Raw genomic sequence first — 116,289 nt, forward strand, 5'->3', positions numbered from 1 at the left:
GCCGGGCAATGTATTTTACATGCATTTTTTTATTTGATAGTTTAAAGTAATTGATGTTGTCAGTCAGCTCTGTTGATTTATCATTTGATAGGTTAGAAACTTGGTTTCCAAACATTTTTTGACCACAACATACAATACGATAGACATTTTATATGACAGTCCAGTGTACATGCACACACACACACACACACACACACACACACACACAAATATATTCTTACATGTGTCTGAAACCAAAATTTCAAGAAAATTGGACACTCTGCTCTGGGATGTTTTCTATACAATCCATAAAAATATTGAGTCACTATGCCATACACCTGAAACTAATATAATATTGTAAGTCAACTATATTTCAATTTAAAATTAATAAATATAAATATCATCGAAATGATTTCACAGTCTACTAAACAGTCATAACCTGTATTTGAAAATATATTTAATTTTTAGAGCAACTTTAAATGATATATTCCAAGTAAAGTATAAATTTCCCTGAAATTTTTTTTAAGGAATGCCATTCTTTTAATTTATATTTTGGAATAGTTTTTTTTTTCATATTATACTTGTCACCCAGGAACAATGAAATCACAAACTTTAGGGTATCTTTTTTCAAAGAATATTTCCCTTATCACTAACTCAGATTTTACCCAGTTTTAATTATCTACATTCTCTGATACATCTTCATTTTGCCAAATCCCTGACCCTATTTCCAGGGATTGTTGTTGGCTTCTTTTTTCCTGGATAAAATGAAAACACATAAGGGTTTCCATATTCATTTGACAAAGCAATTGAAGACTCTATTCCACTGCCATGATCAAACCTATATTTACTCTACAAAGGATAATTCCTGTATTAAGAAATTCCTTTCCTAAATATTTCCCATGACTTCCTCGAATTCTTTATGTCTTTGTCTGATTGTCACTGATTGTCCACCTTGGTGCACAACACAGGGAGTATTTTGACTCATACCAAATTCGCCAAATTAAAAGATGTTCAATGCGAAGCTCAAGGATACTATTCTTAATGTTTTTAACTCAATCTGATATTTGCCTGAAACACTCAAGACCCCTTGTTATCAAGTCTCTGATGTTATAATCAGCTCTACAAGTATTAACGATATTATTCAATCTCACTTCTATCCTTAAGTTTTAATAATTGTCTTTAATTCCAGACTTCCAACCTATTCCTCAACTGCTTATGGTATGTTTTCTGAACTCACCACTCCACTGAAACCACACTTGGCAAGTTTAACTGTTTAACTGTTCTTTCTTTAGGTTTCAAGGAAGTAGAGTCATTTTGTTTACACCTGTTGTTGCATTTGGTGCTATCAATCACTCCTCCTACTTATATTGTTCCAGATACTTTGTTTGCACCGTATCCACACTCCTGGTTGTTGTTTTGCCCATCTGGTTTCCCATGGAAAATTATCTCTTCCCCTGTTCAGCTTTATCTATATGTTTTCCCTGGAAATTAATTAAATCCCATGACTTCCATTTATCATTTAAAATTTGATAATTTTTAAACATCAAATCTTTTTTTTTTTTTATGGCCACACTCGCAGCATATGGAAGATCCTGGGGGAGGGATTAAACCTGTGCCTCCACAGCAACCTGAACCTCTGCATTCAGGTTCTTAACCCACTGCACCACAGTGAAAACTCCTAACCATTGCATCTTTGATGTGATCTCTTTATTTATTTATTTATTTTGTCTTTTCAGGGCTGCACCCGCAGCATATGGAGGTTCTCAGGCCAGGAGTTGAATCAGAGCTGCAGCTGCCAGCCTATGCCACAGCCACAGCTACAGCAACGTGGCATCTGAACCATGTCTGTGACCTACACCACAGCTCATGGCAATGACGGATCCTTAACACACTGAGTGAGGCCAGGGACCAAACCCGCAACCTCATGATTCCTAGTCGGATTTGTTTCCCCTGTGCCATGATGGGAACTCCCTGATGTGATCTCTTTAAATGTTAAACATCTTCACCTGCTAATTTCACCCTCTCTCTAAGTGAACATGTTCACAATGGAATGCCTCATCAACTGCTCCTCTTGCCATAACTCCTGCCATACTCCTTGTTGATTATACTAAAACCAAAGTCAACACTGATTGCCCTACATTAACAACTGAGAACAAGCTATCATTGTCTTAATGTAACTGTATCTTGAAACTTGGTTGACAGGTACTTTTACTTAATTTTGTTGTTTCCCTGATTCAAACATGGTCAGTTGGTTGGCTGGTTGGTCGGTTGGTCTTGAAGTTATGGAGAGTAGGTCTAAAAGCACACCATGGGGAAAGTCAGGTATTGTAGACATCTTACATGGACTACCTGTCTGGAAAGTATTGTCATCTAAACATTTGTATCTCACTCCCCCTGCTCATTCTGACTCATACCCAGCATTCAGTGACTTGTTTCTCTGTTTTCTGTTGGGACTCTTCAGAGGAGTCTCTAAATCTCCCAAACCACATTAAGACCTTTCTGTGTGTTTTGTCACACCCTATGCTCAAGAGAGGATGCAAAAAAATTAGTGGAAATAGGATATTAATCTCATTTAATACAATAACCATGAACTGAAGAAGTCTGAGATATAGAATTAATTCTGTATTTCACTTTACCCTCAGATCTAATCAGTGGTTAAACAATTTATATTGTTTAATACACAGACTCAATTTTAAAACTCTGACACCTCTTACCTTTGCCATATCCCTGCCTATAATTCCAGGGATTCTTGTTGGCTTTTATATTCGGTGGAGGAAATGTTCTAAGAGGCCCTTAAATCACAATACGACCTAGCTACTCAGCTCATATATACGTCTGCATTGAGGTCAAAAAGTGTTAACTGACTTATCACGGTGTTTCTCAGAGAAATAACTTTCCTTTTATGGCTTCTATTCATGTTCCCTCAATATGCCTGTCAGAAACATATTAACACCAGAAAATGAGGACTCTTGAATTCTAGATTTGAACCAACAACTGCTCTGTGGTGGGTGTTCAGCCAGCACCAACTCAATACACTAACAACTGCTCAAATGTCTTCACTTTCCAATTTTTGTTCAAGGCTATCAATAAAGTTTTTAAAAAATTGACAGATACATGTATACATTCTTTTTTCTCACATTATCCTGCTCCATCATAAGTGAACCACATTCCACGTAAAAATAAAAAAAAAAAATATTGAGTGAATACTGTAAAGTATCTATAATGGAAAAAATAAAAAACATTAAAATAATTTTAAAAAAACCCCACAATTTCTTTAGAAATTCCAAATAACTGACTGTGTGAGGGTGTTAGTTGATTGCTATAAAAATATTCCTTTCCTGCAGAAGTAGGGGATACTCATATGCCCATTTCCCATAATGAATCTCCCAGAGTGGACAGGCTCCATTAAAGAGACGGTGGATGGACTTTGTTTTAAAATGTGATTTAGGATGAGCTCCAGCTCTCCCAAGTATGTGCACATCATGCATATAACAATAAACTGAACAAATATTAACAATAGATTAAATAATGACAGTAATAAAACAGAATAATGGACTCAAATATAGAAGAAGATTGCATATACAGCCCACCTACTTCTCTTTGCTTCAGGCTTGAGACTTCCAAACATATGCAACTCTGGAAACTTCAGGCCCTGTCCCTGCTGTTAAATATCTTGAAAATTAAGTTGACACAATTATTTGACTGCTGTATCTTACTCCTCTTGCCTTTTAGAGTACTGAACATTTTAAAAAGGCAGGGATATTAATCATAACAGCAGATAATTTCCAATTCAAGGCTGCTTCTAGAAGTCCTTCACTGCACCTGTTTTTAGGTTGCCTGCTATTTATTAATGCATAAACCCAGCCTTATCAGTCTCCACAATCAATTCAATATTATGAATTGTTTTTTCTTATAATCAAAATTCAATTAACTATTCACATCACTAATTTTGGTAATAAATACAAAACTGTTTTTAAGAAATAATAATTTTCAGAGTTCCTGTGGAGGCACAATGGTTTGAGGATCTGACTGCAGCAACTAGAGTTGCTACAAAGGTGTGGGTTCCATCCCTGGCCCAGCACAGTGGGTTAAAGCATCTGACACTGCCACAGCTATAGCAGAGGTTGCAGCTGTGGCTTGGATTTATTCCCTGGACTGGAAACTTCCATATGCCACAGGAGCAGCCATACAAAAAATAAGAAAAGAAAAGAAATATAATTTTCTAAGTCTCTCAAAGACCACAGACATAATGGTTTCAATTGGTTATTTATTTCTGAGAGTTAGAAGGATGAGGAATATGTTTTCACAGGCTTGGACATGGACTTCTAGGGGGTCACTCTTACTCATTGACCCATCCTCACCTCACAGGCAGCTCGGGGATGCCAATGATATATCAGATCCTTTTGGTTCTACCTTTTGGCCAAACGTTTCCTACCAAGGTATTTGTAATTGCTGCTCCAAGGTCTGAAGGAATATCGAGAACTTGTTTCTGTTTGGAGAGACATCATAACTGAACCTTCCTAAACAAAAATGAGAATTTCTGACGGTAAGAAGACTGATGTTTGTTTTATGTGCCAAACATGAATCCAAGTGATAAACATGAATCCTAGGTGAATTAGGTTTTAAAGTCATTTATGAATCTTTTGAGCAATCATTTGGCAAAGATTGTGAAACACGTAGCCATGGGGACAGTGTCCTCAGAGAGCTGAAGATTCCACAATGACATTCAACACAGGACATTCACACAAAATGAAAATAAGATGACAAAGAATAAGTCTACATTCCCTTCCTCTTGTTTAAAAACATCTACAGTTACTAATAGCTGCTAAAAGAATAATGTCCCCTTTCTCCATTTTTACCTTAAGTAATTGCTAGTTATTATAAACTAGACACAAAATTTTATTTGTGGTTACCCATAATGTATAATTTTTGGGTTGTTTATACTTTCTCCTTTTGTTTTTTATAATTTTGGTAATTTACATATAACATAAAATTTACCATCTCTATCAATTTAAAGGTACAGTTCAGTAGTACTAAGTACATTCCTATTGTTGTGTATTACCCTTCATCTTTAACACACTTATTTTTTCTTGCAATATCTAGTAATTGCTGTTTATTATAAAGAGTAAAGTAATTTCTTTTTATTGTTTAAAATTGTTATTTATGGAGTTCCCACTGTGGCATGGTGGGTTAAGGATCCAGCATTGCTACAGATGTGGCACAGGTCACCACTCTGGTTTGGATTGGATCCCTGGCCTGGGAGCTTCCATAGGACCCGATGTGACCAAAAAAGTAATAATAAATTAATTAATTTAATTGCATTGCTATTTATTACAATATTAAACTAAAAATATATAAAATTTGAACTTAATATAATACCCACCCATAATATCTCAGGTTATACCTTTCCAGAAATCTCCTATGTAAAAATATTCATATTAATTGGTAGATTCACAAATGTGAAACTTTCTATACCAGTTGTTTCTCAAGCTAATTTATAAATAAAATTTTCAATAAACTTTTTTAATCTCAATAATTATAAATTTGTGTCATCATTTGGGGAACTATGTCATATTCCTTCTTGGAGCATTCCATCATAATTTGAAATCAATTCTAACCAGTGAAACTTTGTGATGTCTAAAAACATGTTTCACTATCATAAAAAAATGACTTCCTCAAAACGATTATATGATTCTACAATTTTTATTATAAATCTTTGCAGTTTCTTTTTAAAATCAATGATCAGTTGTGACACACAATGCATTTTTATCAAATATCTTTGTCTACAACATTCTTGGCAGGGAAGACAGAAAAATATCAGAAGGAATTAAAATAAAAATATACGAAAACTGGAGTTCTCGTTGCGGCTCCATGTGTCAAGAATGAGACTGGTATCCATGAGGATGTGGGTTCAATCCCTGGCCTTGTTCATTGGGTTAAGGATCTGGTGTTGATGCAAGCTGTGATGTAGGCTCCAGACATGGCTCAGATCTGGCATTGCTGTGGTGTTGGCTGGAAGCCATAGCTCTGATTCAAACCTCTAGCCTGAGAACTTCTGTATGCCATATCTGCTGCCCTAAAATAAACAAATAAACAAATAAAATTTCAAGTTACTTTTCAGAAATAAATTCATATTTTCTCATTGAGTCACATATATTCATATCTATCCTTCATAACTTTCTTTCATATCAATTCTTCATTTTTAAAATGAGCTACGCTTTTCTATTTTTAAATTATGTTTGTTGAATACTAAAGTGAAATATTTCAAGATTGACTTTGATAGTTGTCTTCCTATATTTCTCATTATATTTGACATCTTCTGAAGAGGATTTACCTGTGTTTTTGTATTATGTGTGGTTACTCTCAAGATATATTTGAGGGTATTTCAAAGTTTATACTTTCTCATTTTATTTTTTTATAATTTTGGTAAATTACACATAATGTAAAATTGACCATCTCAACTACTTTCAAGAGTACAGTTCATAAGTATTAAGCACATTCTTTTGGTCATGGATTTCCCTTAATACTTTAATACACATATTTAATTTTGATTTTTCTTGCAATATCTAGGAAGAGCTGCTATCTAGATCCTCATTCCTAATAAGGAAAATCTTTTAGACTGCTTTTTTTTCCTTTTTCCACTTCTTCTGAACTATTTAATAGGAGACTGTTGACTCATGTTCTATGTTGCGATGGTAAGGTTTTCTTTCTTTCTTTTTTTTTTGTCTTTTTGCCTTTTCTTGAGCCACTCCCATGGCATATGGAGGTTCCTAGGCTAGGGGTCCAATCAGAGCTGTAGCCACCAGCCTACGCCACAACAACGTGGATCCGAGCCGCGTCTGCGACCCACACCACAGCTCAGGGCAATGCCGGATCCTTAACCCACTGAGCAAGGCCAGGGATCAAACCGGCAACCTCATGGTTCCTAATCGGATTTGTTAACCACTGTGCCACGATGGGAACTCCAAGGTTTTCTTTTTATTATAAATGTTATTTTAGTTTTAAGAATAAATGTTATTCATATCTGTAACTACCCTACTCCTGTTACCCTAAAGATATTTTCATCTCTTGGATGAAAGCATTTTTTTCTTTCTTGGTGGAGTATACCATTACATAATTCTATTGGTTTTAATAAAATAAAACATTTTGATAGTTTTAATTTCTTAAATTGCATTAATTTGGTCTCAAACATGAATGGTTCCTTTCCCACGTGTATAATTTTCTATTAGAAATCATTTTCCTGGAGCAATTTCATTTTCTTTTACTAGGACTTCCAATGATGAAACTATTTCATATATTGATCCTTTAATACAATGCAATACAGTACACTGACAGATAATTATTCTTCAGAAGTGTTTAGGATTGTTTAAATTATTTTTCAAAGTATTATTGAGGTATAGTTGTTTTTCAAGGTTGAGATAATTTCTGCTGTACAACAAAGTGATTCAGTTATACATGTACACACATCCATTCTCTTTCAGATTTTTTTTTTCCCACATAAATTATCACAGAATATTGGGGAGAGTACTCTGTGAAGTGTTTAGTTTTTTCTCTTTTCTTCTATTTATATATATTCTTAATTTACCATTAGGTAATCATTTCCTTTTTATTTGATTCTCACTTGGTGATTAAAATGTTATTGACCAACGAGGAATTTTTTTTCTCTATAATTGCATCTAATTTTCCTTTCCAGTTATTCTGTCTCTGGAGAGCACATTGCATGGTTATTAGGATCTATGGATTCATCTTCAAAGGCTCCACTTTTATCATTTGCTAAGTATATTTACTCCTTCCTTGTATTCAGAAGTTACTTGCTACAGGGAATTGGATCACGAGGTGGAGCAGGAGGACACAGAATTCATCTCCCCCATGAATATGCCAGAGATACATTTACATGTGGAACAAGTCTCCCTGAAAACTAACTGGACACTGGCAGAAAGACTCCTGTACAAACAACTCTATAAGAAAGAACCACCCAGAATCGAGGAGGAAGGAAAGAAAAGCGATCATCAGGTTGGGACCTGTGCCCCTGGGAGGGATCAGAGGAGAGGGCAGATTACGTAGGCATAGATCCTCCCTGGGAGTGGGCAGTGTGAGCCACATATTGCCCCAGCCCCAAGGTCTGACAATGCCGACAAACCCTTGGCATATAGGAGGGCCCATGGGACTAACAGGAGGCTTTGGGAAGCTTAGACTCTGATTGTGAGGAATGCACAATGCTTGGATGCTCCCAAGACAGGGCAGGGAGGGTGGATTGAGAACACATTGAGGATGACAGGTGCCTAGGCCTGAGCCCAGCAAGCACACAAGCAAGAACTCTTGCTTCACAATGCAGCAACATGGTGGAGCAAGGGCAGCCACGACCAAGCAGAGAACTCAGCCAGGAGACACAGAGGAGGCCCAGACCCAAAGCAGCATCTGAGCAGGGAAGGGGCAGTTATCTCTGATGGTGGCCAGACCACCACAGCCCACAGCCGGACATGGACCCATATGCACTTCAAAGAAAATCCTACAAAATATTAAAAGAAATTAAATGAATGGGAATGCCACGTTAATGGATTGGAAGACTCCATACTCTAAAATGTAAATTGTTTTCAAATCAATCCTTTGATGTAAAACAAACTCCATCAAAATCCTAGCAAATTATTTTTGTGTCAATTAACAATGCGATTCTAAAATTTATATGGACAGCAGAGGCCCAAGTATAATGATAATAATAATAATAAAACCACTCCTCTGAAAAAGAAGAAAACTATACTGACAATAATATAAAAAAACAGATGGAGAGGCCAGGACAGGAAGTGCAGAAAGACACCCCTGCGAATGTGCCCCTGCCTCCGTTTCTCCAAGCTGTTCTTCTCTGAATCCCTGATGCCCTTGGCCTCTCCATTCCTACTTCAGTCTGAATTTCCCTCTGCCCAGGAAAAGCTCCAGTATCGCTGCTTTGGAGGGCGTGATGCTATCAGGACCTATGGAATTTTCACGGTTTACCATGGATGGGGAGGAGGCTCCAGGGCAGCACAGGAAATTACACGCACATGTGGATTCTATGATTCCAGCTCAGTTATCTGAATTCCCAGCTGGGCTACCTAGCTTCATAAAAAGCTGGCTCTGTTAGCAGTGTCCAAACGTGGGAGCAAGCTCTGGATTCATAACCAAACAGTGTATATTGAACATAAGACACTCAGACCCTGCGTTCTTGACAAGCAGAATGACATGTGTGTGTGTAACACAGTCCCAGCATGTTTTGAATATGAAATTACAGTGATTAATATGACAATACTGATTAGTTCTACCTTGAAATAAGAGCAATGGATGAACTGGATTACATGATGAACAGAATGATATCATTAAATATTAACTCTCCAAAACATTGAAATAAGATGGCTTATAAACTAATGAGGAGTTCTCACTGTGGCTCAGCAGAAACAAACCTGACTAGCATCCATGAGGATTTGGATTCCATCCCTGGCCCCGCTCAGTGGGTTGGGGATCCAGCATTGTGAGAGATGTGGTGTAGGTCACAGACAGCTCTGATCTGGCATTGCTGTGGCAATGGTGTGGGCCTGCAGCTGTAGTTCCCATTCAACACCTAACCTGGAAACTTCCATGTGCTGCACATCCAGCCTTTAAAAAGGGAAAACAAAAAAAACAACAACAAAAAAAACCCAACAACTACTGAGCAGAAGGAGTTCCTGTTGTGGCTCAATGGGTTAAGAACCTGACTAGCATCCATGAGGATGCAGGTTCAATCCCCAGCCTTGCACAGTGGGTTAAGGATCTGGTTTTGCTGTGGCTGTGGCATAGGCCTGCAGCTGCAAGCTACAACTCCAATTCAACTCCAAGCCTGGGAGACGCCACAGGACATAGAGACAGCCCTAAAAAAACAAAACAAACAAACAAACAAAAACCTAAGAAGTAGATATTTGGAGGACTGACTTGAGTAGATCACATGAGGGTGTATTGTAACAAAATTCATCAGCTGACCCCCAGTGTTTAGACCATGTAAAAAGGATGAGAATCTGATTGTCATTTTATCATCTGACATTTTTTTCCCCTGCAACTGATGCTATTATGCTTTCATTTCTCATCTCTGTGGACCCTGCCATATGAGAGGTGATTAATTTCTTTCTTCTTTTTCCGCCAAAGATAATTTTACCACATATTCATCAGTGGTTTGAATAGGGTCACTAAGGGCATTTTTGTTTGTTCCCTTAATTATTCCCTATGCACTCAAGCATATAAAACCAACACATGCCATTTCTATCAAGGAAAATGTATTCAAAAACTCAGCCCATTTCACTTCACAGCCAGGGAGAGTTTCCAGTATTTATTTACCATTGTTTCCATTCTTTCAGTCACAGCATTAAGGGAAGTATTTATAACAGTCACATGAGAGATAGGCACTCTCATCAGATTCCATTTGCGACGTGGTGATGTTTGGTAGCTCAGTGCACATTACCTTGCATTTGCAGACACTCTTATCTGGAAGAGTATGCAGGGCTTAAAAGTAGGGCAAAGTCAACTCAAAATTATACTTACTAGCACCTACTGTTTCTCAGACTCACAAAGGAACTTTGAGTTAAATTTCCTGAAAAGTCATGGGGAACCACCAGAAAGTAAGTATGAAACGTTTGTCATTTATGTACCTGAATGCTTGAGAACTAGAACCATGGAAGGTGTGCAAAAGCAGCCCTTGGGGAAAGGCAGTGAGTTTAAAACTTTCTGCTGGAATCTGAGTCCAAGAAGTACCTTCATATTCAGAGAGAGTTTGAAAAGTAATCTTTGAGCTGCCACTTTGTTCTATGTAACATGGTAATCAATCTGAACATGACTCTTGGGTTGTGATCTTGGAAGAGATTAGACTTAAGGGTAAGACCAGTTATGTACACAGAAGTGTTGGCACTGCCATGGCATAATGAGAGGGGCCAAAAATGAATCTCAAAAAGGTATTCCTCATGTTTTCATGGTCTCTTAGAACATGAGGGTTATAAACAGCTTCAAAGGGGCAACCACCCCTTTTCATCACTCTGCTAAATGATTATTTAACTTATCCTTAAACATTTCCAGTGCATCCCTTGGGCTGCCTCAGTCCTGTCCAAATCCATAATAATTAAAGTTACATTAATTAGGTCAGACTACATTCTAGGATTTTAGAGCCTCTGAAGTTAATTGTTCTTTTACTAGTGCACTCAAATAACTCACATATGTAAAATGTAAAAACAGCAAAAAAAGTAAAAGGAGTTCTCTGGTGGCTCAGTGGGTTAAGGATCCAGCATTGTCATTGCTATGGCTCTGGTTACTGGTGTGTCAAAGGTTCAGTACCTGGCCTGGGAACTTCCACATGCACCAGAAGCCACCCCACAACTGCACAAAAAAAGATTTAAAATAGGTTCGTTTGTTATTAATTGAAAACATCATAAGATCAGATAAACATAATGATGATTATTTTGGAATGAAATGACTATAATTAAAATAAAGTGGTAAACCTCACTTACAAGAAATATACCAATAAAATCCAAATATCAGGATATCTTTTTAGTAAAATACGTTAAAAACAATCTCCAAAGCAATAATTCTCAAATTCCTAAGGCTTCGGGAAATCAAGATTCTCACTTACAAAGAGTGAAACTACACATGGGCACATATTTCTTAAAGGACTAGTTTAGCACTAAATGTGGGAAGCCCTTTAATCAATATTTCTTTTTTGACCAGTTCTTAAAAGTGAACTCTGATGTGTTTTAAAAGAAAAGAGTTATATATAAGAATGTCGACTAAAAGATTATTTTAGAAAAAATGGAAAAAATTTTGATGCTCAATATTAAAAATACTATCATTTTCTTCTTTACATATTGGAATATAATATGAAAAGCTGTTTGTTTTTTTGTCTTTTCTAGGGCCGAGCCCACAGCATATGGAGGTTCCCAGGCTAGGGATATAATCAGATCTGTAGCCGCCAGCCTTACACCACAGCCACAGCAACGCCAGATCCAAGCTGCATATGCAAACTATACCACAGCTCATGGCAATGCCGGATCCTTGACCCACTGAGCAAGGCCAGGGATTGAACCCGCAACCTCATGGTTCCTAGTCGGGTTCAATAACACCCCACCGAGCCACGACGGGAACTCTGAAAGCTGTGTTTTTAAAGAATATTTAATGACATGAGGCAAAGACATGGTAAGTACTCTAAAACCAACTGCATGAATAAAGTGAGGTTAAGTGAGGAAAATATCAAATATTATTTACATATAAAATTAATTTCACAAAGTATAAATAACTGCCTTATATAACTATATATGTAGAAACAGATTGTAAATAAATTCAACAAGATATGAGTAATGAGGAACTCTGCGTGATGTGATTCTAGAAAGCCTTGCTTGCTTTCTTATAGTTGTCTTTTGTTTCTAGATGAATGTAGAGAATAAATATGTGTTTTTATTTTATTGGCATTAATGTAATGCTATTATCTTTAAAGACAAAAATAATAAATAACAATTCTCCATATTTCAAAATGATTCCTTGATAGCAAGAAATGAAACAGTCATAGCCTAAAACAACAGTATTAAATATAATGTCTTTGTGTTATGATTTTCTTCTTAAAGTAAGCATTCAAACAGTGGTGTGAAGTTATTTGCAAATCTCATTCCACCATGTCCTCTGAACTGAGGCACAAGGTTATATATTTTTATGGTATGCAGCGGTGTACCACCCCGCAATGTTAAGTGGGAGTCAGTGTATTGGGCAGCATGAGCATTGGGGTCCACGGGTAGAAAGAAGGAGCTGAGGACAACTTTGGAGGCACTAAGTGGGAAGATGTGTGGCTCTCAGGAAACCACCACATCAGCCTCAGAGAGCAATCCCTGCACAGGCACACCTTATGTAAAAGTGGCCGACACTCAGGCGAACCCTTTATGCTACAAGAGAAGGTCAGCAGGATTTTTCTAGGAAGGTGTTGCTAAATCCTATCACATCCTGGCAATCCTCCTAATAGAAAAGACAGGTTGCCTTCCCTAGGCCAAGAGGGAAAGAGCACTTAAGGTATTTCCTAGGGAATATCTTAAACATCGCATAAAAAAAAATCACATTACAAAAGAATTGATATCTCCTAAGAAGATACCATCTAGCCATTTTACTGAAGTAACCCAGATACCCTGGAGATATCATTTGCAGTTAGGAATCATTTGAAAAGCTAACATTTTGTGACTATTAGAACTGACTAAGGATGAGCAATTGCCCCAACTTCTGAAATGACAATGTTTCTGGAAACATGGAATCTTTGGATCCAATTTGAACTGGCTTAAATTCCAGCGCTGATATTTCTTAGAAGTTCAATATACCCTCATCCCTGAGAGAGTGAGTGAATAGATGAGGAATGTGAGAAATGAAAAACTGCTCAAGGGCTTCCTGGAAGGTGATGAAATGATGGCTGTTTGCCGTGATCCTCAAAGGAAGCAACACAGGGAGGCAACCTTGTAGGGAAGCGCCTAAGGATGGATTGTGGGTTTTCAGCTTTTAAGAATATTCACACTTAATAGCAAGTTTTATTTATTCTCTGTGTCATATTTAGTCTTTGTTAATGTTAATGCCTGACAACACCCGTTCTTTGGGGGAATAAGCACAGAATGTGAGTCTCTTCTTGGGCCAGGCTGCTGAGAACAAAGAGAGATGTCCTGTAGCACTGATAGGGTAGCTGTGATTAACGACATTCCCAATGGTAAGGTGTGTCTTCGGAGAAAGAAATCATGGCAAAGAAGGCAGTGCTTCCCCAAGAAATATTCTCCCTCATCTGCATCTTGGAGGATATAGATTTTATGTTATTAAGGGAGTTGGAAAGCAGCCTCAGAAGGCATTTGGGAGCTAAAATGTCTATGCATAAACTACAGAACCCCAGTGAGATTCTGTAAGGATCTTAGTGCAAAGCCTAAGGACAGGATTCTGTTCCCTGGGGGAAACCATCAAACATCCCCCTTTCTAGGGTTTGGGAAGGCTTAGGAAGGGGGAGACATTAGACAATGGACAGATTTTGAAACAGGAATTCAAGGAAGGAAACAAAACAGAGGCTGGTCAAACTGATTCACAAGAGAGACACAAACTCTAACATTTTACCATATTATCTATTGTGAAAGGAGTGCAAAGAAGAAAGCTGGAAGAGGATGGGACTCAGGAAATTTCCAGATAACTCTCTGATACTGCTCCCAGGTCATCCAAACAGTAAAATCTTATCTAGGATGCTGGGGGATGAAGAAATTATTTGAAGGGGACAAATGCTGCAAAGCACAGAAAATAGTATGACTAAGCCACTGATGGTAATTGCTCTAAGGTATGAGAATGATATGTTGATGTGCTGTAATGACAAGTGGGAAAATACATTTTTATCCATTTTTTATATTAACGGTCATTTGTGGATCTCCTGCTCTACACTGAGGACGGGAGGACCAAGATGGCTGCCAAATCTCTGGGGACTGGGAGGTCTACTTTTTAATTGTCCTGGGCTGCAGTGGACACTTCCATAAACCAAATTCCGAAGATGAATATTTTTCATAAACTACAGTCTGAAGAGCAAGGGAAAACAGAGTCCAAGGAAATGAAGCATGATGCACTCACTAACATCGTGATTATTGATTACCAAGGGAAAATTCTAAAATGTGTTTCCACTGGCTTGTTTCACTACTTTTCAATACATAGCTTATTGAAATATTATTTTTACATTTTATTCCTCAGATTCAAAATTTATGATTTATTAATACAGACTTATGTATCTGACAAATGTGATGAAAAATCATTCTGCTATCACTTCCTTCATCCTACTAGGATTAACAGATGACCCACGACTCCAGGTGTTTCTTTCGGTATTCCTGTTTCTGACCTACATTTTCACTGTTGTTGGAAATCTGGTCATCATCCTCCTCACTCTGGTGGACTCTCACCTTAAAACACCCATGTACTTTTTCCTTCGGAATTTCTCCATCCTAGAGATAATACTTACAACTGTCTGTGTTCCTCGATTCCTGTACAGCATGACAACTGGGGACAAAAGCGTGACCTATAATGCCTGTGTCATTCAGTTATTTTTCGTCATCCTCATCGGGGCAACAGAATTTTTTCTCCTAACCGCCATGTCCTATGACCGCTACGTGGCCATCTGCAAGCCCCTGCACTACACCGCCATCATGAATGGAAGGATATGCACCGTTCTTGTCCTTGGCTGTTGGCTGATTGGGTTAATTGTTATACTCCCACCTCTCAGCCTTGGAGTTCAGCTAGATTTCTGTGACTCCAATCTCCTTGACCATTTTGGCTGTGATGCATCTCCTCTTCTAAAGATTGTATGCTCAGACACTCAATATGTAGAACAACTTGTTTTAATCATGGCTGTGCTGACCCTCATGGTCACACTCGTCTGTGTGATTGTGTCCTACACCTACATCATCAAGTCCATTTTAAGGCTCCCTTCAGCCCAGCAGAGAAAAAAGGCTTTCTCCACCTGTTCTTCCCACATCATTGTGGTCTCCATAACCTATGGAAGTTGCATCTTTATCTATATTAAACCGGCAAAGGAAGGAGTGGCCATTAATAAGGCGGTGTCCCTGCTCAACACTTCGGTTATTCCTCTGATGAACCCTTTCATTTATACGCTACGGAATAAGCAAGTCAAACAAGCCTTCAGGGACTTAATAAAAAAGATGGCTTTTCTTTCAAAGAATTAGGAAATGAAAAAGATTGTATAAATTTAAAATTTACACATATAAATATTTCATCTTTTACTGTGTTCTAATTCAAATCAACCGTACAGTCCTGAACTTACAGTCTAACTTACCACCAAAGCTTCTTTTCTATTACTCTGAGAACCATGGACTGAAGAAAGCACTGTAGCCTTAATTCAAATACACCTTTCTGAAAAACAATGGCTGTGGGTACATGCATAACTGAGTCACTTGTTATACAGAAGAAATTATCACAACATTTTAAATCAACTATACTTCAATAAAGCTCAAAAAAATAGACCTTTCATTGTTGTTCACTCTTCTAAGTGAGCATGAAAATAAATTTCCAGATGGTCTCAATAATACCTCATCATGCTTATGTCTGAATCACAAAAATGCAGTAACCAAAATAAGAGTGGTCTTTTTCCAATTGTTTCTTTAAATGTATAGCTTTTCCAGGTCAAATATTATTTATCTCATGATTCCTTCCTATTCTACCATCCACTGTTTCTAAAACAGGATAATGGGTAGAGATAATTTGTTTCTCTTTTCTATTGATTGATTGATTGATTGATTTTTGTCTTTTGGCTTTTTAGGGCTGCCCCTATGGCATATGGAGGTTGCCAGGCTAGGGGTCAATTCGGAGCTGTAGCCACTGGCCTACACAACAGCCATAGTAACGCGGGATCTGAGCCATGTCTGTGATCTACACCACAGCTCACAGCAATGCCTGATCCTTAACCTACTGAGCAAGCCCAGGGATCAAACTCTAGTCCTCATGGATACTAGTTGGGCTTGTTAACTACTGAGCCATGACAGGAACTCTCTCTCATTTTTTAATGGAACCTCATTACTACAGACTGAGATGAAACTAATTTATCATTAAACTGATATATTTTTTGGTTTTTTAACGCTTTTATTTTGGGCATTAGAGCCCTTTTTTTCTAATTTTATTAGATATAATCGACAAATAATGTCATATAAGTTGAAGCTGTATACCATGAAGATTTTACATATGTATATATTGCAAAGAGATTATCATAATGTTTAGTTAACACCAATTACCTCTGCTTTGTATAATGGCTCTACAATTTTCTTTTCTGCATGAGAATTTTTTAATATCTACTCTCTTGTCAAGTTTCATTAAATACAATATAGTATCATTAATCAAAGTCAACATGCTGTACATTTGAAACTCAGGGCTTATTTATCTTAGAACTGGAAATCTGTATCTTTGACCACCTTCACCCATTTCCCCCGGCCTCTGGCAACTACCTATCTGGTCTCTGTTCCTATGCACTTTTTTAGATTCTACGTGTAAGTGATATCACACAGTATTTGTCTTTCTCTGTCTGACTTACTTTACTTAGCATAATGTCCTCAAACTCTAGTCATGTTGTTGAAACTGGTAGAAAGGTCTTACTTTTTTGTCTGAATGATATTCCTTTGTATATACCTCCTCTTCTTTACCCATTTATCCATCCATGACTCAAGTGGTCTCCATATCTTGGCTGTTTACTCATGCTTGGTTTATTTACTAAGGCTGCAATAAATGTGGGAATGCAGCTATCTCTTTGAAATCATGATTTTTGTTGCCTTAGAATATATACCCAAGAAGAAATACTGCTGTGTCATATGAGAGTATTATTTTTAGTTTTTAGAAAAAAAAATCCATATTGTTTTCTATAATGGCTATACCAATTTACCTATTCCTACCAAGAGAATCCCAGGGTTCCTTTTTCTCCACATACTCATGAACACTTGTTATTAACATTTGTAATATTTTTTACTGCAGCCATTCTAACAGGTTTGAGACAGTATCTTGTTGAATTTTCAATTTGCATTTCCCTGAAGATTAGTGATACTGAACATCTTTTTATGTACCTGATGGCCATTTATGTGTCTTTGGGAAAATGTCTTCAGATCCTTTGTTGAGATTAGGTTGTTGAGGGTTTTGTTATTGAATTTTAGGAGATCTTTATATATTTTGGATATCCAATATATGGTTTGCAAATATTTGCTCTGTTTCTCCCATTCCATAGACTCGTGTCTTGTCATTTTGCTGATTGTTTCCTTTGCTGTGCAGAATCTTTTTAGTTTGATTTGTCTCACTTGTTTAATTTTGCTTTTGTTGTTTGAGCTTTGGGTGTCATATCCAAAAATAATTATTGCTAAGGACAATGTCAAGGAGTTTTTCCCTACATTTTATTCTAGGAGTTTTACATGTTCAGATATTAACATTTTAAGTCTTAAATTAATTTTGAGTTGATGTTTGTGTATGGTGTAAATATGGGTCCAGTTTCACTCTTTTGCATGTATATATCCAGTTTATCCCAGCATTTATGGAAGAGAACATTCTTTCCCCATTGTGACTGCCCATGTATTTTAGTCTTAGAGGCAGTATAATCATTTAGTCAACACCAGATATCACTATAGATCAAATCTTTAAGCCCTATTGGCCACTATGGTAACCATGCTTATTTTATCTCTTGAGTTGAAGCGCTGCACCTGGCCCCGAATCTCCAGAGTCCCCTCATTCCATTGAATTTAAAGAGCGCTTTTCAAAACCGCTATTCCCCATTGTCATCCCTGGACTTTAAGAGCAGTCACCATAGAGCAGTTTAGGAAGCCAAGTCTCCTGGTCAACAATGTATTTCTCAAAGGTTGTTGAATGGACTATCCCTTGAAATTTTCTAGGCTTCTGTTAGGGAGTAGACAAGCACGTCTTACATAATAAATCTTCTCCAGTAGAGTCTTTGGATGCTTTCCTCAACAGCATAGGGAGAAAGTTCTGGAATTTTTACGTCATTCATTGTAGGGCACATGTGGGCCAAGTGGAGCCATGTCCAACCATTTGAGAGACTAGCATTCACATCAGTAAATTCAACTCTGTCCAATGTTACTCTCACCTTACCCTGATCCCAAACCCTTATTTTATACTCCCATAGATATTCCTCAGGTTTATGTTGATATATACTAGCAGTCTTGAAATTCCTCTGATGTTTATGGTAACTTCTTCCAGGCCATACTGTGTACCCACTGCCCTGGAGGCTTTTTGACCTTGACACTGTGTTTTGGGCTCAAAGCAAAGACATAAGGTGAGGATGGGTCTTGATATGCTTTTTATATACACAGCTTTTTTTTATATATATATATGCTTTTTAGGTACACAGCTGAGGCATAAGGAGGTTCCCAGGCTAGGGGTTGAATCAGAGCTGCAGCTGCCAGTCTACACCACAGTCACAACAATGCAGGATCCAGGCTGCATCTGCAATCTACACCAGAGCTCACAGCAATGACAGATCCTTAGCCCATTGAGGGAGGCCAGGGATTGAACCCCCATCCTCATGGATATAGTCAGGCTCGTTACCACTGAGGCATGATGGGAACTCCACAATTTTAATTTTTTAAATTTAATTTTTACAGCTGTATCTGGGACATAAGGAAGTTCCCAGGCTAGGGGTCAAATCAGAGAGCAGCTGCCAGCCTATACCACAGCCACAGCCAACAGCAAGTTCAGATCTGAGCCACATCTGTGACCTTTGCCACAGCTTGCAGCAATGCTGGATCCTTAACCCATTGAGTGAGGCCAGGGATCAAACCTGTATCCTCACGAACACCATGTCTGGTTCTTCACCTGCTGAGCCACAACAGTAACTACTGATTCACAGTTTTAAAGGTTATACTCCTTACAGTTATACGAAATGTTGACTACGTTCCCTGTGTTATAGGACATATTCTTACAGCTGATTTCATACATAATTGTTTGTACCTCTCAACCCCTACCCCTGTCATGCTCCTCCCCTCTTCCCTCTCCACACTGGTAACCATTAGTTTGTTCTCCACATCTGTGAATCTAAGATAAAACATATTGATCATTATCAAAGAAAGGAAATGTTTATAGAATACTTTGAAGCAAATCAGCAAATTATGATTATTAGTCATGCTAGATTTTCAAAAATCTAGAACTTCAGAAAATATTTTAATATGTGGAAGAAAGCATGAAAAGATAATGAGCTCAAGCTGAAATAATTAACAGGGAACACATATGTCCTCTCTATTTAAACCAGTAAACAACCAGCAAAATATATGAAACCACAATTTTCCATATAATTTACATAGGCAATTGAGGACAGTGATATCTGAGAGATGGTTACTTCAGCTTACTTCCTGGAGACAGTGCATTGGGGGAGGAGCCCATCAGGCCCAAAGTCGAGAATATGCAGGTGGTGGTCCAGGGAGGCTAAAGTTCACATGAAAGAGGCATGCAGAGAGATAACTGGTGATCTATTTGGCCCTTAAGAGCATTCAACTGAGTACTGATCAGCACATAGACATAAGGACCTTACCTAAGACAAGAATCACCAAAGAATTGTAAAGAACAATATTCTGAGCTCACATAAGAATGGAAATGGATCCTATTCACACCAAACAGAATTAAAAATCCCATAATTTACTGGGTATTATTCAGAAGGATTTGCCTCAGTATTGAGGAAAGAAATCCCTAGGCTAAACACGTCTCTGTCCAGATTAACACATATTAACATAGAAGTTAAGATGCATGATGCCTAACATAATCAAATTTCACCAGACATGCAAAGAAACAGGAAAATACAATCTATAATGAGGAGAACGATGAATAAAAATAGACCCAAAAATGCCAGAGATGATATAGTTAAAATAGAATACAGTTAAAACCCATATGTTGAAGAATATAAAAGAATATTTACGCAAAATATTAAAATTGTTTAAAAATAGCCAAATCAAATTTATAAAGATGAAAACTACACAATCTGAGGACACTATATGTATCAAATGATTTTAATATCAGTTAGATATTACAGAGGAAAATTTTGGATAAATGGAAGAAACAGCAGTAACAATTATCTGTATAAAACATACAAAGAAGTAGAAAGCTAAAAAATATTTAACGCATCAGAGAACTGTGAGACAACAGATCTGATATATTGTGTAATTAGAGTCTCTTTTTAAAAAGAAGACAGAAATGCTTATGCATCGTATGTGTGTGTGTGTTCGCACAGGCTTGTATGGAGGGTGAGACTGGGAGCTGGGGCAGGTGGACTGTGAAAGTGGAAGCAGAAGTGGACACGAACCTCCTCTCCAACACAGTGCTCCTCAGACTGTGGTTCCCTCAAAAGCCTCTGATAGAAAACTATCAGAAAAGTAAGTGTGTAATTTGTCATGACAGCTTTTTCCATATTCTCCAACTACAGGCAGAGAGTGAGTTCAGTCAGTTTTAAAATGTGAATTTCCGTTTATTATAATTATGCAGAAAGGTAATCAATGCTCATTTCCGATATGTTGTTATTCTGAAGGGACATGAAATTAGAATTTTCCTGCCATGGTCACTTTAGCTTTTGGAAAGGACAGACATAACCATCAGTTAGGGAGCTGTTACTGCTAAAGAGACGGAAGAAAAAGAGGTGACGGAAAAGACACCATGACCCAATAATACACTCTAGCATCATAGAAATCAAATAATATCAGTGTTAAGTTACTTCATCTTATTACCTGTTATTTAAGTCTTTTTTGCCACTTTTTGGTGGAGAGTTTGGGGGATGAGGGGACACAGATTCACGTCTTGAATCTCTGTCCTGAATTAAGACTGAATGAGCTTTGTTCCAAATGTAAGTTCAAAGTGTCTCAAATATATTTTTAAATTTACTAAATAGGGAGTTGATGAAGGAAAAACCCAAATCTCAATCACTCTTCTAGGTCCCATAGTGACAGTGAGTGTAGGTAGTTTTGCACAGGTTGTCTTCAAACTCTTCATGTTAACGTTAATTGAAAACACTAATTATGGGAAGAAAGTGGGAAACTTTATCATGTATTCAATGAAATTGTTACCAAAGCGAATCGATCCAAATTAAAAATAAATAATTTTCAGTGTTCCAGGGAACTTTTCCCAATGCAATGTAGGATTTTGGTAAGACTGGGGGTAAACATCACAATGAAGCAGTCTTATATTCAAAGGATCTGTTACCACAGGCTTGACTGCAATGCGAGAAGCACTGTTTAATTTAACAAGCTTGGGAGTTTCCGCTATGGTGCAGCGGAAACATATCCCACAAGTATCCACGAAGATGATCCCTGGCCTCGCTCAGCGGGTCAGAGATCTGGTGTTGCCATGAGCTGTGGTGTAGGTCATAGACATGGCTCAGATCCTGCATTGCTGTGGCTGTGGTGTGGCCAGCAGCAGTAGCTCCAATTCGACGCCTAACCTAGCCTGGGAACTTCCATATGCTGCGGGTGCCGGCCCAAAAAGAAAAGAAAAGAAAATCTAACAAGCTTCATAATTATTTGAACAAATAAATGTAGAGTATTTAATTGGGCAATAGGAAAGAAGAGGAACCTAGTGTAATTTTTATTAGAGAATAACATTCTATTCAGAAGACACATAAAATCTATTTGCCATTGGCTAAGGAACAGTCTCCCAGGGAACCAATCCTCCTCCACTATAAGGGCCGTGGTACATCTTCCCACATAAGGTGCATAGGTTAGGCACTACATTATCGATGGCACAGGAGAGGGAACATCCCCTTCATTCTTCTCAGGCCTTCAGGGCAGAAGCCACACTATGGCCTGGTATTTCCTGTGTCCACAGACTACCCAGGGCAAAGTTAGTGACATTAGATCTGAGGTTGTAACCGTATGCGTCTCAGAAATCCAAGCCAATTTACCAACTGTGCATTGTAATGAGTCTCTGAAAATTGAATTTTAGGATGTGGAGAACACATGTGGACTTAACTTGTATTTGGGGTATCCATGAGACAAGAAATTCCTGGAGTTCTTTTCCCCAACAGAGAAGGGCAATCAGCTTGGAATTGTGGTTGCCACCATTGGCCAGACCAGACCGTTACTGCTGGCAATGGCCCAAGAGCCTATAGGCATGGGACAGGGGCCAACTGTTGGCCAGAACATCCTCTAGTATTAAGATGACTGTGCTGACCCCTGGCTTCCATCTTTGGTTAGGGAATAGAATGTAGCAGCTTCTCCGGGGGCTCTACTGTTTGTGATGGTGGTGCTGAAGCTATAAAGTATACAAAATCCATTTCCTGATCACTCAGTTGATCCCAACGGCTCCTCAGGGGGTCAGTGGATATGAGAGAGGGTGGCCTCTTCAGGTACCATTGCATCTAGCAAAGGACCGAGGACATGGAAACCATTTCCTCCTGTAGGGAGGATGTGCTAGAGGGCCCAGGTTTGGCTCTATATGTGGCATTTTCATTTTAATCATGAGACCTCTGTGGCCATGCCAAGTTTGTGGGGTGCTGCCTCAAGGACCCAAGGCACAGTGGCCAGCTGACTACAAAGAGTCACAGGCTGAGGATTTGTGAAAGCATTTCTTCCCAGAAGGGCTCACTATACAGCCAGCAGACGCCATCCTAATAGTGTGTAAGGTGCAGCCAAGGAAGATAGTTTTTTGCACCTCAAGTCCATAAACCACGGCTGATCCACAGACTGGAAGGACTGAGAGAAGGCTGTTGAAGCCCCTGTAATGAAAGGGTCTCTGTTGAGGAGCAGAAGAGGGGAGAGCTCTAAAAAAGTACCTGTTGTTATTGCAATTTGGAGCCTCTATTGTTGGGTGGCCCAGAGTGAGCCAATGAAAAACAGCAGAGAATTTCCTCAAAAAATTAAAAAATAAAGCTATCATATGATCCAGCAATTCCACTTCTGGATATTTATCTGAAGAAAATGAAGACATTAACTCAAAAAGATGTGTGTCTCCAGATTCATTGCAGCCCTATTTACAATAGCTAAAATATAGAATCAACCTAAATGTCCATCGACAGATGAATGGATAAGGAAAATATGACATATAAAAATATTCAGCCATAAAAAATAGGGAAACCTTGTTATTTGCAAAAACATGAATGGACTTTAAATGTTAACTGAAATAAATGAGACAGAGAAAGACAAATATTGTTTGACTTTACTTATATGAAGAATCTAAAAAAGAAAAAGCCCAATTCAAAGAGAAGACAACAGACCAATGGTTGCCAAAGGTGGGGGCTGGGGTGGGAAAAAAATGGGTGAAATGATTCAAAATGTTCAAACTTCCAATTGTAAAATAAATAAGTCATGAGGATGTCATGGATAGTATGGGAACTATAGTTAATAATATGGTATTGCATATTTGAAAGCTGCTAAAAAAGAGTAGATCTTAAAAATTCTTATCACAAGGGGAAAATTCTGTAACTATGTCATCATGACAGATGTCAATGAGACATTGTCTTGTGGTCATTTTGTCATATATATATATACATACATAAAACTCATTACGCTGAATTAATGTAATGTAGTCAATTGACTAATTATATTTTTAAAAGGAAAAATAAAACAAAATGAGTCAGTTTGTGAGCAAGGGCATAACGGGCTTCAATAAAATTTGTAAATGAGGAATATGCTGCCTCTTAAACCCAATTAAACATGTAAATGCTGAGACTCCTTTAAAGTAGTAAGTGCTGATGAACCTAAGAATTAGTTCCTTAGTGCATCAAGTATGACTTATCCCCATGCTGATAAGTAAAGTTTAGAAATTTTAGGGAAATAGCAAGGCCTGAATTTTACAGAATGCAGTGTGGCTCAACCTTGATCAGAAAGTTCTGTGACAAGTGTTTGTTTATACATGTGAGCATATTACTTGAATTTCTTTGCAGATAATGTTATCAATATAATGTCTGTTCCGGGAATAAGCTGAATGTGGTTAAATTTTTGCCTACAAAGTTAAGTGCACTGGCAGGGCTTTTGAAATATCTCATAGTGAGGAAAGTAAAAATGTGTTGTGTCTTCAAAGGTGAAGGCAAATTCTACTGAGAGGCTGTAGACCTATACATAGAACAGAACATATTAGCCAAATCTCAATCCGCAAAATAGTTTCCAGTTGCTGATCAGAGGGAGTCCCAGCAATATGTTTAATACCAGCAATACTAGGTATGCAGATCTTAATGGAGGATACCATGGCATTAAGGTCGTGGCCATTCACTGTGAAGAAACACTCATTTATATCAGATATAAGCAATGGCCCAAATGAGTTATTAAAGGGGAAATAATAAGAACAATGGCTAGGGCAGGCAAGCCAATCCCCATGGCTCTCACTCCATTGCCCTCAACTTCACAAACCTCAGGGCGGTAGCGGATTCTCTCCTGGAACCCTTATCATGGTCTCTCAGGAACCTCTCTCTGCAGCCACATGTTAACAACTTGTTCTCAAAGTTGTAACAATTGAGGTTTATTTGCACCTTCTGAACTTGGGTCCACAGGGCATCTTTAGCTTCTTTAGGAAATTGATTCCCAAGTGTCTGCTCTAAAAAGAGCAAATAAAACCTGTGTCATTCTGGCTAACATAGAAAATGCGAAGAAGCCCATGTCTTGCCTTGTAAGGATTTCACAATAACCTCTCTTAGAACACAATTAAGTAATTTTCCACCTATTAAAGTTTCCTCTTCTAACTCTACCATTGCCAGGACAGAGGGATTATTTGCTTTTTTCTTTTTTATTACACAAGTGCAGGACTCTGACTCCAAGGAATTATGTTTTGATTCTGGTTTAGATTCATAGAATGGAAGGTCAGACCCTTCCTTCCTAGTTAAGCTGCACAAACTTGGGTACTTCCATTAAGAGAAGCATCAAAAGTACATGGGAAGCTGATAAAAAGAAAAACACGTTCAGTTTTATGCTACTTGGAGACTCTCATGGCACATCTCATCTCTGACATCCCTCTTAGGAACAACAAGGTAAACAGCCTACTGCAGTCATTCAGAGGTTTAAGCTGTAAGCATTGCCTGTTTTTAAAGTCAGTGGTGCTATTATTCTAAAAACATGGATCATGAAATCAATCAACTGTGAAAATACAGATGAAAATGCAGGACTTGCCAAAGACCACAGGTCAGTACAAAAAAGCAAGGCACGGCTGTAGGGGGTACAGGTCAATGCAATGCCTCCAAAAGCTGTACAGAACAATGGGGAAATTGCAAAGAATGATTTTCAAGATATGATTTTTCTCAGCCATATGCATGTGAATTAGAGGGGCCTTTTACATTGTCTTTGCTTCTTAATCAGAAAAATCTAAAGATGCGTACAGTTTCCTACTTTGAGGATTATCAATTTATCTACAAAGGACTCTTACTGTCAGAAACATCAACATCCCTCTTCTTGGTTTCTATATGCCAAGAAAATTTGAGGCATGATAAATTATCACCCTTAGTTTGTCACTGAGGATTCCTCAAGATTTTGTGCAAAACCTACTCTGAGAGGCATTCCTGTGGTGGCTCAGAGGTAATAAACACAACTAGTGTCCATGGGATGCGGGTTTGATCCCTGGCCTCACTCAGTGGGCTAAGGATCCAGCGTTGCTGTGAGCTATGGTGTAGGTCACAGACATGGCACGAATGCTGCATGTTTGTGCCTGTGGTGTAGGCCAGCAGCTGCAGCTCCAGTTCGACCACTAGCCTGGGAACTTCCATATGCCGTTTGTGCGGCCCCAAAAGAACAACAACAAAAATATATACTCTGAGATACTATCTGTGGATCTCTCCAGATCTCTATTCTCAGAGACATACCCCCAATTAGTGTGTAGGAGACTTTGAAAATGGCAAAGAAATAAATAAATGCTGATTAATATGATTTAATGCTGAGACTTGTCCATGTAGTCAAAATAAAATGAGAGAATACTGAACTAAAAAGATTTAAGAGTCCTAAAGCCCTATTACAAAGTCATCCTACCAAAGAAGTGAGGCTATCGAAAAAGTCAATTATGCATCAAGATCTTCAGCATTATCTGCTTGGGGAAATTTCTGTTGCTTGCTGAAACAAGGGAGTCAGAGATTTGTATAGTAATGGAGATGAGGATTATGGCAAGTATCCACTAAAACATCAAATTGTACAGGGAGAGGAGGCAAGATACAGAAAGGGGAAAAAAGCATGAGGAGGGGAAAGGGAAGGAACAGAATCAGATGGATATGTATCTACCAAGTGCACAGAAGTATAAGAGATTTATAAATTCAGATAAAAGTGACTTAAATGCAGAGATATCATAAACATTTGGGGAGAGAAAGATAGGTTCAAAAATTATTCTTCTGAAGCAAAATTGAGTAATTATTCTGCAACAAATTCTGTGATATGTCCAGGAATAGATCAACTTGAAGAATTACAAAGACCGGCAATAGGAGTTCCCACTGTGGTGCAGCGGAAACGAATCTAACTAGTATCCATGAGGATGTGGGTTCAAGCCCTGGTCTCGCTCAGTGGGTAGAGGATCCAGCATTGCTGTGATCCATACGTAGTTTAGGTCTCAGATGTGCTTCAGATCCCATGTGTCTGTGGCTGTGGGGGAGGCTGGCAGCTGGAGCTCCAATTCGACCCCTGGCCTGGGAACTTCCATATGCCATGGGTGTGGCTCCCAAAAGAAAAAAGAAAAAGAAAACCAGAAAGACTGGGAATGAAGGTCACTTACACAAGATATGGGACATCCCTGGAGTCCAGTCCAGTCCAGCAGGACACAGGTTTGGGCCAATTGAATGGAAAGTTATATTTGACCTGATTTGGTCAATTACAATCAGCTTTACCTCTCCTACCTCAAGAAACATTGGTTTTCATCATTCTCACCTTTTCCCTTTAGAGCCCCTAAAGGTCAACAATGAAAAACCGAACCACATTTACTGAGTTTATTCTCTTGGGGCTCACAAATCAACCTGAGGTCCAGGTGGTGGTATTCATCTTTCTGTTCCTCACCTACCTGCTAAGTGTCCTAGGAAATCTGACGATCATCATTCTCACTCTGGTAGACCCCCACCTCCAGACCCCCATGTACTTCTTCCTCCGGAATTTCTCCTTCTTAGAAGTTTGCTTCACATCCATTTTTATTCCCAGATTTCTGACCAGCTTGACAACAGGAAATAAAGTCATCAGCTTTGCTGGCTGCTTGATGCAGTATTTTTTTTGCTATATTTCTTGGGGCAACGGAGTTTTACCTCCTGGCTTCTATGTCCTATGACCGCTATGTGGCCATCTGCAAACTCCAGCACTACCTGACCATCATGAACAGCAGAGTCTGCATCCAGCTTGTGTTCTGCTCCTGGCTTGGGGGATTCCTAGCTATCTTTCCCCCAATCTTCCTGATGAGCCAGGTGGATTTCTGTGCCTCCAATGTTCTGAATCACTATTACTGCGACTATGGTCCCCTCCTGGAGCTTGCCTGCTCAGACACAAGCCTCTTAGAACTGACGGTCATCTTCTTGGCAGTTGTGACTCTGGTGGTTACTCTGGTTCTGGTGACTCTCTCTTACACATTTATTATCAGGACCATTCTGAGGATCCCTTCTGCCCAGCAAAGGACAAAGGCTTTTTCCACTTGCTCCTCCCACATGATTGTCATCTCTCTCTCTTATGGCAGCTGCATGTTTATGTACATTAATCCTTCTGCAAAAGAAGAAGGTTCTTTCAACAAAGCAATAGCTGTCCTCATTACTTCAATTACTCCGTTGCTGAATCCCTTCATTTACACGCTAAGAAATCAGCAAGTGAAGCAAGCATTCAAAGACACCATCAAAAAGATTGTGAAGCTTTAAAAAAGAAGATATATTTCCAGGAAAATATGTTTCATTTAATAAATATGTATTCAGTGTCTACTCTATTTCAAGTGCTGCATTGGCACTTGAGGATAAAAATATGAAAGACCTAAAGTCCTAATTTCAAGGAATCAATGGTATACTGTGATAGGAATGTGTAGAAACTGTAAATTGATGTCATAAGTTTACAGAAAATAAAATAATATGGTGTTATTAGAGAAGGATGAATGAGACTCCCAAAATAGAGTAATTGGGAAGCATTAACTGTTTTCTGGAAATTACTTGAAATTTAAGAGGCAAAACAGATTGCTCATTTAGAAGAATGGGAATATAAAAAATTACAGTGAGAGAGGCCAGCTCATAAAGGTATTTATTATAAAGTGTGGAGTTAGTTGGACATTGACGAGTCCCCAGTAGTTTTAAGAAAGGCAGGTATATTATTAGCATTGTTTTAAAGGAAATCTAGCTGGGGCATTAGTCTTGATTAGGGAGTTCTGATGCTTCTTTCAAAGTGTCGATATTTTTTATTCTCCTTACCTTTTTCTTTATCTTTCAGTTGAAGCCATTGCAACTTCATTCTTCCATAAAACACAAAAAGGCATTTGGTCCACTTTTCCTCAAGTGAGGTAAAAATGCTCAAGATTTTGTCAATTTACACCTCCATTATCTAGAAGTTTTTGGTTAGAAGAAATTTCTAGAGGCAAAGTCAGACTCCTCTCACTCCTCCTAAACAAATGTCAGTTTTCATAGCTGACATGTTTTTATGTTAATGGCTGAGATTGCCACACTCTCTCTTTGAGAGTCTCCAGTAATTTCTTTCTATTTTGACTTCATTTTCATCTTTTTGTCTCCTTTGTTAGGTATTATAAAGGATAAATTCTGTGATATGACTTCATTTGTTTAACTTTTCCCCAAATTTTTGCATTTTTTCCCACATAAGCCATGGATGCCTCATTCATAAAGTGAAAAGGAATATAAAGTAGCAATACAGTTTTATACCCAGAAGGTTCCAGATTATGAGTTTTTGCAACTAACTAGGAATAAACGACCCTATCAAAAATCTACACATGGATTCAAGGTAACAACAAACTGAATTTGAATACAGCCTCAACTTCAATGGAACCTAGGACATTTTGGAAATCTGAATACTTGTACATAGTTCCGTAATAACCTTAATTCATTGCAGAATACCAATTACTATTTAGGGTACAAACATGATGTGATGTATTCACATGTTTTATGTGCAGTAATAATTCTGAACAGAAGGAGGACTTAATGAACAAACTGTATGGGACTGATTGTGAGAGAAAATTTCCAGAACCACAGAAAATCTTGAAGAATATATAATATTTTTAATAAACAGCCTTTTATATAAAGCCATTGGTATTTTGAATTAGCTGGGTTTCCTTGGTGGCTAAGCCAGGTGTTGGTGATAACTTTCAATTCATTCCAAATCCCCTGAGCTATTAATTAGAGAAATGTTCTTAAACAGCAACCCCTGAGTCACCAAGTTCTCCCAAATCCACATTTCTACCAAAATCTATGGTGAAGTGAAACAAAATGCTATATAGTGGTTGAAAATACAGGCTTCAGTTCAAATCTCAGATGCCCAACCTTCTACCTGAGTCTCCTTACAACAATTTTTTACCTCCCTAGGGCTTACTTTTCTCAATTTTAAAATGTGGATAATAATAGTGACTATCTTACATGACAGTTTTGAGCATTAAATAAGTATAAAAAAATTTACGCCATTATTTATTGTGTTTTAAAAATGATATCCATTATAACACAATGATAATGGTAACCAATATCCTTGTCCAGAAACTCAGGCTTGGAATTCCCTGGTGGCACAGTGGGTTAAGGATCCAGTGTTCCTGTGGCTCAGGTCACTGTTGTGGCACAGGTTTCATCCCTAGCCCAGGGTAGTTCCACATGCTGTGGCCATGGTCAAAAAAAAAGTGAAGGAAGGAAGGAAGAGAAGAAAGGAGAAAGAAAGCCAGTTGAGTTGCTAGGCTAAACTGGTAAAAATAGGTTTTTCATTGATTGGTTTAACATAACTGGGACTAAAACATTGTTAGCCATTCTACTTGAAATCCCTTTGCAGCAAGGCTAGCTTATTTCCACTCCTCTTATGTCCAGTTGCATCCTTTGATAGCCGGGTCAGTGAAGGTCTCAATACACTTCAAATAAAGCCAAGAGAACAACCGGCAGCAGCTTGTTAGGGCTGGACAATCATCCACTCCATGTGCCTTGGATGAAGCTGAGATAAAGAGGAGTATTCGGTGTAAGTCAAAGTTTAAGAACACTAGCCAGGGCTTCACCCAGCCTTCACAACATAAGCACCTAGAAATAAATTTGGGAAGGACTCTGTCACCTCCTAAACGTGCTTGTCCAAAAAAAGAAAAAGGAAAAAAAAAAAAAAAAGATAAGTCACGATTTTCTAAAACTGTTCACCTAGGTAGCTTTATGCTAATACTTACTTGGAATGTAGCCCAAGTCATAGAAAACCAAAGAAATGAATTTACTGATTCTGCAGCTGAACTTTTGGAATGTTACTGTCTAAATGTGTAAGTTGGTGGATTATCCTTCCTATCACCACTGTAGACAAGAATCAAAAGAAACAGCTTTACCTACCTAGTATTCTCAGGACAATCTCAGAGCAGTGCTAGGGTGAGGAGATGATAAAAATGAGTGAGGCCTAATGTACCACGCCAGGCATTCATTCTTCTATCCTCTCTCCCTAAGCCTCCACAGCTTGTGACTTCAGGAATTACAAGTCTAAACAGGTTGTCTTCTGCCAATGCTGCTTCTCGTAAAGAGTTTAAAATAATATACAAAAGGGAAAAAAGAGATTTTTTTTTGAGAAGCCATATAAAGTAAGAACAGTTCTGTAATGACTTGGGCCTTCTAGCTTGAGGATCATCCTTTTATTCCTTTATATTCATCCATAAGTTCATGAAATTTGGCACATAAACATCACTAGACTGTATAGAGGAAGCTATGGAGAGTCATAAGTTCACAAGCCAAAACTACCAACAATCAGAGGACTATATCCACTGTGGGCTGGAGGTAGGAGTCAGGGGCAAGAATATACATAAGATATAATATGACACAAAGAATTATTAGAACAGAAACATCAAGAATTTAAAATAAGTATAATTTTCTCAAAAAGATAAGAATGATACTGGTAAAATGAAGGATAAAACATTATAAAAATATATAGGTTAAAAATACTGCTGAAAAACATAAAAGAAATAAAGAATAAAACAGATGAGGCTAATACCAGGAGACATAGAACTAAAACAAAAATAGTGAACTAGAATATCAGCTCTGATAAATTCTTTCATAAAACAACAGGAAACAAGAGATTAGATAGATAACAGAAAATATAAAGATACCAGATTCAATAGAAATGTAGGTGGGTAGATAGACAGGCACCAAAAGACAAGAATATATACCAAAACCTAGATAATAGGTGTAACAGGTGAAGAGAAGATTAACAAAAAGAAATAATAATAGAGGTCCTATACTAGGCAAAGATGGATATCTCTGTGTATGCTGTGACAAGATAGATAAGGAACATTTATGCCTTAAGAAATCAGACATTTACTTTCTCTAACACCACACCTGAAAATAAACTCAAAATGGATTATGCCCTATAAATCTGGATACTATAAAACTAGAGAAGAACATAAACAGAAAACTCTTGGACATAAATTGCATCGGTATCTTTTTGAATCCACCTCCTAGAGTAATAAAAATAAAAACAAACAAATGGGACCTAATTAAACTTAAAAACTTCTGCACAGCAAAGAAAACCACACATACACACACAAAAAAAGGTGACCCAGAGAATGGGAGAAAATCTTTGCAAATGAAGCAACTGAAGATTAGTTTCCAAAATGCACAAATATCTCATGCAGCTTTATATCAAACAAACAAAAATCAAAAAATGGTCTGAAGATCTAAAGAGACATTTCTCCAAAGAATACAGACAGATTGCCAAAAAGCACATGAAAAGATGTTCACCATCACTAAATATTAGAGAAATTCAAATCAAGACTACAGTGAGGTATCTCCCCACACCAGTCAGAATAGCCATCATCAAAATTCTACAAATAATAAATTCTGGAGAAGGTGTGGAGAAAAGGGAACCCTCATACATTCTTGGTGGGAATGTAAATTTGTACAACCACTATGGAGAACAGTATGGAGATTCCTTAAAAACTAATTATAGAACTACTATATGATCCAGCAAGTCCACTCTCAGGCTTATACCCTGAGAAAACCATAATTCAAAAAGGTACACGCACCCCAACGTTCACTGCATCAGTATTTGCAACAGCCAAGACATGGAAGCAACCTAAATTTCCATCAATAGAGGAATGGATAAAGAAGATATGGTACATGTAAACAATGGAATATTACTCAGCCATAAAAAAGAATGAAATAATGTCCACATGGATGGACCCAAGAGATTATCATACTAAGTGAAGTAAGTCATACAGGAAAGACAAATATATGATATCTTATATGTAGAATCTAATAAAAATGATACAAAAGAATTTTTTTATAAAACAGAAACAACACAGATTTCAAAATCAAACTTATGTTTACCAAGGGGAAATGATGGGGGGAGGAATAAATTAGGAGGATGGGATTAACATATACACTGTACTATAAATAAAACAATAACTAACAAGGATCTATTGTACATCTCAAGGAAATCTACTCATATTCTGTAATAACCTATATAGTAAACAAGAAAGGATATACATATATGTATAACTGATTCACTTTTTTTCAGTTAACTAATACAACATTGTAAGTCAACCATAATAAAATTTTTAACTTAGAAAAGAGAAATCAGACATTTAAATTTGACAGGAAATTTTACATTTAAATTTGACCTCAGAAGGCTTGCCACACAAAGGACATTTTCTTCCATAAAGAATTTTTATTTTTAAATATACAAAAAAATAACTAATACATAAAAGTACCATGTAATAAACTGTAAACACTTATGTAACCACCACCCAAGAGGAGAAGAGAGCTAATTCCTTTTCAGTCAAACAATTGTGTTTCCCTAAAACCCACAGTTAACTAAAAGGCAAAGTAGAATTATACTTGACACAAAAATTCCATTCATAGAACAGAAGAGCCCTGGTTTACTCCCACACACCTTCATTTGTAGAAACGACTCAAGGGTTTTCTTGCTCTTTTCTGGACAATAGCACACTTCAGGACAACAGGAAATTCGGGACCCTCACTTTAAAGCCACCTTATTATGGCTCATGTTCAGTTGCCTCCCAGTAGGGCCTACAGCATTTTAACACAACCATCCCCTCTTATCAGTGGTCCCAGAAGTCAATTCTACCCTCAAATGAGGTTCCCAGGTATTTATATAAGCCTCTGACTTTATTTTCTGTGAACATTTTGATTCCTAAGAGCAAAACCTTAACAGTCACCCCCAACTTTTCATCAAAAGACAAATTGGAAAACATTTTTAAAAGAAATATTCGAATAAAAGGACAAACATAGAAGGATGATGCAAATAATATGAAACATAAAATGATAACAAACTAATTATGTAATGTATATTTTTAACTTTTAAACAAGTAAGACAAAAAAATAAACAAAAGAAAACATACATAGCCATGAACCTGAAAATGCCTCTAAGGGCAAAAGTATCCATCTACAATCACCTCACTTTTCAACAGTTTCAACCTTTGCAGAATCTTGTACTCTCAGCAGCAATCTGATGACTTTAAGCCAATAGTTTTTGTTTTGCATCTGGCTTTTCTTGTTTTCTTTGAAAAATTACTGAAGGAGGAAATCTTTCAATAATCTTGAAGGGCTATATTGCAACATCTCTTTGCATTGCTGGATGAGGGGGTGTCAGTTGTTTTTACATTATTTTAACACATTCAGATAAGAAAGGGAAAGGAATATTATGGTATTCTTATTTCTGTACCTATTCTTGTGTTATTTATTGTGAGGACAGCATTGACAAAGCTGATATGAAGATGAAGGTTGTCTGCATTTCCTGCAAATTGATGCATTTTTCCTCCTACAAAGGGAAGACTCTTCAAAAGTGGTTGTGTAGCAAAAAGGGGAAAGTAATGACATGTACAGAATAGCGACATGAAAGACTAATGACTAATGCTTATTTGAAATGATTATGAAGACTTGATTGAATTACCAGTTAAGAAGAGATTGAAAGTTTTAACAGTTTAAGGGAGAAGAGAAATGCCCATGCACAGATGCTGGGACTGTCAGCTTTCTTTCTTCTCAGTTCTCTTTAATGTCTGTCAAAATGTGTCATCCTCATGGCTTCCGTTTCCACCTACATTCTCATGATATATCTTTTAATTTAATTTTAATTCCCAGTATGCAGTTCTGCTACTTTTTTGAATGAAACACAAATCTTTTAAGAGTGTCATAGAAAGACTGCTTTACTTGTTTATTTCTCAGGGTATAAATGAAGGGGTTCAACAAAGGGGCAACAGATGTAGTGAGCAGGGATACTCCCTTATTGATGGACACTTCATCTTTGGCTGAAGGTTTGATATACATAAAGATGCAGCTGCCATAGGTCATGGAAACCACAATCATGTGGGAAGAACAGGTGGAAAAGGCTTTTTTCCTTTGCTGGAGAGATGGGAATCTTAGAATCGTCCTGATGATGTATATGTAGGACAGAACGACACACACAAGGGTCACCAAGAAGGTCAACACAGCACAGACTATGACCAGCTGTTCTATGAACCATGTATCTGAACAGGAATTCTTCAGGATTGGAGAAGCATCACAAACAAAATGGTCAATAACTGAGTCACAGAATTCTAAATGGAGACTCAGGCCAAGGGGTGGAAGGATAATCAATAAGCCAGATACCCAACAACAGAGGATAAGATTCCTACAGACTCTGCTGTTCATGATGCTCATGTAATGCAGGGGTTTGCAGATGGCCACGTAGCGGTCATAGGACATCACTGTCAAGAGAAAAAATTCTGTAGCTCCAAAGAGGGCAATAAAAAAGATTTGGCTGAAGCAGGCATTGATGGTGATGGTTTTGTCCCCACTTGATATGATGTGCAGATAGGTGGGCACACAGGCAGTTGTGAATGAGATTTCTAAGAAAGAGAAATTTTGAAGGAAAAAATACATAGCTGTTTTTAAATGATAATCCACCAAGACCAGAGAAATTATGGTCAGATTCCCAATCACACTGAACAAATATGTGATCAGCAGAAAGATAAAAACCAGAATTTCTAGTTGTGGGTCATCTGTCAAACCCAGTATGATGAATGTTGTTACTGCTGAATGGTTTCTCATCACTGTCTTCATACTATTGCCCAATCTTCACATAAAAGTCACAGAAACTGCATCTGAGGAACAATGTCAAATATGACAGAATCAAATTGTGACTACAAATAACAAAATAGTCATATGCTGCTCCTTCTATAACTTGAAAAACAGTCTTTCATAGATTTTCAGGAGTGATGCCTTCAACTCCACTGAATATACTACAGAGAAGCTAGAACCAATTTGTGTGAGTGCAAATCATATGTCTACATGAGCAACCTTGGACAAGTCATTTATCAGTCTGTTTCCAACTTCCTAATCTGTAAGAAGAGGTTAATGATGATACTACATTATAGAGTAACTGTGAATTTTAAATGAGTTAAATCATTTAACATGCTTATAATAGTCCTTGGGAAACAAGTATCAATATTATTTTTCTAATTTTCTTTCTTAAAAAATACTTTCTTAAGTTCCTATAGTTAAACTTGAAAGTCTTTCCATTGCAAAACCAAAGGACAACCTATTGAATGAGATATTTGCAAATGACATTTCTAATAAAGAGTTAATATCCAAAATAAAGAGCTCACAAAACTCAATATCAAAAAAAAATAGCTGAAAAAAAATGGGCACAAGATCTGAATAGACATTTTTCTAAAGACATACAGATGGAAAACAGACACATGAAAAGATGCTCAACATCACTAGTCATCAGGGAAATGCAAATCAAAAACTCAATGAGATATAACCTCACCCCTGTCAGAATGGCCATCATCAAAAAGAACACAAATATTGGCAAGAGTGTGGAGAAATCAGGACACTCGCACACTGTTGATAGGAATGTAAATTGGTGCAGGCACTATGGAAAAGTTTATAGTGGTTCCTTAAAAACTAAATATAGAAGTACCATGTGATCCAGCAATTCCACTCAGGTATATTTTTCTAATTTTCTGAAGCCAATATCTAATCACCTCAAGAAGGAATTTAGCTTTCAGGTAGCACCTCTGTGTGTGTGTGTGTGTGTGTGTGTTACATCATTAATTTCCTCCATACTCCTAGATTAATTTAATCAACATAAAACATGCTCTGGTATTCCTTATAAAATCCTTTTTTAAAAATCCTACTAATCAGAGAGTAACACTACTATCGCATATTCTTTGAATAAAATTTCTTGTCATTGTCATATAGTTTTGACCTTCAGAAACATGTTAATAGGTCTAGTCAAAAATAAAATAAATTTAAATTGAAAAAGATGGGAGGGGAGTTCCCGTCGTGGCGCAGTGGTTAACGAATCTGACTAGGAACCATGAGGTTGCCGGTTCAGTCCCTGGCCTTGCTCAGTGGGTTAACGATCCGGCGTTGCCGTGAGCTGTGGTGTGGGTTGCAGATGCGGCTCGGATCCCGCGTTGCTGTGGCTCTGGCATAGGCCGGTGGCTACAGCTCCTATTAGACCCCTAGCCTGGGAACCTCCATATGCCGCAGGAGCGGCCCAAGAAATAGCTAAAATAAGACAAAAAAAAAAAAAAAAAAAGAAAAAAGAAAAAGATAGGAGGGAGTACCTGAAATTGAAATTAAATAGAAAAATATCCACCCATTTGTATCACAATACCTAATCTCATACACCATAATCACAGCAATGAGGGGGAAAGAAAGGACTAGTCCAGACACATATCTGATTATATCTGCACTATTTTGGTCTGAGGTAGGGCAGGAAGAATTTTAAATAAATCCTAAACTCTTTTTAGTGGGCAATGTTTTTGTAATAGTATGGGCAAAATTGCTGAAATATTTTAGATTTACTATCAGACTGAGCAAATGAGAAAAGGGTGATTTTCAGAGTTTTTGCCAAGAAATTAGAAAGATACATACTGATTGGAGACAAACAAGAAAGAATCTTGAGTGGATGAACTGTTCTTACAGGTCTCAATATAATCTAATAATTTCTAAAATGTGTATGTGAAGGTTTAAATAATCTAAATATGCATAGATGAAGGAAACCATTTTTTAAAAATGAAAAGTTAATCCACAGAATAGGAGAAAATGGAATTAATCTCCAAAATATACAAATATCTCTTGCAGCTTTATATCAAAAAAAACCCAAGAAACCTAATCAAAAATGGGCAAAAATCTAAATAGGCATTTCTCCAAAGAAGACAGACAGATGGCCAAAAAAACACATAAAAAGGGGAACAACATCACTAATTATTAGAGAAATGCAAGTCAAAACTATAATGAGGTAACACCTCACACCAGTCAGAATGGTCATCATGAAAATTCTACAAACAATAAATTCTGGAGATGGTGTGGAGAAAATGGAATCTTCCTACACTCTTGGTGGGAATGTAAATTTGTACAACCACTATGGAGGAGAGTATGGAGGTTTCTTAAAGAAATAAATATAGAAATACTATATGATCCAGCAATCCTACTCCTTGGGCATCTATCCAGAGAAAACCGTAATTCGAAAAGATGTTCATTGCAGAACTATTTACAATAGCCAAGACATGGAAGAGACCTTAATGTTAATCAAGAGAGGAATGGATAAGGAAGATATGGTACATATATATACAATAGAATATTACACAGCCATAAAAAAGAATGAGATAATGTCATTTGCAGCAACATGGATAGACCTAGAGATTATCATACTGAGTGAAGTTAGTCAGGGAAAGACAAATATATAATATCACTTATATGTGGAATCTAATAAAATGATATAGAAGAATTTGTTTATAAAATAGAAACAAATTCGTAGATTTCAAAACTAATCTTAAGGTTACCATGAATGAAGCCATTCATAGGACGGAAGAACTGGGAGGGTGAGAATAACACATACATCGTAATGTATAAAACAGACAATTAATGAGAACCTATTGTATACCACAAGAAAATCTACTCAATGTTTTGTGGTAAATTTCCTATATAGGAAAAAAGAATGTCTATATATGTATAATAGCTGATACATTTTGCTGAAACTTATACAACATTGTAAGTTAACTATACTCCAAATAAAATTAAATTTTAAAAATATGCATATGTGCAAGGATATTTGTAGGCATATATGTGCATAATTTTGTATGCTGTAGTCTATGTGTACACGATGCTTACATTCCCTTAGTCCACTAAAAATAGCTAAGAAAAGACACCCCAGTAGCAATTAGCTCACCTAAGGGCCCAGATTTTGGCATCTGTTCCCCACCAAAGTAAGCCAGTTTTCCCTAAAAATTTGCCTTATCCAGGACTGAGGTAGAGTAGGTGCAACATGAGCATGCAACACCTTATCATGCCAAAATTAAGGAAGTGCTCAAATAAAGAATGGGACTTGTCACAAAGTCCGCACAAGCCAGCTTGAAAGACGGCCCATTGACAAATGTGGGAATTTGAGCACCAAAATTATTAGGTACAGTAGTAAACTATAAGCCATTGAAAACTAGGAATTCATGACAGCATATAAGGAATCAATGGATTATTTTGGAAGAAAAGGGTGGGGTCTTACTTATAAAACATCAAGGACAAGCTGGTAGATACAGATAAAGTAGGAAAAGTTTTTGAAATCATTATTGTAAAGACCAAATCAGGTAAAAACCATCAAAAGATGCAAATTAAAGGGAAATTTTTGTTGAGGAATAGGATACTTGCATGGTCTTGAGGTATATTCTCATAGACTGCTTATTAGTTACAAAGGAAGTAATGATGGAGAAATTGGACAACTTGACCTGGGAATCAGATTGGTCACCCTGAGGATGACATAATACCATCTGTAGAGTACTCTGGCTAAGAATGAATAACATGAATCTAATGAGAGACAATCAGAGAAACCCAAACTAAGGAAATTCTATTGTGGGGGTGGGGGAAGAATAGGACAGGACAAGGGAGATTGCATTGTACAAAAATGTCTGTCTCTATTCTACAAAGCTATAGTCATCAAAACATTATGGTGCTGGAACAAAAACAGAGATACAGATCAAAGGAATAGGATAAAAGGCCAGAAATAAATCTAAGCACCTATGGTCAACCAATATATGACAAAAGAGGCAAGAATATACAACCTAAATGTCCATCATCAGACGAAAGGATTAAGAAGATGTGGTGGAGGAAAGATAATCTCTTCAAAAAGCGGTGCTGGGACACTTGGCAGCGTCATGTAAAATAATTAAATTAGAACATTCTCTAACATCATATACAAAAATAAACTCAGAATGGATTAAATACCTAAATGCAAGGCCAGAAACTATAAAACTCCTATTGGAAAACATAGGTTGAACCCTTTGCCATAAATCACAGCAAAATCTTTTTGATCCACTCCTAGAATAATGGCAATGAAAACAGAACAAAACAAAAACCAATGGGACATCATTAAACTCAAAAGCTTTTGTACAGCAAAGGAAACCATTAGAAAAAGAAAAGACAACCCACAGAATAGGAGAAAATCTTTGCAAACAAAGCAACCAACAGGGACGTAATCTCCAATATATACAAACAACTCATACAAATCAACGACAACAATAAAAAACAGTCCAACAGAAAAATGAGCAGAAGAACTTTCTTCTCCAAAGACATACAGATTACCAAGAGGCACATGAAAAAATGTGCAACATCACTAATTATTTGAGAAATGCAAATCAATACTACAATGAGGTACCATTTCACACTTGTCAGAATGATCATCATCAAAAGTCTACAAAAAATAAATGCTGCAGAGGGTATGGAGAAAAGGGAACCTTCATACACTCTTGTTGGGAATGTAAATTTGCACAACCTGTATTGAAAACAGTATGGAGGTTCCTCAGAAAACTAAAAATAGAATGACCATATGATCAGCAATCACACTCTTGGGCATATACCCAAACAAAACTTTCATTCAAAAAGATACGTGAATCCATATGTTCATTGCAGCACTATTCACAATAGCCAAGGCATGGAAACAACCTAAATGTCCATCATCAAATGAATGGATTAAGATGTACATATACACAATGGAATACTACTCAGCCATAAAAAAGAACAAAATAATGCTATTTGCAGCAACATGGATGGAACCAGAGATTCTCATACTAAATGAAGTAAGTCAGAAGGAGAAAGGCAAATACCATTATGATATCACTTATATGTAGAATCTAAAATATGGTACAGATGATCCTATCCACAGAACAGAAACAGACTCAGAGACATGGATAGCACACTTGAGGTTGCCCAGGGGGAAGAGGTAGAAGTGGAGTGGACTGGGAATTTGGGGTTAATAGATGCAAACTATTACATTTAGAATGGATAAGCAATGATATCCTGCTATACAGCACAGGGAACTATATACAATTTCTTGGGATAGAACATGAAGAAAGGTAATATGAGAAAAGGAATGTATGCATATGTATGACTGGGTCACTAGGCTGCACAGCATAAATGGATACAATGCTGTAAATCAACTGTACTCTAATAAAAAATTTGCCTCAAAAAAATGCATAGGCTGTAGAACTGTTCCAAATAAAGGGGGCTAGAGAATCATGACAATTAAATACGATACCTGACACAAGACTGGATCCTGGGAAGAAGGGAGAAAAAAATCATATTAAGGATATTATTGGTTCAGTGGCAAAATGGAAATATAAATAGAAAATTAGATAAAAGAATTGTATCAGTGCTAAACTTACTGAAATTGATACACACTGTGGCTTTGAGATGAATATCCCTGTTCTTAGGGCATATACACTGAAGTATCTAGTAGTAAAGCATCAAAGAGCCATGAAATACATATTTTAACTTCAAATGTGTCATAAAAATATTATGAAGAGCGATAAATAGGAAGTGATAGAGTCAATGGGGAAAATATTAACAGTAGATACACCTAGATAGTCATCTATTCTTGGCACAATGACTAATTTTGCAAGTTTTCTGTAAATTTGAAATTATCTCTAAATAAAAAGAGAAAAACCCTCATACTGCCTTACTGCCTATCTATCACCTCATTCTCCGCTCCATTTAACAGAAAAGTTCCTCCAAAGAATTATCTTCAGTCTTTAATTCCCTTGCTCTCTGTACACCTTTTTTTTTCTCTCACGGAAAGAATTTTTGTTGTTATTGGAACATTAATGTTTACTATTTCTTCTCCAGTGAGATTTTCACAGTGATAAAAACAATGTGAGAGCCATTCTCAACACAATTTTTTTCTTTTTAGGACTGCACCTGCAGTATGTGGAATTTCCCAAGATACGGGTTGAATGGAGCTGCCCCTGAGGCCTATGCCACAGCCATGGAAACATGGGATCCCAGCACACCAGCGAACTACGCTGAAGCAGTTTGCGGCAGCACTCGATGCTTAACACACTCAGCAAGGCCAGGGATCAAACTCACATCCTCATGGATACTAGTTGGGTTCTTAACCTGCTGAACCACAACGAGAACTCCTTTCAACACATTTTTAAGTATACAGTGCAGAATTAACCATAGTCACTGTGTTACACAACAGATCTCCAGAACCTATTCATCTTCCATCACTGAAACATTTTATCTGTTAAGCAGAAATTCCTCATTTCACCTTTCTTCCTACTTCAATCTCACCTCCACCCTACTATGCCATCAAAAAGCCTTCTACCAAAGAAACCTCTCACTTCTTATTAACAAATGAAGTAACCAGGCATCAATCCTCAAGTTTTTCATATTCAAGTATGCTTAAACATCTTTTCCTCAAAGAATTTTTTTCCTCTTGACTTCTTTGTTGCCTCACTCCGATAGTATTCATAGCTCACTGCTCCCTCCTTTCAACATCCTTCTCTTATACCAACTTTCAAATGATAAAGGACCCCATGCTGTCCTCTTACCTTCATATCTACACATTCCCAATGGGATAAGGTTCAATTACATAGTTGAAATGTCATCTTAATTTTAACATTTTGATAATTGATAGATACAAATGGATAGATGTATGTTATATATATATATATATATATATATATATATACACACATGTATGTAGAATCCATATTTAATAGCAATTTGTATGTCAAATGCTCCTATAATCCCTCCGTACACAAAATATGACAATAGCTCTCTATCCATCTCTAGCCACACCTCCTAGCCATCTCTGATCTTTTTCACTTGACCACTCCCTGGTTATCTACCTGGCTTTCTCTCCAATGTTCAAGGCAGCCCTACTTTGAGCCTTTGCACAGACTGAGGCGTCTTCCTTGATTGTTCTTCTTCTGTCTGCACACTCTCGGATGCATCTTGTCACAGTGGGCTCAGCTCAAATGTCACCAACTTACAGGCCCTTCCCTGACGACCACATTGGCACCGGCTGTCTTTGTCTTCTTCCTAGTAATTAACATATCCTGAAATTTTGTCTCCTCCTCACTTACCACCAGCTAAAACCTTCACTTGGGAAAGAAACTCAAATAGCTTATAGTCACCATTATACCAGCATCTATTGACAACAGTGATAGGCATAGTGTTTGGTATGATAGAATTTGCTGAAATACTGGGATTTACCCTTTCACAACCAGAATCATTTAAACAGAAATATTAAATGTAAACAAATAAATGAAACTTTAAAGTAGGATTTTTCACCTTAGTAATAGAAAGCTGTAGAATATTTTTAGGAGATGATGGGCAAAGAAAAGCCTTTTACGAGACGTTTTCCTCAGTACCTAATGCATTACATAATGCTTTTAAAATCCACTCTGATGAAGAGAAAAAAATGACCAAATATTCTGGATTTATCCCCCATGCCATAGTGTCCAAGCAGGTAACCGATGTCCTCTCTCTCTCTCTTTTTTTTTTTTTTTTTTTTTTTTTTTGCTTTTTAGGGCTGAACCCATGGTATATGGAAGTTCCCACACTAAGGGCCATATGGAAGCTGTAGCCACCAGCTTATACCACAGCCACAGTAACACAGGATCCGGGCCATGTCTGCGACCTACACCACAGCTCACAGCAATGCCAGATCCTTAACCCACTGAGAAAGGCCAGGGATCGAACCTGCGTCCTCATGAATACTAGTCAGATTCGTTTCCACTGAGCCACAATGGGAACTCCTCTTCTCTTTCTTAATACAACTTCTATCTACTCAAATTATGGAACAATGTGGTAATAAGACCAATGGCCAACTACATAGTCACTTAGGATCTAGGCAAGAGCAATGCAATATCTAATCTAATACATTGGTCTATTCAACTCTTTGCTGTCCTCAGTCATTATTTTATGTCTTTATTGTCTAATACGGTAACGATTTGCCATGTACGGATGTTGAGAACTGAAAATGTGCCTGGTTTGATTGAGATGGGCTGTAACTGTAAAATGCGCATGATATTTGGAAGACTTAGTAAGAAAACAATAATATAAAACATCTCATTAGTACTTTCAATATGAATATATGTTGAAGTGATACAGTTCTAGATATACTGATATAAAAGAAAACATGCATTTTAAGTTTCACTGTTTTATTTCATTTTTATTGATACTATTGAAAAATTTTAATTGTAAATTTGGCTTCCATTATATTTCTGTTGACCACAATTGTTAAAAATTTTTAAGTCCCCTATCATTCAAGCATTTTTTTTAATCCTCATGGACCAGATTAGATTGTTTTCTAAATAGCTTTCCTTTATTTATTTATTTATTTATTTAGTCCTTTTAAGGCTGCACCTGTGGCATGTGGTGGTTTCCAGGCTAGGGGTCGAATTGGAGCTGTAGCTGCTAGCCTATGCCACAGCCACAGCAACATGTGATCCGAGCTGTGTCTGTGACCTACACCAGAGCTCATGGCAATTCCAAATCCTTAACCCACTGATCAAGGCCAGGGATGAAACCTGTTTCTTCATGGACACTAGCAGGGTTCATTAACCACTGAGCCACGATGAGAACACAGGCTTTCCCTTTTTAAATTATTCCCTACAAATATCCTCTGAAACATATATTCCCTGCATCAAGGATATGAAGCTGTACTGAAAGAAAGGGAAATTTTGGAAAAATGGAATCCGAACCATTAATAATGAAGATAAATGGAATAAACAGGTATACAGATGCATGCTTGAGAGATAAAAGAGGCAACTGTGGAGTGATAGACAAAGTGAGAGATTGTAAGAGACATGGGGAGATGTTTCCCTACGGCCATCAAACCACCGTACGTAGGGAACACCCCCCAATTTAATGGTTCATTAAATGAGTCCTGCTGACATTTTCAGTCTGATAAGGGCTCATTCCTCTCTAAATAAACTCATAAACTGCTGGTTTTCCTTTAAAAAAATCAAAAAAAAAAATTAAAACTTTGGTACTTAATTTCCTTTCCTGGAGTGAAATATATTACACAGAATGAAATGTATCACATAGAATGAGATAAATACCTTCTCCATTAGTTACAAATGGAAAGATACCTGACTAGTAAAACATCCAGTGCTTACCTTTCCCATTCTTCATTATTTCATTTGAAAGCACTGCCTCAAATGATATAAGTGAACCTCCACACAAATACATAGTAAGAACATCGAAGTTCACTGCTAGCCCCTTGTCATTAGGAACACACACATACCCACTGTGAGTATTGTGAACGTGTTTTGGTCTCTGAAATACAAGATATTCCATCCTATTTTTAAATTAGGAAAATTTTCTATGCAAACTGAGTAGCTGAAAGAAAGATAAAAAGTTCAAAAAACAAGGAGGAATTGAGATGCTTTCAATGAGCTCTACAAACTTGAGGGTTCTGATTTCTGTATGGCAATTTGATTGTCTATGGAAAAACAGATTTTTATACTAAAGGTCTTTACATCCTCCATCTGCAACATATTCACAGAAAACAACTGGGGAATAAAAGGTCCTTGGAGGCCCTGATTCAAAGGTCTCTCTCAATCTAAATATAATTTTGGCAAAAGAATTCCATGCCAGCACCAATGGGATTAAGTCTTTTGAGAGAAAAAATGAAGTAATAACAACAAATTCAATCCCAACATGGAAAAGTAAGATTCTGTTTGCAAATCAGAAACCTATTCCTTATTATTTGTTCAGACATGGCTTATGCAATGTAATGACTAAGATAGCCTCCTTACCTAAAATTAGAGGCATATTATAGCTATGATATAGAAAATTCAAATAGAGATAAAAGGCTAACACAAATCATGAAATAGCTAACATTGAGAAATAAATATTATTGTTTTGGTTATTGTCCTTTCACACTTTCTCCATATTTACATATACACATATATTTTAAGTATAATATTAGACCAGCATTTTAACTTACTTTTGCATAAATACGTATGATAAACATATTTCTATCTCAATAAAAAGAGATATAAGCAAGTATTCTATATTTCACTATGGTGTTTACTGTAGCTTTTTTTTTTTTTCTTTTTTGTCTTTTTGCTATTTCTTTGGGCCGCTCCCGCAACACGTGGAGGTTCCCAGGCTAGGGGTCCAATCGGAGCTGTAGCCACCGGCCTACACCAGAGCCACAGCAATGCGGGATCCAAGCCACGTCTGTAACCTATACCACAGCTCACGGCAACACTGGATCGTTAACCCATTGAGCAAGGGCAGGGATCGAACCTGCAACCTCATGGTTCCTAGTCGGATTCGTTAACCACTGCGCCACAACGGGAACTCTATTTTTTAATTGAAGTATAATTCTATTTTGGTCTTTTGCCTTTTTTAGGGCTGCACCCACAGCATAAGGAGGTTCCCAGGCTAGGGGGGTAATCAGAGCTGTAGCCACCAGCCTACGCTAGAGCCACAGCAACTCAGATCTGAGCCACATCTGTGACCTACACCACAGCTCACAGCAACGCTGGATCCTGAACCCACTGAGCCAGGCCAGGGATTGAACCCACAGCCTCATGGTTCCTAGTCAGATTCGTTTCCACTGGGCCACGATGGGAACTCCCCAAAATGAATTATAATTGATGTAAAATATTATATGTTACATGTGTACAATATAGTGACTCACAATGTTTAAAGGTTATACTCCATTTATAGTTCAAAATATTGGCTATAATCCCTGTTATACAGTATATTCTTGCAGCTAATTTTATGCATAGTACTTTGTACCTCTTTATCTCTTTATCCCCTGCCCACATACGGTCACCCTCTCCTTCCTTCTCCCCATTAGAAGCCATTAGTTTTTTTTTTCTATATATGTGTTTCTTTGTTTTTTTGTTGTTTTCCTTTGCTGTGTAAAAGGTTTAAAGTAGGCCTCATTTGGTTTTTTTGTTTGTTTGTTTTTGTTTTATTGTTTTCTGTTAATCAGGAAATTTAATTGATCATTTTTTCTTTACTTTCTTTGATTTAGGAGAAAGATTCAGAAAAATATTCCTATGATTTATGTCAAAAAGTGTTTTGCCTATGTTTTCCCCTAGGAGTTTTATGGTTTTTTAGGTATTTAATACATTTTAAATTGGTTTTTGTATATGGTAGTAGAGAATGTTCTAATTTTATTCTTTTACAGAGAGAGACAGTAACTGTCCAGTGTTCCCAGCACCACTTTTTGAACAGATTGTCTTTTCTCCCTTGTATAGTCTTACCTCCTTTGTCATAGATTAATTAACCATATGTGCATGGGTTTGTTTCTGGACTCTTGCTGTAGATATTTTAAAAACAAATCAATGAAGTACATTTCTGTTCTGAGTTTGCTAAGATTTTTTTAAACCATTAATGAATTTTTAACCATTAATCAATTTTAACCATTAATTATCTTTACCCAAGAACTCCCACATGCCACAGGTGCAGGCCAAAAAAAAAAAAAAAAAAAAAAAAAGTTAAAAATGAAAAGAGAATTCTAAAGGCAACAAGAAAAAAGCAGAGAGTCATTTTAAAGGGAACCCCCATTAGTCTATCAGTTAATTTTTCTGCAGAAAATTTGCAGGCCAGAAGGGAGGGCAAGATACATTCAAAGAGCTGAAAAGGGGAGTTCCTTTGTGGCACAGTGGGTTAAAAATTCAGTGTTGTCACTGCAGCAGCCTGGGTCACTGTTGTGGTGCAGGTTTGCTCACTAGCCTGGGGACTTAGGTTATCATTTAGCATTGAAGGAGCAATAAAGAACTTCTTAGATAAGCAAAAACTAAAGCTCATCAATACTAAATCTATCCTAAAAGAAATGTTAACGGATCTTCTCTAAGGTAGAAAAGAAAAGGCTACAACAAGAAGTATCTATAAGAAAGGAAAAACCTAGTAGTCAAGACAAATATATAGTAAAGGCTGAGGATCAACAACTTAAATAAGCTAATATGAAGAGTGAAAGATAAAAAATTATAAAATCAAGTATAACTAAAAAATCAATAAAGGGTTAAACATAAGATGTAAAATATGACATCAAAAACAGAACGTGGGTGAAGGGAGTAAAAAAATGTAGATCTTTTAGAATGTGATTGAACTTAAAGGACTACATATTTAAAACATAGATATGGTTATAAATCAACATAGATGAACCCCATGGTAACCACTAATCAAAAAACTACAAGAGATACACACAAAAAATTAATTTTTGGTGGTTAGTATGCTATAGTGACTACAAAATCAGACATGCAACGTTTACATATGAAAATTACATAATGTTACAAAACAATGTTAAAAAAAAAAAAAAGGAGTTCCTGCTGTGGTGCAATGAGTTAAAAATCTGTCTTAAGTGGCTCAGGTCATTGCTGAGGCATGGGTTCAATCCCTGGCCCAGAACAGTGGGTTACAAATAAGTGTTGTTGCAGCTGTGTCATAGGTCACAGGGGCAGTTCATATTTAACCCCTGGCACAGGAACTTCCATATGCTGCAGGTGCAACCATAAAAAGAAAGAAATTACATGTCTTCTGGCCCCTGAAATGTCCAATATGATTTCTCTAGACTTGGGAAAATAGCTAAATTTCTGCTCATTCCTCTTATCCCAAGTAGCCCTTTCTCTGCCCTGCTGTTTCAGTTATCAATTGCTGTTTTTATGTCGCTCCTAATGGTTGTGTTGTAAAACATCAACTTGTTATTACTTATGGTTCTTGAGGTTGACTGAGAACAAGAGGGTGGTTCCTTCTTGAGTCTGTCATTGAGTTGTAATCAAATGGTAACTGGTATGGGAATGATAAGAAGCCTGCAATGGGCTGTCTGTCCAAAATGGTGTCTGACACCGCAGCTCAGATGGCTGCATGTGATAAGAATATGTAGAATTATCAAAATTATGAGATAGCTAAAGATCTGTTTGTGGGAAAGCTGTGTAATTAAATTAACGCTTTAGGAAACACGGAACTTAAAACTCATTATCTAAGTCAGTGCTGTTTACTATGGTGACCAATAGCCATCTAATACTCTTAAGCATCTGAAATGTGGCTAGTGTGCCTGAGGAACTGAATTTTTTTATTTTCTTATTTTATTTTTTATTTTAATTTAGTCAATTATGAAGCAAAACACATTTGTGTCACATCATACAGTAGTCTCTCCCATTCAAAGGAAATACAATCCAAGATCCCCAGAAGAGGGCTGAAACCATGGATAATACTGAACCCTAAACACTTATATTTTTCCTATATACATACATACTTATGAAAAAGTTTAGTTTATTGATTAGGCACAGTAGGAGAATATCCCAATTCCCAGCATCACTACTCTTATGCTTCGAGGTCATTATTAAGTAAAAAATGTTACTTGAACAAAAACACTGTGATCCCATAGCAGCTGGCCTGGTAACAAGATGACCTTTAAGTGACCAATGAATGTGTACTGAATACAGTGTGGATACTTTGGACAAAGGCGTGATTCACATCTCAGGTGGACAGGGCAGGAAGGTGTGAGATTTCATCATGCTACTCAGAATGGCGTTAAAACAATGTAAAACTTATGAACAATTTCTGGAATTTTTAATTTATATGTATATGGCCACTTTTGGCTAGAGTTACCAGATTGGACAGTACAAATTTAAGTAATACTAGCCATAAAATAAAAAGGTAATAAATTACATTTAAATATATTTGAAAGGCAGATTAATAAGACAGAAATAACTGCAAAAAAAAGGTTGAACTTTTGGTGCATAGTTCACAAACTTTGACTACCATGCAAACTCCTCTACAATCAACATAGAAAATATTTCATTACCCTGAATTGTTCCCTCATGACACTTCTCCAGTCAATCACTTCTCACTCTTAGCCCCTGAACACACTGATCAGATTTCTGTCCCTATAGTGTACAGTTTTCTAGAATTGTAGAAATGGAGTTATAGAATATGTAGATATTTTATACGGATTCTTCACTTAGAATAATATATGAAATATTCAATTGTTTTTTTGTGTATGTATCATGCATTTGTCTCAATGTACATTTGTGCCACAACTTGCTAAAGCATTCACCAGCAAAAGACATAGGACCATCTCCAGGTTTGGGCATTAACATAAATTACATTTCATAGATAAAACCCAGTTCACCTGAAGAATCAAAAAATTCCTCAAAAAATGTTCCAAGACTTACATTTTTAATTCAATAATAAATTAATCTTTTTTTTTTTTGTCTTTTGTCCTTTTAGGGCCACACCCACAGCACACAGAGGTTCCCAGGTGAGGGGTCAAATCAAAGATGAAGCAGCCAGCCTATACCACAGCAACAGTAACATGGGATCTGAGCTGTGTCTGAGACCTGTACCACAGCTCACAGCAACTCTGGATCTTTACCCCACTGAGCAAGGCCAGGGATCAAATCCACATCCTCATGGATACTAGTCGGGTTCATTAACCACTGAGTCACAACGGGAACTCCAATAATAAATTATCTTTAATTGATCTTTATCAATAATATGCATACACCACAAGGAGCCATAGTGTAAAATGGTTTACAATAAAGTCTAAAACTACTTTTGCTGCCATTGGAAGCACGACAATGTCTTATGTTGCTGTAAACCAGCTTAGGATTTTCAAATTCTGACCCAGGACAGAAAACTACTGATAATGCTGTTAAATATTTCACTGATTTCCCTAAATCACTTATGATACACCTCTGGGATACTTTCACTTCAGCTTTTATTGGAAGTAGATTACACTGGAGTCTTTTATTACTAACAAGAAGTACTTTGGGAACTCTGATCCCAAAGAAATGTTTTGGGGTATTTTTCTGTTTTATATAAATAGATCCTTTGAGACCATAGTAAGAAGAAAAGTATAAAACTTCAGAATAAGTGTACAGAAGGCAAAGTGGAATAGCTTTCTTGAGAAAATTGTGTATCTTTCATCAGATGATACCCTAAGTTTTTTTTTTTCGGTTGATGCTTTTCATTTTATTTCATTTAAAAAATAACTATTTTGAGGTTTTGAATGACAGTGATTATGAAAACAAAATTTCTCAAGATGCAACTTATCTGGAATACAAGATGAGGTCCCTTAAAATTGTTGAGATTTGAGTTCTGAACCACAAAGTGACTATAAATTTAACGGAATGTGCAAATTCTTTACAGAAGCACAATATGTAAACATTGTCGCCGCCCACAAAAATCACTGGTAATAGATGCCCAGATTAGATAATAAAATATGATTGCAAAAGAGAGTAAATCATAATTACGTATGTTAACATACATCTCTTCCATGCACACATGGGGGAACAATAGATAAAACAGAGCCAAGAAGGTAAGTCAACTAAAATTTTAGCTTAACTTCAAGATCAGAAATTAAGTCAAATGTCAAAATTAGGTGGTTAATTTTGACTAGGGAATTTTTATGTTTAAAATTTTTTTAATGTTAGAGTGATTTTAAGGTTTTGTGTTAAAAGTTATTGTATTCTATTTTATTCACATACATTTGCATCTGAGTTTCATTGTCTCTAATTCTCATTATAAACTGCTTCCCAGGATAAAGGGATGTGAAGAAAATGCAAAACTGAGCAACTCTTTTCTAAAATTTCGGGTGACATAATTCTAGAAGAATCTGTTAAATCCACATGGTAACAGAAATTGTATGACTAACTCCTAGAACACACCTTTTCAAATCATAGGTAGAACAAAGATGGGTGTCATAGCAAGAACATAAATATGTATATTTTGCAGTAGAAGCTTGTGACTGTTTAGTAGCTGAAGATCACAAGTCTTCAGCTGCCTTTCAAAAACATTAAAGCTATTTACTAATGCTTCTTCAGAAAATCAAATTCAGCATGTTAAGTCCTAATTTAATTTTATTTTTCAAATATAAAAAAGTAATAAATAGGACAGCAATGTGAACAAGATAAATGCAAAAGAGTAAAGCTAAAAACAGTGCTTGAGCAATTAACTTCTTTTAAAAGCCCATAGGTAACATATAATGAAATAAACCAACATGTTTAATATAAATGGGATACTACAACACTTTAAAGAGAAATGGAATTCTTGTAATAGAGATCATGGTGAGTAATATAATTTTATGGTCCTCAATATGGAAGAAGTAAAAAAATGTAGTGCCTGAAATTATGCAGACACATATAGGAACACATCTCAACTGTAGTCATTAAATTATTTATTTAAATGTTTGTTTTTGTCATGCTTTGCTTTATATGACATACACAGTAGAAAGCAACTGTCCATTTCTGTACAGCAAAGCCATTCTAAAAAAACTGATAGTAATAATGTGGACTCTCAGTACAGAGAAAATATCAAAACTATTAGAATTAGGATCTTTAATTACTAAAATCAATATTGCCGTAGTCATTGACTATCACAGGAACTGTAATGTAATTCTAGACTGATTTTGAAAAATCATCTTGATACTCATTTTCTTTTTCATTCAAATTTTCTTTAAAAATTAGTGAAGCACAGTTGATGTACAATATTAATTAAGTTTCAGGGGTAAAACATAGTGACACAATTTTTAAAAGATTAAACTACATTTATAGTTATAAAATATTAGACATATTTTATGTACTACATCCTAGTAGTTTATTTAGTTTATATATAGTACTTTGTACCCCTTAATCCCCTATGTCTCTCTGGCCCCACCCCACTTCCATCTCTGCGCTGATAACCATTTGTATGTTCCCTGTATGTGTGCTGTTTCTTTTTCGTTATAATCCCTAGTTTCTATTATTTTTTTCAGCTTCCACATATAAATTATATCATATAGCATTTGGCTTTCTTGGGCTGACTTATTTCACTTGGCATAATACCATTCAAGTCCATCCATGTTGTGGCAAATTGAAAAAAATTCAATCTTTTTAATGGCTGAGTAGTATTTATATATATATATATATACATATATTTATATTTATATAATCTGTTGATAGACACTTAGGTTGTTCCATATCATAGCTATTGTAAATAATGCTGCTATAAACATTGGGATACATATATCTTTTGGAATTAGAGGGTTTTTTTTTTTCAGATATATATACCCAGGATTGAAATTGCTCAGTCAGATAGTAGTTCTATCTTGAATTTTTAGAAGAACCTCCATATCTCTTTCCACAATGGCTGTGACAATTTACATTTCCACCAAAAGTATGCAAGGGTTTCCTTTTCTCCACAATCTCACCAACATTTTGTTATTTGTGGTCTTTTGATGATAGCCATTTGAATAAGTATGAAGTGATATCACTTTTTTGTGGTTTTAATCTGCATTTATCTGATCATTAATGATGTTGAACATATTTTCATGTGTCTGTTATCCATCCGTATATCTTCTTTACAAAAATTTTTATTCAGGTCTTCTGCCCATTTTTTAATCAGATTGTTTTGTTTTGTTTGTTTTCTGACGACAAGTGCAGCAGGCAGAATTTCCCAGTCATGAGATCAAACCTACTCCACAGATGTAAGCAGAGCCACAGCAATGTCAATGCCAGAACCTTAACCTGCTGAGCCACAAGGAACTCCAGAGTGTTTGTTTTTTTAATATTGAATGGTATGAGTTATTTATATATTTTGGATATTAACCTCTTACTGATCATGTTATTGGCAAATGTTTCTCCCATCCTGTGGTTGTCCTTTTGTTTTGTTGATGTTTTCCTTTAAGTTTAATTCAGTCCAACTTGACTATTTTACTTTTCTTTCCCATGCATTAGGAGACAGATCCTTTTTTGTTTTGTTTTGTTTTGTTTTGTTTTGTTTTGTTTTGTTTTTTTTTTTTTTTTGTCTTTTTGCTATTTCTTGGGCCGCTCCTGCGGCATATGGAGGTTCCCAGGCTAGGGGTCGAATCGGAGCTGTAGCCACTGGCCTACGCCAGAGCCACAGCAACGTGGGATCCGAGCCGCGTCTGCAACCTACACCACAGCTCACGGCAACGCCGGATCGTCAACCCACTGAGCAAGGGCAGGGACCGAACCCGCAACCTCATGGTTCCTGGTCGGATTCGATAACCACTGCGCCACGATGGGAACAGGAGACAGATCATTGATACTAAATCCTACAAATGCAAACCAATTTACTACATTTGCATGGGTTGAATAAAAGTGATAGAAAAAGTACATTTAAGATAACCGATATTATTTTATTTAAATTATGCATGCAGAGGAGAGTGCACTTGGTAGGGATGCTCATAAATGCATGTTAACAACAAATATCAAGTTCTAGAGGAAACACCATGAAGAAGAGAAGTAATGGAAAGAATTTAGAATTGACTATAGCATGTAATTATATGGCATTGGCATTTCATACTGGAGAAACCGTTTCCAAATGTATAAGTTAGATGATATATACCTTTTTCTGCTTTAAGCTACTCTATTTATACGTACACATATATATGTATGAATGTATACTTAGGTAAATATATATATTTAGCTGATGTGTTCTTCATTTATATATATTTAGGTCATTTACAAACATTTAGGCTAATCTATATATTCATTTAAGTTTATATATACCTATGGATTAGTTAATATAATATTATATGCATATATGTGTTCAAATTTTTGACTTCTTTTTCTGTAAAGTTTTGATAAGGCTCACAAAAGAGTAATGAAAAATCAATCAATGGAAATAGAATTCATTCTCCTTGGATTGTCAAACGATCCACAATTGCAAATTGGGATTTTCCTGTTTCTGTTTTTCAACTACATCTTGAGCCTGATGGGGAACTTGTCATCATCCTCCTCACCCTCCTGGATCCCCATCTCAAGACCCCAATGTATTTCTTCCTTCGAAATTTCTCCTTCTTAGAGATTTCATTCACAACAGTCTGCATTCCACGATACTTGATAAGCATTCTCACTGGAGACAAATCAATTTCCTACAGTGGTTGTGTAACACAGTTGTTCTTTTTTCTTTTATTAGGAGTTACAGAGTTTTTCCTTTTGGCCGCCATGTCCTATGACCGCTATGTTGCCATCTGCAAACCTCTCCGTTACCCAGTCATTATGAACAGCAGAGTGTGCCATCAGCTTGTCCTCAGCTCTTGGGTAGCTGGCTTCCTAATTATATTTCCTCCTTTGGCCTTGGGACTTCAGCTGGATTTCTGTGCTTCCAAGATAATTGATCACTTCCTCTGTGACAGTTCTCCTGTCTTGCAGCTCTCTTGCACAGATACAAGCTTCATAGAATTGATGGCTTTTGTCTTAGCTGTGGTGACACTTGTCGTCACTTTGCTGTTAGTGGTCCTCTCCTACACATACATCATCAAAACCATTCTAAAATTCCCTTCTGCTCAACAAAGAACAAAGGCCTTTTCCACCTGTTCCTCACACATGGTCGTTGTCTCTCTTACTTATGGGAGTTGTATCTTTACATACATGAAACCATCAGCGAAGGAAAGGGTGACCATAACTAAAGGTGTAGCCGTACTCAATACCTCTGTTGCTCCTTTACTAAACCCCTTCATTTATACCCTAAGGAATCAGCAGGTTAAAGAAGCTCTCAAGGATGTGCTTCAAAAGTTTCAAAACAATGGGACAAAAGGTAGACATATATAAGATATTGTTAAATATGAATGGAGGAACTGAGTACAAGTTTAAATTCATTACTTTACAGCTATGCCATTTCTTCCCTCAAAATGATTCATATTGTATTGGGTTTACTTAGCCTTCCTGATCTCTACTTTTTTCTGCTCTTTCTGAATAGACCATTTTAATTTTTGGGGGGAGGGGGAGTGTGCCCATGATATGTGGAAATTCCCAGGAGAGGGATCGAACCCGAGCCACAATGGTGACAATGTCCAGGCCTTGACTTCTCAGGCCACCAGGGAACTCCTCAAAACCAACCTCTTCAATGAAAATATTGAATCAATTTTTGTCTAGAAAATATCTCTTCTCATAAATGATACCTTCATGTCGGAACTATTTTCTAAAATGAATCTTGTAAGATATACTTCATTAATTATATTAACATATGTGTGCTAATTGGTAAGATCAGTGTAGCCTTCCAAGTGAAATTACCATTTATGTGGAATACAGAAATAAAAGGAAATCAACGGTTTCAGATGTATAAAATATGCAATTTAGATTCTATTAAAGAAGTTTTACTTAGAGAGATGCAATTATTAAATATGCTATATGTAAACATTTTCAGTTGTTGCTTCCTATAGAAATAATTGAAATTTGGTTCAATTTGCTTGTATACCACTGCTGTCTTCAGTTAAAGTTGCTCTTATACCACTGTTGTCTTTGGCTTACAAGTGAGGTGATCCATGAAATAACTTCAGGGTATAATTTTTTTATATCTAGGCTTGGGTCTTCCCATATACATTAACCATTTGTAAATTTAAAATGTCCTGATTCATTCTAATTTTATCAATTTAATCAAAATTCTTAAATATACTAAACATACAAGCACAACCAATCATTTTAAGGAAGGCACTATGCTCACCACTATACCACCATGCACATGCTACAGTCATTTTAAAACAATGTATTTGCACAAATATTGACACCTATGTGACAATAAAGATGGAAACATTTTCATTGTACCAAAGGGTTCTCTTTGCCTCTTCACCTTCATGCCTTCTTTTCTTCCCACTATTGGATCCAAGTACCCTCTGACATCATTTCAGCCACTGTAGATGAGTTTTGCTTTTTTCCCATCACTACGGATGAATTTTGCCTTTCTGGAATCTCTAAAAGACACCACAGAGTGTAAACTTTATGTCGGCTTTATTTAGTTTTAAAGGTTTACCCATGCGGATGACTACATCCTTAGTTCATTCCTTTTTTCTGATGTAATTTAGCAGAATCTCTGCTGTCCTTTGTCATAGCTTGCTTTCTCCTCCCTAGCTCACACCTTGGTATTTTTATTCTCTGTGGAATCTCTCCACAAGACTGAATCATTTGTTGAACCCAAGTTCATGTGCCTGAGGCACAGAGGGGCCAAACAAAACGGGAGTCTCAGGCAGAGAAAGTATATTGTAAGGGTAGTACAATGGGTGGCTCGTGCTCAGAGGACCTGAACACACCAGTGGGTTTCAGGGAAGAAGTTTTTATAGGCAAAATTTGAGAGGGCTGCAGAGTGTATAATCCTCCTCTGACTGGTTGGTGGTGAGGTAACAGGGTAGTATTCCAGGAATCTCAATCAGCAGCCTTTTGGTTCCAACCAGTCTGGCATCTATGTGCTTCTTTGAGATCAGCCCAAAGTCACCATCCTCCACCTGAATGATGGCCTTAGTTCCAGAGGGGAAGTCAGAGATTTGTATCAAATCGCTCTGCATATCCCCTGAAGAGGAACCAGGACCAAGCCCTGTTACTGCACTCAAGTTTATTTCTACATTCCCTCACTCATTTGTATTTGTATTGACGACAGAGAGAGGGGTTCACAGAATAAAAGTGTCTTAATAAAAATTATGTTTAGATCTTAAACCATATAATAGAGGATCATAATTGTCTAATGTATTGAGGACATTTTTTCTTAAACGTTCTTCCATTTACTTCTTACTTCTTATGGAGTTAGAGCTGCCCAAATCAAATAAACATGAGGAATTGAAGTTGCAATTATTAAATAGTTAAAGATTCTTGCTAGTCCAGTGGGCCACTGTTAGCATCATGTGGACTTGGCATTCCAGGTAAATATTTGTTTTACCTAGGACTTCATAAACTCTGGAGAGACTTTCTTAATAATGACCATAGTTGTATTTGAACTATTTTGAATAGTGTGACTTTTATTAGTGAATAAAATGATTTAATTCAGGGCTACATGTTGCATGATCTGAACCCTAACTTTATTCCTAAAGGAATGAAATCTCTAACATGAAGCTCTCAGAAGAAATAGAAAACAGAATTATAAGACTAGATAATTGGGAAAATAGCTTATTAGTATTAAAAGAGTCTCAGAATCATTCAAATGGTAATAAAAGTAACTACACTTAGTAGTAAATCAAAATAACTTGAAATGTAGGGTGTTAAATAAGAATTTCCATTACCCACAGATTGCTGTAAAGGGCCAAACACAGGGTATTTTATATCAGATTTTCAAATAGCCGTTGACACCTGCTACCAGATGCATTTATGCTGGGCTTACCAATAAGCAGATATATTGATTATAATCGTGAACAAAGAGGGTCAGATAGAAAAGTTATGATAACCTCATAAGGCAAATTAAGAGATGGAATAGCTGCACAAAGAAAATGTGTCATTCTTGGCTAGAAGTTGCTAAGATTTTGAATATGCAGCCCCAAACTAGTGTTATCAAAGGAGAAGACTATATTCACTGTTTTACAGATCAGAATTATTTAACAAATATTTCCTAGGGGTAAAAGGAACTGGGATGAGAGAAAGAGTGGCTTTGAGAATTAATCCTACATCAGCTAATGATTTTAATTGACACCATGTTGCAATGAAGCAACTTTGGATTAATTTCATAACTCAATACGAGAAAATAGTGGGAGATATAGAGAAAAGGCACATATTTATTATGTGGGATTTATTTTCATGATGACTCATTTTTTGGTAAACACACTTTTTTAAAGATTCATTGAACTATGATATGCAATGAACTTACATAGAGTATATGGTGATAAGCTTTGAAATTTATGCAATATTTCATATATTATAATTATATCATATATTATATATACTACAAGAATTATTAGGCTGAAACCATCACCACAATCATGATAATGATCACATAATAATGAGGATCCTCTTCATTATGTTTATTTGCCATTTGTATGTTATTTGCGGCAAACTTAATCCTTAAATTGTTGCCCATATTTTATGTGGGTTATGCTTTATGATTATTGAATTTAACATTCTTTGTGCCTTCTAGATGCAAAGACATATACATAAAGTGTATTTTCATAATGAAAATCAGATAATGCTGTAATTTTACACTATAAAGATGTAATACAGGCCTTCGGAAAACAGAGAACAGTTTTGTCTGAAGATAAGGCTGTTTCAGACATTCTGAAAAATATAAAATACCATCTACTTGAAATCTAACCTTTCTTTCTACTTCCCATACCCATTTATCCCCCCATCTCCCTTTTCTCAATGCTCTTCTTATGTAAATGTATGATCATCACGAATAAAACATGAAAATTTGGGAACTGTATGTTTCTCTAGAAAAAATGTGATAATCGTCTTTAAGAGCAAAATTTAATTCTTAGAATTACTCTGGGTTTAGAATAAAATGGATAATGTCAAATTAATGACTGACCAGTATCACCTGCATGCCTGCTTCTCCACTTGGAACACAGTCCTAGGTTGTCCAGCGGAGAGTGTTAAGTAAGGAGTAAGCTTCCCAATAACATGAGAATATAATTCTTCAAAAAGGTTTAACTAAAAAATATTCCTTGATAGAGTTTCTGAAAGGGTTACTGGGAAAGTGGGTGGAGGACCTGGGCTATGAGAACATCAGCACTCACATGTCATTCTGAACAGTGAGGGCTCTGTCTTAATGAAGAGAAACTTCCATTATTTGGGCTTAGGGACAGGCAAATCTGATTATTATATTACTTAACAAAATACTAAAGACCATAAAGTAACAGTTATAATATAGTTTCTGTTTAAAAAAATCATTGGCACAACTCCCAAACAGATAAGATAAAATACTATTTTTCTTTGTTTTGGCCTTTTTGAGAAGAAATTTACTTACAGGTGAACACCACACACACACACACACACACACACACACACACACACCAATATTTCTAAGGTTTTTTCATCCATACAGGTATTTATTATTTGTCAAAACAGGACCCCAGGAACCCATGGAATTTGAGGGGAGTAGGGTCTCTGAGCAACAGGAGTGATGGGAGGTTGAGGGAAAAATTGGTAACACATTATTTCCCTATCGGATGAGTGGATGACTTAAGGAACTGTTAACAATTTTTTTAAAAAAATTAGAATCTAAGCCATGGTTTATATGTTTTAAGCCAGAAATGCAACCGATAATAATTATTACAATGAAAGATACAAAATATCTTTTTTAGTTCACCTTGATTCTCCATTTGATTGAAAAATTTGGTCCTTTGAGGCTATACATGCATTTTTTGGCAATTTCTGTGTGACCTAAAACTTTCATGAGATAATACAAAATGTTTCCTTAAAAATTATTCAGTGTATATGTGGTGAGTGTGGAAATGGGAGTGGATAAGGAGGAGTAATATTCCTCCCACGCCACTATCCCCACAATCTAAAGTTTTTTTAAAAAGCTTTCATTCTTTTTTTCCTAAAGATCTCATGTTGGAGGCCCAATGTCACATTTATATACCAAACTTCAATATTTCACAAGAGCTGAAGCAACAGCTCCCTCATTTATACTCTTGACTCTAACATTATTCATAATCAGTATTATTTTCCAAGAATAACCTTCCCCAAACAGGAAACATGAATGTTAAAACTCATACCTCACATGTACTTTCAATGATTCTCTCTCTCTTTTTCTTCCCTTTTTTTAAGTATGAAATAAAGATAAGTACATCAAATAAAGACCTGGGTATGTATAAAACATATGATAAATGAATGACTTCCTAGACATAATGTCTTGGGCACATTAGAAGTGATAACTTAAAATTACATTTATCAGACTCCCTAAGGGTTGGTTACACACAAAACTCTTAAAATTACTGATATATCAAATTTGAGTCCAAAATGCTATTCTGGCACACAGGTCCTTCCATGTTATTACCTCTTCTTAAAACCATATGAAGTATTAGTGGCAGCATGTTTTTGAAGAGTTCAAATTAACTGTTTTCTTCTACAGAGTGCTAAGCATTTCTAATAGCATATATTTACTGAACTTTAAGGTGTGAGTTGTATTTCTACTTTACATGTGAAGAAACGGAGGCATAAAAGTTTAGATATCCTGGGCAGTGTCCCAGACGGTGTGGTGAAGCTTTGAACACGTCTCCCTGACCCCCAAAATCAGAGACGCCATCCTATACGCCCCAGGATATTTTTGTTGACCTTTACTTCGACACTCATTATATACTGCATAGCAGTGTCGAGGTTATGATTTTGATTTATTTAGGCAATGCAAGCTTCTTAAAGTAAGCATTGGGCCCTCATAATGTCTGCAAAAAGATAGATACACAATAAATATATGATAATTAGTTGCTAACAAATTACTTACAGCAAGGTATATTTAAAAAGGCATATTTTATTCAAATCATAGTTTCTAGAAACAGAGATTCAATAGGGAGTTATTATTTAAAAACTGAAATATGGGTTGAGGGAGTAAGTTATTAGAACAGGGTGAAAAATAGTCATTAGGGAAAATAAAATGTAAAGAGGAAGCTGAGCTAAAAGATTCTTCAAGAGCATCTCCTCCATGAGATAAGCAATGAGGCAGAAAAACATGATCAGAAGAAATGCACGAAACATTTTTGGTTTGCTTTTATGGTAAGGTTATTATTTTTGGCCTTTTTATAATAGTTTTTTTGGGGAAATACATCTTTTGTAACATATCCCAGAAGACTTCTTTCACCTGCTGGTTCCTTAGGGTGTAAATGAAGGGATTTAGTAAAGGGGCAACGGAAGTGTACAGCAAAGCTACACCTTTGGATACAGTTACCCTTTCTCTTGCAGAGGGTTTCATATACATAAAGATACAACTACCATATGTCAGGGAGACAACAATCATGTGGGAAGTACAGGTGGAAAAAGCTTTGGTCCTTTGCTGTGTGGAAGGGAATTTCAGAATGTTCTTGATGATGTAAGTGTAAGAAAGAATCACTAATATCAATGTGACCACAAGTGTCACCACAGCTAAGATAAAAGACATCAGTTCTAGGACTCGAGTATCTGTGCAGGAGATTTGTAGGATAGGAGAAGTTTCGCACATAAAGTGGTCAATTACTCTGGAAGCACAGAAGTCCAGCCTGAGTCCCATCACCAATGGGGGGAATATAATTAAGAATCCAGTTACCCAAGAGCTGAAGACAAGCTGATAGCACACTTTGCTATTCATGAGGATGGGGTAATGCAACGGTTTGCAGATGGCAACATAGCGGTCATAGGACATGGCAGCCAGAAGGTAAAACTCTGTAACTCCCAGTAAAAGAGTAAAAAACAATTGAGCTACACAATTATTATATGAAATGGTTTTTTCTTTAGTCACAATGGTTACCAGGAATCTGGGAATACATACTGTTGTGAATATGATTTCCAAAAATGAGAAATTACGAAGAAAGAAATACATTGGTGTCTTGAGGCGAGGATCCAGCAGGTGAGGAGAATAATGATTACGTTTCCCATGAGGCTCAATGTGTAATTGACAAATAGAAACAGGAAAATCACAATTTGCAATTGTGGGTCATCTGTCAATCCTAGGAGAATGAACTCTATTTCGATCGATCGGTTCTTCATTACTCTTTTGTGAATCTTATCAAATCTACATAGGAAAAGAAGACTAAAAGTTGAACATGAAACATATATATACATATATATGAATAGAATGTAACAATATAAATTAACATATATTAACCTATATATGTATAAATACATAGGGATTTTAGTAAATACATACATTTGCCTAAGTGTATATAAATTAATCTAAACAAATTCATATAAAATAAATATATATTAACTAAATCTATATTTAACTATATACTTATGTAAATATATATCTCTGGGAAAATGGTTTCTCCAATCTGAAATTGTCAATGAATGATAATTACATCTACAATCAATTCTAAATTCTTTCTTATCCATTAGTTCTCTTCATCATAATATTCTAATATTCTTCACAATATTTCCTCTGGAAGTTGTTTTTCATTAATATGGATTTCTGAGCATCCTCCCAGGTGGACTCTACTCTACATATATTATTTAAATAAAAGAATATCAGTTATTTTATATGCATGTTCCTATTTTATCATTTTTATTTCACCTGTGCAATGCATTGAGTTGGTTTGTCTTTGTCGAAAAAGTATTAGGACAATTTAAAAAAAAAGATTGGAGTTCTGGTGGCTCATCAGGTTAAGGATCTGGCATTGTCACTGCAGTGGCCGGCATGCCTGCTCTGGTGTGGGTTTGATCCTGGCCCAGGAACTTCCGCATGCCACAAGTGCAGCTAAAAATAAAAACAAAATAAAACAAAACAAAACAAAAAAACACAGACTACGAGTTCCATTATAATCCTTGTGAAGGTCAATGACTAAAGCAACATTTGTTTCCAGTAATCAAAAATTCTACCTGTAATAGTTTTGAAATCTTCTCTGCACTGAGATTACACCATTATTACAATCAATTTTCTTGACTGGCTTTGCTCTACTCAAATGGATACTCATTTTCCAATATATGTGGCAAATAAAGCAAAACATTACAAAATGGAACACTTCAAGGAAAAACACTGCGTCATTTTTACTTCAATTAATCTTTTGAGATGTATTCCTCTATTGAATACATATTTAGGCTGATGTTTTACTTACATTTCCATATTCTCTATAAAACTTTGAATACCTCAGTAGTTGTAATTTCCCTACTTTTCTACATATAAGATTTCTATTTACTTCCATGTTGTACTAACCCTCTTCATGTTAAATGTGTTAGTCTCTCTCATTATATGCATTAAAAGAAGTGATTTACTAAATCAATCTTTGTTAGATGCATTGTGTTACACTTGCATTATTAATGGTACTACCTTGTCTACTTATTAATTTTTATCTTACTTGAAAGAAAAACTAAGTCTTCATTGCTTCATGTGATTTTCCAAAGCAGATATTAGTGAATAGCTTTAGTGTTTTTAATGGCAACTAAAGACATTTGGTCTTCAGCTACTAAGTGGTCACAAGCGTTTATTATAGCAATATTTATTTATATCCTTGCAATCACTCCGATCTTTGCCTTTTATCTGATTTGAAGAGGTGTGTTTTATGATTTAGCCATACAATATCTCTTACCATGTGGGACTAAGAAACTGTTCTAGAATACATTGACTCAGATTTTAGAGAAGAATTGCCAGTATTTTCTTCACATCACTTTATCCAGGACAATGTTTAATTCATAAAGAATTCAAAGAAAGTGAAAATTACATACAACCATGTGTACATAAAATAGATTATAACACCTATTAATACAAAACCATAAAATGATGCTATCATTATAAAATTTTAAACTTAAAAATTCCATAATCAAACGTAACTCCCTGAATTTGACTGACTGTGCATTTGACTTAATTTCAGATTCTGAACCTGTTAAAATTATAGTTGACTTAACCTTCTTGGATCTGTTGGATCTCTTGATTCCCTATGTGTTCATGGAAGAGATGTAAGTTAACATAACAAATTTTGATTTTACTCTTTTACAATCATAGTTTTTATTTAACCTGAATGTTTATTATCAGTGATTTTCATGGGAAGAGACAATGTGCATATATTTGTTTTAGTAAAGATTTTCCACATTCCTTCCACATATCCATACTCACTTTGTACTCAGAAATAAGGTGCCAATAGCCTTAGTAGACTACAACCTTCAGTACACTTCCATCTTCGGCACTGCATAAATTGCATTTTGTGAAATTTTGTTCCTACATTGGCTGCCATTCCAAACCTCAAAACAGTTATCTTCAAAGTAAACTGAAATAACACAAAATAAAAGGCAACTACTGAAAATTACATCAGAGCACTATATAATGAGAGATAAGCAACTATTCCAAGAAAGACATTCCGCATTGCCTTTCGTGCGCTTATAAAAATGCTGTAGTTTTATTATTTTTTAATTACTACATGCCCAAGGGATCTACTGAAATAAAACACAAGAAAAAAAAAATCTCTTCTCTGGGGATCAGAGTTCCAAAAGAACGAATTATTGCAAATGGAAAGACACCATTGTAATCTACTTTAAACAAAAGCTGAAGTGAAAGTATCCCAAACGATGTCATAAGTGATTTCGAAAAATCAAAGAAATATTTAATGCGCATAATGAAAGAGACTAACACATTTAACACGAAGGGGGTTAGTGCAACATGGAAGTAAATAGAAATCTTATATGTAGAAAAGCAGGGAAATTACAATTTCTGAGGTATTCAATAGTCTATAAAGAATATAGAAGATGTAAAGAAAAATAGTGCTTTATTTTTTACTTTAATTGAAGTAAAATGACACAATATTTTTCCTTGAAGTGTTTGATTTTGTAATGTTTTGCTTTGTGTACTGGAAAATGAGTATCCATTTGAGTAGAGCAAAGCCAGTCAAGAAAATTGATTGTAATAATGGTGTAATCTCAGTGCAGAGAAGATTTCAAAACTATTACAAGTAGAATTTTTGATTACTGGAAACAAATGTTGCTTTAGTCATTGACCATCACAAGAATTATAATGGAACTCGTAGTCTGTGTTGTTTTGTTTTGTTTTGTTTTATTTTGTTTTTATTTTTAGCTGCACTTGTGGCAGCGGAAGTTCCTGGGCCAGGGATCAAACCCACACCAGAGCAGGCATGCCGGCCACTGCAGTGACAATGCCAGATCCTTAACCTGATGAGCCACCAGAACTCCAATCTTTTTTTTAAATTGTCCTAATACTTATTCTACAAAGACAAACCAACTCAATGCATTGCACAGGTGAAATAAAAATGATAAAATAGGAACATGCATATAAAATAACTGATATTCTTTTATTTAAATAATATATGTAGAGTAGAGTCCACCTGGGAGGGGTGATCATAAATGCACATTAACGAAAAACACTCAGGTTCCAGAGAAACGCTTCTGAAGAATACTTAGAATATTATGATGAAGAGAAGGAATGGATGGGAAAGATTTTAGAATTGATTGTAATTATGATTCATTGACAATTTCAGATTGGAGAGAACTTTTGCCCAGAGATATGTGTTTACCTAAGTATATAGTTAAAATATACTTTATTTAATATATATTTTATGTATTCATTTAGATTAATTTATATTCATTTATGCAAATTTGTAAGTAGGGTCATATATTTATACATATATAGGTTAATATATATTTTAATTTATATTGTTATATCATATTCATATATATCTATATATCTCTCTCATGTTCAACTTTTAGTCTTCTTTTCCTATGTAGATTTGATAAGATTCACAAAAGAATAATGAAGAACAAGTCTCAATTCAGCCTGATAATCCAACTAGAGATATAGCAATTATATTTCTATTGTAAAGATCTGTCTTCTGCCTTCACTGGGGTTTCTATAATTCACTGCTTTCTATCTCACAGAGGTATTTTCCACTTATTCAGTGGTATAGCACTGTGTTTGGCAAATACTTCCAAAATAATTGGATATCCAAACACCAGCAAATTAATTTTGATCTAGGTTCAAACTATATGGAAAGATTAATCCCATGAGGGGAGTACAAGTGGGCAGCACAATTTGCTGTGCATAATGACCAAGTAATACTGGTTGCCAGTAGTGCCAACCACTATTCTATTGTGGTTGACAAAATGGTTTGCCAACCACAACGAAATAGTCATAGGGCATAGCAACAGGAAATTCTGTAACTCCCCCCAACATGGGAAAAACTCACTACTTACACTATAGGAAATTGTTTAGTCTTTGGTCACAATAGTCATCAGGAATTTAGCAATATAGATCAGTGTGAATGAGATTTCCATAAAAGAAGTTTTGGAGGAAAAATACATTAAAAATTTTACTTAGAGATTTAGCACCATAAAGAGGATAAGTTCTCCATCATGCTCCCCTTTCTACTTGTGAAATAGAAATAGGAAAATAACACCTTGCAGTAAAGTTTAATCTGTAGGTTTAAGCCAAATGAACTGTATCTTCATGATTGGCCCTTATTTCTATTTTATGAATGTTAGCAAAACTACACTGTAAAGATGATTACAATAACAGTAGCCATTTTTTTAAGGCTAACAACCAAAGAAAGACACCATTGTGAAATCCCAACCATGAGAGAATATTTTTTCCTTGCAGAAAATGTCACATGATAGCTAAGAGATCATCATACCCTAAGAAATAGCTACTCTTTAGCAACTTGTGTAGTTGCTATTTGCCAAAACACAACTTACCTGAATGTTTCTAATTTGACACCTTACTTACTGTATGAATATTTTAAAGAGCACATTCGTCATGTGAATTACAATTTCTAATGCTAATAAGAAAAAGTAGGTGAAATATATTCTAAACGTGTCAATTATAACCCATCTTCTATAGACTTCCCTTCAATAATAGACTCTTAGGCTCCTGTTAGAGCTACAAAATGTTGTATCTACATTTCATTTTTCCACCCAGGTTCTGAATTTAACTTATAAACTCAAAGGCATTTATTTCTGTTCAACATAGTAAATGTCATATATTTAATATTTGTAATCAGTCTTCTACTTTTTACTAAATCTATCAATCTGCAAACATATTTATATTATTATTTGATCTTTAATCCAAGTAATGAGTTTATGCTTTTAAAATCTATTATATATAAAGACAGAAGTATAGGAAAGCTTAGTAAAACAGAAATCAAAATTATTTTCCTTTAGGAGCTCCCACGGGTGCAACAAGATCAGCAGCAATTTGGGAGTTCTGGGATGTGGGTTCCATCCTCCACCAGGCACAATGCATCCAGCATTGCTGCAGCTTAGTTGGATGCTGCACCTCGGATCTGATCCCTGGTCTAGGAACTCCATATGCCATGCAGCAACAACAACAAAAAAAATTACTTTCCTTTATCATCTTCCTTATGATACATGGGGGGATATGTGTACCATTTATAATTCCTTCAGCTCATTTATTGCTGTAGGAACCATAAGAGGTAGATCAGGGAGTTCCCGTGTGGCGCAAGGGAAATGAATCTGACTAGTATCCACAAGGTTGCGGGTTCAATCCCTGGCCTCGCTCAGTGGGTTAAGGATCCAGCGTTGCCATGAGCTGTGGAGTAGGTCACAGACTGGGCTCAAATCTGGCATTGCTGTGGCTCTAGCGTAGGCCAGCAGCTACAGCTCCGATTAGAGCCCTAGCCTGGGAACCTCCATATGCTGTGGGTGCAGCCCTAAAAAGACGAAAGACAAAAGACAAAAAAAAAAAAAAAAAAAAAAGAGATCAGCATATCCAAGTGATTTTCAAAACCAGGGTCAGGTATTGGTTGCCATTACTATACTGGTCACTTTCCCATGAGGCAGTGGTCTTCAGTAATTTCTTACAATATTAATGTTATTTTGGAAAAATATACATTATTTTCAACTTTTTAGGAGTTATTTTTTTACAATTGTTTGGTCATTTCTAAACTGTGTAGATTTAGTCATATAGATACTTCTTAAAAATATGTCCAACAGAATAATCCTAGATGTTAAAAATGTTGAAAATTGTTGAGTTCTGTACTTATCCATATATCTACCCATACTACTTTCATATTATTAACTCTCTCATTTTCTATTATAGGTACCCTATATCTAGCATTTTATGATGTAATTAATTAATTGGTTTCTTAAAGGTCTCCATTTTAGTATCTGTTAGGAAGAATTTTAATGTTCTTCATTTCCCTGTTTTTCTTGATCCACCTCCCTGTATTATTTTTCTCCTCTTAATAATCATTACTTCTAATCATTACTACCAATAATCTTTTACAAATCATCCCATAATTCATTACTCCTCAAGTGGTGCACTGGGAACTCAGGTTTCCTGAGTTTGCATTTTCACAATTTTTTTTTTAGCTCTGTATCTTTCAAAATGATCCTTTCTGAACTATCATTTTCTCTTATTAAAATGATAATAAAAACTATTATATCATAGTGTCGTTTCCAGAATTATATATGAAACACCTACCAGTACCTGTAATTTAGTGAGTAATCAACAAAATGGAAATCTTAATTTAATATCATGTTTTTTGTTCAGCATCCCTCACCAGAGTAGAGAGGCTGAAAACATTTCAAGGTAAAGCATTTCAGCATTTTAGGTAGAAGATCACTTAAGAAATAAGTTGTACCTGTGTTAAGAAGATGTGTCACTTTTTCAAGAAATAATTTTTAGAAACAGCACCACAATACTACCTGGGTATTCAATTTCAGAGGTCAATGGTTGTAGTTCTACTAGACATCATGTGAGGGGATATGTCACAGACTAACCAAGGTGGCAGAGAATACAGATGATGATATAATATTAATCTGCCTGGGAGTGGGAAGAGTGGGAATGGGGAAGTTTTAATTTATAAGTGCTAGACCGTTACTAAGAGATGTAGTACATCTTCTGTGTTAAGTATGGTAGATAACAGACATTTAAAAATCTATAAGTAAAGCATTTCAGGATAGCTCCATGATAAATAAGGGGTTTAACTTGGAGAGTATGTTTTTTAACCCACATAACAGAATCGAAACTTAAGAGAATGTTGAGAGCATCTTAGGTTTTACTTGTATAAGATTGTCTCAATAAGTTGTTCCAAATTTTTTTCACATTCTGTGAAATATAAAATTGCTAAATTTAGATACTGCTCCTGGATCATTTGACACACTTTCTCAAAATAGAAAAAGAAGACATATAAATGATGAAGCAAAATTGTAATCAATACTTTTAAAAGATAATATTCCTGAAATCGTATTCATGAAACCTATCTTTTGAGATCCAGTTCATTAACTAGTTGTACAGAAACCTGTTAAATTTTCTTGTCACTGACATACTACATGTATTTTTCTCCCTGGATATATGTCATTCTGCTCTTTTAGATAGTGTTTTTCAAACATATTTTATGCAGGTCTTTGAGTTTTTCTGCCAGTGTTCAGTAGGTGTCCTTGTGAGAATTTTTGCATTTTGGACATATTCCTGATGTGTCTGTGGGAAGACGTGCACTCCACTTCCTCCTACTCTGCTGTCTTGATTCTGTCTCTCCAGTTAGTATATATTTTTAAATGTCTGGTTGGGTAATGTTTTTTCATTTTTAAACATTTTATTTAAGTATAGTTGATTTACCATGTTGTGATAACTTCTGGTATAGAACAAAGTGATTCAGTTATACATGTACACACATGCATTCTCTTTGGATTCTTTTCTCATATAGATTATATGCCTCTGCCAATCCCAAACCCCCAGTTCATGCACCACCACCCCCAACACACACACCTGTCTCCTTGGGTAAAAATAAGTTTTCAAAGTCTGTGAGTCTGTTTCTGTTCTGCAAACAGACACTGTTTCTGTTTCTCTTTCTAATCATTTGATACATTTATATTTTTATCTTAATTGTTCAGACTGAAATGTTGAAACTCATGTAAAATATTTGTGTATTTCTGTTGGCATGGCCTACAATGGTGTCAGGAACTTGGATGTGTCCTATCTTGTTTATTTGCCATTCCGACACCAACTGGTCAAATGCATGGTTCAAAAAGGTGTGCCATCAGATCTGCATTTCAACCGTGAGCAGGTATAAAGAGCAAGGGGATGGAAATCTCTTTTATCAGAGGAAAACCATGGAAGCTGCACTGGGGTATCTCCATTTACATTCTTTGGAGAATTTAGTCACATGGCCACAACAAACTGAAAGGAAAGCTAGCTATATAGAGAGATGGTAAGAATTCTATTAATTTAGAAGTGGAGAATGTTTAGTTATTATGAGTTTGGCCTAAGAACAAGTAGAAACTATCACAAAGACTATTTGGAGAAAAGACAAGCTTTCAGAAAAGAAACTGAAGTTATATAGGACATGAAATGTTAGGTGTGTATGTGGTATTAACATGTATTTACCTTGATGTACAATATTTTCTATGACAAACAAATTTCTCCATCTCTGTGTCACTTTTCATTACTAACTAAAATAATTTTTTCTTTTTTGTTTCCAAATGTTTATCTATACGTTTGGGATTTTAAAACTAAGATGTGGAGAGCATACAGATGTTAGAGAAATCTAGACTGAGATCTCTGGAGGCAGAAGTAAAGCAAATTTTTCAACATATATTTTAACTTTTAAAATTCTTCAGTTCCAGGGAGGAAAATCAGGGTAAAATATTCATTTTTGATCCTTTGGGATTGGGGTTCTTAGATGTCATACCCTCCTGAGAGTTTTTCATTATTGTTAGATATTTTCCTTCAGGGCGCAGAAAGCATAAATACTCCATGCAATTAAGTGTTGAGTAACTTCATATGTCATAGTGGGTAATTCTCAGATATGTATTCAATACATAAAAATTAAATGATAGTAATGGGGAAATGTAACACACTAGTCAAAAAATCTGAAAAAAATTCTAAGTATAAATCATTTACAAAGTTGTCAAAAATAGATGAGAAAAAAAATGATAAATTGAGAGACTGAAATCCATTCAGAGAGGTATGAAATATCGATGTGTTGTGTTCAGTATGGTAAATAAAAAGGAGTTAAATATTAAGGCAGAGATGATTTTTTTCTGAAGAAATCTGTATATATGTCTTTTAAGTATTTTTTGAAGACTGATTTAGGACTCAAAAAGATGAAGAGACTTGGTATGTCTAAAATTTAAAGATCATATTTCCTATTAGATATGTTTTTCATCTACCTTTGTTCTCTTTTTACCATAATATATTAACCTCCTTTTCTCTAAGCTTTGAAATACTGATTTAAGGAAAACCGTGAAAGAAGATACGTGGAATACAATCATAATTTATTACTGAATAACTTCGCCTGTTAAAATTTTTATGACATCTACAATATCTAACACAAGTAAACATCACTGCATTCACAGACATGACTTCTATTCATTTTATAATGTGAATTTTGTAAATTTTTTATAGTGTGTGTTTAGAAGAGTTGGTGTGTGTACTTGTGTTTTGTTTTGTTTTGTTTTTTCCTTTCTCAGGCCACCCATGGCATATGGACGGTCCTGGGTCCAGGGATCAAATCTGAGCTGCAGCAGTGGCCTATGCCACAGCTGCACCAACACTGGATGCTTAACCCACTTTGCCAGGCAGAAGATTGAACCCACAGCACCACAGAGACAACTAACCTGCTGTGCCACAGTGGAACCTCTGAAATTGTTGAATTAAGACATGAAGTAATTTGACATAGTAAAAATTTTTACTTAGGTCTTTAGATATTTGCATTCTAGATATACGCCTTTTTTTTTTTTTTTTTTTCTTTTTGCCTTTTCTTGGGCCACTCCCACGGCTAGGGGTCTAATCGGAGCTGTAGCCGCCGGCCTACGCCACAGCCACAGCCACAGCAATGTGGGATTCGAGCCGTGTCTGTGACCTACACCACAGCTCACAGCAATGCCAGACCCTTAACCCACTGAGCAAGGCCAGGGATCGAACCCGCACCTTCATGGTTCCTAGTTGGATTTGTTAACCACTGAGCCATGATGGGATCTCCTAGATAGATGCATTCTTAATTGGTGATATTGAGACATTTGTGTAAATGAAAAAAAACATTTATAATAGATTGCTTCATAGTTATGTGAATGTAAAATAGATGTTAAGAATAATAGCCATTTCTTTTGCCCATATCTGTCTATGTACATCATTAACTACATGACTTTGACAGCTAATCTCATTTCTCATTTTCTTATTTTAGCACCCCCCTGTCAACATCTCTGGATATTACTGGAGACAACATTTAGTTCAATACTAATGTATGTTTTAGAGACTAGAAATAATAACCTGGATATTCTCAGTACAGAAAACATTGTCTTAGCTAGTGCGCATCACAAACCTTAGACATTTTTTGGGGTTTGGTGATGAAGATACTGAGGAAAGAAAATTTCCTTGGAGATATCATTAATCTTTTTTATGAAAGAAATATTTGTGTAAAATTATTTTTGTAAAATGATTCACTTTTAGGAAGACAACTTTGGAAATAAATTCTTTCAAACTTCATCCTGATCTCCAATCTCTAGCCATACAAATCTGAACAATAGGACTGTCCTGTGTAATACACACCCAATACTGAAAATAGTTAATAGTTCTTGAATCACATGTTTACTACACATTTGAATATTCCTATGACAGGGACATGTATGCCTCCTAAAATTTCGTCAACACTTTTGAGATTCACTATGTGTTTAAAATTTACCAAATAGTCACTCTTCATCTCTTAGGCCATGCTGGTCTCAAAATTGTTCAGCTGTTCAGTTTGTGTTTTAGACAAAGTTGAAAATGCTAAGTGGAAAGGATAGAAGCAGTTATATGGAAAATACATTGACCAACAGTCTCTACTTATTTTTATTTGCTAATTTTTCGAATTAAATTACAACTTTTTTCTTACTGATTTACCAATTTTAATTTAAAAATTAAACTTATGTATATATTTTAATCTATTTTAAATATTTTCCTCAAATTCGCTATCCTATCTCTAAAAATCACTCATACCTGCCTAGGTTTTTATAAGATTCTTCTTCATATTGTTTCCTTTCTACTTCTCACACCTCATCCAATTTCCTGAACACATATTGTATACTTTAATGTCCTGTATTCTCATCTTCACCCTATTTACCTGGTATACTCTCAGAATCATTCTTGTAACACGTACTGAAATGATCATAATGTTCCTGCTGATTTTGTTTCAGGTTACAAAGTAGAAAGTGTGGGGGTTGGTAACAGAGATCAAGGGAATGGAATTACTAATAATTAGGGAAAAAAACAAAAAAAAAAACATTACTGACGTCTCACATTCCCTTCTCTGAGGTTGCATCTCATTAGCCATGAACGTAAATGACACATTCAGACATTTGAGTTTGATTAGCTAAGTAAAATGGTGACAGTGCACTAGCCGTTTTTATTGATGATACCTAGAGGTGCATATGTCAATTAAATGCAGAACATGAGCTAATGTCCTTGTAATAATGGTACCATTTTACTTTTATTACACAAACCTCTTTTTTTTTTTTTTTGTCCTTTTAGGGCCACACCTGTAGCAGCATATGGAGGTACCGAGGCTAGGGGTCTAATCGGAGATGTAGCTGCAGGACCATGCTGGAGCCACAGCAACGTGGAATCCAAGCCATGTCTGCGACCTACACCACAGCTCAGGGCAACGCTGGATCCTTAACCCACTGAGTGAGGCCAGGGATCAAACCCACAAACCTCTAAATTGAAAGGGAAGTGGCATTCATCCCATCTTGTACAATATCAAATATAGAAAAGAGTATTTTCTATTCTTTACAAGTCCCTCCATATATACTTCAGTTTATTCACAATCAACAATCAATACTCTCATATAGGTTATTTTGTGGTAGAATTGCAAACTAAAGATTGAATTCTCTGTCCAGATACTCTGGAAATGCAAACTCTTGGTCTTCATGGCATAAACAACTTTGAAATATGCATGAGCATTCTATTGTTCTATTTGAAATATCACTTTGCTAACAGCCTCAAACACTGGTAATCACTGCTATTTTTCATTGGGATCATTGTTATCTTCTTTTCTTTTTCCTTCCTTTTTTTTTTTTTCCTTACATAGACCTGGAAAAATAGAGGAAAGTAATGGAAAACCATACAAGAGTGACCATGTTTATTCTAGCAGGTTTGACGGATGACCCACAACTGAAAGTTGCATTATTTATCTTCCTTCTTCTCACCTACTTGCTAAGCATCACTGGAAATCTGATCATTATCCTACTCACCCTGGTGGATATTCACCTCAAGACCCCCATGTATTTTTTCCTTCAGAACTTTTCCTTCTTAGAAATTTCCTTTACTACTACATGCATCCCTAAATTCTTGTTATGATGGTAACTGGGGACCAAACCATTTCCTATAACAACTGTATTATTCAGCTGTTTTTTGCCTTCCTTCTTGGAGCATCTGAATTTTACTTGCTGGCAGCAATGTCCTATGACCGCTATGTTGCCATCTGTAAGCCCCTGCATTACACAGCCATCATGAACAGTAAAATCTGCATTCAGCTTGTCCTCAGTTGTTGGCTTGCTGGGTCTTTACCATCTTTGTACCTCTCCTCCTAGTTCTAAAGCTTGACTTTTGTGCTTCCAACATTGTTGATCATTTTGGGTGTGACATAACTGCCCTCCTGCAGATCTCCTGCTCAGACACACATCTCATTGAGACCATGGGATTCGTCTCAGCTGTGGTGACACTTGTGGTCACGCTTGCAGTGGTGATAATATCATATACCTATATTGTATTAACAATTCTAAAACTCCCCTCAAGTAATCAGAGAAAAAAAGCTTTTTCAACGTGTTCTTCTCACATGATTGTGATATCCCTTTCTTATGGCAGCTGCATCTTCATTTATGTTAAACCTTCAGTCAAACAAAGAATATCTTTTTCCAAGGGAATTGCACTACTCAATACCTCTGTAGCACCACTTTTGAACCCTTTCATCTACAGTTTACGGAACCAACAAGTGAAAAAAGCTTTTATGAATATGATACATAGGGTTGCTTCTTTCTTAAACAAGTGAATATGCTTTTGCGCTATGTGTAAAGGAAATGAACAAAGCACTCTCTATTAATAAGTTTGTTTTAAGCCTCTCCCCTTTTTCATTCAAATTATATCTAATGTAGCATGGAATGTAAATGTTATTGCCATCCTTTATTTGTATGTAGTTACTACTTACTTAAGACTAATATTCATTTATATTTTTGTAATACTAATAATTTATACTCTAATGAAATGAAAGAAAATTTTAGTAGAGATTAGTTGTTAGTGTTGATGTTCAAATTAGAAAATATTTACCTTTAAAAAATGATTGTTATATTACTGTCCATATAAACTAGTTGTTTAGTGTCTATTTCAGAATCAACATTTACAAGTATTTCAATTACACATGAAACTTCTTTTTTTATTGGTTTATTTTTAAAATTAGTAATAAAATTCAATAGTTACTGAGTTTTGGGAATAGTTATGCCCAATAAACACTCTCTTCAACTGCTTGAGATCCTTCTGAGGCTAGCTGGAGAGTGAGTATACATGTTGGATTAAGGAAAACAATGCTAATAAAATGTTTTTATTCTTTTCTGAATGTTCTAGACATGGACATAAAGATATATAGCTAAATCCCCTACCAAGGGACCCAAATAGCAGAATTATCTAAAATTTCCCTTAAGAAATTTTGAAATGCAGGACATCAAAACAATTTCTGTGCTTGACCAGAATTTTAGGAGCACAGAATGTGAAAAATATATATATATCATATTGAGATAATTTTATACAAATAAAACCTAAGATGTTCTCAATATTCTCTGTAGTTTTGATTCTGTTATGTTTGAATCAGGATGAGTTTGCTTAAAAAAAATACTAAGTTAAATCACTCATCTGTCATGGAACTATCTTGAAATGCTTTACTTATAGATTTGTAAATGACTGTTATCTACTACTTACCACAGAGGATGTTCTACCACCTGAATAAGGGTCTAGCACTTCTAAATTAAAACGTCCCCATTCCCACTCTTTCCACTCCCAAGCACATGAATGTACATCATCTGTCTTCTCTGCCACCTTGGTTAGGCTGTGACGTATCCCTTCAGATGGTATATAATAAAATGGTCTCTGAATTTGAATTTCCAGGTAGTATCATAGCGCTGTTTCTAAAAATTATTTCTTGAACAAGTGACACATCTTCTTAACACAGGTACAACGTATTTCTTAAGCCGTATTCCACTGGAAATGCAGAAATGCTTTACCCTGAAATGCTTTCAGCCTCTCTACTCTGGTGAGGGAAGCTGAATAACATGGTATTAAAATAAGATCTCCATTTTGTGTACTACTCACTAAATTACAGGTACTAGTAGGTGTTTTATATATAATTCTGGAAACAATGATGTGATATTATAATTGTTATTATTCTTATGCATAAGAGCAAAAAGTAACCCAGTAAGAACAAGTCATTTTGAAAGATACCGAACTAGAAAATAAAATTGTGAAAATGCAAACTCAGGAAACTTGGTTTTCCAGTCCACCGGTTGAGAAGTAATGAATAATGTCATGATGAATTAAAGGTTACTAGTAGTAATGATTAGTAAAAGAGGAAAAAATAATATATGAGGATGGATCAAGAAAAATGGATTAATTAATAAAATTAAAATTATCCCTAACAGAAGCTAAACTGGGACTTGGAGTTGAATAATAGTGTAAAAGTAGTATGTATAATCCTATGGATAAATACAGGACTCAACAGTTTCATTAATTTTAACTACCAGCATAATTCTGCTAGAATATATATTTTAAAAATTCATCTGGTAAATATAGCCAGTATTTAAATGTCAAAATAAATCTTCAAGTGTAAAGAAAATGTAGAATTAAAAGACTTAAAAGCAAGGAAGATATTTCAAAAAATAATACAGTTAAGATCATAAAAAGTTATCTAAGACCACTGCCTCATGAAGACTTGACAAGCAAAATAATTTCAACAAATACCTAATCTGCTTTGAAAATCATTTGTTGAATCAGACCTACTACTGTAGTTTGACATCAATAGATGTGCTGGAGGAATTATAAATTACAAGAGATGCATACCCCCTTACATATTACGAGGAAGAGAAAATTAACAATTTTTATTTGTGTTTTCTTTAGCTTTCCTATATTTATATTTATTGCCATATATAACATAGATTTTAGAAAGCATTGACTCATTTCTTGGACTAAATATAAATAAGTAAGTGGGTATAGTAATATGTTTAGCTAAAAGAATAATAATTTAAAAATAATAAATGAATGAGGTTTTTCTATAGGGTAAAAGAAATGAGCACTTCAGGGATTATAAATTAAATTCAGAACTAGATGGGAATATGAAGCAGTGAAACTACAACATTTGTAGCTATAAAACTGGACTTAAACATCTGTTTTTGAGGGGAAGATTTTGGAACAACTAACTGAAAGCTAGTTGGCACTAACATTTAGAATTTATTTCAATTATTTTTTTCTTCAATATCATTAGAAAGCATAATTCAAAAGACATATGCTTTTACTCTTTAAAATATTCGTATTGTAGGAATTAAACTGAAAACAATGAGACAAACTGTAGCAAATAGGAACCATTCAAGTTATCAAAGAGGAGAGAAATCTTAGGATATCCTGATCTGTAAATCAGTTTGTTACGGGACTTTAAATATCATGTGATACTTAGGCAGAAAAAATATGTGCTCCTGAGCAGGACTCTGAAAAAGTGTTTTCCTTTGTCTGTCAGTTAAAAAACTAATGATCTTTATTGCGTAGTTTTGCTAAAATTCATAAAAGGGGATAAGAACCAGTTATTGGAGATAGAGTTCATTCAGCTTGGCCTGACAGATGAAACTTTCAGCAAATTGTTTTTTTCCTTGTTTCTGTTTTGTCAGAACAATGTTGAGCATGATGGAGAACTCTTCCTCTTTGTCCAGCTGAATCCCTTCCTCAAGATGTTCATGTATTTTTTTCTTCTAAAATTTCTTCTTCCTAATAATCTTATCCACAATGGTCTATATTCCTAAACCTCTGATAACCACTGTGACCACAGACTAAACAATTTCTTAAGGAATAAGTGATCAATTTTTTCCCATCCTTTTATTTTCTCCCTAAACATATTTGATAAATCCCAAGTTCAAGCAAACAAACCAGAAACCACAAGTGCAAAGCAGCACCTACTGATGAAGAATCTCAAGAAATCCCTGCTGTTTCCTAGTGTCTGAGGACAAAATTCGACAGTTATGATTTGCCAAAGTGGAAGATCCTGGGTCAGTACCTAGACTTTCAGTTCACAGCACTGAAATCATATACTCCAAGTAGAAGTACAATGAATCCATCATTACTCCCATAGCATGAAACGCATATTCATTCCATTTTGGTTAAGCTTTTCTGCTTTAACCTGTACTAGGATAAATTAAATTATATTTGTAGAATTAATCATCAACCAGCACCTTGAACATTTGCATACAGTTTTGAATATCCAGTAAAAAAAAATTTCATAATCATCACAGGAGATAGGCCAAAATCCATGAAAATCACAGAAACAGAAAGACACCCAAGAATAAACATGTATTTACCTTACAGTTTGTCAATAATTCAAATGAATAATTTCAATAAAGAAGTAAATTATTTAATGATTTAAAAAATTGATACTGAGTTCAAGGAATACTTAGCCAATAATCAGAAGCAGCATAAGGATCATGAAAGAAGACACAGGGACCATAGGAGAGAAATTAAATAAATACAACGCATCAGTCAAAGGAAACAGGTTTTTCTAACAGATTTGCTAGAGTATGAGGAAAACAAATATCACAATGGTTTAAACAAAAAATAATTTATGTCTCTCTCACTTAAATGTTCAGGCTAGTATGACGAAACATCCACAAAATCATTGTGTTTCCTTGTTGGCTTGGTCTACAGTGGTACCAGGAATCTGGATTAGTTCTATCTTGTTTACTAGCACTTCCTACTGTAATTGATCATACTCATGGCTCCAAATGACTTGCCATCACATCTACATTTCAAGAGTCAGAATAAACTGAAGAAGATAAAAACTCCCTTTATCACTAGAAGATCCCTGGAAATTGCACTGGGTATTTTTGTTGCAAGACATGTTTCCTTGAAAACTCCATCTTGTCTTTCTTTACTTTATCCCATCTTCCTTCTTGGAAAAACAGTCGGCAGTGCTGATAAATGACTTAAGCTTAAGAGCAAAGACCTAAAGGCATAAGTGACTTAAGCTTAAGAACTGTTATGTGCCTAGAGGTCAGAGTAAGAGCTTAACCTTTTACCACCTAAGTGGCTTTTTAAATAGTAAAAGGACTTATATAATAGTAAACAAACCCTGTATCATCCACCCATAGCCACTCCTCACTTGATCTCAGAATAAAAGCAGTGTGGTTTCTTGAGGCAGGGTGCTCTTGGTCCCTGGGACCTTGAGTCTCCCCCGGCTCCCACCTTTACTTAAGATAAATGTCTCTGTGTCTTGTTTTATGTTAACCATTTTTCCTTAAGTTCCACAGCACCTGTTCTTCAGCCCCATCCTGCTGAGCTGGCCCTGGCAAGTTGGGTGCCACTTGGGCTGAAGGAAAAATAGTTAACATAAAACAAGACACAGAGACATTTATCTTAAGTAAAGGTGGGAGCCGGGGACTCAAGGTCTCAGGGACAAGAGCGCCCTGCCTCAAGAAACCACACTGCTTTTATTGTGCTCTTTAGATGTCCTCTTTTAGAGGACAGTAATACAAAAGTGACAGTGTTTATTTTGGCAGGTTTAACTGATGATCAACAATTAAAAGTTTTTTTTTTTTTTTTTTTGTCTTTTGTCCTTTTAGGGCCACACCCGCGGCATATTGAGGTTCCCAGGCTAGGGGTCTCATTGGAGCTGTAGCCACCAGCCTACACCAGAGCCACAGAAACACCAGATCCAAGCCATGTCTGCAACCTATACCACAGCTCATGGCAAAGGCAGATCCTTACCCCACTGAGCGAGGCCAGGGACTGAATCTACAACATCCTGGTTCCTAGTCAGATTCCTTTCTGCTGCACAAAGATGGATCTCCCACAATTGAAAGTTGTATTATTTATCTTTCTACTTCTCACTTACCTACTAAGCATCACTGGCAATTCGATCATCATCAAATTCACCCAGTAGATCCTCACCTCAAACATCCATGTATTTTTTCTTTCAGAATTTTTCCTTCTTAGAAATTTACTTTACTAGTATACACATCCCTCAATTACCAGTTATGATGGCAACTGGGGACAAAACTATCTCCTATAGCAGATGTGTTGCTCCAGCATTTTTTAATATTCCTTCTTCTTCTTATTTTTTATTTATTTATTTTTTGTCTTTTTTGTCCTTTTAGGGCCGCACCAATGGCATACGGAGGTTCCTAGGCTAGGGGTCTAATCGGAGCTATAGCCACCAGCCTACGCCAGGGCCACAGCAACGCCAGATCCGAGCCGCATCTGCAACCTACACCAGCAATGCCAGATCCTTAACCCACTGTGAGAGGCAAGGGATGAAACCCGCAACCTCATGGTTCCTAGTCAGATTCATTTCCACTGCGCCATGATGGGAACTCCAAATCTTCCTTCTTAGATCTGAATGTTACTTGCTGGCAGCAATGTACAATGATTGCTGTGTTGCCATCTGTTAAGCGCCTGCATTACACAACCATGATGTGTAGTAAAACCTGCATTTGGCTTGCCTTCTGTTCTTGGATTGCTGGGTTCTTAACCGTCTTTGTACCCTCCCCTTAGGCCTACAGCTTGATTTCTGTGTTTCCAACATAGTTGGTCATTTCCACTGTGACACAACTCCCCTGGCGCAGATCTGCTCAGACACTCATCTCATTCAAAGGGTGGGATTCATTTCTGCTCCAGTGACTCCAGTATCACATTGGTAATGGTGATAATATCATATACATATATTGTCGCAAGACACGTTTCTACAATATTTTCTTAGCCTCTTTGCTGAAAACTCCATCTTGTCCAGCTTTACTTTACCCATCTTCCTGCTTGAAAAACAGTCACAGTGCTGGTAAATGACTTAAGCTGAAGAACAAAGACCTAAACGCATAAGTTATTCATAGGGTCAGCTGAATGAGGACATAATGTGTTGGTCTAGGCACACAGGACCTGTGCAGACAGGCACGCTGTTTGTACAAGCATGATATGTCCTCTAAAGAATAAGAGAAAGAGGAACCTCATGGCCCCAAGTGGTTTATGAGCTGTAGTTAGCAGAATATGAATTAGCAAAGAGAACCAAGGTGCAAACCTAGGCACGCTGGGTTGCCACAGATAGGCATGCCCTTTGCAGAAGCACAGTGATGATTCTCTGGAATGCTATGCATAGACAGCTGACTCCAAGCTTCCTTAAATGCTAATGATTGTTAAATGCCTAAAGGTCAGAGTAAAAGCTTAACCATCTACCAGCAATGTGACTTTTAAAATAATAAAAGAACTTATAAAATAATAAAAAAAAACTATATCCTGCACCTATAGCTCCTTCCTCACTTGATGTAATCCTAAAGAACACAATAAAAGCAGTGTGGTTTCTTGAGGAGGCATTCTTAGTCCCTGAGGCCTTGAGTCCCCTGGTTCCCACCTTTACTTAAGATAAATGTCTCTGTGTCTTGTTTTATGTTAACTTTTTTCCTTAAGTTTCACGGCACCTGTTCTTCAGCCCCAACCTGCTGAGCTGGTCTCTTGTCAATTGTCAGAGTGAATCAAATATACAATCCATTTCTTGTTTCATACAAGAAATTAATTTATATAAAACACATATAGACAAAAAGTTAATGGATGGAGAAAAATATATCATGCTACCACTAATCAAAGAAATCAGGAGTGGCTGTATTAAATGCAGTCTGATCAGACTTCAAACAAAGGAATAATCATTGATAAAGAAGAGCATTACATACTGATGAAGGGGTCATTTCTCCATGAAGTTATAAGAGTTCTAAATGAGCATGTACCTAATAACAGGGCATCAAACTACAGGAAGGAAAAAAAATGAAAGACAGTCAAGGAGAAATAGATGAATTCACCGTCATAGTTGGGAGATCAAAGCTCATCTCTAAATGAACCAATCCAGCAGACCAAAAAATCAGTAGCGACAAACATGAACTCAACAACAGCGAACACTTTTCAGGACAGACCACATTTGGGGCCATAAAACACATCTCAAGAAATTTTGAAGAATGTAAATCATATAAGGTCTGCTCTCAGACAGCAATGGGGTTAAACTAGACAGAATGACAGAAAGGGAATTGGAAAATCCCAGGTGCATGAAGATTAAACATCTCTAAATAACACATGGAACAAAGAGAAATCTCAAAAGAAAATTTTAAAATTTTGAACTAAATGAAAGTGAACACACAGGTTATCAAAAATTATGAAATGTTATTCAGCCATTAAAAATGGACAAAGTCTTGGAATTTGTGGCAGCAGGGAAGGACCTTGAGGGCATTATGCTTAGTGAAATATATCAGAGAAAGGCAAATACCCTATGATGTCTGCTGTATGTGGACTCTAAAGAAAAAAAAAAAAAAGAAGAAGAAAAATAAAAGAAAACAAAAGAAAAGAAATGAAAAAAAGCAAGTTCATAGATATAGGAAACAGATTGTGCTTGTCAGGCAAAATGGGTTAAGGTGTCAAATGTTATACACTTCCAGTTATAAATAATTAAATCATAAGGATGCAATGTACAACATAGGGAATAGAGGTAATAATACTATCTTGCATGTTTGAAAGTTGCTAAGAGAGTAGATTTTAAGAGTCTTCATCACAAGAAAAAAATTTATAATTATGGATGTTAACTATAATTATGGTGGTGATGATTTCACAATATACACAAATACCCCATGTTATCACAGATGCCAAGATTTAACTTGTTTAATGGCATTATATATATGTGTGTATATATACACATATGCACACACACACACACATACATATATATCCCATTTTCTTTATCCATTCATTCATCATTGGAAACCAAGGTTATTGTCCAAACCAAGTTCCTGTGCTCAACACACAGTGAAGTCAAGCAAACTGAAAAGTCAGTTTTGGAGCAGAGAAAGGTATATTGCAAGACTCATGGAAATAATTTTACAAAAAAAAACACTAATAATCTGAAAAAGAATGGATATGTGTATATGTATCACTGAATCACTTTGATGAACATCACAAATTAACACAACATTGCAAATCAACTATACTTCAGTAAAAAAAAAAAAAGTCAAGGAAGGAAAACAGGTGGCTCATGCTTTATATGTCCTAACTCCCTGTGGGTCTCAGAGAAGAATTTTAAATGCATCTATATCTGGGGCAGTCTGCAGGGTGTATAATTTTCTTCTGATTGCTTGGTGGTGAGGTAAGGGTGGTGTTCTAGGAACCTCAGCCTGGCTCCAACTGAAACTGACTGCACTAAGGGCCTGAAACCTAGCCAGAACCCAGATTGAGACTTGAACCCACATACCAGGACTCAAACCCAGCCTAAACTCAGATTGGTACTTGAACCCATGTGCCGGGACTCGAAACCAGCCAAAACCCAGATTGGGACTTGAACCCATGTTTTAAACTAGAATCACTCACCCGATGTCTGGACTTAAAGACGCTCAGGTTCTTTAGGCCTCTGTGCAGAAGGAATTCAGCAAGAGACAAAGTGATAGGCAAGAAATAGATTTATTTAGGTAGGACACTGATGAGAGATGCAAGAGGGCAGGCAAGGAGGCTCTGCCCCAAGGATTCAATCTCGTGGGCTACAGTTCTAGCAATCAAGGGAAGTGGGGGTTGGAAAGACTGCCTCTTCCTTTCTAGGACTTGTAGCTTCTCCTTAGTACCCTGTAAGGTGTGTATTCAAATCAGCAGAAGGGTGGTCCTCAAACTCCTGCCCTTGGTTGAATCTGAATGAGGCCTCATCCCACCCCCAACCAATGACCTGAGGCAATTCTCACACCTCCACTAGTCAAGCAAGGGTGCCCTGTTGTGATGGCTTTTTTGAGCAATTTATTAATTTATAGTGATCTCCCAATGTCCCCTAAGTTTTCCTCTCTAGGATCCTTTATTGGGACTTCTACATCTACCTGTGCCTATTCCAGCCCTATCACAACCAGTCTGGGGTCCACAGGATTGTGTCCACATGATTGTGTTACCATCCTCCACCTGGGTGGGAACCCAGCACCTGAAGAAAAACTCAGAGGTATTAGATTTCTGTGCACATCCTCTGCAGGTGCTGCCCTTTCTCTACATTCTGTGTCTTAACTACCTTTCCTTTGCTTCTGCATTCCCTCATTTCCCTAATTAGTAACCATTTGAATCTGCCCCTGGAACTCAGGGAAGCTCTAGCCTAATCTCTGACAAGTATTCAGCCCTCCAGGACATCTGCAGTTTGACAATTACTGTGCAAGCTACTCAGAAAAAGTCAGTGTCCATGTCTTGATCTCTCTCTTCTTTTCCTGATCCACACACTCAGGTAAGGAAGAGTGGTCAGGGAATCCCACTGTTCCCATCAAGGAATTCTCTCCATGTATCTTCCTCCTGGGTAATAAGCAGGATAGAGGAGGTGGGGAGTTCTACAGTCCTATTTTAAAAATTCAAGCTTCCATCTAGATCATTCTTGGGAATAACATTTTTCTTTCCCCTAACAACATTCCCAGATCAGCCTGGTTGGCACACCTTCCAGGCTACTAGAGGGCCTCGAGGATTCAAGCTTAATTCTGGTGGTTTCATAAAAATATATTTGTCTCTCAAGTACCTAAATCTTTTAGAAAAAAAGATTGGAGTGTGAGTAAGGGATGTTGGAAATATTGACTTAAAAAAAATGCACAACCTGAAAGTTGAGAGTTAAGTTCTATTTGGGGTGAAATTAGGACTTAACCCCAGGGGATAGCATTTTAGGTAGCCCTGAGAAATCACTTTGAAGAGGTGAGGGGGAAGCTAGGATACAGGAGTTTTGCAACAAAGGGAAGGTAGTAGGAAGAAAAGATTTATAGAAAACCAGTTTTACAGAAGATTTACAGAAAACCAGTTTCTTTGGGAAGAAGTAAAAGCCTGGGCTTACAAGAATCACTCCTTCGATATGCACATCAGCTGTGGGCCAGTCTTTCTTTCTTTCCTTGAGTTCCCTAGGGGCTCACTGGCCCACCCTTGGGAGTGGCTATTCTCAAAGAGGTTTGTTTTGTCCACTAACTGAGCTTGGAAGGCAGTATTTCAGAACTATCTGAAATGCCCCAAAGAGGAAAGGGGAAATATCAATATATAAGTCATAAAGGTGAAAGGGGGGAGGTGCATGCAACCATGCACATGCAGAAGTTTGCTGCTGGTCTTGCGAAGGTCACTACTAGTCACAGACATCAGTCATGACTGAGGGATTTTAGTGTTTTTCTAGATATGAAGAGAAGCAAAAATTGGGCTCATAAAATCTCCTAAAAATATCTAACTATCTGAAGACCTGTTCTTCCAGTTTTCCCAGAGCACAGAGTGCCTCACTCCTGGTCTCCAGCCTGAGCTCTGCTCATGAGGTGCTGTAGGTCAGCAACTGTAGTGGCTCATGTTTTACTCCATGTAGAGATTGGTGGCAAGTGCCAAAAAAAGACAGTTCACATCTTCATGAATACAGATATAGAAAATTTTAAAACTATATCAAATTGCATCAAAAATATAAAAATGATAATATAAGTTTTATCTCAGTAATGCATTGTTGGTTTAATATTGGGGGAAAAAAAAGATGTATTTCACTGTATCAACAAGCAAAAGAAAAATCATTTAAACATAATAGACGAATGATTTGATACTGATAAGCCAATATCCATGGCTGGGAAAAACTGAGCAGTCTAGGAATATGAGAGAACTCCCTTAAACTGATGAAGGACTTAACATTAACCTGCAGCTCAGAGCATACTTAAGTTAAAAAAATAACACTTCCTTTCTAAGATCAGGGAAACAAACAAGGATGTTCACTTTTCTCACTTTTATTCAACATTCAAATGGAAGTTCTAGCTAGTACAAAAAGTCTAGGAAAATAAAAGGCATTCAGATTGAAAAAATTAGATATAAACCGACTTGACTTGGATGACATAATTTGTCGAAGTGGGAAAATCCAAGGATGCCTACAAAACTGTTACCATGTTTAGTAAATGAGTTTTTAAAAAACTTGCACAATAAAGAATATAAAAATTAATCCTACTTCTACATAATATGCCCATTAATTTTTAAATGCAAACATCATTTATAAAAGCTTGACATATGCACGTGTCAATCCAAAATGTGTAAGACATGACACTGAAAACTACACAACATGGCTGAGAAAAATTAAGATGACTCAACATTAAATGAGATAAAATATGTTCATGGGTCAGATACAGTTTTGGTAGGTCAGACTCTCATTATTTTCAAGATGTCAGTTACTTTGAAATTGATGTGTATGTTCAATGCAATCTCACGGAAAACTCATGAAGTTGGTTTTTTTGGGGTGCATGTGGAAACTGACAAGCTGATTCTTAAATTCACATAGAAATGCAAAGGACCTAGAATCACCAAGAGAACTTTAGAAAAGAATGATATTGCAGAACTAACACTACCTAATTTTAACATTTATTATAAAGCTACAGTAATCACTGCAGTGTGGCATTGTCCTAAAGCAAATAAATAGATCAATAGAACATCATAGGAAGTCCAGAAATAGACAACATCTCTTTAGATAATTGATTTTTTAAGCAAAGATTCAAAGACAGATCAACTGAGAAAGGATAGATTTCCTCCAAAGAATTGATCTGATGTGTTTTCTGTATAAGAGAAAAGTATCTGGGCTGCCATTTAACTCTAAAGTCCTGTAATAGACCCAAAGCTTCCTTAAGAAATGAATGGAATTCTTAAGAAAGCAATTTTTCTTTCTAACACCAGTATTTTTTTTTTATGCGCTTTGGATGACTTTTGTGGGAGCTTGACAAAGCCACAGAAAACTTTGTTTTGTAATATTTTACAGCTTGAACTCTTCCACAATTATTTGTATATTTTGAGCATACTCTTTTATAGCAATAGAGTCCCAGTGTTTCAGATATTTAAGTTCTCCTGAATAGGCTCTCACTGTCACACACTAAATGTACCACCGTAGTCTTATTTTTTCATGTTTCAAAAATAAGCACTTTTAAAATTAAACAAAAAAACCTTAACATTCCAGTAAATGTACAACAAAACCCCTCATTTTAAGATTGAATCAATTTGTAACATTAAAGTCTGCTATGGGCCTGTTGTTGGTGTAGTTATTTTAGTAAGCAAGAGAAAGTTTCTCATTGAAGAAAAGTAGATGAGCAGGTTTTTCTCATATACCTTAGGATTATGAAACAATTGATGATTTTGTTATTTATTTCCTACATCAGGAAACAAACAAAAAAACTGAGTAGATATTTTGCACTAAATAGTACCGTCTTAATACCAGCCTCTTGGGAAGGATTTTACATATCATGTTTGCTAACTTCAGTAGGTTCCCTTGTGTCTTTATTAAGCTAAGAGATAAAAGTTTAGTTTAGTTAGACTCAGGGGATCTGTTAAATTTAATCTGTTAAGCTTAGATGTACTTAAACGTTGTATTTATTTCTAGATTTTGACCTTTGATATAACACTTTCTATTAAAGGTTAAGGAAACTTTCTGAAAATTTAACCAAAATGGAAAAGGTGTTAGAGATAAGTCAGTGCTCTTTAGTGTCTGAATACTGAGATATAGTAAATGTGAACTTAAACGACAAACGTGAAATATTTTGAAAAATAAATAAAACACCTCAAGTTTAATTTGAATCCTTCTGAAGGACAAATGGGTATTTTTCCTTTCATAATTGATTACTGTCTTGAAATGATAATCATCACTCTTAATTTAGTTGGTCTCTATATCTTAACATATACCATAACAACAACAAAAAAGAAATTTCAATATACTCTGTGTAAGGTAAGTCAAATATTAAGTTTAACCTTTTTTCTGAATCAGACATTGGGGAAAATTTTTGCAAGTACTAGTAAGAAATTAACTTTGTCTTTATATTATTTGATCTATTCCTTTTGATGGAGAGTTAAAATTTTCTATGCCATTTCACTATGTATATATAAAAAATACAGTAACATGTACTTTTATGTTTGCCTGGGCCTTTCTCTCAATACACAGATGTCTTTAAGTCATTTGCTTTATCTAATGTGTATTTGTGGTTGTATTGGGTACATCATGGAGGGACAATTGGACAGCAGCTACTTTTTACATCTTGTAGAAATTTAGCAAGCACATTTATACTGAGTTTAAAGTTGAAGACAATTAGTGTGTTTAGTAAAACTTAGAAGATTACAAAAAGTAGGAAATGAAATAAAGAAGTAATGTCCAGGAGCTCCCGCTGTGGCACACTGAGTCAAGAATCTAACTGCAGCTGCTTGAGTCTCTGAGGAGGTGCAGATTCAATCCCCAGCCCTGCATGGTGGATTAAAGGATCTGGCTTTGCCACACCTGCACTATAGGTGACAGCCCAGGAACTTCCATATGCCATGGGTACGGCTATTTAAAAAAAAAAAAAGTAATGTATTTATTTGCTATATTTAGTCTATAGTGTCATAAAACTTTTACTTATAATGAATAAAAAATGTAGATTCAGATTTTATCATGAAAGGTGAGTAATTAATGGAAAAACTGAGGAGAAAGTCAAATAGAAATATTTTTATGTTGTAATATAAGAACTTACCATATTGTTTATGACTAGTAAACATATTAAAACTGATGGCAACCATTCAAATATGTTTAAAACAAAGATTCTAGTGATTCAGTAACTTTAAAAATAATATGTTTATGTAAAGAATAATGTTATCTAGAAAAGTAAATGAACATATTTGAATAAATTCAATAGAAAGGAAAAGGAAAATATGTGATATTTGATATTTTCTATGACAGCTCATATTTAAAAAGGCATAAAGAAAGGTTTTTGTTTGTTTTGTCTTTTGTCTTTTTAGGGCCTCACCTGTAGCATAAGGTGGTTCCCAGGCTAGGGGTCTAATCGGAGCTGTAGCTGCTGGCCTACGCTAGAGCCACAGCAATGCCAGATTCGAGCCCAGTCTGTGACCTACACCACAGCTCATCGCAATGCCAGATCCTTAACCCAATGAGCGAGGCCAGGGATTGAACCCTCAACTTTATGGTTCCTAGTCAGATTCCTTTCTGCTGCACTAGGACAGGATGTCCAAGAAAGCTTTTTGAATATTGTCTGCCAATTACGAAAATTTGCTAGGACAAAGCAGTCTTGCTCTGCTACAATGAATATAATTAGCAAGACCAAATTATAATTAGTAACTATGAAATATTGCTGTAGCACAACTTAGTGACAAGAACTGCAATTATTTAAAATAATTTTATATTCAAATGAAAAGATACAGCTTCTTAACATAATCTGTACAGCACTAGGGAAAGTAACATATGATTATTATAAATTAAGTAAAGTAAAAGAATGATAAAAATATAGGGACACTAATTTTAGCTTTGTCTGTTTTGTTTCCTAAGTCATACAGATTTAAGGCATTGCTAATTCTGAGAATTTTTTAAATATTTAATTTAAAGACCACTCATAATGATGAAAAACAAAGATGAAGTTAAAAAAATTAACTGAAAGAAAATTTTACTAAAAATAAGAAAGAAATATAAATGAAACTTGATGAATAAATGGCATCAAAATTACTTGAGATATTTGCAAAATTCGGGAAATAAAAAATATGAATATTTAAATAGTCTGTTAGGGTAAGGCTTTCTAAAGGTGGGTCAATGATTAACACTAACTCAACTCTGGAGTTAAATTTCAAATGACTAAATCCTCTATTAAGTAGTAAATAGAACTTAAATCTTGTCAAGGGAAAATCACAGCATTTATATGAAGATAACTGACTTTAGACTGACTGGCATGTTCATTTTGATGGAAACAAAGTAGATTTTAGAAAACATTTAATCACAGATGTGTTTCTGAATAAGTAAAATTCGATGGCTGAGAGTGAAGAAAAATGTTTTCCAACTTGTAACATCATTTTTGTTTTCTCTAGCTTTGAGAAGAGAAAAAAAAAAATGAAGAACCAATCAATGGAAATAGATTTCACTCTCCTAGGATTGTCAAACGATCCACAATTGCAAATTGGGATTTTCCTGTTTCTATTTTTCAACTACATCTTGAGCCTGATGGGGAACTTCGTCATCATCCTCCTCACCCTCCTGGATCCCCATCTCAAGACCCCAATGTATTTCTTCCTTCTAAATTTCTCCTTCTTAGAGATTTCATTCACAACAGTCTGCATTCCACGATACTTGATAAGCATTCTCACTGGAGACAAATCAATTTCCTACAATGGTTGTATAACACAATTATTCTTTTTTCTTTTATTAGGAGTTACAGAGTTTTTCCTTTTGGCCGCCATGTCCTATGACCGCTATGTTGCCATCTGCAAACCTCTGCATTACCCAGTCATTATGAACAGCAGAGTGTGCCATCAGCTTGTCCTCAGCTCTTGGGTAGCTGGCTTCCTAATTATATTTCCTCCTTTGGCCTTGGGACTTCAGCTGAATTTCTGTGCTTCCAAAATAATTGATCACTTCCTCTGTGACAGTTCTCCTGTCTTGCAGCTCTCTTGCACAGATACAAGCTTCATAGAATTGATGGCTTTTGTCTTAGCTGTGGTGACACTTGTCGTCACTTTGCTGTTAGTGGTCCTCTCCTACACATACATCATCAAAACCATTCTAAAATTCCCTTCTGCTCAACAAAGAACAAAGGCCTTTTCCACCTGTTCCTCACACATGGTCGTTGTCTCTCTTACTTATGGGAGTTGTATCTTTACATACATGAAACCATCAGCGAAGGAAAGGGTGACCGTAACTAAAGGTGTAGCCGTGCTCAATACCTCTGTTGCTCCTTTACTAAACCCCTTCGTTTATACTCTAAGGAATCAGCAGGTGAAAGACGCTCTCAAGGATATGCTTCAAAGGTTTTGTTATCTTCAAAACAATGAAACAAAATGTACACATAAATAAGTTGTTACTGAAACATGAGTGGGGAAACGGAATACAATTTTCAATTCATTAGTTCAAAGCTATGCCATTTTTCCCTTTAATGATTTATGCCATTAGGTTTAGTCAGTCTGCCTTATCTTTACACTTCTCTCTGTTCTCTCTGAGGAGACTATTTTACTCTTTATTAGTAAACTGCCTTTTTCAAGCAGAATATTAAATTCCATCTCTGACTAGAACTGTCTTCTCATCAATGCACTATCATGTACTGTGCTGACTCCTTTCTAAAACTGAGCCTTATTATTTCAACATATGTGTGCTGCTTGCTAAGCATTGCATCTGCTTCTAATATTTTGCTCTGCTAAAACTGTGAAAGACAAATTCACAACCTGATAAATATTATATGATGCAAGTGATTTTATGATGAAAAAAGGTAGAACTCAGATTGACTTTCAAGATCAAAATAGTTTTCCAAGAGAAATCACCATTGATACTGAACACTTAAAGATAAATAAGGAAATAAATATTTTAAAGTAGCTGTATTCAGAGGTATAAATTGTGCAAAGGAACTTAGATTCTATAAGTTTCCCCTAGAGAGATTCAATGATTAAATAGTTATTTTTTTCTGCAGAAATAATTGAACTCCAGGCTTTGGTTAAATTTGCTTATGTAATATTAGAATCTTAGGCCTACAAATGATAACCCATGAAAGAAATTCAAGGTACAATTATTTATATTTGAGTTTGGAGAGCTTTCCATGTATTTTATTCCATTTGTAAATTTAAAATGTCCTGATTCATTCCAGTTGCTAATTTAATCCAGTTTATTAAGTCTATTGATCATACAAGCACATAAAATAATTTTAAACCAATAGATTGAACAAATATTGAGACCCATAGAACAATAAAAATAGAGAGCATTTACATTTAGTAATTCAATAATTCCTTCAGCCTCTTCACAGTCATTTCTGCTCATCCTATCATCGGATTCCCGTACCCAGTGACATCCTTTCAGACACTATATATGAGTTATGTCTTCTCTTAAATTATTTTTTTATGTGTGTGTGTTTCTAGGGCCGCACCCGCAGCACGTGGAGGTTCCCAGGCTAGAGGTCTAATCCAAGCTGTAGCCGAACACCAACACCACACCCCAGGACAACACCGGATCCTCAACCCATTGAGTGAGGCCAGGGATCAAACCCACAACTGCATGGTTCCTTGTAGGATTCGTTTCCTCTACGCCATGACGGGAACTCCTTTTCTTAAATTTTTTATTAAAAACATACCAAGCATGTTTGGCTTGATGTCTGGCTTTCCTTACTCGACATAAAATTTTTGAGGTTTACCCATGCCGTTGCCTGCATCCCTAATTCATTCCATTTTTCCCATGTAATTTGGGACAATTTCTGTTGTCCTTTCCTTATAGCTTGGTTTCCTTCCCCTATTCATACATCTTGGTGTGCTTATTCTCTGAGGAACCTCTCTCCAAGAATGAAATATTTACTTTGACTCCTGTAAAAAGTCCATATCATATTTTGAAATGACTGTCACTGAAAACTACCATTCAATGCTTCTGGAGCATGCAGATTTACTTTCTAATTTTCACTGTATATGCATTTACTTTTGAATGTCCTAGACATTCAAAGGAAGGAGAGGGGAAAAGGGCACACATACTTAGCCTTGTGGATAGCCACCTCAAGATACCCATGTATATTTTCTTTCAGAATCCTTTTCTACTTAGAAATTCTCTTTACTAGTATATGCATCCCTGAATTGTTGGTTATGACAGCAGCTGGGGACAAAACCATTTCCTATAACAGCTATACTGACCAATTGTTTTCTTTTTCTTCCTTTATGGAGCATCTGAATTTTACTTGCTGGCAACAATGTCCTATGACCACTATGTTGCCATCTGTAAGCCCCTGCATTACACAACCATCATGAACAGTAAAATGTGCATCTCTGTTGTTGGCTTGCTGGGTTCCCTACCATCTTTGTACCTCTCCTCCTAGTTCTAAAGCTTGACCTTTGCGCTTCCAACACTGCTGATCATTGCTACCGTGACCCAACTCCCCTCCTGCAGATCTCCTGCTCAGACACACATCTCACTGAGACAATGGGATACATCTCAGCTGCGGTGACACCTGTGGTCACGTTAGTAACGGTGACCATGTCATATACCTATATTGCATTAACAATTCTAAAAATCCCCTTACGTAAACAGAGGAAAAAATGGTTTTTTCAATATGTTCTTCTCACATGATTGTGATATCCCTTCCTTATGGCAGGGGCATCTTCATGTATGTTAACCCTTCAAAACAAGGGTATCTTTTTCTAAGGGAACTGTGGTGCACCCTGCCCCACTCTGTGCACCATTTTTTGACCCTTCCATCTACAGTTTATGGACCAAAAAGTAGAAAAGCCTTCATGAATATGATACCCAGGGTTATTTCCTTCTCAAACAAATGAATATGTTATTGCACAGATGAACAAAGGAGTCTCTAAAATAGCAGTGTATTCATGGTAGCTTTCTATACAGATTTTCTTTTTTATATATATTCATTTCGATATTCATCTTTGTCTTTTTTCAAGCTTTATTTGACAAAAAAATCTTAGTTCAAAGGAAGATTTTTTTTGATATTTTTCAATAGATATTTTGTTTCTTTTCAATTCCTTTTTCTCTGAATATTTGAAAGTGAGCTATTTTTTTTGTTTCCTTTGTTTTTAGATTCTAGTTAGCCAAAAATATAAAATGTGTTTAATTTACATTTTATTTAATGTTGCATGTTGTATAATACTATTACCATCTTGATTGGTACTTTGTTACAGCCTAATTATGGCTAACATTTAATTATATGGTTTTGTTGTTCTACCAATTTATTTTTACACTCTATTTAATGAAATGAAAGAAAATATAGTTGAGATTAACCATTAGTGTTGCTGCTCGAATTAGAAAATGTTTACTTAAGAGTTCTCTAATGGCTCAGAGGGATCGGATCCAGCATTGTCACTGCAGTGGCTTGGGTTACTGCCTTGTCATGGGTTCAATTCATGGCTGTGGACACAGCCACCCCCCCAATTTTATTATGTAAAAAAACAATTATATTACCACATTTTCCATAGAAACTAGTATTTAGTTTCTATTAGAGAAATTTTAACATTACAAGTGCTAAATTATAGCTGAAAAATTTGTTACTGTTAAGGTTTACTTAAGGAGAAAAATGCTAACTTTATGTATTTATTCTTTTTTGGTTTATTATAAAGAAAGATACATTGATATATATAGTAGTATCTCCTACCAGAGGTATATTTTCTTAAGGAATTTTGATCTTTAAGTCAAAAACTGGAATTTGGCTCTTTTGGAGCAATTTCTGCGTCATGACCAAATTATAAAATATAAAACCTCAAAAAAAAGGTTTCCATAGATACACATCATTTCATGATTTTTTCTCAAGATATGTGTATTAACTAGACCACAATTTCTTTTTTCATTTTTTACTCCAGTCAATAGAAATTTTTCTTCTAGGACTGACAGATGACCCACAATTGAAAATTGGGAAAAGTGTATCATACATGCAAGCACATATTATAATTTTAAAATAATGGATTTGAGCAAATACTGATACTCAAGGAACAATAAAAATAGAGGCTTGACATTAAGCAGTGCAGTAATTCCCATTGCTGCTTCAGAGTCATCCCACCATTGGATCCAGGTGCCCACTAACACCCTTTCAAGTCACTATAGACGAGTTATACCTTTTCTTGAATTTTTTAAAAAACACACAAAGCATGAACTTGATGTCTGGCTTTTCTTACTCAAAATAAGGTATTTGAGGTTTACCCATGCTGATGTCTGTATCCTTAGTTAATTCCGTTTTGTTGATGTAATTTAGCAGAATCGCTGGTATCCTTTTCTCATAGCTTGCATTCTCAACCCTATTCTTACATCTCGGTATATTTATTCACATAGGAATCTCTCCCTGAGACTGAAATATTTACTTTGACTAGTGTAAAAAGTCCACATCATATTTTGAAATAACAGTCACTGAAAACATTTATTGTTTTATGCTTCTGGAGTATAGTTTGTCTGTCAGAAGGAAAGTGATTGAAAGAGGTCACTCTTTTATATCCTAGTGCCTTTACTGTTCACTTCCTAGTCTCCAACACAGTTGGAGCATCAGGAATTGTCCCTTAATGAGAAAGAAATGAACCACCAACCATTTTGTTGCTCATTTAGGAGTCCATCCAAATTACAAATGAATTTCCTCTATTATTTATTTTGTTTTTATTTTTTAGGGCCACACCTGCAACACCTGAAAGTTCCCAGGCTAGGGGTCAAACTGGAGCTGTAGCTGCCAGCCTACACCACAGCAGCACCAGATCCCAGCTGCTTATGTGACCCATACTGCAGCTCCTGGCAATGCCAGATCTTTAACCCACTGAGCCAGGCAAGGGATTGAAGCTGCATCCTCATGGATAGTAGTTGGCTTGTTTCAACTAAGCCACATTGGGAATTACATCTTCTACTATTTTTTAATGTAACAGATTCCAAGACTCAACTTATTTTGAAGAGGTAAGAAAACAGTGTTTGTACAAAGGTTTTTAGACTACTACTGGGAAACTAATACCGAAGGTCTCAGGTTGAAGCCCTGTAGAGAGTGGTTCAGGAAAGCTTTGTGCGACATGGCAGTGGCTCTCGGTAATTTTTGAGAAAGCACTGATTTGTAGCCTAAGCAGTAAAGTTGGTAGTTTTTCTGACTGAGAATCCACTAGGGATACATCTTACTCAACAGGTTGAACACAAATACTTCTCCAATATAATAGCCTCTGCTTCTCTCTCAATTTACCAATTTTGTAACAATACATCTCATGAATATACTGTAAATAAGAACCAAACAGGGGGAAAGTATCTGGGTAAAGGTATCCTGGTTTCTCCACTCCACGTAGAGCACCGCTAAGAAAGCTGTATGTCATGAGCCGGCAACAGACAATTCAATATAGATAACTTGAACATAAACCAAAGACATTGCCTTAGAAATTGCTTTTATCACTGGTAATGCCCAACAAGTGATGTCAGTATCGGGGGCAGTTAGAACAGATGAGATTTCTCTTGCACTTTCTTATTCAATTTACTCCCATTAACTAGGATACTATTGAAGATTCCGTTATTATGAAATTTGAAATCCATGTAATGAGTTCCTATTACTTTGGGCACCTTAGGCACCCTGGTTGAAAATTATGTGTCTACAGGATTGCTCTACATCTTCTGATAAAGGAAGAATCAGGAAAAGAGGGGTAAAGTAGAAAAGTAAATTACATTACTATTAAAGTAATTTAACTTTCCCATGAGTTTCACATGGGTCTGGATGTTAATCTCTAAAATTATGTCCCAGGGGAACAAGACCTCGGCTCCAAGATCTTCTAGGATAAATTCTTCATACTCAGGAAATCCCAGACCTTAGAGAACTATGTTCATTTTTCACTCATTCATTATTCACCTCAATAAATACTTTTAGAGCTCTAAGAGCTGGAAATAATTATAGAAGTGGACGGACAGCATTCTTGAAATTCTACTCTAAAACCACACCTACACACACACACACACACACAACCCTCAAAATGGATTAAAGACCTACATGTAAGGTCTTATAATATAAAACTCCTAGAGGAAAACATAGGCAAAACACTTTTTGTCATAAATCAGTACAATATTTTTTGATCCACCTCCTAGGGTAATGAAAACAACACAAAAATAAATGAATGGCATCTAAGTAAACCTAAAAGCATTTGCACAGCAAAGGAAAGTTACAGGCCGATTTCACTGATGAACATGACCAAGCACCAAGAAGATGAGCCCTCTTAGCAAGTTTGAAAATCAGGACGGCTTACTAGAGGGTTTCAGGAAACCAGGAAGAGTGTGTATAGAGACTTGCTTGCTCCCATTCCTAGTGCAGAGGCAACAGATTGAAAACTGCCTGGTGCTCTGGTCAGCCTGCCAGAACTGCCCCAGCATGCTTCCCAGACTGCACCTGGCCCTTCGGCTCTGGCACTGCACCTGCCAAGATGGAGACAGCTGCTATCCAGGAGAGACACAGGGCTCATTCTGAACTGTGGCACAACCCATCAGGCCCCAGCCCTGCTCTTGGCCATGGGGGAGATCACCATATAGCCTTGGAGAAGCCCCACTTTGCACCTGGCTCTGGCTCTAACCCCTCCAACACCAGCCTTACCCCACACCAAGGTGGTGGCTCCAAGCACACCATGGGAGAAGATGTAACACATGCTCATTCCAAATCCAGCTGTCCCATCAAAACCCCTGGGCACACACAGACTGCACAGGGATGCTCCCATACAAGGACATGCCTTCGTTCCCCGGGAAGGTAACTCTTTCATCTAATTTCATAGAAACAGAGAACGTTAAAATGAAAAGACAGAGGACTATGTTCCAAACCAAAGAACAAGATAAAGTCCTGGGGGAAAAAAAAAAAAAACTTAATGAAATGGAGATAAGAAATTTACCAGATAGAATTTAAAGCTATTGTAATAAAAATGCTCGCTGAACCCAAGAAAAGAATAGAGGACAAAGTGAGACCCTCAACAAAAAACTAGACAAAAGGTAAACTTGAAGAAACTTACAGCAGAGTATCTGATATAGAAAAATACATACATGATGTGGTAGAGAGAAGAGTAAAACTCATCTATTAGAACAGCAAAAAGAAAATGAAATTTATTTTGATGAGGATAGATTAAGGGAACTCTGGAGTAACATCGTGCATACTAATTTTTGGATTACAGGGATTGCAGAAGGGGAAGGGTGAAAGAAAAGAGCAGAAAATGTATTTGATTAAATCATGTCTGAATACATTCCTGACCTGAAGAAGGAGGCGTTATACAGGTCCAGGAAACACAGAGAGTATCAAAAATTTGACCCCAAGGAGACCCAAACCAAGACATAGCACAATTAAAAGGCAAAAGTTGGACAGGCGATCCCTTTGTGGCTGAACAGGTTACAGACCCAACTATTATCTATGAGCATACATGTTCAATCCCTGGCCTTGCTCAGTGGGTTGAGGATCCCACATTGCCATGGTTGTGGCATAAGCTGGCGGCTGTGGCTCCAATTCAACCTCTGGCCTGGGAACTTCCATGTATTCCAGATATGGCTCTAAAAAGCAAAAAAAAAAAAAAAAAAAAAAAAGGAAGAAAAAGAAGGCAAAAGTTAAAGAGAGAAAAACCCAAGTAGAAGATAATTTTTAAAAGTGTTTGACAAAAAAAGAAAATAAAACACAACCACACCCCACACCCACATACACACACACAAATACTCCAAACCGAGAAGTATATGAAAGTATATGAAAAACAAGTTAAGACAGAAATAATCAAATGGAGACTAAGGAGACTTCCTGTGTAAATGCTGTTCAGTAAACTGGATTAGACAGTGTTATTATAGAAAAGGGAAATTAGTGAAAAACTAATGAAATACAATAAAGTTAGGATTTTAGTTAACAGTAGTGCACCAACCCTTGTGTTCTTGGTGTTTTTTAAATGGGGGGTACATGTATTTATTTATTTTGACAAAGTGGAATGCTAATACAAAATATTTGCATTAGCGGAAACTGGCTAAATTTTCCTATGTAAAAGAGTTTATGGAAGAACAATCTGCCTCCCAAACCATCAACGAAAATGACTTGAGGTCATTAGAAAGCAAAAATACCACTTAGGATTTGAGGAGCCACAGTTTTGGAGAGAAAGATGCCCAGTAAGAGGAACTATATTCTCCACATATTCTGAAAGCCTCTTGTTCCTTTTAACATAACATGTAGTAAATGTTTGGGAAGAACATGGTGAGCCAGTGCCTTCTTTCATGTGTCACTGGGGAGAACCAGATGGGAATCCACACCTGTCAATGCAAACCAAGACTTGTGTTGGATAGAAAATACCCCCTGTAAAAAGAAATCGAAGGTTAATGAACCTGAGGTTTTGCAGTGTTTTTCTTCCTAAATAAACATGATAAATTCTAAGTGTCAAGCAGTGGAAGCCTTATATCCCAAGTGCAAAGTATCATCTAAATAATAAAGATTCGAGGCAGAAATCCCTGCTATCTTCTAGTGTCTGAAGACAAAATTTTATATTTACAATTTGCCAAAATGGAGGATCCTCGGTCAAAACCTAGACTTTGAGCTCAGAGCACTGAAATCTTGCACTCTATGAAGAAACACAACGAATCCGTCACGTCTCTAAAAGCATGGACTGCAGGATTGAATAATCACATTCCTTGTTTTGGTCAAGGTTATCTTCCTTTACCCGTGTGCCAGAATAAATTAAATCATGTTTGTAGGCTCAATCATCATCCAAGTTTTTAATGACTGTACGGTTTTGCATATACATTAAATAATTCACAAGCATACCAAAAGAAGTTTCAAAAGATCACAACCCAGGAAAATAAGAAAAATAGAAAAAGATGATATACATACATTTACTGCAGTTTATAAAATAATTAGAATTAATTATTTCAATAAAGAGCTAAGAAATTAAAGACTTAAATAATTGGTATTAGGAATGCTTATCCAATAATTGAAGGAAGAAGAGTGTCTCATGAAAGAAGGCATATGCGACATAGCAAAGGAATTAAATAGGAAATATCAGTCCAAAGAAATAGATTTAAATGATACAGATTTGGGAAAGTATGAGAAACACAGATATCAGAGAAGTTTAGACCAAAACATAATTTATTTTGGTCTTAACTTAAATATTCAGGCTGGTATGCTGAAACTTTCCTAAAATCATTGTGTTGTTATGTTGGTATGGTCTACAATCATGTCAGGAACCCAAGTGTGTTCCGTCTTGTTTATTCACCATTCCCATTGTGACTGATCGCAGTCATGCCTCCACAATGGCCTGCATCACATCTACTTTTCCACAGTGAGGGGGATAAAGAGGAAGAGAAGGACAAATCCCTTTTAGCAGAGGTTGAGCGGTAGAAGATGCACAGGTGTCTCCATTTACATCCTTTGCACAGACTTTAGTCACAGAGCCACAACAAGTTGCAAGGAAGGCCAGGCATTTACATGAATAGTCTTATTAATATAGAAGAAGTGGGGAGATTGCTTATGTATTATTAACTATTACTTTAAGATCCAACAGAAAATATCAAAATGAGTATGTGGAGTAAAGATAGCTTTCAGGAAAGAAACTGAAGTCATATAGCACATGAAATATTAGGTGTATCTGGAGTATTAACAATGTTGCTTATATCCTGAGGTACAATGTTTCCTTGACAGGCTAAGTTCTTCATCTTATATTAATTTTCATTACCAAAGACAACAAAAGTATTTTATTTTATGCTTCCAAATCCAACCTATGCATTTGTGATTTCAAAACATGAGTGCATGGAAGAAAAACAAATTTTGGAGAAATTCATACTGAGATCTCTGGAGACACAGTTAAAACTGTTTTTTTTTTTTGTAATATATGATTTCACTTTAAAAATATTTAATGCCTGAGGAGAACACTTGTATAATGCCTTCATGATCTTTTGGGATTACTGTTCTTGGGTTTCATATCCTCTTGAGAATTCACTATAATCCTTATGTATTTTCCTTCAGGGCACAGAAAGCATAAATACTCTATGGGAATCAAGTGTTGATTAATTTTTATGGCATAGTGGGTGATACTTAGAAAAATGTAAGTAATTTACATCAATAAGTATTATACTATGGGAAAATTTAATAAATCTAGTCAAAAAATCTGAAGAAAAAAAAATGCTAGCCAAAGCCTGTACATGGTTGCTCTAGATAGATTAAAAAAATAAATCACATATTGAGAAATTGAGTGAGATCCCTTCAGAGATGGATGGACCATCAGTGTGCTCTGTTCAGCATGGTGCCAAAAGAGGTAAATACTGATCAGAGAGGATTCTCTCTGAATAAATCTGTGTTTACTTCTTCTTAAAATACATCTGAAATTGTAAATATTATTTACAACCTGATTTAGGACTGAAAAATATGAAAATAATTGGCATGTCAAAAATTCTAAAATCATATTTCCTATTAGATATATTTTAATCCACTTTTGTTCTATTTTTACCATTAAGATTAACCTCCTTTATCTAACCTTTTAAATATTGTTTTATGGAAACCATTGAAGGAAGGTGTATGGGATACATTGATAATTTAGTATTCAAAAACTTTTCCTTTTTAAATTTATCTCACTTTCACAATATCTAACACAACTAAACATTTTTGCTTTCATAGGCTGATTTCTATTGATTTTGAAATGTGAACTTTATTAATGTTTTTACAGTGTGTGTTGGGAAGAATTTCTGAGTGAAATCGTTGGAGTTGAGACAAAGATAATTTGACACCATAAATTTGTGGTTGTTGTTCTTTTCTAGGGCCACACCCACATCATATGGAGGTTCCCAGGCTAGGGGGCTAATCGGAGCTGTAGCCACCAGCCTACACCACAGCCACAGAAATGCGGGATCCGAGCCGCATCTACGACCTACACCACAGCTCAAGGCAATGCCGGATCCTTAACCCACTGAGCGAGGCCAGGGATTGAACCTGCAACCGCATGGTTCCTAGTCGGATTCATTAACCGCTGAGCCATGACAGGAACTCTGACACCACAAAATTTTGATTCAGGTGTTTAGATATATGCCTTCCTATATAATTGTTGGTGAGTCATTTTGTGTAAATAAAGAAACATTTACAATACATTGCTGCAAACTTATGTGAATGTAAAATGAATGCCCAGAGAAAATAATAGTCTTTTCTGTTGCTCATATTTATCTGCATTACTAATTTCATGATTTTGACAGCAGATCTCATTGTCTTATCTTAGAATCCTGTAAACTCCTCAGAATATTACTGGAAACAAATGTTACTTGTCCTTATATGTTTATTTTTATTTACATATTTGCCTTTTCAATAATAACTACATATTTGCTTTTTCAATAATAATAATAATAAATATTTCAGAGATTAGAAATAAAACCCTTATATTCTCAACATAGAAATAAATTGTCTTATCTAGTGTCCATCACAAAACCTTAATCATTTTATATGCGTGATGATGAAGATACTGGGGAAGGAAAATTTTCCTAGAGATATCATTAATCTTTTTTTGTTAAAGAAATACACTATATCTGGTCTAAAAGTATTCATACAAAATATTTCACTTTTAAGAAGGCAGCTTTATAAAATACACTTTTCAAACTTCATCCTGATACCCAATTTGATAGCGGTACAAACCTAAACAATATAACTCTCTCACTTGATATATGTTCAGTGTTGAAATCAGTTGTAGTTAGTTAATGTTTCCTTAATTACATGTTAGCTATACATCTGAATACCTTATGATAGGGAAATATATGCCTCCTAAAATTTTCTCAATACTTCTGAGACTTATTATGTAGTTACAATTTACCAAAACTCCTTGTCTCTTAGGCATGTTGATCACAAAATTATTCATCATTTTAATCTGTATTTTAAACAGAGTAAAATGGCAAGTTTAAAGAAGAGAAGCAAATGAAGATAAATTTCATTGGTCAACATTTTCTTCTCACAATTTTTATTTACTAATTTCACTTACTAAGTTATACATTTTAAGTACTAATTTATAAATTTTTGTTTTATTAAATTTTAATTACTATTTACTTTTTTAAATCTTTTAAAACGTTTTTACTCAAACTCACTATGTTTTCACTAAAAATCCATCTTGCCTTTCTAGCTTTGCCTATACTTTTCTCTTTTCTTAAAAAATTAGAGTTGACTTAGTATAATGTTGTCAGTTTCTGCTGTACAGCAAAATGACCCTGTGATATGTATATACACATTTTTTCCTCATAGCATCTTCCATCATATTCTACCCCAAGAGATTGAACCTAGTTCCCTGTGTTATACCATAGGAACCCATTGCTTATCCATTCTAAATGTCGTAGTTTGCTACTGACCCCAAACTCCCAGTCCATTCCACTCCCTCCCCCTGCTCACCAGCAACCACAAGATGCTCACCACATCTGTGATCTGTTTCTGTTTTGTAGATAGAACCATTTGTGCCATATTTTAGATTCTACATATAAATTATTTCATATTTTATTTGTCTTTCTTTTCCTGACTTAGTTCACTTAGTATGAGAATTTCTAGTTGTGTCTATGCTGTGGAAAAGGGCATTATTTTATTCTTTTAATGACTGTGTAGTATTCCATTGTATATGTGTACCACATCTTCTTAATCCATTCATCTGGATTAAATGATAATGGACATTTAGGTTCTTTTCATGTCTTGGCTATTGTGAGTAGTGCTGCAAAGAACACGGAAGTGCATGTATCTTTTTGAATGAAAGTTTGACCAGATATATGCCCAGGAGTGGGATTGCTGCATCATATGGTAGTTCTACATTTAGTTTTCTGAGGTACCTCCATACTATTTTCCATAGAAGTTGTACTAAATTATGTTGCCATAAACAGTCAAGGAGGGCTCCCTTTTTTCCACACCCTCTTCAGCATTTGTTTTTCAAAGATATTTTAATTATGGCCATTCTGACTGGTGTGAAGTGGTACTTTGTTGTAGTTTTGACTTGCATTTCTCTAATAATTAGTGATGTTGAGGACCTTTTTATGTGGCTACTGGTGATTTATACATCTTTTTGGAGAAATATCTATTTGAGTCTTCTACCCATTTTTCGATTGGGTTGTTTGTTTTTTTCCTTGTTGAGTTGTATGAGTAGTTTGTGTATTTTGTAGATTAGGCCCTTTTTGGTTGCATCATTTGCAAACATTGTCTCCAGTTCTATTGGTTAACTTTTCTTTTTTAAATGGTTTCTTTTGCTTGCAAAATCTTTTAATTAGGTCCACTGATTTTTTTGTGTCTTTATTGTCTTTATTCTAGGAGATGGATCAAACAAGATATTGCTGTGATTTATGTAAAATAGTATTCTGCTTATGTTTTCCTCTAGGAATTCTATAGTATCTAGCCTTATATTTAGTTCTTCAATCCATTTTGAGTTTATTTTTGTATATGGTGTTATAAAGTATTTGAATTTTGTTTTTTACATGTAGCTGTTCAGTTTTCCCAGCACCACTTATTGAAGAGACTCTCCTTCTTTCACTGTATGTTTTTTCCTCCTTTGTCATAGATTAGTTGACTAAAGGTTCTCAGGTTTATTTCTGGGCCTTCTATCCTGTTCCATTGATCTATAATTCTGTTTTTGTGCCAGTACCATACTGTTTTGGTAACTGTAGCTTTGTAGTAGAGTCTGAGGTCAGGGAACAAGATTCCTCCATTTCTGTCTTTCTTTTTCAATAATGCTTTGGCTATTTGGGGTCTTTTGTGTTTCCATACAAATTTTAAAATATTTTATTCTAGTTCCATGAAGGATGTTCTTGGTAATTTAATAGGGATTACATTGAATCTTTAGATTGCCTTGTGTAGTAGTCATTTTGACAATATTGATTCTTCCAATCAAAGAGCATAGTCTATGTTTCCAAATGTTTGTGTCATCTACCTTTTTCTTCTTTTTAATTCCTCGCATCTCATACAACTTTTTGAACACATATTTATATATTTCCATCTGTTCCTATATCCTATTTTTTTTCTTTTTCACTTTATCTGGTCTAGTTTCAGCATCAAAACCTATAAAGGAAAACTGCTATTTCTTGTTACACACATTAAAATTACCAGGATGTTCTTTCTTTTTTTTGGGGGGTGAGGGATACATATTGGGAAGAGTAGAGATGGTAACAGAGATTTAGATAATGTGTGTGAGTGTGTGTGTGTGTAACTATTAAATACAAAACCTAGGCTGATATACTCCTCTGACAGGTATTCATTTGCTTGTATTATGCAAACCTCTTAATTTAACAAGAAATGGCCTGTATCACAACTGTTGTCCAAAACTAAGTGGAAAAAGCATTTTTCCATGTTGAAAGTTCCCCCAGTTTTCCTTGAATTTATTTACATAAAGTCAATGAACCATTAATATAATTACATAGGTTATTATGTGGTAAAATTGGAAACTAAACATTGAATTCGCTGTGCAGATACTCTAGAAATGCAAACTATTTCTCCTCCTGGCATAACCATCATTAAAACATGAATGAGGACTGTGTTTTTTATGTGAAATGTCACTTCGATAACTTTTGCTTAAACAATATTTATCCCTGTTCTTTTCCCAATGAGATCACTGTTTTTTTCCCTTCTATTTTTTTTATCCTATGTAGATATTTGTAAGTAAAGAGCATTAATGGGAAACCATACAAGAGTGATCATGTTTATTCTAGCAGGTTTGACGGATGACCCACAACTGAAAGTTGTATTATTTATCTTCCTTCTTCTCACCTACTTGCTAAGCATCACTGGAAATCTCATTATCATTATACTCACCCTGGTGGATATTCACCTCAAGACCCCATGTATTTTTTCCTTCAGAACTTTTCCTTCTTAGAAATTTCCTTTACTACTACATGCATCCCTAAATTGTTGGTTATGCTGGCAACTGGAGACAAAACCATTTCCTATAACAACTGTTTTGTTCAATGTTTTTTTGCCTTCCTTCTTGGAGCATCTGAATTTTACTTGCTGGCAGCAATGTCCTATGACCGCTATGTTGCCATCTGTAAGCCCCTGCATTACACAGCCATCATGAACAGTAAAATCTGCATTCAGCTTGTCCTCAGTTGTTGGATCGCTGGGTTCTTTACCATCTTTGTACCTTTTCTCCTAGTTCTAAAGCTTGACTTTTGTGCTTCCAACATTGTTGATCATTTTGGGTGTGACCCAACTCCCCTGATGCAGATCTCCTGCTCAGACACACATCTCATTGAGACTATGGGATTCATCTCAGCTGTGGTGACACTTGTGGTCACATTAGCAGTAGTGATAATATCATATATCTATATTGCATTAACAATTCTAAAATTCCCATCAATTAATCAGAGGAAAAAAGCTTTCTCAACATGTTCATCTCACATGATTGTGATATCCCTTTCTTATGGCAGCTGCATCTTCATGTATGTTAAACCTTCAGTCAAACAAAGAATATCTTTTTACAAGGGAATTGCCCTACTTAATACCTCTGTTGCACCACTATTGAATCCTTTCATCTACAGTTTACGTAACCAACAAGTGAAAAAAGCCTTTATGAATATGATACACAGGGTTATTTCTCTCTCAAACAAATGAATTTGCTGTCTTTTTTATGTATAAAAGAAAGGAACAAAGGAAACTCTACTAAAAACAGTGTTTTTGAATGTAATGTCTATTTTTTGCTTTCATTGCTTTAATATTCATCTTTCTTTTCACATGTCATTTTCACAAATATCTTTGCTCTAAAGAAGCTAATTTTCTTTATATTCCTCAATGGGTATTTTTTTCTCATTTCCTTTTCCTATGAATATATGAAAGAAGTTGACCTAAGTTTTTCAAAGTCTTTTCATTTTTATTAGCCAAGCATTAAATTATTTTTATTTAAATTATATTTAATGTAGCATATAATGTAATCATTATTACCATGCTTTACTATACTTACTTACAACCTATGTAAGACATTCATTTATGTTTTTTGTAGTTCCACTATTTTATTGGTGCACACACTGTTTAATGAAAGGAATACAATGTAGTAGAGATTAACCATTAATCTCAATGATCAAGTTAGAAAAAATTTCTCTTAAAAAATAATTGTTATGTTAAATCACTCTCCATAGAAACTAGTTGTCTTACTGGTTTAGTTTGAAAATTGATATTGAAATACAATAGTTATTTGGTGATTCCATCCATCCCCTAAAACCTCCATTCAATAATTTGGGATACTGCTCAAATTTACTGGAGACTTTGTAAATAACAGTAAATAAGGGTAATGATGTTGACCCATTGTATTTATTCTTTTCAGATTGTCATAAATATAGATATGTAGTTATATAGCTATGATTCCTATCAGCAAAGCCAAAACAGTATAATAAACTAAACATTATCTTAAGAATTTTTAAACTGTAGGTCATAGTCTGAATTTGACTGACTCAAATCAATTTCTGTGTCATAACCAAAATTTTTAAATATTAAAAACAGGAGTTACCATTGTGGAGCAGCAGAAACGAATCTGACTGGGAACCATGAGGTTGTGGGTTCAATCCCTGGTCTTGCTCAGTGGGTTAAGGATCTAGCATTGCTGTGAGCTGTGGTGTGGGTTGCAGACACGGCTTGGATCTGGCGTTGCTGTGGCTCTGGTGTAGGCTGGCAGCTATAGCTCTGATTAGACCCCTAGCCTGGGAACCTCCATTTGCCATTGATGTGGCCGTAAAAGGACAAAAGACAAAAAAAATTAAAAACAATAAAAATATTTTCATAGATATACACCATGTTTCATGAATTTTTTCTAGAAATATATATGCATTAAACCATAATTTCTTTTTCATTTCCTTTTCATTTTAACCATGGGTCTTGATTTGAATAAAACATTTTTAAAAATTTTATTGGAGGACAGTTGAGGATTGAATAAGTTTCAGGTGTACATCAGAGAAAATAAGTTATAAACATATATATGCATAAATGTATATATATATTTATATCCATTCTTTTTCTCCCATATAGGTTATGGAATAAAACCTGTTTGAAAAATACTACTTAATAAAGCAGAATAAAATGCAGGGGAAAATACATATAGTACGAAGTTTACTGAACAATTTTACAGATTTTTGTACAACTTAATAAACTGGATTGTAAAAGATATATGTCATGAATATGATTTCAGTAAAATGATGACTATTAAAATAATTGGTTACATGTTTTCATTATCATTTTTAACCTTTTAATTTATTTTTTTGTCTTTTGTCCTTTTTAGGGTCGCACTCATGGCATTTGGGGGTTCCCAGGCTAGGGGTCTAATCACAGCTGTAGCTGCTGGCCTACACCAGAGCCACAGCAACACCAGAGCCACAGCAACGCCAGATCCAAGCTGTGTCTGCAACCTACACCACAGCTCACCACAACGCTGGATCCTCATCCCGCTGAACAATGCCAGTGATCAAACCCGCAACCGCATGGTTCCTAGTTGGATTCACTTCCACTGCATCACGACGGGAACTCCTAAACTTTTTCCATTTTGAGAAAATAGATATAATAATCCTAGGGTACTATCTAATTTTCAGAAATTTTAAGAACACAGAAAACAACAAAAAAACCCCAAGACAACATATAATATATTGAGACAATCCAATAGAAGTAAAACCTGAGGTTCTGTCAATAATCTTTTGAGTTTTGATTCTGTTATGTATCAACCTGGATGAATTTGCATAAAAATGCATAATCTCTGGATTAAACCACTAATTAATCATTCAGGTATAATGAATGCTTTACTTACGTATTTTAAACTGTCCCATCTACTACTTATTTACCAAAGAGGATGATAAGGATCTAGTACATTTAATCTAAGACGTCCCCATTCTCACTTCTTCCCATTCTCAGGCAAGTTAAAATTACATCACCTGTCTTCTCTGTTATTTCAGGTAGTCTATGAGGTACTACTTCACATCATATCTACTAAAACCACTACATAGGCCTCTTTATTCTGAAACCCTAGGTAGTTTACTACTGCTGCATTTTTTTTTATTAAATTGGGTCTCTAACAAGTAACACAGATTTAATTTTTTTATTTTGTGATTTTTATTTTCTCTAGTACAGTTGATTTGCATTGTTCTGTCAATTTACTGCACAGCAAAGTGATCCAGTCATACATATATGCATATACTTTTTTTCTCACATCATTCTCCATCATTCTCCATCACAAGTGAGTAGATATAGTTCCCTGTGCTATGTAGCAGGATCTCATTGCTTATCCACTCCAAATGCAATAGTTTGCATCTATTAACCCAAGACTCCCAGTCCATCCTACTCCCTCCCCCTCCCATTTGGCAACCACAGGTCTGGTCTCCAAGTCCATGAGTTTTTTTTCTGTAGAAAGATTCATTTGTGCCATATATTAGGTTCCAGATATAAGTGATATCATACGGTATTTGCCTTTCTCTTTCCGACTTCTCTTAGGATGAGAGTCTCTAGTTCCAACCATGTTGCTGCAAAATGGCATTAGTTTGTTCTTTTTATGGCTGAGTAGTATTCCATTGTGTATATATACCACATCTTCCTAATCCAATCATCTGTCAATGGACATTTACGTTATATCCATGTCTTGGCTATTGTGAATAGTTCTGCAATGAACATGTGGGTGCATGTGTCTTTTTCAAGGAAAGTTTTGTCTGGATGTACACCCAAGAGTGGGATTGCTGGGTCATATGGTTGTTTTATATTTAGTTTTCTGAGGTACTTCCATACTGTCTTCCACAGTGGTTGTACCAATTTACATTCCCATCAACAGTGTAATAAGGTTCCCTTTTCTCCATACCCTCTCCAGCATTTGTTATTTGTTGACCTGTTAATGATGGCCATTCTGACAGGTGGGAGGTGGTAGTTTTGATTTGCATTTCTCTAATCAACAGCAGTGTGGTATCAAAACAGACATAGAAACCAATGGAACAGAAAAGAGAACCCAGAAATAAACCCAGACACCCAGTCACTTAATCTTCAACAAAGGAGGCAAGAATATAAAATGGAAACAAGTGGTGCTGGGAAAACTGGACAGCCGCATGTAAATCAATGAAATTGGAACACACCCTCACACCAGGCACAAAAATAAACTTAAAATGGTTTAAAGACTTAAACATAACACAAAACACCATAAAACTCCTAGAAGAGAGCATAGGGAAAACATTCTCTGACATCAACCAGACAAATGTTTTCTTAGGTCAGTCTCCCAAGGCAACAGAAATAAAAGCAAAAATAAACCAACGGGACCTAATCAAACTGACAAACTTTTGCACAACAAAGGAAACCATAAAAAAAAAAGACAACCTATGGAATGGGAGAAGATAGTTTCAGGTGATGAAACTGACAAGGGCTTAATCTCTAAAATATATAAGCAACTTATAAAACTCAACAGCAAAAAAGCCAACAACCCAATTGAAAAATGGACAAAGACCTGAATAGACATTTCTTCAAGGAAGATATGTAGAAGGCCAACAAGCACATGAAAAAAATGCTCAGTATAACTGATTATTAGAGAAATGCAAATCAAAACCACCACAAGATACCACCTCACACCAGTCAGAATGACCATCATTAATAAGTCCACAAATAACAAATGCTGGAGGAGGTGTGGAGAAAAGGGAACCTGCCTGCACTGTTGGTGGGAATGCAAGCTGGTAAAACCACTGTGGAGAATAGTACGGAGGTACCTTAGAAAACTATACATAGAACTACCATATGACCCAGCAATCCCACTCTTGGGCGTATATCCAGACAAAACTTTCCTTGAAAAAGACACATGCATCTGCATGTTCATTGCAGAACTGTTCACAATATCCAAGACATGGAAACAACCTAAATTTCCATTGACAGATGATTGGATTAGGAAGATGTGGTATATATACACAGTCATAAAAAGAACAAAATAATGCCATTTGCAGCAACATGGATAGAGATTTCTTTATAGGTCTTTTTTTTTTCCATTGGAGAGGATAACAGTAATACTCTTAAAAGGTATTAAAATATGAGTGAATTTGTGCAGGAGTAAGCAGAGGAGAAGTCCCTAAAAGACCCAACTTTAAAAGAAAAAGAGTAATTTCATTAATACCAGATATCCAAGTGTTTAACAGTTTGTGCCACTTTGTTCTCCAAAATATCTAGGGAGCAAGCTACCCGAGCTTTGCATACATGTTCACTGTCGCATTTTAACTCTCAAGTAACTCAATGAGTTTACAAGATTATCTCTCCATGCTGTCTTCCTAACTCCAGCATCAAAAACCCGTCCTCAATACAGTTAACACAGCAAGCTCTTTAAAATAAAAAACTGATCGCAAAGATTCCTAGATTCAAATGAAAGCTCTCAATGAACCACCTGCCTCATAATCACCTACAGACCACATTTCTCGACTGTACTCCAGACAAGTTGAGAATACACTATATGCATGACAACGTGGACTTTGCCTTTAAATAAGCTAACCTAATTTTCAGGACTTTACACCTACCAGATAAAGTTGAGTATAATTTAGTCCATATACCTGTTTATGATTGAAGCCATCTTTTTTCTTTACTTTTTGACTGCTATCTCCACTAAGGTAACCATCGCCTTCAGGGCAGCTAATGTCTCTTGAGAGTTTTAGATCAGATGTATATCTAACCTTATATAGAGAGGCTCATTTCATTCTCAAAATAACCTTTTAAATTAAGCATTATATATGACACCTATATTGTAACTAGAGACACTTAGCAACAAAGATTATGAGAATGTTGATTTGTCTTGTTTTAGATTCACACATAGGTCTTGTTTTAAACCTTGGATAATTGGTCCAAAAGTCTATTCTCAGAATTATCAGGCTTGTGATACTGGTCAGTGGCATTTGAAGTACTTCCCAGAGCCCCAGTTATAGTACACGATGTTATACTCATGTCTATAAAATTTTCTTAAGATTAATTTGTGATTAAAATATGTTTCTTCTGTCTGGTCACTTGTGATGGAGCATGATAATGTGAGGAAAAAAATGTATACATGTATGTGTGACTGGGTCACCTTGCTGTGCAGTAGAAAATTGACATAACACTGTAAACTAGCTATAATGGGAAAAATAAAAATCCCTATGTTAAAAAAATATGTTTCTTCTGGAAGTTAGTACCATGTTTTGTAGAGTAAATGATATTTAAAATTCGTGTTGATAACTTGACGAAAAGACTGTTATTGTCACAAGCAAAGAATACCTATTACAAACAGCAATAGAAAGATGAAAGGCTTCGTAAAAACATTATGAGAAGGTTAAACAACTGAAGGACAGATTAAGGAAAATAAAAAATGAGTAACAACTTTTTATTTATATTTTCTCCAAGATTTTATAATAATAATTTAAATAATAACAATTTAAAAATTAATTAATTATTTTCTACTCTGGATATCCAATCTAACTTATGTTAGAATATTTCACTATATATATACAGTGTTTCGTTAACTCTTTCATACTTATATGATCTTTCCTTTTCACACTATTCAGAATAATTTTTGAGAAATATTTTCCTTTTTATGTAATAACTTTCAAATATATCAATTCCTGGTTTAATCTACATACAATATTTTATTTCAGTTGTTCTTCTTTTCATTCGAAAGAGTCAATTTTTTTCCAAAAACTTTTCTTCAATATTCTCTTATTGCAACATAAAATTGCCTTACCCTCTTGTAATTCTTTAAATAATTACATATGATTTTATAGATATATATGACTTTTTATATTTGTGGAACTATTCAGTAGTTTATTCTTGTTGCTTTTGTAATAATTTTAAATGAGTATGTATATATAATATTGAATCACTAAGTTGTACACCTGAAAGTCATACATTATAATATTATAATTCAAACATGATCATCAATCAATTAAAAACAAAACAAAAATAATTTCAACAAACCATATTTATACCTAATGGATATAGTTTTTTTATACTTCCAACAAAGGAAAAATCAATGCTAAAGATGATTTTTAAAATTTAGAATGCATCCATTATAAGAAATTGTGTGCAAATTTAGTAGATAATGGGTATTTAAAACCTGATACCTGGAGTTCCCGTCGTGGCGCAGTGGTTAACGAATCCAACTAGGAACTGTGAGGTTGCGGGTTCGGTCCCTGCCCTTGCTCAGTGGGTTAACGATCCGGCGTTGCCGTGAGCTGTGGTGTAGGTTGCAGATGCGGCTCGGATCCTGCGTTGCTGTGGCTCTGGCGTAAGCTGGCGGCTACAGCTCTGATTCGACCCCTAGCCTGGGAACCTCCATATGCTGCAGGAGCGGCCCAAGAAATAGCAAAAAGCCAAAAAAAAAAAAAAAAAAAAAAAAAAACCGATACCTGATACACTGATTAATGCCAAAGGAAAGATGTATATTGGCTTTGAATATGAATCTATTCTAATTAAAGATGTTCTTCATTAGAGTGTACAAGTGTATTATGAAAATGAGTAGATCTTTGAAATAATTTTGGGAAGTTGTTGGCATAGGGAGTACCAGGAACCTGTCACTTTACATAGACAACAACAGCACTAGCAGAGTCTGTGTCTTATAATCAGTTTGGTACTCTAAGTAAAGCTTATATCTAAGAAGGCTGCAGTGAATTGCTCTTCATTTCTGTAATTTTTGCTTTTAGCACAGTAACAGCCACCCATCCCACACCTCCCAACCTCATGGCAGACAGCTATACGCATTATTCTTGGAGCAGCTTGCACACAGCTTTCAGGAGCCAAGATGCGTAAAAGATCCTTTCTCCAATATTCATCAACTATTAGGGATCTGTACTCTGATACCTGGCTTTGGCTTCTAGTCACAGAGATGCAGGTAAAAGACAGAGGGCTATTGCTATAACTCGTCTCCTTGTAGCTGTAAGCTCTTTCTCTCTGACTGAAATGACTTTCCCCTCTGCCCTTTATATGTCTAGAACATTCTAAATTAAAATTCATATAAAGGAGCATTTAGAAAGTAACTGTGCACACTCAGAAAAATGAACAGGCTAGAAAAGAACTGAGAAAACCTTATATTTATACTCAGACTGATACTTGGCACAGAGGATGACTACAACAATCAAAACAAAATGAAAACAGAAAACAATAACAAAAAAAACAGCAGCTCAGAGCAAGGGGAAGAATCTTAATCCCAGAGTTAACAAATTAGATTCAAATGTCTAGTGTTCAACAAAAAAATCACAGGTCATAAAGAGAAGCAATAAAGTATGCTTCATTCAAAATAAGTCAACAGAAACTGTCGCTGCAAAAGACTTAGTGGCATATCTACTATACAAAGGTTTTAGGACAACTGTCTTGAAGCTGCTAAAAGAATTAAAGGAAGATGTGGAGAATTCAAGAAAGCAATGTATGAACAAAATAGAAACATCAAAAAATGAAATAGAAAACCTAAAAGAAACCAAAAGGAAACTATAATATTGAAAATTAAAATAACTAAAATGTCATAAACTATATAATTTTTTACAAAAATATAAAAAACTCCAGCTTTGTTCATTTTACCTGCTTATAAATGTGAAACACTGAACCCAAGTTCACAGTAAGTAATGTTTTCAAAAATACATGAAATATTTACAGAATTGACTATTAGTATAGCATAAAGGAAGTTCCAAAGGCATTCCACAGGATTAAATTCTTGGATGTATGTGTTATGGTCATAATGGAACTAAGAATCATTAATAGACAAAGGACTAGAAAGTCACTAAATATTTGGAAATTAAGTAATATTTATAAACATAGTCAACTGGTCAAGAAAGGAATCAGAGAGGAATTAGAGAAAATTTTGAACCATGTGACAAGAATATGTAGCATTATCAAAATTATGAGATATCTAAAGATAATATTTGTGGGAAAGTCATATAATTAAATTCATGTTTAGGAAATACAAAACTTAAAAATCATTATCTAAGTCAGTGCTGCTCACTATGGCAACCAATGGCCATCTATAGCTCTTACACATCTGAAGTGTGGCTAATGTGACTGAATATTTATTTTATTTTCATTATTTTATTTATTTTTCTTTTAATTTAGTAAATTAATTTATGAAGCAAAAACACATTTATGTTACATCATACAGTAGCCACCCCCATTCACAGGAAATGCATTCCAGGATCTGCAGAAGATGCCTGAAACCATGGACAATACTGAACCCTAGACATATTTTTTTATGAAAGAGTTTAGTTTATTGATTAGGCACAGTAAGAGAATATCCCAATTGCTAGCATCACTACTCAGGTGCTTCGAGGTCATTATTAAGTTAAAAGCGCTACTTCAACAAAAGCACTGTGATTCTACAGCAGTTGACCTGATAACGAGATGGCTTCTAAGTGATCAGTGAGTGTGTACTGAATACAGTGTGGATACTCTAGACAAAGGGGTGATTCACATCTCAGGTGGGACAGGGAAGGAAGGCATGAGATTTCATCATGCTATTCAGAATGGCATTAAAATTTAATGTAAAACTTATGAACTATTTCTGGAATTTTAAATTTAAAAGTATATACCCACTTTTGACTAAAGGCTACCAGAATGGATAGTACCGATCTAAGTAATCTTAGCCATAGTCTAAAGGAAAGTAATAAATTACATTCAAAAACATTTGATAGGCAGACTATTGAGATAGAAATTAGCTGCAAAAAAGTTGACTTTTTGGAGTGTATAGTTTTAATAACATGCAAACACCTCTACAATCAACATAGAAAATATTTCCATTATCTTGAAATGTTCCTTCATGACACTTCTATAGTCAATCACTTCTCACCCTTAGCCCCTGAACACACTGATCAGATTCTGTCCCTATAGTTTATAGTTTTATCATAATTATAGAAATAGGGTCATAGAGTATGTAGATATTTTATATGGATTCTTTCACTTAGAATAAATTATCTAATTATTCATTTGTGTTTTCTAAGGATCATGCATTTATCCCAGTGTATGTTTGTAACACAATTTTCTAAACCATTCACCAGCAATGGACATAGGACCATCTCCAGGTTTGGGCATGAACATAAAATATATTTCAGAGATAACATTTAGTTCACCTGAAGAATCAAAAAATTTCCTCAAAAATATACTCCAAGCCTTACCTTATTCATTCAATAATGAATTATTTTTAATTATTAGTGATCAATAATACGTATACACCACTAGGAGCCATAGTGTAAAATGGTTTACAATAAAGTCTAATACTGCTTTTGCTGTCAGTTGGAAGCACGACACTGTCTTGAGTTGCTGTAAACCAACTTAGGATTTTCAAATGCTGACCCAGGACAGAAAACTGATGATAATCCTGTTAAAAATTTCATTGATTTTCCTAAATCACTTATTACACACCTCTGGAGTATTTTCACTTTGGCTTTTATTTAAAGTAGATTATAATGGAGTCTTTTATTACTAACAAGTAATACTTTGGGAACTCTGATCCTTAAAGAAAAGGGTTTTTTGTTTGTTTCTATTTTATTTCCCTTGAGACTGTAGAAGAAAATTATAAAACTGCAGCATAAGTGTACACAAGGCAAAGTGGAATAACTTTCTTAGAACAACTGCATATCCTTCATC

General features: G+C 35.8%; 5 protein-coding genes and 3 pseudogenes across 5 annotated transcripts; 6 read left to right on the forward strand and 2 right to left on the reverse strand.

The window, feature by feature from the left end:
- Positions 1–14,753: 14,753 nt before the first annotated feature.
- Positions 14,754–15,689, forward strand: LOC100154323 (olfactory receptor 6C2-like). Its single transcript, XM_001928714.2, has one exon. It carries the CDS (start codon positions 14,754–14,756, stop codon positions 15,687–15,689), a length of 936 nt encoding a protein of 311 aa, XP_001928749.2.
- A 10,472-nt stretch (positions 15,690–26,161) lies between these two features.
- LOC110258868 lies at positions 26,162–28,398 on the forward strand (annotated as a pseudogene).
- Positions 28,399–34,628: 6,230 nt separating this feature from the next.
- Positions 34,629–35,614, reverse strand: LOC100157581 (olfactory receptor 6C2-like). Its single transcript, XM_001927159.5, has one exon. The coding sequence runs from the start codon at positions 35,612–35,614 to the stop codon at positions 34,679–34,681; it is 936 nt and encodes a 311-aa protein (XP_001927194.2). The 3' UTR covers positions 34,629–34,678.
- Positions 35,615–54,430: 18,816 nt separating this feature from the next.
- On the forward strand, positions 54,431–55,389 carry LOC110258866 (olfactory receptor 6C6-like). The gene is given in 2 exon segments (XM_021082109.1): positions 54,431–54,551; positions 54,554–55,389. Coding segments are annotated over 2 exon segments (948 nt in total). The 3' UTR covers positions 55,381–55,389.
- A 5,842-nt stretch (positions 55,390–61,231) lies between these two features.
- LOC100153519 (olfactory receptor 6C6-like) lies at positions 61,232–62,202 on the reverse strand. The gene is given in 2 exon segments (XM_001927137.2): positions 61,232–62,061; positions 62,064–62,202. Coding segments are annotated over 2 exon segments (969 nt in total).
- An 11,689-nt stretch (positions 62,203–73,891) lies between these two features.
- Positions 73,892–75,137, forward strand: LOC110258873 (annotated as a pseudogene).
- Positions 75,138–89,823: 14,686 nt separating this feature from the next.
- LOC100153881 (olfactory receptor 6C6-like) lies at positions 89,824–91,640 on the forward strand. Its single transcript, XM_021082107.1, has one exon. It carries the CDS (start codon positions 90,123–90,125, stop codon positions 91,161–91,163), a length of 1,041 nt encoding a protein of 346 aa, XP_020937766.1. The 5' UTR covers positions 89,824–90,122; the 3' UTR covers positions 91,164–91,640.
- A 13,587-nt stretch (positions 91,641–105,227) lies between these two features.
- Positions 105,228–106,323, forward strand: LOC110258871 (annotated as a pseudogene).
- The last annotated feature ends 9,966 nt before the right edge of the window (positions 106,324–116,289 follow it).

This window comes from Sus scrofa, unplaced genomic scaffold (assembly GCF_000003025.6).
Source record: "Sus scrofa isolate TJ Tabasco breed Duroc unplaced genomic scaffold, Sscrofa11.1 Contig524, whole genome shotgun sequence".
Classification (NCBI taxonomy): Eukaryota; Metazoa; Chordata; class Mammalia; order Artiodactyla; family Suidae; genus Sus; species Sus scrofa.

Coding starts and splice junctions, on each gene's coding strand:
- LOC100154323 (XM_001928714.2), top strand. CDS start 14,754: ATGAAAAATCATTCTGCTATCACTTCCTTCATCCTACTAGGATTAACA.
- LOC100157581 (XM_001927159.5), bottom strand. CDS start 35,614: ATGAGAAACCATTCAGCAGTAACAACATTCATCATACTGGGTTTGACA.
- LOC100153881 (XM_021082107.1), top strand. CDS start 90,123: ATGGCTGAGAGTGAAGAAAAATGTTTTCCAACTTGTAACATCATTTTT.